Source organism: Macrotis lagotis, chromosome 7 (assembly GCF_037893015.1).
Source record: "Macrotis lagotis isolate mMagLag1 chromosome 7, bilby.v1.9.chrom.fasta, whole genome shotgun sequence".
In the NCBI taxonomy this organism is placed as follows: domain Eukaryota; kingdom Metazoa; phylum Chordata; class Mammalia; order Peramelemorphia; family Peramelidae; genus Macrotis; species Macrotis lagotis.
The window spans coordinates 64,232,096-64,376,274 of record NC_133664.1 but is presented as its reverse complement, the minus strand read 5'-3'; the positions used below and the strand labels follow the sequence as shown (position 1 = coordinate 64,376,274).

At 35.8% G+C, this 144,179-nt stretch overlaps 1 protein-coding gene and 1 pseudogene across 1 annotated transcript; both read left to right on the top strand.

Annotated features, from left to right (window-relative positions):
- The first annotated feature begins 38,425 nt into the window (after positions 1–38,425).
- On the top strand, positions 38,426–143,359 carry PRTFDC1 (phosphoribosyl transferase domain containing 1). Its single transcript, XM_074193022.1, has 9 exons — positions 38,426–38,504; positions 52,556–52,662; positions 56,417–56,600; positions 121,514–121,579; positions 134,287–134,304; positions 136,955–137,037; positions 137,477–137,523; positions 140,357–140,433; positions 141,976–143,359. Exons 1-9 carry the CDS (start codon positions 38,457–38,459, stop codon positions 142,021–142,023), a joined length of 678 nt encoding a protein of 225 aa, XP_074049123.1. The 5' UTR covers positions 38,426–38,456; the 3' UTR covers positions 142,024–143,359.
- On the top strand, positions 105,515–107,110 carry LOC141493692 (ubiquitin-associated protein 1 pseudogene; annotated as a pseudogene).
- Positions 143,360–144,179: the final 820 nt, after the last annotated feature.

Sequence of the window (144,179 nt, the reverse complement as noted above, 5' to 3'; positions counted from 1 at the left end):
ACCTTGACCATAGATGCCCTCACAGCATGTATAGAACTATTCTCCCTAAGAGATTATAGAGATTAGAAAGTAAGTATATGGGTTGGTAGTTATTGGTATCTTCTATAAGTTGCCTCTTTTTTCTTTTCTTTTATAAAATTTTTGTTTATTTAAGACAGTGGTGTTAAGTGACTTAACCCAAGGTCACACAGCTAGGCAATTAAGTGTCTGAGGCAAATTTGAACTCAGATTCTCCTGATTCCAGGTCTGGTGCTCTATCCAATATGCCCCTAGCTACCCTTCTGCCTCTTTTTTTTTCAGTACTGATGAGGTTTGTAGTCTTTTTTCCCAAGTATTTCATATTTCAGATAGATATTTCTATCTGAGATAGATATTTCTCTATTTCAAATGGACCCATCTTTAATGCTGTAAATACTGTTTTGCTTCCAGTATGCAACTATACTGTGATTGCATCAGCTTCTCTTCCTATTTTCTTTTGGACCATTTCCATTTCTTCATACAGTATAACTATACTATCATTGCTGAAGAAGATCATTTTTAAAACTTTGATAAATCTTTCCCATTTTCTATCCTTTTGATGCTCTTCAGGTTTCAACCTTCATTGCTCTCAGGATGAGAGCTTAATTGGATCTTTTGATTAAATTTCTGTAAGTTTGGTTTCCCCTCCTATAATTCTCACTGTTTAAAGCAGTGATTCTCCTCATCCTTAAGATTTTCAAACAAGCTCATATTCTAAAGCAATGTTGCCCTTGGCTGCCACATCTCTCTGTTTGGCAAAGAGAATGCATGTGTTTGGGCTGATGCAGTTTCTAGTCTCTTTTGGTCTCCTCATTGTACTAATTGATTTACATAAATTAAACTTCCTTTGGAAATGATGGCTGCCTCTGCCAATGTCTGCTCTTTGACTCATTTCTTCAGCTTTCATCATCAGTAGCTTGTTTAAATACGTTGGGTTGAATTTATCTCAATTGTGTACTTCTAATTTATATTAATTTATATTATATGTCATTTTATGCTTTCATATTTTTATTACATCATATCATTCTAATTTATATTCTGATTTACTGTTAGTTAATATCTGCCATATAAAGCTAATGGTCTAATTGTACACAGTTGGCTGATTTGGAAATTAATCCCTTATCATTAAATGGTTGTTTCCTCTGTGTTAGGATATAATCAATTTTATTTTTGTGATAATATTTGAGTGCTCATCATATCCAATGACCCTCCATTCTCTTTCTGAAAACAATTTTCATTATACATATATATATATATATATATATATGTAAGGATTCTATATAATCTAAAAAAGTACCCTTTTTATATCTTGCTCTTGAATCATATTTTCCAGCATATTCTTCACCAAACTCCCTTGTGCTTACCTTTTCCATTTAAGTTACTGAATATAACATATATAAAATATAAAAGTATATATAGTATGCTATTCATATGTTTATATATTGTTATACATTTTATTTATTTGTAATATATACTTAAGTTATATAATATGTATATAAATAATTAAAGTCTGGGTAACTGAGAGCTTAAATATAAAATATAAAAGTATATATATTTATGTTTATATGTGACATATATAAAAGTTTATAAATTATAAAATTATATATTTATTTAATTTGAAGGTTGTTATTGAGTTCCTTATGGAATATCTCTTCTTTATCTTCTGTAATAGATGGTGTAGCATGGGCTGAAATTATCTTCCCAGTGATTTTTTTGCAGATGTGTATTATGAGCACTACAAAATTGAATGGCCAAGTGTCCCACAAAATAACACATTTTATTTTTGATAGTACCATAAGCCAATTCCATGAACTCCACAATTTGCTTCTCCTAGGAAAATCTATGAGTCAACCTTCTTTTAGAGGCAACTTTCTTTTGCCTACAGATATCCTTAATAGTGAGGTGAAAATTGATTTGATCAGTTCCTCCAACAGTAATTAAATTTTTGGTCATTGGAAAAGAAACTTAGATTACCACTTCTTTCTTTCTCTCTCTCTCTCTCTCTCTCTCTCTCTCTCTCTCTCTCTCTCTCTCTCTCCCCCTCCCTCCCTCCCTCCCTCCTCTGTTTGTGTGTGTGTCTGTGTGTGTGTATGTGTGTGTGTTCAGACCAGACCTGTAATTTCATTGGTATTTTGAACCTCTACTAAGGAAATATCCACCAATGCAGATTAGCACCTATGCTAATATTTAAAATCTTCAAGAATTGTCTGGGGAGACAGAGAACTTAAATCATTTGTCCAGGATTACACAAAAGTATATGTCAGAAGAAACTTAAACCTATATCATCTTGTTTTTGAAGTGGGCTTTCTGTTGGTCTTGCCACACTGCCTCTCAAAATTTAGAGTTGCATTAAAAAATCTGTAATTCTGAATATCCTCTTATGTTTTCATTTCATGAATTGCCACAACCAAAGAATTTATTACCAATTGACCAACCCACTGGAGATGAATATTTCAGTACTTACCTAGACTAGCCCTCAGAAAGCAGACAGTATGTTGCCTAGAGAGTATTGAAGCCTTTCCACCACAAGGGAACCTGCCAAAGCTCTAATTCTGCTGGCATTCATCCATCCCACAATGAGACATCAGAGTAAGACTTTGTGGAGGGTCAGATTGGTGCTACTCTATAATTGCCAGGCTGCTCCTTTACCCAACTGGGTCTCTTAAAAATCACTAAGGGAGAAAAGAGAATTATCTTACTCCAATCTGTTTCTTTTCCCTACTAAGGCAATAACAGAGTGGTCATTTCGGTCTTGTGTAAGCTCCCCACCCATAAGCAGCTCTGCTATGGAGCAACTCAGAATTTTGAGGTTTTTTCCTTCTTCCATTTTTGGCTTTAGAAAGCAGTTGACTATTTTTCTGGATAAATCTCTTGTTTTATCCAGCCAAAAAGCACAATTTTGGACCTCAAATAACCTAGAAGGTCACATATGATTTCAGCTGTGCAGCTCCTAAAAAAAAAAATCTCCTCTCTCTCTCTCTCTCTCTCTCTCTCTCTCTCTCTCTCTCTCTCTCTCTCTCTCTCTCTCTCTCCCTCTCCCTCTCCCTCTCCCTCTCCCTCTCTCCCTCTCCCTCTCCCTCTCCCCCTCCCTCCCTCCCTCCCCTTTCTTCTTCTTTTATCCTCTCTCTCTCTCTCTCTCTCTCTCTCTCTCTCTCTCTCTCTCTCTCCTTATCCTAGATTTTCCTTAACATTGATACAGCAGAAGGCAGCTGCAACCTAGTGACACACTTCCTGGCACTAACATTAGTGTCATATAGGCATGGTTGGGTACAGATTGCAAAAGAGTAAATCTTGGCTTCATATTGTAACATGATTGTAGAACTTGGGTCACTGCATCATTCAACTACTTCATCAATTATGTAGTTCTGTAACACAGCCAACATTTATGCATTACCCTCACACACCCATTGGGGTATCAAAATACAATAGTGAATCCTGAGAAATTTTATTCATTCTAAGTATATTTTGATAACATCAATAACATCTTTTAGCAATAAATTATTTTTAATTAAGATATGTACTTTTTTGGACATAACATTATTACACATTTAATAGACTATAGTATAGTATAAATATATCTTTTATATGTACTGGGAAATCAAAAAAATGTTAGTGATTTGTTTTATTACAATATTCACTTGCAGTTGTCTGAAAAGTCTCACAATATCTCTGAGTTATGCCTGTATTATCCAATAGAGCTTTCTTGCAGTTTTGATATTATCATTCAAACATGAATGGAAGCAAGAAAAAATATTTATTCTTAGTACTGACTTATATGGCATTTCAATGTGTTTTTGAAGCTTCAGACAGACTATTTCATAAAAATGCAAAGAAATTGCAGTTAATAAACGGGATAGATAAAAGATCTTTCAATTGTCATTTAATATAGGCATGGGGACAAGATCCAGAAATTGATGCCAAATTTGCTTTGGAATTGCATCCCTTCTTCACCTTTGTGCAATTCAGCAGAATTCAGTTTGAAGAGCAATAACAATGAAAATTCCATTCTGAAAGATGAAAGTCAAAAAATAATAAGAAAAAGAAAAAAGGACACAAGTCAAGAGCACAGTCACCTAGAAAAAAGACCAGATAAGCAGAAAGCAGATGGTTGCCAGGAGTGATACAGGTGGAGATTAAGCAGGAACAAAAAAGTCAAGCTAAAGAGAGAGGGAGGGAGAGCCAAATATTAAGAAGAGCAGGCAAGATAATCATGTAGAGCCAGGACTACTAAATCTGCCATGAGTAATGGACTCTCTTGGGTCTAGGAGTCTAAGAAATTGAGAGAAAAGCTAGTGTTCCTTACAAGACACGTGCTGGAAATGGGCAGCAACTAGTGGAGAATTTATGTCTAAAGAAGTTAATATACCTGACTCATTCTATATTTTTTTCTAATTATTCTGTTTCAATGAATGCTTTGAGTATGTAGCCACAGAATTTGACTTAGTAAATGTCAGCTATTAAAGTAGTACTGGGAGCCTAGATTGTAGCATAAAAGGGACTCCAATGAGAAGGGGTCCCATGGGGGCTAACATGAAATTCAAGATTCTTTTAAAAATTAATTCTAAAATTAAAGCACCAAGAACCTGTGATGCACTGGTGTGGTGGAAACTCCCTCCACTGAAAGAGATGACAACCTAACACACTGAATTACTATATATTAAAGAGAACCTTGAGATTCAGAAAGGTGAAATCTGTTACCATATGGTCACAAAGCAGTGTCAGATGAAGAATGGGATTTCTGAATCCAACTTCTGCACTCCATTTTACTCTGCTGGCTCTCTTAAAATCCAGATCACAATTTGAACTGAATAATAACATAATCATTATTCAAACCCACGATAAAGAAATTAATAATGGATGAGCTTTATTTGCCAATTAACATTTTCCATGGCACATTCTGTGTGTTTTAACATAATGAAATTTGAATTTATAGTTGTATATGCCCTACACATAATTTACTTATTCTTCTCTTTGGACAGTATTCTCCCCTTCCTCTGCCCCCTCCCCCCCCTACCCCTCACACACTTTTTCTCCATTTTGGTAATTCTTCATCTTTGTGGTTTTTAAAAGCTGACTCCAAAGCCAGTTTACTGTGGAAGAGTTCCCCTGGCAGATCAGCCTCTGTTAACACTTCAGTTCCATAATCCCTTCAGTTCAGATGTCTTGCTCTAGGGCCATCTCCAGTGTTAGACCAAGGCCCCACCCTCATAGGGCTTGCCTCCATGCTTCCTTGGTCCTGTCTTTTAGGACCTAGGCAGCTGACCACCCACTTCTTGACTTGTGTGAGCTCGTAAGGATTCTCTATTACTGACCTGCCCTAGAATATGACTCCTGCATTTTCCACCTCCTCCCCCCAAAAAGAACCTTCCCTAGAAACCAAGGTACTACCATATCTTAACCAGTTTAACATATATCCCCTTGCTCCTGCTTGTTGTCCACTGTAAGATGGTCTCCTGGGATCTCAGTGGATATAATATATCATCCCTTGATTGGACTTCATGGGGATAGATTGAATAATCTATGCACATAACCAACAGACCTTTCTCCACCCACTGATAATATGAACTCACTCTCCAAAGGTTAACATACTCCTAACCCTTGTTCTCTCTTTGCCCTAGTGATTCTTCTACCCTATTGTTAGTGTACCATTTTGCATCCCTAATTACCCATTCCCTTATTCTCTTCCACCTCTTCTATATCCTACCAATACCTTGCTCCAGATCTCCCCATCCCTTCCACCAAGCCTCTTAAATGTACCTGCTCAATAATCAACTTTTTTTATCCTTAAATCTCTTCTTTTCTCAGTATTTCCATTTTCTGACAATTACTGAGGCTTTCCTTGCTCCCACCTAACAAATATTTCTCTCTTCATCCTTTCTAATACCAGTTAACATTTTTATCATAGCTTGAAGTGCTTCAAAACCTAGATTCCCCCTTACCTCTCTAGGCTTTCATCTACTGTTCATATCTTGAATGTACTAGTTATTTACTTGTTATCTCCATTATTTGAATATGAACTCCTTGAGGACAGAGACTGATTTTGCCTTCCTTTGACCCTTCAGTTAACACATTTGCTGACACTACAACCATTATTAGAATTTTATTTCCATCCAGATCAAAACCAGTTAAATAAATTGAGAAGATGGTATAGCGCATAGTCTGAATACAGATTTCATTATGCCAGAGTCAGGGCATGGTGGTCCGTTCTTTAACCTTGAAGGGGAAAGTGAGTTGGGAAGAAGACAACATGATGACAGGACATGAGACATGATAGCATGGCCTATTGATGGACTCAGAAGCAGGTTTCAAGTATGGGGCTTTCACAAAGAATATGTGCTTCCCCATTTCAGTGCTCCAATGACCCCATGTTAGGCACAATTCTGACAGGAAGTGACTATTGTAAGTCCTCAACTCTGTGTCAAAAGCAACATATCTATATTAGTTGGTAAAGGGAAAAATATGTAAGAAATAAAATGGAAAGTATAATAAATTCCTTTAAGAAATTTGTTAGGGGGCGACTAGGTAGCACAGTGGATAGAACATCGGCCCTGGAGTCAGGAGAACCTGAGTTCAAATTCAGCCTCAGACAATAATTAGCTGTGTGATCTTGGGCAAGCCACTTAACTCCATTTGTCTTGCAAAAACCTAAAAAAAAGAAATTTGTTAGAGAAGCAGCACTAAACATAAAAAATTTAAGAGACTAGTAAATATATGAATATAATGGAAATATTACTGTTCCATAAGAAATCATAAATATGAAGAATTTAAAAACTCACAAATAACACAAACTAATGGAAAATGAAGTGAGTATTATCAGAAAAAAAAATAAAATGTGAACAGAACAACAGCAACAACAAAAAATCAAATACGGGGCCAGCTAGATGGCGCAGTGGATAAAGCACCAGCCCTGGAGTCAGTAGTACCTGGGTTCAAATCCGGTCTCAGACACTTATTACCTAGCCGTGTGGCCTTCGGCAAGCCACTTAACCCCATTGCCTTGAAAAATCTAAAAAAAAATAATGACCATAACAATCTGAAGACAACCACTGTTGCTAGGTCACACAATCAATCTACTTTCATTGTAGAATTGTGGATTGCAAAATGAGGTTTCCAAGATTTAGGAAGCTATTGAAGGCTTACATGACAGATCTGCAATTAGTGAAACAATCTCAATTTAAACAAAGAGCTATAATACTGAGAACAATGTAGCATAATGGACAAAAAACTGGTCATTTCAAAAAGATTAGGGTTCAAGTGCCACCTCTGGTGCATACTGCTTCTGTTGCCAGGGCATATCAGTCAGCCCCCTCAGTGTTCTCTGGGTAACTCCACAATTCTCTAAAATTTTAAGTTGTGGGGAGAAGACTGATCTTCAATGGGGGAGTAAGAATTCGTGGCAGCAGCTACCAACACTGATCAAATCAAAAGCCTATTTTCTTAAACTATTTCACAAATATAAGATATTCAAATAAAAAAGTGCCACTTCATGAGATTATTTTATATAAATTGTTTTTATATTTGAAGGTCAATTCAAGTCAACAGACACTTATCTGTCTGGTCATGGTGGTGTTTTAACTTTGTGGAAATTTATTTCCACTTAATAAAAAGGGATTGTTACTGTGGAAACTACTATAAAACACAATATAGTTACTTTTCTTGTAAAATAAGCTTCCTTAAAGGAATATACACCAGTTTTTTAAATTTTAACAAATGCCCACTTTCCCCCCCCCCACCTGATTTACTAATATCAGAAAACCTTGTTTAAAGACAATTGCTGAGAAAAAACTTCAGAAAATGAGGAATGTTAGTGGGGTTCACAGCTGCCATGGTCTATTACAAGCAAATAAACACTCAAATGACCTCTAGAAACGTGATCACTCCCCCCTGTAAGAAACATTTATCTAGATTCTACACCCCCATTCATCTTCATGTTTATCCTGTTTTATAGCTGCTATGAAAAGACCCAGAAAAGGATTGGCTCCCTTTTTTTAAATAACTCTATTCACCCAATGTATTCTTATAATGGTACAAAAGTTGTGTAGAAGAATTCTAAAATGCTTTAGGAAGACACTAAGATGACTCAAAGTAAAGGATGATACAAGTTTAAAAGCTGACTAAGCCTTCACTAGAGTATGTAGAAGATTCAATCTACATTTTGGAAAAATACTATTTTCCTTATGTGACCATAAGAGTGTAATACTGATTTTTAACTTATCTCACTCCATGTATTGTTCCTCTTCCCTCTTTATTTACTGAAATAAAAAACATTAACAAGTAAAATAACCTATTGATTATAAACTCTAAGGGAGTCATAATCTTTCTAGGGCTCAAATAGGGAAAAAAGATACCTTACAGGATTGTTGGGAGGATCAAATGAGATAATATATATGCATATGTATATATCTATATATATATATATAGTCCTTTAAAAATATTAAAGCATTATATAAATTTAAATTGTAATTTTATTATCTTTCATCTTATTTTAATTAATGGGCTTCTGCTAGAAAAAGTCCCAGAGAAAGTCACTGTCCTGCCATTATATTATTTTATTAAATATTATATAATTATGTTTTTCACAAAATCTATTATATTTACTTCCTAGTTAATAATTTAAGCATTCAGTGCATAAGATTAAATATATATATATATATATATATATATATATTTACTTTATTCTCTTACATGGGTTAATTCCAATTAAGGCTTTTTTGTAGTTGAATAAAAATGTTAGGATAGAAATTCTAATTGATCCCCTGAAAGCTCACTGAAAGCAACTTTGGTGCACACCTTCAGTAGCAGACAAGAAAATAGTAATAATATGTCCTTCATCCTGCTCCCACAAGATTTTGATTTCCTCTGTTCAGTCTCTACAATTTTAAAAGTTTTTCCATCCAAATAACTTGGTGGTTAAAATGGATTAGTTTTATGTCTGAGTAATTGTGAGTCTCTTATAATGGTCTAGTATAGTACATGGTTAAGTTCAACAGGATATTTTGAGGTCTGTGTTTCTGGTATGATAATTTGTCTTCTGCTATGCCAAGTGAGGAAAGATATTATAGTGAGTTTCTGATATATAATTTTAGCCTTCAGGTTACATTTCTCTAGTCTGTATGTGCTAAATTTTTACAGCTTGAAGTCATGTGTTTACCATTTCCTTGTATCATCTGCAGTGTTTATTGTAGTCTCAGTTCCTTGAGGATAATAATAATGTAATTTCTGAAGATAATGACCTACTCCTGAATTGTCATCACAAACCCCTTCATTTTGACAAATAAAACCACATGATTCAGTCATTTCTTCAATACTTTTTTCTTTTTTGGCAAACAGATTGTTGGTCAAGTCCATGTATATATCATCCACGAAAGGCCTTTTAATTCTACTAATTATGCTACTTTGGGGGTTATATTTAGCGAATCCAATGACACATTCTTGTTACTAAAACTTAACTATGAACAGTGAAATGACTGCATGTTCTAAATATATTTCCATTGGGTTTTACCTACTTATAATATGTTCTAAGAATGTCTATCAATCTTCTTCCTTTTTGGTAAGGAAGTATTTGTCTTTTCCTACCTGCCTTAGGAGCAATAGGTCCTGAATTTTAACAATCATGGATTTTTGTTCAGATACTTTCCAAAGTTATTATTGTACATTCTCCAGTACCCAAATTGTATTATTAAGACTGGTATTGAATAGATGTTAATTGCTTTAAGCTCATTCCTCCCATTCAGCTTTGATCTCAGCATGCTAGTAAATCTCTTAATTATTCAGCTACTGACTTTGAATTTTTATGTTGGATATGTCTTGCCTGGGGGAAACTATGGTACTTGTAGTTATCAGTCCCATCCTACTGAACATGTTATCTTAGGAATTAAACTGAAAGTTTTCAACTGCTATATTTCCTTGGCATGTGTTGAAATTTATATTTATCGAGTTCAAATAATGTTTTTATCATTCAAGAGAGTCAAAGGAGTTGTTTAACAATGTTTTTCAGTGGAAGCATATAGTTTAGTGTCATCCATCTACATCAAGTGATTAATAAGATGTTTTGGTTCAACATCCTCTTTAACTTCAAGCCATATGCTTTTCTGTTGAAGAGATATGATCATGAATTTATTTAAATGGAACCACAAACCAGCTCCATTTTCCTGAAAAAATCATACTTTATATCAATTTTTCTTAACATTATTACATTGGTGGTTTGTTTTAAATGGAGAACAGCTCTCCGTGTGGACATGATGATTCTCACATTCTTATTATACTTAGGTCTACTTTACATGGTCTTAGTATATGAGTAAGCCATGATTAGAGAAGTGAGTCAAAAGCTTCACAATAATCAACAAAGACAGTAAAAACTATTGTAATGCCGTCAGGCAATTGGTTCCATAATTCTCAAATCACCAGTAAGTTATTCTTTACACATTTTGGTAGAACCCTTTTGCTTTTCAACTAGTATAGTGTTTTCTTATATATATTTAGATTTCTGGTGACACAAGCCGTGAAAGCCTGGTATAAAAACATTCAATTATGTTATTGGATTATATTTAAAGGGTTTATTGGTATTCTCATCTCATACTATTATTATCATTGTTGCTATTGTTAACAAAGTCAGAAAGTCTATTTTTATAATGGTCAGAATCATAATTTCTTTTTTTTACTTAATCCTTTTTAAATAGAGAAATTTAATTTAATCAATTGATTATTTATTATTTTTTTTATCTAGGTTAGTGATTTTAACAGAACTGTCTGGGATGGAAATTGGTCCCACCCATGTAGATGGCAAATTATCTATAACTTAAAACTCTCAGTTGCACTGAGAGGGATGTATCCATGGAGTCAGAGGCAGAACTCGAACCCAAGTTTTTCTGACTTCAATGTAGGCCCTCTACCACAAGAGATTTCTCAAATAAAATTTTATAAAGGATTTAAATTAAATTTTACAAAGTCTCATAGACTCACTCAGAGAATGGATTTTTTTCATGGGCCCATAGAACAGGAATTACAAAACATATTCTCAATATTTTAAGTCCATAAGGAGGCTTATAGTTAAAGCCTCAACAGAACATAAAGCAATTTGTGACATTTTTCATTAGACATTTTATTTCACCTCAGCACTGCAGTACCCAAACAAATTTTATCTGCTGTAGAAGACTCCCTTGCTACCATTGGATGTCTGAAATTTTCATTGGTAGCCTGCAATCCTGGATATGACCATCTCAGAAGAGACATGCTTTCAACCTAGATCAAGAAAGAACAAATATGAAAGGTATATCAGTCCCAGTTCAGACTTGGCTTATACTTTAGATTCTGTGTACAGAATTGGCAACTTGGGTTGGGAACTGGGCAAGCCAACCAACCCATTTCCCCATTTTCTTCTTAAGATACAGTTCTAAACAGCCAGATATGATTCCAAGTCAGAAAGGAAGACGGGGATGAGGATAAGGTCATTCCATTTAAATATCCATAGTAGATATTTCATATCCATTAGCTTTTCTATCTCCATAGCCAAAAAGGGGCTCCTCCTCATTTCTAAGTTCATTTCCTTCAGTGGTGAGTCACATCTGGCAGGAAGCAGGTCCCAAGATTCTCTTATGGTTTTCTGCAAGGAGGAATGGAAAACTGACCATGTATCATGGGTTGACCATTGTTACATATAGATGAGGAAAATGAGTCACAGAGAAGTTAAGAAACTTATTCAAAGTCATCTATATAATAAGTGACAAAGCTGGGGTTTGAACCTAAGTCCTTTGACTTTTTTCACTGTACCTTGTTGTCTCCAGGGGTGATACCTCATGGGGAACCCATTGGCAAAATAGTCACAGAATCATAAATTTAGAACTGCAAGGGACTTGAGAGGGTATCTAATTTGCATTCCATTTTATGGTAAAGAAACTGAGATCTAGAAATGAGGTGAGTTGCCTGAAGTTCTACTGGTAATAAGCTGCCAAGTTATAATTTGAATTCAAGTCTTGCCACTGTGTCAGCCTAAATCTAAGGATTACTAAATATAAGAATATGTGAAGTAATTGATAGATGTTAAGATGCATTTTATCTTTTTTTAAATTTTACCCCATGACAAACATTCAACCAATTTGTGTGATGTACCAGTTTTTTATTGAGGACAAATACAGTTTTTCATTTTTTGCTCCTGGCATTCCTTAAAGTCATGTCTCTAAAGGTTGGTACCAGCTTCATGTGATGAAAGAGTTTGTAGAGCATTTGTTCAGCAGCACAAAACCAGTTCATTCACATTATAGTTCTAAGTATATTCAGAATGAGAGGGAGGAGGAGAGATGGCAGAAGGAGGAAAGTCAAGTAAAGAGAGAAAAAGAAAACATGACCATGGTGCCCTGTCTAAATACTCTTGAGTAGGGGAGAGAGAGAGAGAGAGAGCGAAAAACACAGAGAAATTCTCGGAAAAGCCAACATATTTGATAAGATGAGAAGACTCCCCCCCCCCCCCATCTAAACTATTGTACTGAAGGTAAAACCTTCTAGTTGCTTATGGATACCAATGTAAAAGGGACCAAAACAAGGCACTCCTGCTTTGAAGCTGCAGTGGAGCACCACTGAATTCACTCTCCACCACCCTCAGTTCCCAACCTATCTCTTATTGAAAGCACAATAGTCATCCTACTCCTTCTTTTCTCCTTCCTTCCTGAAGCTTGCTTATATCCATCCAATATTTTCTAACTTTTCTACTACTTCCAACCAACTCCTTCCACCTCTGTCCAGAAATGCACTGAAGTCACTATCTATACAGCAAAGTGAATTTGTTATTTTGGTAGGATAATTAAAATCATAGATTTTGAGCTAGAGGGAACTTCAAAGGCCATTTAAGTAAAACCATTTTCCAAAGAGTAACTGAGTTGAGAGGGTAAATGACTTGCTCACAGTCATACAAGGAGTAATTAGCAAAGTTGACTTTTGAACCCAGGTTGAAGTCTCCAAATAATTGTCTTTTCCCTTAAAACCAGAGTTATTTCTCAGCAAACCCTCTTTACAAATGGCATTGCCTTTAAAAGGTTATATTATAAATTATCAAAAAAGGATTATGTTTTTAAAGGTTTACAGGATAATACCTTGAGGTACAAAAACCTTGCCCAAACAAATTCCCTGAAAATTAGACCAAATATGGGGCAGCTATATGGTGCAATGGATAGAGCACTGACTCTGGAGTCAGGAGTACCTGAGTTCAAATCCAACCTCAGACACTTAATAAAATTATCTAGCTGTGTGGCCTTGGGCAAGCCATTTGCCTTGCAAAAACCTTAAAAAAAGAAAGAAAATTAGACCAAATAGAAGCCAATGAATCCATGAGAAACCAGAAAAATTTTAAAACAAAGTAAAAACTGAAAAAAAAATGAAGGAGGAACAAGAGTATTCTCAGCATTGTAGAGCTGTTGAAAGTGTTGAAAGTCAGGAGTTGGAGTGTCTAATTAAATGAAAAGTAAGGAAGTAGTGTACCTGTATGAAAGGATATTTGGGAGTAAGATGCAAGAAAACTGGAAAGGTGGGTATAAGGCAAGACAAGTTATGGAGGACTTGTGAGTGCAAAACTGAGGATTTTATAATCCCAGAGGTGACAGGCGAGCCATTGGAGTTTGAGTAAGAGGAGGTATGAAAGGAAGGTCAATTTGCCAACTTGAATCAAGATTAGCCAATAGGCTATTATAATAGCTCAGGTGTGAAGGGATAAGGGCCTACACTAGGGTAACTGTAGTGTTGGAGAAAAGTAACCATTTATGAATGATAATATTTATAATGCAATGGTAAAAAGCAATTTGAAAACATTGAATGTGGGGAAATGAGAGAGTAAGATGTTGAGGATAGAACCTAGGTTCTGAGCCTGGCTGCCTGGGAAGATGGTGGATCCCTCAAAAGCAATAATGAAGTCAGCAATAAGGGAAGGCTTGGGAGGAAAGATAATGGATTCAAATTTGGATATGCTGTGTTTAGGGTATTTATAGGATATCCAGTTCAAGATGTCTAAAAGGCAGCCAAAGATGTGACACTGGAAGACAGGAGAGAAGTTAAAGTTAGATAAATGTGAGACTCATCAGCAGATAATGATAATTGAATACCCAGGAGCTGATAAGATTGCTAAGTTATAAGGTATAAAAGAGAATAGGGGCCCAAGGCAGAGAGACTCATTGTACTGGAGGAGACTCGTTGTAGTCTAAGGAACTCATACTAAAAATAACTGAAAAAATACATTTGCTTTCATTTAGATAAAAAAAATTGAGACTAATCTTGAGAAGATGGGTTGTTTTGTTGTTTTGTTTAAATAGTGAATGACCCACAGTTTCATCTAAAACCATCATCAATACTTCTATATTCTTCAGTCTGCACAGTCTATATCACAAGCGTCCTTACTCCAAATCCAGATCCAAAATACCAACCTGCTTTGGTAGGGTTCTTCATCTGGGAATTCTCTACACCAGTGAAATCATAGATCTCATCCCTACTCCTGTCCATAAGAACAAGTCTAGCATGGCAAAGCAAAATAACTCTTCCCAATGGGTGGAAATGGTGACTCCCTCAGAGAAGAAAGTTGAAAGAAATATATCTGACCCTAAGGGAGGGCAGGGATAGCGGAAATATTTTAAACTTCCCAGAGAATATTGTAATATATATGTATATATATTATATATTATATTATACAATTATATATATTTTTATATAATTGTATTATAGCTCTGTTTGTATCTTATACTTCTAATAGATAGTACTTAAGTTCCAAAAGATCAGGAACCCTGCCTTGGCTAAATTTTTAAATCTTTCCAAACACCAAGCACATCACTGCTACATAGTAAATATTTAATAAATATCTGTTGAATGAGTGAATGAATGAATGAGAAAGTGTTTCCCTCTTGTTCAGAAAGAGACTTGCCCCTCCCAGGGAAGGGACAAAAGGAAAGAATTTGAAGAGCATAACCTGTCTGGACTACCCAGTGAGCTCACCCTTGACTTTATAGAAAACAAAGCCCCCAAATGCCTCCTGAATAATAACTTTTTTACAAAGTCAGTGGGAGGGGACAGCTAGATGGTGCAGCATAAACCTTGGAGTCAGGAGGACCTGAATTCAAATGTGTCTCAGGCACTTAATAATTGCCTAGCTGTGTGATCTTGGACAAGTCACTTAACCCCATTGCCTTAAATAAATAAAATAAAACATAGTCAAAGGTAAATCATCTGCATCCTGCATAGTTAAGGTCTTTCCTTTCTTAAGCTCCTTCTGTGATTAAATCCTCTGGGCACATTTTTGTTTGATATGTATATATTAATGGAGCACAGATGTAAAAAGAGCAGGTTACTTGAGTGCCATTTTCACATTTCTGTTGATAGAGTATAGATACTACAATTGGCTCCAATCCCTCTGCTTCTAGGGGAATATAATTGACAGGCATTCATTGTTCCCAGGGCAGCCTGTATGCTTGGGTACATTCTTAGAAGCTCTGTGAAGTCATCATTTTAATATGAGTACTGGCATAAAGCTAATAGTGATTTCTTATTTTCCTCTATTGTTATCTTTTCCTCTGACACATAGTTCCCTTTTTCTGAATCCAAATGTTGATATCCAGTCTAAAACATTTATCCAAAGACACCAATCCTCAGGTCACCCAAAGGCCATTTTTTATTTTGGCCTGAATACTTCATTCTTTCCACACAAATTTTTTGGGAGGGTAGTTCAGCCAAATATATGTGTTACCTTCCAAGTTGTACCTCCCCTTCTAAATACAAACTGCAGCTTAGCAGAAAGAACATTAGATTTGTAGGCAGAAGACCTAGGGTTGAACATAGGCTTTGACATTTGCTAGCTCTGTGACCTTTATGAGCCAGAAATTTAATTTGTCTGGATCTTTGCTTGGTCCTGTCTACCTTCCAAGGTTATTCTGATTATCAAAGAAGATGACTAATATAGAAAGGAGGCAATTGTGTGGCATAGTAGGAAGAGCCCCATGCCTAAAGTCAGGAAGATTCATTTTCCTGAGTTCCAATCTGACCTCAGACTCTTAAAAGTTATGTGACCCTGGCCAAGTCCCTTAACCCCGTTTGCCTCAGTTTCCTCCTCTGTAAAGTGAACTGGACAAGGAAATGGTGAACCACTCTAGTGTGGTTGCCAAGAGACCCCACAAGGATCATAGAGAGTTGGACATGGCCAAAATGATTGAATAGCAACAACAAATGTAAAAAACTTTGGAAAGTGAGAAAGACTATGTAAACATTAACAATACTAGTAATAAGTACAAGCTTTATGAAAGAATGAAGCTAATTATTTTATGGCATATAGAATTTATCTCATTACTTTGCCATAAATCTCATACTTTCTACCCACAATCATACTGCCATTTTGATGTGCAGATGACATAGTGATTCGTTATCAGTATGGCCTGATACTTCATACTATCTCATCTAATACTTTCTCCCTATTATCTTTATGAAAGAAAACCATAGGATCATAAATTTAGAGCTATAAGAAGTCTTAGAGGTCATCTATACCAAGCCCCTCATTTTAGAGATAAAAAAAACAGCTCCAAAGAGATTAGATGGCTTGCCTGTAAACATACAATTAGTATCTGAGACAGGATTTGAACGCAGATTTCTTGGCTCCAGATGCAGTGCCCCATTTGTTAGACCCGGTCACCTTTCTTCAGGGCAGGAACCATATTATTTTTGGAGTTTTTTTTTTATCACTATTGCTTAGCATGATTCCTAAAATATATTAGACACTTTAAAAAGTCCAGTGATTGATCATCTTGACATAGAATATAAAGTTAATTGACTCTCCTAAGTATGGAACTAAGGAAAGCCACACTTGAAATCTTTAAATTGTCCCATCCTCCCCTCTTGCCCCAAGGCTAATTCCCCAACTTCACCTTGAAATGTCAGACTAAGTCCCCAGAGGATAACTGACCAGTTCTGACTCCCTCCTCAGGCTTAGCCCTAGAGGTTTGAGTTTCTAACACTATTGCTCACAAGCTTCTGTCACTGTACTCCTCATTAATTGTCAACCAGAGTTTGATCAATTCTTTGAGTTTATTTACTAAGCAAGTACCAAGAATGGATGCTGCAGATATAGCTCCCCAAAGCAGAGATATATTCTACCCCTGCATACACACACACACACACACACACACACACACACACACACACACACACACAAACACACACACACAAAGTTGAGTGGACTCAAACTTAGAATGCACAAGTAACCAACTGGTTGACCCACAGTTCTTGGTTCCTGGACGTCCTCTTCTCCCTTCATGAAGGGTACATACAATTCCTCTTTAGTGAAGCTCTCTTCTGGGTTCATGAGCACTTCTGGGCTAGGTAATATAGTAAATTAATTTAGAATTGCACATTCCAGTATCAGATCAATTGAATGGTAGTCCTACTCAGAAGGAAAAGTCTCCTGATAAGAACCTGCCCCTGGGGAATAAGTAGGAGAAAGTTTTGTTTCTTTCTAACCTCTGCACTACCACCCTCTCGACACCATCACCCTCTAGCCTTGAGGAGGTGAAGACATTTTCAATTCCTATTGGTATTTTTAGCAGTGTTAAATATCTAGCATCAATAGAAGCTTAATAAAGGTGTATTAGCTGACTAAAATTTAGAATTTCAATAAACTGGGAGTCCATTTGAAGTAGCGTAAAGGCTTAAGAGTGCATTTCATGGCATATTGAAAAAAGGGACAAAAGGAGGAAAATATGAGAAATAAGTAAGATATGAAAGTATTGTTGATTAATCAGGGACAATTTTAGGGTATCAGCAATGGAGAATACCCATCTCTATCCAAAGAAAGAATTGTAGAGTTTAAACAGACCACTATTACCTTTAATTTTTTTTAAATTTTATCTTATGTAATTTTGTTGTTTCATATTTATTTTCTCCTTAAGGTTATGATTTTTCTCACAACACATTGAATTTTGTTTAATGTGTAGCATGGAACCAATGTAAAGACTATCAGACTTCCCTCTGTGGGGGGAGGGGAAGGGAAGCAAGATTGGGGGAAAAATTGTAAAATTCAAAAACCAATAAAAAAAGGAAGAAAAAAATATTGTTGATTCCTATAAGGACTGTGTGGAGGAAGAAATACAAGGTCAGAAGGTACAGTGATAAAAGATTATGGAGAGTCTTGAATGTTAAAATGAGTTCTGTTTGTACTAAAGAGTTTGAACATAATATAGAAGTCACTATTTCTTGATTACGTTTTTCTATACAACAAACTAAATCTTTTGGTCTACTTTCAGTTATTATATACAATCTTCTCTGGCTCATGATATGATAAACAACTGAAGAATCTGTGACCTTTGGTATCCTTTATCTTTGGCAGAATCTGAAACAAGCCACCAGAGAAACTCAAGGATACCCATGGACAAGAAAGAAAAATTGTTATTAACAATAACCTGAACTTCAGGTTGAAAGGCTTAGCCCTATGATACTTAGAAATTGTAGGGGAGCAGCTAGATGGTAGAGTAGCTAGAGCATCAGTCCTGGAGTCTGACCACCCAAGTTCAAATGCAGCTTTAGATACTTACTAGCTGTGTGACTTGGACAAGTTACTTAACTCCATTACCTCTTTTTAAAAAAAGAATCCTGGTTCTGTCAATTGAAAAAAAATAATAAATTGTAGGAAAAACCCAACAGGAAGACTCAGACATGAACAATGTAATGGCTGGGTTAATTTACAGGCAGAGAAAAGGCGAGAAGGCCTTGCATTTCTAATAGCAGCATTGCTATTTAGTAAATTGAAGGCATCTGAAGCTATCAACCAGTCAAATCAAATATTTCATGCAATGGATTACATTCATGTGTAAAGGGACATTCCTTTCTACTCTCTACTCAGGCTTGAGAAAAGAAATAACATTTTAATGGTTTCCATTTTAATAAGCTTTTACTCCATCCTCCATAAAGTTAAATATTAAATACTAAAGACTAAGAGATAAACATTTTATATTTGTGGTGCAAATGAAAATCCTTTGTCTTATAAACGTACAGCTATAACATATAGTTTTTTTTGTTTTGTTTTGATTTTTTTTTAAGGAGGCTTAGGAATTATTGTTCATTTGTGGCAGTCATGTTCAATTCTTCCTGATCACATTTAGGGTTTTCTAGGCAAAGATATTGGAGGGGTTTGCCATTTCCTTCTCTTGTTCTACAGATGAGGAAACTGAAGCAAATCAGGTTCAGTGACTTGGCCAGGGTCAAACAGCTAGTTAGAGTCTGAGTTCAGCTTTAAACTCAGGTCCTTCTGATTCCAGGGCTGGTGCTCTATCTATCTAGCTCCTTCTCCACCCCCGCCCCCCTCTTAGAGTTTTCTTGGCAAAGATACTAGATGGGTTTGCCATTTCCTTCTCCAGCTCATTCTACAGATGAAGAAACTGAGACAAACCAGGTTGAGTAACTTATCCAGGATCACATAGCCAACAGATCTCTGAGGCCAGATTTGAACTCATGAAAATAAATCTTCCTAGCCCCAGGTCCAGCCCTCTATCCACTGTGCCACCCACCTTCCAACATTACACTCTTTCTGCCTTGCTAATGGAATTTAATAAGAAACAGCAAGGCACTATTAATTCAGACTCTATTAGTAAACTATACTTCTGAAAATCAACAAAGGGTTTGAGTTAAAATTTACCTTTGTTCAGCCTAGGAAGTAAAAGTTTGCTAAGTAAACTAATAGAACAAACAAAATTTGAGGGGAGTGTTTAAGCTAGTTAAATGGATAAAGTGTTTTCTAGAATTTAAGAAGCATGGAAATAATGTGTTATTAGGAATGTTTTAAGAAGCATGGAAATAATTAGTTATAAAAGATCTATTGTCCAAACTTGATTCTAAATGACCTGGGACTTCTGGACAATCCTTTGTTAGTCAAGATATTATTGCATGTACTTGAGAGTAATAAAACAACATTTTTAAAAAAAAAGTCGATGTTTTATCCTTTTTTAACAATTCACAATGAATTTTTTCCCCTTTTTATATAAGACCACCTGCAATAACACAAGTGTGGTTCACTGAGTAGAATGGGAAAACAAGATTATCCTAGACTTCCAGCATCAAAAGGCCAGCAGTAGACCCTGTCAAATTGAGGGACACAAATTGTTCCTGGAGGCTGACACTCAGTAATCTCTGCCTTTGATCTGAAACTCGGACTAAATGCTCCTTACTGTTATTCTGGCCTGCCTGTGTTAAATCTTAGGATTTTTAAACAACAGCAACAAAAAAATTGAAGTCATTTCTTTAGAAGATCAGAGGATGCCATCTAATCCAAAGCCCTGAATGTACAGATGAGGAAACTGAGGCCCAAAGAAATTAAGTGAAGTCTTCTAAGTGACTATAAATCCCTCAGCTTACTGAGGCAGATTTCTAACCCACATCTTTTGATACTAAATCCAGTGTTCTTTCCATCTAATAACCCTGCTTAAGCTCTCTCCTCTGTGGTGTTCCTGCCTTTGAATCAACATTTTTATTTTCTCTTTGGCCGATTATTTAGGATCAATACCAACAGGTCTTAACCTGGGATCCATAAACTTGTTTTCAAGTATTTTGATAAGTGCATTTCAAATATAATTATTTTTCTTTGGAATCCTATGTATTTAATTCATTCAAAAACATTACTCTGAGAAGAGGTAGTAGGCTTCACAGATGGCCAAAGGGGTCCAAGATACCTAAAAAAGATTAAAAACTCCAATTTACTTTCCCCACCCCATTTTAGCTTCCGCCTCATACTAGCTGTAGACATACATTAGAATTTACTGTTATAATCTACAAGTGAAAAAATATTTATAGTAGCTCTTTTTGTGGTGGCTAAATATTGGAAATTGAAGGAATGCCTGTCAACTGGGGAATGACTGAACAAGCTGTAGTATATGAGTGTAATGGAATACTATTGTGCTATAAGAAATGATAAGCAGGTAGATTTTAGAAAAAAAATGGAAAGATTTATATGAATAGATGCAAAGTGAAATGAGCAGAACCAGGAAAACATGGCACACAGTACCAGCAACATTTTGGGAAGGTCAACTATGGAGGACTCAGCTCTTCTTAGAAACACAATGATCCCAGCCAAATACAAAGGACTCAAGAAGGAAAATTCTATCCAAATCCAGAGAAAGAAGTGATGAATTCTGAATGTATATTAAAGTATATATTTTTCAATTACTTTATTCTTTCTCATGGTTATTTTTTCCCTTTGGATATATTTTTTTCTTCTACAACTGAGATTGATATGTAAAATATGTGTTACATGATAAACTATGTCTAAAATATATCAAACTGCCTACCACCTTCAGAAGAGGGAAGAGGAGGAAGTGAGGGGAAAAGAATCTGGAACTCAAATTCTTGTATAAATGAATGTTAAAATTTTCTTGATATGTAATTAAGGAAAAAATAAATATTAAAAGTATAATAAAATAAAAGAACTTTTTGCCCTAGTTGCCACAGAACCTTGTACATGGTTTTAAATATCTGTTGACTGATTCATAGAGAACTGATTCTCTTGGGCCCTTCTATATATTTTACTAACAGTACAACTCTCTTTACATGTAATTGGAAAAAATACTATTAAAAACTGCTTTTCTTCACAACTGTGAGGTAGGCAGTGCATTTTTTTAAAGTTTTTTGCAAGGCAATGGTGTTAAGTGACTTTCCTAAGGTCACACAAATAGATAATTATTGTGACTGAGGCTGGATTTGAACTCAGATCCTCCTGACTCCAAGACTGGTGCTCTACCCTCTGCACCACCTAGTTGCCTCCAGGTAGTGCAATTATTATTAGCTCCATTTTACTAATGAGTAAACTGAGACTCAGATGGGCTAAATGAGCTGTTGGTAGTCATAGGGTAACAGTTTAGAATCAAATTTAAAATGTTTTTCACCTCACAATGTTCCTGTTGTAAAGAAATCAAATCTGGTTCCCTACAACCTGTGTTGATACGAATGAGAAAAGGGGAAACAGCTTATAGTACTGCAAAGTAGAAACTCTCCTGGTCTTGGAATCACGAAGAACTAGGTGTGAATCCTGCCTCTGAGGTTTACTAGTTGTGCTTCCCTGTGCAAGTATTTTTAATTTTATTTTTTAAAGGCCCCTGATTTATTTATTTATTTTTATTGATTTTTTCCAATTATATGATATGAAAGTTTTTCAGTATTCATCCACTTACATAGTTATGTGTTGCACACTTTTTCCCCACCTGTCCTTTCCCTTTAGTGAATGTTGTATGTACCTTTGTATTTAACATAATTTACATATTAATTATTTTGTATATGAGGAATTTGGACTAAAGGAAAGGAAAGAAAACCACAGGATATGAAGGAAAAACATGAGAGAAAATTTTTAAAAATGAACATAGTCTTCATTAAGATTCTGTGCTTTTTTTAAACCTGGATGTGGATAGTATTGCCCACAGCAGTTCTCCTAGAGTGCTCTCTGAACTGCTGAGAGGAGCTGCATCTATCATAGTTGGTCTATTCACAATGATGTTGTTAATGTGTAGAATGTTCTCTTGGTTCTGCTCACTTCGCTTAGCATCAGTAAATGTGATTCTTTCCTTACTTCTCTAGTCTGAACATTCATGGTTTCTTATAGAACAATAGTAAAATAATCCATTTACTATACCTGTTCAACTATTCCTCAATTGATGGGCATTCCCTCAATTTCCAATTCTTTGCCACTACAAAAAGAGCTGCTACAAATATTTTCGAATATGTGGGACTTTTCCCATTATTTATGATTTCTTCCAGATAGAGACCTATTATTGGTTTTGCTGGGTCAAAGGATAAGATCAGTTTTATTGCTCCTTGGGCATAGTTCCATAATCCTCTCCAGATCAAGAAATTCTCTATCTGTTGGACCTATGGAAAGGGGAGAAATTTATGACCAAGCAAGAAATAGAGTACAATATAAACTGCAAGATGGATGATTTTGACTATATTAAATTAAAAAAATTACACTAATAAAACTTAATACTGCCAAGATTAAGATAACAGAAATCTGGGAAACAATTTGCATCATGCAAAACCAAATTATTTCATGACCCATTTATACCTCTCCCACACTCCCTGCAATTGTAGCCAGTATCAAGCAAAGCAAAATCTCTTCATTATGCCTTCATTTCCAGTCCCTCTATACTCTCTCCCTCCTTTTCTGTAGCCCTATAGAACTTCCCCAACCAAAGTATCAAGTACAGAGTGTACCCTCTGTCCCTTTAGCACCTCAACTATGCTACTAAGACCTTTGTTAACTAAAGAATGGATAAATGCAAGAATTCTTCCTAATTTTTTATGACCAGCCCTCCTAGGTATGCTCCCACCCTCTCTCCCTATTGTACTATATATAAACTTCTAAGTATCTGGTAAAATCACTTCCGATTTAATTATGTATACAGTCTCTAAATAAGTACTGGGTCACCTTAAAGGTCTCTCTTAAGAACTTTGCTAGGGGACAACTAGGTGGCACAATGGATAAAGCAGTGGCCCTGGAGTCAGGAGAACCTGAGTTCAAATTTGATCTCAGACACTTAATAATTGCCTAGTTGTGTGACCTTGGGTCACACAAAAACTTAAAAACTAAAAAAAAAAAGGAACTTTGTCAGGCATGGGAAATACTGGCCCAGGACTGCCCAGCATAGGGTGCCCACACCAGAGAAAGACTAAGCTCTATGAGCAAGACAGAATTAAAGTAACTTGAAGGAAATGTGAGATACATAAATTTAGAGTACCATTCCAAGTGTTCACATGGATTATTTGTGCCTGACCTGTAGTAGAGAATTCTGAGCTTGTATTGGGTTGATCAGCCATAGTCCAACCCGCTGTAATTTGTCTCAAACATAGTGATGTCAGTTTAGTCTTCTTTGATAAGGAAGGACAAGAACCAACCATATCCATATCCTCTAAATATAATCCTTTCAACTATCTTCAGTTCTTTAACTATCCTAAGAAAAATACAATTCTCAAGAGTTTGAATTATTATCTTCCCTTGTAGGGAAGTATATAATCTAATGTTCTTAACTAGCATTTGTCCCCCCCCCCCCCTTTTCATGACTGTCTTGGTTTTGTATTTTTGAATTTTCTATTCAGTTCTGATCCTTTTATCAAAAAAGATTTGAAATCCTCTATTTCATTGAAAATTCACCTTTTCCCTGAAAGAATATTTAAACTGGTAAATTCTTGGTTGTAATCCAAGGCCCTTTGCCCTCCAAAGTATTATATTCCAGGTCCTCCAATCCTTTAATGTTGAAATGATATGTAATTCTGATTGTGCTTTCTTTATTTTTAAATTGCTTCTTTTTTTGACTGCTTGCAATATTTTCTCCTTTATTTGAGAATTCTAGAATTTGGCTATGCTATAGTCCTTGAAGTTTTCATTATGGGTTCTCTTTCTGGAGGTGTTCTGTGTATTCTTCTAAAGACTATTTTTTCTTTTGATCTAGTATATTAAGACAGCTTTCCATAATAATTTCCTGAAAGATATTTTCCAGACTCTAACTTTTTTGATCTAGGCTTTCTGATAGACAAATAATTTATAAATGATCTCTTGTCATTTGTGGAAAATAGATACACCTCATTTTGTTTCTCCTAAAAAGTACTTTACATTTTCTTCAATTTTTTCAACCATTTGATTTTGTTTGATAGAATCTTGGTGTCTCATAAATTCATTGGTTTCTATTTGTTTAATTCTAAATTTAGACCTTTATTTTCTTCAGTTCGCTTTTATGTTTCCTTTTCCAGTTGGATAATTTTACTTTTCAGAGAGTAGTTTTCCTTTTCCAATTGGTTAATTTTGCTTTTTGCTGAGTTGCAAAAAGTAACTGAGTTTCCTTTACAGTTGGACAAATTGACTTTTAGATGAGTTGCATTCCTTTTCCAGTTGATCGATTTTACTTTTTGATATCAAGTTATATTCTTTTTCCAGTTGATTATTTCTACTTTTAAAAGAGTTGATTATTTTGGTCAGTTTTTTTCAAAATTTTCCTGCATGGTTCTCATTTCTTTTTTCCATTTTTCTTCTTCTCTTCTTTGGTTTTTAAAAATCTCTTTTAAGGTCTTCTATGAGGTTTTGGATTTGAGTCCAATTCATGAACTCCTTTGAGACTTCCTGTATAGGTAATTTATCACTACCTTCTTCTGAGATGGCATTTTTAGCATCTCTATAAGAATAAGTAGCTTTCTATAATTAGTGTTCTTTTTATTTTTTTGCTCATTTTGATTGCTAAACTCTACTCCTGGGGGATAGGGAGTATAGTCCCAAGCTTTTTATGCTGGGATTGTGGTCTAATCCCTGGCATATTGCTTGCCAAGATGTTGCCTATGCAGCCTGGGTTCTGCCCATGCAATGGTTTATTCCCAACCCAGTCCTGCCCATTGCCTCAGGGTTCAGATTTTTTCATGGGAATAGGAAAATCCCAACAGGCCTGCTATCTAGTTGTCTGGACCTGACCTGAACTGTGGCTAGAAGCCTCCAGTTGGCTTTCCTCTGTCTCACTTAGTTGGGCTTTACCTACTTCCCCTTTTCCCCTGAAGGGACAAGCCTTCACTGAAGATCTTCCACAGTTTCTACAGTTGAAAACTTGTTTTGATCTTTTTTTCTGGTGGGGGGGATCTGTAACTTTAGCGTCTGTGTGGAGGCTTCATTAAAATAGGGAAAAAGCTCTGGGAGCATGTTAGCTTCATGTCGCCATCCTGGCTCTGTCCCAGAAACCTGCACAAGTATTTTTTAACCTCTCTATACTTCATATTTCTCATAGATAAAGTGGAGATAATTGTTGCTTAATCATATCAGATCCTTTGTTATTCTGTATGGGATTTTCTTGGCAAAGATACTAGAGTGGTTTGGCATTTCTTTCTCCAACTGATTTTACAGATGAGAAAACTGAAGCAAATAAAGATTAAGTGACTTGTACAGGGTAGCATGCCTAGTAAGTGTCAGAGGCTAGATCTGAACTCAGGTCCAGTATTCTATCAACTGAGCAATCTATTTATTTCCTACCTGCCTACCTGTATATCATAGTTATTGTAACTTTTTGATTGTGCGGCATGGGAGACACTGGCACAGGATCACCCAGAATAGAGTGTCCTTATCTATGAGCAAGACAGATTTGAAGCAACTCAGGAAATGTGAAATATGTAGGTTTAGAATAACCACCCAGGTATAATTGTGTCCAACCTGTGGTAGAGCATTCTGAGCATGATTTGGTCTGATCAGCCACAATAAGATATACTGTAACTCATCTCAAACATAGTAATGTTACTTTGGGTCTTCTCCAATAATGAAAGACAAGAACCAACCAACCAGCCAGCCAGTCACTGTCAATCGATCTAAGGTGTGGAAAATGCTTTCTAAAGTTTAAACTCACTCTTTAAATTTCAGTTTTTATCAAATGATTTTCAGAAAACACAATATTATCAATTTCCTCAAGTGTAAATCTCATAGCCTTTAATGCATTTGCTGTCTGAACTAGGGAGAATTTAAGTGGATGCTCAGCCAGACAACTTGGCAGGAGTTCATGTACCTAGGACCTTGAAACTTTCTATAGCTGATATTTAGTTCATTCAGGGACTTTCTTTTACTTAATAGGACCCCTATCCTGTGTGTGGTGATCCCTATACAGTGGTAGATACATAAAAAAGAGATTTCTCATAGAGAGTTGAATATCCCAGAAAATACCTCCTCCACCTCTCCACCCTTAAAAGTGTCTTTGATTTGTTTCAATTTGGGAAAATAAAGAAATCTCATTAGGGTGGTTTGCTCTGCTCTGGAGACAAGAGCAATTGTTGAGTTAATAGAGATTGGAAAGGTCTCTAGAAAGGTCTCAGAAACTCAAAACTCATCTAGAGTGAACTGTCTACCTAAAACAGAACCTGGGACTGCCAGACACCTAATTGGAAATGATCTGAACCCAAGTTGAAGGGACCAAAAAGAATCAATGCCCTTTAAAACAATAATGATAATAATAAATAAACAAACAAACAAATAAATAAATAAATAAATAAATAAATAAACTTCCCTTACCTCCTCCCTTACTAGTGGAACTAAGACTAGTAAAACATCTTTCCCTTTTTCTCTTTGTAAATTCTCCCTATGTCAGACCTGTAACCAAGGAACTGAGCCAAAAATGGATCTACTTCCACAGCACTCTGTGGTTTGTCAGCCCCTGGGATGTCACTAGAGAGTAATGTACTTCAAGTCTGATCTGGAGAGAATCCATCTGCCGCTGAGAGAATAGTTCAATCCCCATGGCATTTAATTCTTGCAATCTTGACTACTTCAGTCAATGGTGCTGTCAATTAAGGAGGCCTTTTTGGGAAGGGGACATCTTTCCATTAGGAGTAGAAGCCTGGCTGATGCATCAATTAATTTTGCATAAGCTGCCATATCACCATTAGATGCTAATCTGTTCATTCATAACCCTGAGGTATTGTGCTAGGGTCATGCACATGATTTCTGCATCCCCGCCCTGAGGATTTATTTAGTACTCAGCCCCTAGCTCTTGCAGCTGTGTCCTCTCAATGACTGCTTTATGGTGGCCAAGAGAGTTGAGCTCTGCTGCCAGACGAGGGGAGCTGGAAGAACACATGGACAGATTGCTCTTGTATGCTGAGGCTATCCAATTCCTGTTCCGGTCAGATGGGGAAACAGTGGAAGGATATCTCTTAAACAACCCAGTTCACATCGTTACTGTTATTACTCATATCTAACATTTTTGCAGGATAACTGATAGATATAGGTGTAGGCTGTGGAGTGAGAAGTTCAACACTAAAGGACACATTTTCATCTTAGATTTAATCCTGATACAAATTTATTGATATTGTAACACCAGGAACTTTACTGCATGATACAGCAGAGGCATTAGTTTCTTCTCTTTGTTACTATGCCAAGAAGAAAGAGTTACTATGTCACTTGCATACTAATGAAGGCTTTTACTTAGGATTTTATATTTAGAGCTGGAAGGGAGCTAGCTTCGTGGTCATCTAGCTCAACCTTTAATTAATGCAGAAAATGAGACCCAGAGAGATAGTAAATGGCAGAGAATAGGATTTGAACCCTGGTCCCCTGACTCCAAATTCAACACTCTATCAAATTGTATGTCTATTTTATTTTTTATCTTTATTATGACATCAGTAAATATTAAACTTAAACATTTCCTTATACAAAAAAGGAAAAGGATGCGTCTATTGTAAATTTTTGTTACAATTATATAAAACTCCCAAACATCCGATAACATCACAAACATTTAAATTGGCTATATCTTATGTAACAGAGAAAAACTGGTTACTGATGTAGAAGTCATTTCCAAATAAGCTACCTGTGCAATAAGTTAATTTTTACAATGATTAAAAAGATCAAAATTAGAAAAAAAGAAAAAATGAGGAAAATATATAGTAAACAGAGTTCCAATGTGATCTTAATAGGCTATTAACTTTTTTAAAAAAGGAAATAGATAAAGGAATAGACATAAAGCAACTGATAGCATGCAGTTGTTACAACTAAAAGGCTATGAGCCTCAAAAACACATCGGATCATCAAATAAACACATTCTCCATACCAAGTGAAGAGATATTTCATGTAAAAAAGGCAATATAAGCTCATGAAAAAAAAAGAATAACACTTGATTCTGGCAATATTATTTCACACAACAGAGATGGGGTAGATCCACTTGAAGGAATGAAAAAATATTTAGCCTGGAGAAAAGAAGCCTTGAAGGTTACAAGAAAGCTGTATTCAGTATTTGAAGATTTGTTGAGGGAAATAGACATTAACCTTGTTTTATTTGGGCCTAGAGAGCAGTTCTAGAAGTAGTTAGTGAAAATTTCAAAAAAGCAATTCTAGGCAAAAGCAAATCTTGATATTATGATTTTCCCCCCCTAACAATTAGCACCATACAAAAATGAAATATCTTGAGAGTTACCTTCCCCTCATTGTAAATCTTCAAGTAAATGACACTTGCCTGATAGTTTATAGAGGGAGTTATTTTTCAGATATGAATGAATTAGAAGATGCTAGCATTCCTTCTGAATCTGAAATTCTGATAAAATATGATGCTTTGTGTGTAGGAAAATTACTAGTGAAATAGCTGTTGAGAAAATATCAGCAACTACCTGCCTATATACCTATATTCTCAATGCTAAAACATGTGTACATTTATTGAGTATTTGAATAGAGAATTCAGATTTTTGCAACCAGATTTCACAACTAACCAAATCTTGACCATCACATGACTGACTGAAAAATGCAGAGAATACAGAATTTCACTTGGCTTATTGTTTGTTGACTATTTTTTTTAAAGTATTTGATTACATAGAATAAAAGACTTCTTTAAATATTTCACTCCAATAAAGTATATCCAATATTGAAATCTTAGGACTTTTTTGATAGAGAAATAAATGATCCCCTGGTAGCAAATGAAATAAATCATGTCATAAAACAAGAAAGTCATATGCTTGTCAAAAGTGTCTGCCACTGCAAATGTTCAACATGGAATCTAAAAAAGCAATTCCCTATAGATGATGAGGTTTTCCAAATTCCTGCTTTTTGAATATATCATTGTGTTAATTGCATCAAATTCTGGAACACTGAAATACTTCCTAAATGAAATATGTATTCATTCACAAAAAAGTCACTCTAGGAGATTTCACCTCTAAGAATTACTTTCTATGGAAATAAATTTCTTAGCCTGCCTGGATCCCAAATTTTTCCTCTATAAAATGAGGTTGGCCTCTGAGATCCTTTCAGTTTTCAGTCTATGGTCTTATGAACTATTCACTCGAGAAATACCAAGTAGATGAAGAATTCCATGTGTCCAGACTATGCTATTGTGAATCCTGACTACATTTTCTCACCTGCTAATGTCCACACTCCTTATGTCCCTTTGATCCACTTCTGCTTGAAGTATCAGTCAAGAATAAGATGTCAAGGGGCGGCTTGGTGGTGCAGTGGATAGAGCATTGACCCTGGAGTCAGGAGTACCTGAGTTCAAATCCGGCCTCAGACATTTAATAATTGCCTAGCTGTGTGACCTTGGGCAAGCCACTTAACCCCATTTGCCTTGCAAAAAAAAAAATTAAAAAAAGATGTCGACATGTCCTGATTTCCATCAAGATTCTGAGAACTTGCATAATCTCAATATCTTTGATTAATGGTCAAACAAGTGTGAATTAAGATTGTCCCAGATTCCTAGAAACTTATACTTCATTCCCATTCCTCCCTATCCCCTTCAGACCTACACTACTCCCCCCCCAAACCGTGTTACTATATCCAAGCAGGACAGTCAACCTCACTAATAAAATTAGTAAATCTTGCATTGGTTTAAATGTTCTGTTGCTTATGACATGACCCCTTGCTAGACAGTTACATGGGATCAATCCATCAATATAATTATCTTAGAAAGTCACTGCAGAGGGACAATAAGAGAACCTTGAATTGGACAAGAGGTGAATGGACCAAACTGCATTTGGGATATTATACAGTGATTTAACAGTCCAAAGCTTCCCCCTGAAACAAAACTCTATCTTTGTAAAAATCAATATCCTTCTTGTGATGACAAATCACGACTTATCACAAATTTCTGAAGAATTCGATTTGCAAGTTAGCAAAAGGCAATAGAGAAAAGCATAAGTGTTGTAATAAGGGTAGCATATTAGTTTATATATATATGCGCATATATATATATATATATATATATATATATATATATATTTGGATAAAAAAGACAACACAAACATTATCATCAGAGAGATATGTACCCAGAAAAGGAAATAGCCTGGTTACATGGTGAGATAACAGACTTCATGCTGCATTGCTATACCTTCTTCCCCATCCACCCCCATAATTTCAAAAAGGCCTCCATCATGTTGAATGTGAAAGATTTCCAGGAAGATGTAAATAAGACTCCTTGCTTTGCAGGAGAAGGCACAGATGGATTGAAGAAGTACTAATAGCTCTGAGATCATGATTCCAGTATCAAACTGAAGAAGATGCCACCCAATTTCTTTCATTCTTATATGGGAAAGCAAATCACCATCTTCAAATGGAAAAAGATCTTTAATCTAAATTACATTTTTTTCTTTTTGTTCACCTAACATTTAAAAAGTGTCTTCTGTCCTAAACTACAGGAAAGCAAAATATCATCAACATTTTTATTGGCTTTTGGCCACAATGGATTTTATCCAAATTCTAACCAATGACTCAGTGACTAATCATCTGAGTCACCAAGTTCCATATGTCTGTATGTTTCAGATCAGTTCCCAGGCTGAACATTTTATATTTATTTTCATGTGTCAGTACTCATGAACAATTAAATATCATTCTGAATTTACTGTGTGTGCTGACACCAAGTGACTATCTCAAATCTCAGGAGACAAAAAAAAATTCTGTGTTCTGTACAAGTTATTTATCCAGTAAGAATATTCAACTAAAAAACTATATTTTCAAGTGTAAATTCCATAGGTGAAGGGTCAGCAAATTGCTAAGAGTAATCATATAATTTAGAGAAGGAAGTGACCTTAGGGGTGCACAATACCTACTTCAGGTTCCTCATTTTACAGATGAAAAAACTGAAGTGAAGTCACTTTGCCAATTTCATGCAGGTAATAAGTGGTAGAGTTAAGCTTTGAACTAAAGAATTAAGTTTACTTTCCACTATCCTCTAAAGTAATGATGAGAAGCATTCAAACAGGACAGAATTCAGGAAAGCTCACCATTTACTAGATTTAGAATTGGAGCTGGAAGTTGTTTGGGTATTTTAGTCATGTCCAACTCTTCATGTCCCCGTTTGGGATTTTCTTAGCAGAAAAACTGGAGTAATTTACTGTTTTCTTTTCTGGCTTATTTTAGAGATGAGGAAACTTAGACAAATAGGGTAAGGTGACTTATAAAGGGTCACACAACTAAGTGTCTGAGACTGGGTTTGAACTCCAGTCTTCCTAACTCTAGACTTGGCACTCTATGCACTGTGTCATCTAGCAGTCATTTGGAATCATAGATTCAAATATTGATTCTACCTATTTACTTCACTGTTTGGCTATGGACAAATTACCTTTCTGGGCTTTAGTTTCCTCACCTATAAAATGAATGCAATCTCCAAGGTCCTTAAATCCTAAGATATTTAATATTATCTGTGAATCTTTCAGGTTTTTACTATGGTAGAACTATATGATTGCTGAACTTATTGCAAATAATTATACAGACTATGTTTATTATTGTTTTAATTCATTAAAAATTTGTATGTTCAAAGTGTTAATTCTATTATTGTACTGTATATTTGTTAATTATACAAATAAAAAAATAATTACTCCTGAGAAAGGATGGTTTTCTATTCCATTAAATAAATAATAATGAATTTGGGAGGGGGTTTGAACTAATGATAGTGAAAGAGATCACAGATTATTAATGAGAAATAAATTATTCCATCTATAAAATTAAACATATAAAAAGGAGCCAAATGGTAGGCCCAAATTGGGTGATGTACAAGTGAGTATGGTCAGACCTCAGGTCACAAACCCTGCTGATCACCGAACCTGCTATATGTGGGACTCACGACTCTCTCTCTTCAGCCTTGCTACATGAAGATAAGGGAGACAGATAGGAAAAAAGGGATACTCCCCTTGCCTTGGACTTTCAGAACTGTGAATCTCATTCTCCTCGTGTATGAATAGAACTAAATCCACAATTTATTTATATTCTTAATTCTATAGTTTTCCAATTTTTCCATATCCAGCATAGTCTCTTATACCAGCCCTAACCTGTCTCAGTTCAGTAATTTCAGGCTACCCCCTTTTTTTGTGTGTGCTTGACCATATAAAAAAAAGTTCTTTTTGCTTTGCTAACATTATCTCATTAATTCTCATCACATGATAGACTAATAACACTTTACAATTTTGTAGCATTTTTCCAAGGGCCTTTCACATATATTATCTCATTTAACACACAAATTACCTAACCTTGTAGGATGATAGGTTTTTATTCTTTCTATTTTGTAGTTAGAATGATGGAGGCACTGGGATGATAAGTGACTTGATCATGTGTAATCAATTGTTGCAAATAGTTAATGGCAGAACTAAGATAATAACAAAGAACTCATGATTTTTAGTTCAGAACTCTTCACAGGAAACCTGTAAGGCATGGACAAATCCCAGTGCATGGCTATACAATATGCCAACGGAAAATTCAAGGGTAACGTCTAGACTCCTGAGTTGATGTTAGTCTTTAAAAAATAACCTTTGGACTTCCTGATAAGTATTATATAAGGTATCCTTGTGCCAATTTGCACTTTGGTACTACATTTTAATATATTAAAAGAATATATTAAGGCTATCTTGAGAATAAACACCTGAAGTGAGAGGAAGCAGATAGCAAGATGAATCTAGTTTACTCTTTCTTCCTTATTCCCCTGGTCAGCAAACACTTTTAACTTTGTATGAATAGACAAATGGATATTTCCAAAACTATGGTTCTATGATTTTAAATCCCTACTATGATAATGTACAATTTTTCATTTGTGCAAAAAAATTGTACAATAAAAATTATTTATTAAATTATTACTTTTGAAAAGAGATTATAGATTATTGTGATTTTCAAAATTTGCTAATTCTGTTACTTTGTTGTTTCACATGATCTCCACAACTATATCAAGTTTGTTTGAATTTTTTTTTTGGATTAAATAAAAGAGATCACTCATAGCCTCTTTGTTCCATCTATTAGCTAACCTTAATCATTAAATGGACATTGTCTAAGTCAAATTATGATTGGAAAAGACCTTAGCTTAAAAAGATCAAGATGTCCCACAGTATCCAGGGTCATCTCCAGTCATCCTGATCCATATCTGGCAACTGGTCTCAGATGACTCTAGAGGAGAGAGTAAGTCTGGTGACTTTGACAGCTCCACTCCCCCAATTCACTTAAATCCAATATATTTGCATATCATGGCATCACCTTCTTATGCCAAGGTCTTCTTTGAGAATGAAGGGGAAAAAAACAACTTTTTCAAGGTATTCCCCCCCCACACACTTTTCAATATTTAACTGGTTCTTCTGGGGGAAAATATTGTTTGCCTATGATAGACTTAGATTTGCTCTACAGTTCAGGGATCAAGAACAATTCTAAAAGACTTGTAATGGAAAATGCTATCCACATCCAGAGGGAAACACTATGGAGTCTGAATGAAAACTAAAGCAAACTGTATTCACTTTTAAAAACTTGTTTTACAATATTTTTAATTTTTCTAATGGTTTTTTTCTCTTTGGTTCTGACTATGCTTTCACAATATGACTAATATGGAAATACAATAAACATGATTGTTCATGTATAACCTATAGCATATTACTTACTGTCATGGGAAGGGGAGAGGGAAGAGAGGGAGGGAGATAGAAAAATGTAAAACTCAAAGATTTACAAAAAAGATGAATGTTGAAATCTATCTTTGCATGTAATTGAAAAATAAAATAACATACAAAATATTATTTGTTATGTGGAATGGCTCTTTGGAAGGAGTAGAAGAATCCTATCTATATGCTATATTCTGGTGGTATAAAAACCCAAAGATATTGATATAATTTATTTTGTCATTGTTTATGAATAATAGCCCAAACCACTATAAAGTCACTAAGTAACTAGCTGCTCACATATACTATTGATCTCATGCAATTAATTTCCCACAAAACATTGCTTTAACTGTCTTTGAGTCAAAGTTATTCAACAAACATGAAGTACATAGCATGTGATAGGAACTGTGCCAGACTCTGGTGATATAAAGACAAAAAAGAAAGTACCCTTCCTTGAGGAGTTTATATTCTACAACATAGAAGCAACTAAATAAATAAATATAATGGAATTTGAAGAGTGATAGTACATCAAAAATGGGAGTGGATATATAAATTGATAGGCCAAGAAATACCCTATTAGATTTATGGAAAGGGGATGAATTTATGATCAAATAAGAAATAGAGTACATTATAAACTGCAAAATGAATAATTTTGACTATATTAAATTTAAAAGGTTTTGCGCTAAAATCAATACTGTCAAAATTAGAAGTGAAGCAGAAATCTGGAAAACAATCTTCACAACTAGGGTTTCTGACAAAGGTCTCATTTCTAAAATATATAGAGAACTGCAATAAATTTACAAGATTGCAAGTCATTCCCAACTGATAAATGGTCAAAGGATATGAATAGACAGTTTTCAAATGAAGAAATTAAAGATATATATATATATATATATATATATATATATATATACATATATATATATATGAAAAAATGCCCCAAATCATTATTGATTAGAGAAATGCATATTAAAATAACTCTGAGGTATCACCTCATACCTATCAGATTGGCTAAGATGACAAAAAGGGAAAATGATCAGTGTTGGAGAGGTTGTGGGAGGATTGGGACATTAATACATTGTTGGTGGAGTTGTGAACTGATCCAACCATTCTGGAGAACAATATGGAACTATGCCCAAAGAGCAATCAAACTGTTTATATCCTTTGACCCAGCAATTCCAATTCTCAACCAATATCTGGAAGAAATTATAAAAAAAATGGGATGTCTCACATGTTGCAAAATATTCATAGCAGTTCTTTTTGTAGTGGTAAAGAATTGGAAATTGAGGGGATGCCCATCAATTGGGGAATGGTTAAACAAGTTATGGTACATGAATATTTTGAAATACTATTGTTCTATAAGAAACCATAAATGATTGGACTCTAAAGACACATGAAATTAATTACAGGATCTGATGATGAACGAAGGGAGTAGAACCAAGAGAACAATGTACACATCAACAACATTGTGAGATGATCAACCTTGATAGATTCAACTGCTCTCAGTAGTTCAGAGAGCTAGGACAACCCTATTAGACTGTCTATGGACAATGCTATCCCCATCCAGAGGAAGAAAAACAAAACAAAACTAAACTAAACCAAAAAAATCCTTTGGGATCTGATGAACATGAATGTAGTATTCACTTTTAAAAAAATATCTCATGTATTTCTTTCCCTTGGTCTTAATTCCAAAATGACTAATCTGTAAACATTCTTAACACAAATGTGTATGTACAATATTAACCTGACTGTTAGCCACTGGGGAAGGGGGGAAGGAAGGGTGGAAGGAAATTTTGTAACTTAATATATATATGCTTTTGGATGAATGTTGAAAAGATTTCATAACGTATTCAGAAAAAATAAAATATCAATTTAAAAAATGGGAGGGATCTGGGAAGAAGGGCTTTTTGCTTTTGCTAAATCAATGAATGATGTTAATTGGAGACTGCTCAAGATGAATTTTTATTATTTTAGTGTGATAATGCTGACCTAACCTCCCCTTGTTATCCTGGTGTGTTGACTGATATTTTCCATTTTAGGTGAATTGACCCTTATTCTTGAGTTTAAGGACCAAAATTCACTAAGGTGCATTATCCACATTTAATGGACACTCAGAATCTTTTTAAAAGTGTTCTTTGTGTTCAGGAGACTGTGTTCAAGCAGCTAATGTGTTTCCCCACCCTGTTGATGCTCAATAAAAATTAATTGATGACTATCTCTCCCTTACTCCTCCAACACTTGGCAAAGGTCATGTTCCTTTCCCTGGCTTCTTCCCAAATCTGAAGAATAAAACACTAACCCTTGGAGAGAATTCTGAGTCAGACTCTTAGTGGATTACTGTGTCCAGTTCTGGGCTCCATAACTTGAGGGGGTGTGGAAAACTTGGAGAGAGTTCAGAGATGGAGGTCATGGAATTATTGAAAGGGGAAAAACGTATACATTATAGATTCTCATCTATCTGGGGATAGTTTAAGAATGTTTCAGCAAGCCAGAAAATACACTGAACTTTTTCTCCAAGGTCTAAATTGAGATATTCTAAAATGTACCAGGTTGGTTCAGATTCCATAGTGTCAATTCAAATATCACAAAATCATAAAGTCTCAAAACCAGAAGGACCTGAATGGATGCAATTTCAGAACTTCAGAGTTTCACAGTTGAGAAAAACTCCTCACTTTAGTCATCAGGGAGTTATCTAAGTCACAAGCTTAGGAGAATATTGTGTCCACTTCTGGGCTCCACAATTTGAGGGATGTGGAAAATTTGGAAAGAGTTCAGAGACCATAATCATGAATAAAAAGGGGAAAAACACATATCACAAGCAATCATATGTCTAGGATATGACCTTAGAGGCGTCTGATTTCTTTGAAGAATGGAGTGAGAATTAACCAGGATAAAAGCTCATGGAAATCCCCCTACTCCCCTTTCATTCTCTTAGAAATCTGTTTTGATCAGTGTTTTTTTCCTTGACTAGACATTTTTTTTAAATAAAGAAGAGATTCTATGGAGAGGAAGCTCCTGTACTAAGCAGCAATGGACAAATAATACAAAGGGATAAAGGTACAAAGGCTATGTTGGTGGGGGGGGAGCATTAAAAAAATAAACAGGGGCGGCTAGGTGGGGCAGTGGATAGAGCTTAGCCCTGGAGTCAGGAGTACCTGGGTTCAAATCTGATCTCAGACACTTCATAATTACCTAGCTGTGTGGCCTTGGGCAAGCCACTTAACCCCATTACCTTGCAAAAACATAAAACAAACAAACAAATAAAACAAAAAAATAAATAGATGAATGAATGAAAGAATGGAAAGGTGAATAGATAAGTAGGTGTGCACATGGATCACCTGTGCCCAAAGTGTGGTAGAGCATTCCGTGGCTGATCTGCCACAGTCAGACGCACTGTTATTTGTCTCAAATATAGAGGTGTCATTTTGGTTTTCTTTGACAATGAAGGACAAGAACCAACCAACACAAAGAAATAAAGAATTACAGAACAGAGATACTCGAAGATGAGTGATTTTGTTTCTACCCTGTTTATTGTAATCTATATAATGTTCTATTAAAAACACAAGAAAACTGTGCATACAGAATGGGGTTTTCTATATATATGTATATTTCTAATTATATTGATTTCTAAAAATATAACTGAAATATTTGTGTTGAGGACTAAACTCATTTAAAATGAGAATGGTTAGGGCTGGGGGAAGAACTCTACAGAAGCAATTGACTTTTTCTCCATTTTTCGCGGCCCTTCAGGGCCCCCAGTTGAGCAGCTCCGATTATGGGCGGAGAGGGGTGCAGAGGGGGTGCCCCTCGCCTCCCGAGCCAGAGAGCCTCCCCACACGAGCTGCCGCAGGTCCGGAGGCGCGTCCAGGGAGCATCCCCCCGAAGCCCAGGCAGGGGAGGGGAGCCCCAGCCGCAGGAGGAGTTGGCGGCCAGCCAATGGGAGCCCAGGGCCACCGAGCTCTCCTTTCCCGCCAGCTGGCTGGGGCCGGGGGCGGAGCAGCCCCCCGCGGCCGGTACCCGGCGCCGCATCCCCCCGCCCCTCCTGCCCGTCACCCCCTCCCCGGAGCTCCAGGCTCCCTTTCTTTCCTTCCTTCCTGCGTTCCTCCGGGAGAAACATGGCTGGGAAAAGAGAGGAGGCGCGAGACAACGGGCGTGGGGTCGTGGTAAATGGAAACTTCTGATTTCCGGGCAGTAGTGAGCGCCCACACCCTCTGCCTCTCCTTCATCCCTCCCTCCAGGCCCCTACCCTGGGCGACAGGAATCATGTACCTTTGCCTAAAGCTCTTCAAGCTGGCTCCTCCGCCCTAGCCATGAAGAGAACCCCCGGGCAGCGTCCCCCGGGCTCCCAGGGACACTTGGCTTCCATCTTCCAACAAAGACTCTCCATCCTTCCCCCTAGAAAAACCCAACCCAGCAAAACCTTTTCTTTTTTTTCTCTTTCTCAGTCTCTCCTCCACTCCAACCTTTTTTGCCTTCTTTTCCTTCCTCTTCATCCACCCACAAGAGCCCCTGCTACCCCACCCTGGTCTTTGACCTTGGCTTTTGTCTTCCCTCCAACCTCCCTAACTCATTTTAGAAAAGAGAGTGAGGGGTTAGGGGTGCAGAGGACGCAGGTAAGAGAGAGGTCGCTTGGTTTGCACTTTATAACCTTCCATTTGCATTTTCCTACCCCCCCCCCCCCCCCCATGCACTGGACAACAGTTAAGATTAAAAGGAAGATTCGCCAGGATCAGTAAGAGAGGATGAGATTTAGACAGCCGGCTGTGAGCCAACGTTTCCTCAGGTTAAAGGGAAATAGAGGAGCATTTCCAATGCTAAGCAAAACCCTCCAGTAGCCTTTACAGTGTGCCACGTGGTCTATGGAAGAATCCCAATCAATGTTAATAATAGTGAAACTAGTGACTGGTATTTCTATCCCCAAGCCCCCCCCCCCCGTCCTTTTTTTTTTTAAGGTTTAGGTCAATTCAGATTAGTACATTTTTTTGATATTAAATGAAATCTTTAGGTTAATCTGAGATAATATTAACATGCATAAATAGGGTGAGAAGAAAATGGAAATGGAAAGAGGTGGGCAGGGATTCTTAGAGCTCTTCGGTTTAGAACACAGTGTTCAAATTTTCATTAAATTAAGGGGATTGTGAAGGTGAAAGAATGGTGTTAGTGGAAATTCCTTGATTTGGAGTGGAGTTGAAATCTGGACTCTGCTATTTACTGTCTGTGTATTAAGTTACTTCTCATCTGTAAAAATAAGGGTACTGGATAATATGCTCTCTAAGGATCCCTTTCAACACCAAATTCTCTCAGCCTGCTCTTGACATTCAATGAAAACAGTATCCCCAAAGTCTTTAGTAGCTTAAACCTGCACCTAGACTTTTATTGCACCTGGTCTTTAAGACCTCAATTATAATACTGTTACTTTACTTTTAGTTTAAGGTTTGCAAAATGCTTTGCATTTATTATCTCACTTGAGGAAGTTCAAGGACCTTGGCATTAAAATATGCTGCAATATACATTTTCCACTCACTTGAATGTGTTTTCAGAAAAGAGCAAATAGATTCAAAATTGGGTGGCTATGAGAACTATTACTTGAAGTATTTTGGTTTCTGCTTCCAGCAATTAAATTTTCAATCACATAATTGTAACTTTCTCCTCCAGCAGAAAATCCATTAAGAAATTTCTTTCAAAATAAATTTTCTTGACCAAGAAACAACCTCAAAGATTATGATATAATCTTAACTCCTTTAGGCTGCTTCTTGATATAATCATATATATATATATATATATATATATATATATATATATATATATAAAAATCATAACATATCTTTCTATATTGATTTCTCCATTTCCATTGTCACAAAATTAAACCAGTACAAAGAGGGAAGGTCAGATAGGTACAATTTCTTACAACTTGGAACCAATTGGCTATAGTAGTTCTGGATTCTGAGTCAGGATAATATTTAAAATGGCTGATTTAAATGCCTTCAAAGACCCTATAAGTTTATGATACACAGGATCTAATTTAGGCCTGAAAGAGATTTAGAAATTGTGAGATGTGACCTGCTCTTTTTACAGTTGAGGAAATAGAGGACTTTAGAAGTTAAGGTGATTTTTCTCAATATTATAAAAGTAGTGGTAGAGTCAGGATTAGAACACAAGAATGTTTTTCTCCATTTTACAAATGAGAAAATTGGGGAGCAGAAAAATTAAATCATTCAGCCACCTAAAATAGGGTGCGATTCTAATCCTTATTTATCCTAAATTAAAGCCCAGCACTATTTACACTTAGATATTTACTGGGCTACCCTGTAAGACCCTGGACAAGTCTCCTTGGGTCTTTCTTTATTAATAAAATGTGAGAGTGTGTGGCTGCGCTCATTCCTGAGGTCTCATTGAACTTTGAAATCCTGTGATTTTTATTGCCTTTTGAAGAGGAACCATATAAATTTGTATATTATGGAACTCCTCATGAGGAAATATCCTTATTAGTCCACAAAGGCACATTTCATGAAATTTAAAGTTTTAGAGAGTTTCCTGGGGCTCTTTAAAGTTCAAGTGACTTGTTAGATCACATAGACACCCTCTATTAAGAGCAGGAACTCAGATTTTTCTTTTAATTCCAAGGTTGGCTTACTACCCACTACTACTTGGAGCTAGGTGGCATGATAGTATGTACAGAGCTGAGCCTGGAGTCAGAAAGTTGTTCAGGGTTTTAATTTGACTTTTTCTTGGCAAAGATACTAAAGTGGTTTGCCATTTTCTTCTCCATCTCATTTTACAGATGAATTAACTGAGGCAAACAGGGTGAAGTGGTTTGCTCAGGGACACACAGCTACTAAGTGTCTGAGGCCAGATTTGAACTCAGGAAGATGTGTCTTTCTGACTCCAAGCCTAGCATTCTATCCTTTGCATCAGCAAACTGCTCAAGAGGTCAGGAAGATCTAGAGGTAAATGCAGCCTCAGACATTTACTAGCTGTGTGACTTTAGGCAAGTCATTTTACTTTTGCCTCAGTTTCTTCCATATTTTTTGAGGATAATAATAGACTCCACCTCCCATATCTGGTGTGAAGATCAAATAAGTTAATATTTGTAAAACCCTTAGCTTAGTGCCTCACAAATAGTGCAGGCTTAATTAATGTTAGCTATTATTCTTTACTGCCTATGCTTAATTAATGTTAACTATATTCTATACTGCATCTCTCCTTAAGACCATTTAACTATAAAAATTACTTCCAAAGAAGATAGAAAAGAAAGCGTAACTTGTATTTAAGAGAGGATGGAAAATAAGCGAGTAATAAATAGCCAATGTTGCTAAACTATCATGCCACAGTTGTACATCTTTTCATGTTTAGATACTGTAACTTCTTGAGTTCTTGGCCCTTTGAGTACTTCCCCTAAAACAGGCAAATCAGTTAGAAGCATGTTCCATTGTGTATCACAGCATATTGGGTAGTCTTCATCCTCAGTTCAGTACAGGAAAGGCACTCTGGTAGGCAGTGGGAATAAGGACAAAAGTGAAAACATCTTACATTCTAATAAGGAAATTGGAGGATGCAAAGAGAATACAAGGCAATTTGAAGAAAGGGAAAACAGTAAGAATTGGGGAGAGAATAAATAAGGGGGAAGGATAATGGTGAGAATGAAGGGAGAAGTCAGGGAAGACTTCATGGAAGAGTTGGTACCTGAGTTGAGCTTCAAGGAAAATCAGGATTCTGATAGATCAATCATTACTGTGTGCTGCGGCTGGGGATATCCATGTTGTTGTTTGTTCTCTGTTCTGGAAGAAGACCATGACATCACAAAGGTAATGTCAAGTGAATTGGATTTGAGTGAAGGGGCCCTGTGCAACATCACCAGCCTTACTTTCTCCTCCGGAGCCATCTGGACCCAGTGGCCAGATATGGATCAGAATAACTGGAGATGGCCCTGGATGTCATACAGTCAGGGTTAAGTGATTTGCCCTAGGTCACATAGCTAATAAGTGCCAAGTGTCTGAGTTGGAATTGACCTCACTGCCTAGTGGGATAGCTATTCAAATAGGGGGCAGCTAGGTGGCACAGTGGATAAAGCACTGGCCCTGGAGTCAGGAGTACCTGGGTTCAAATCTGGCCTCATACACTTAATAATTACCTAGCTGTATGGCCTTGGGCAAGCCACTTAACCCCATTGCCTTGCAAAAACCTAAAAGTCCTGGAACAGAATACAAATAGACAGAAAGACAACCCCTATCCTCAAGGTGCTTTCAGTCTAATGAGAGAAGACTACACATAAAAGGAAATCATAAAGGTCAATAGAGAAACTAGTTGTGCTGGACATGGTAGAGGAAATCCTGGAAAGAAATGAGCCCCAGTTGATCTAGATACCCTCCATAAATGGAGGTTCAAGGAAGAGTCATTCAATCAGTGTTGCCATAGAAGTGAATCCAATATTTGAATTTCGGAGATGGCATGAGAATTAAGGTTGGGAGAGGAAATAGAGTGGACAGTCCTAAGACTATATCATTGGATGATTTCAGACAAGTATTTTTAACCCGGGGTCTGTGAACTTTTAAAGAATATTTTAATAGCTTTTCCAATATAATTGGTTTTCTTTGTAATCCTACATATTTTATTTTCTGCATTTAAAACCCAGTTCTAAGAAAGGGTTTCCATGCAGGCTTACCTGACTATCAAAGGATTAATGACACAAATATTAAGAACTTCTGATTTAAGGGAATATGTAGAATGGGGAAGAAGACACTGAGATCAGGGAACAGTTGATTACAATATAGAGTTTAGGAAAGGCAGTATTTTTGAAAAAAATCTAGGAAGACAGGTTGGGGATAGATATTGGAGGCTGAGGAATTTGTATTATATACTAGAGGTAATGGGGAAGTCAATGGAAAAGCCATAGCTTTTGTTTCCTATGTATATAATTAAAAGGAAAATAAAAAAATGAAAACCCTTAATCTGAGCACCTGCTCCTTTACACTTAATAAGTGATTAGAGTTTCCTCATGATTATTCCCAGGCATAGAAAAAGAATAAAAATTCACTGCAAAAAAATCTTCATGCATATGAACCAAAAATCATTTCTATTTGCAAAATAAAGTGTCTGCTTTAAAAGTGGGCCAATTGTAACACTAGGCAGAGGATTTTTTTTTTTATTATTATTGGCTGTCTTTGTAAGTATAGTAACTTGAGAAGAACTAAGGATTATAAATTTGAATGTTTCATTTTTTTACATGAAACCAAAGTCTGGTTGATTATTATTGTAAGAAGTTTCATTTCATTATTCTGAATTAATCATGGAATGAGGTTGAGAGATAGCAAGAATTAGTGGATAGAGAGCCAGGCTTAGTCAGGAAGATTTGTGCTGAAGTCCAACCTATTATATATATATATATATATATATATATATATATATATATATATATATATATATATATATATATTGATTCTGAGACCTTGGAATAAGAGTATTGATAAATTTATTCAGAGAAGGTCAAACCAAGATGGTGAAAGGCCTTGAACCAATATCATAAAAGAATAAACTGGAGAGCTAAGAATGTTTACCATTAAAGAAAAGATGACATGGAGGACAATTTAATGAATTCTATAAGACAATTGTTAGAAGCAGATGTAATGCTATGAACCTGTTTAGATTTATAGAACTTGAGTATCATTGAACAATGAACACAAGGAGGTTTACAGTGACCTAACCTAATGGCATTAACTTCCTTAAATATTGCCCCCTTGACCCTCAAATCAAAATGTAAATGTGTCTGGTCAACAGGGAAGAGTATGGTAACTTGGTGGCCTTCAGAAATCCAAGTCAGGAGTTGATTCCATTAAGTGGGACTTTTTATTCCCTTGGGTGACCAGGAAGTTAGGGCAAAGGAGGAGGTCAATGAAGTCCCAGGGACAATTTTGTTACCTTTTAGGGGGAAATAACCACTATTATGAGGAAGTAGGAACCCTGGTCCTACCACAATAGTCACACAGAAGGAGAGAGATTACATTTATTTTATTTGGCATCAGAGGGCTAAATTAAGAGCAAAGGATGAAAGTTGCGAAGAGACCAATTTAGTTTTTATTTGAGAGAAACCTCCTTATAAATATGGTTGTTGAAAAGTTGAAGATGTTGTGAATCCTCCTCAGGATTCAAGGAGAGACTAGGTGAGCAGAAGATTATATCAGGGATGCCTTTTGGGTAGGGATTGGACTGGAAGAACATTGGCATGCCTTCTAGAGTTCCAAGTTTTGTTATTCTGTGATTCTATGAATTCTTGTCTTGCATTTTGAAGTGCTGTTTTATGTCATGTTTATAAAAGTCCATTCCTTCAACTCTCTGAGAAAGCCTCTCCTCCCTGAAACAAATACTTAATTTGAATGTATTTCATCCATCTGCAAAAATAAATTCTCAGTAAATGCTATTGGTATGTAAGAAATAGGACTAAAAGTCAAAGTGATGCTATAATTTTAGGAAAAGCACCTAATAATTGCCTTTATTTCATCATCATTTATCATTGCATGTTTTGGTATTGGCAATTTTGTTTTTTTAATCAACGTATCTAATAGCTTATCTACTTTATTGGTTATTTCATAAAACTAGGTCTTAATTTTATTTGTTAATTCTATAGATTTCTTATTTTTGATTTTATTAATCCTTTGATTTTCAGAATATTCTATTTTGATATTTAATTGGGGATTTTAAATTTGTTCCTTTTCCCATTTATTTTTTGGTTGCCTGTCTAATTCCTCAAATTGCCCTTTCATCAATATAAGCTTTTAGAGATTTAAATTTCTTGTTAATTTCTACTTTGTCTGCATCCTACAAATTTTGGTATATTGTCTTATTTCTTCTCTTTGATGAAATTATTGTTTCTATGGTTGTTCCTTTGATTCATTCATGCTTAAGAATTAAATTACTTAGTTTCCAATTAATTTTTAATCTTATCTTTTTACTACCTTATATTGAGTATAATTTTATTGCATAATTATCTGAAATGAGTGTGTTTAATATTTCTGCTTTTCAACATTTGTTTGTGAAGTTTTTAGCCTTAATGTGTGACCAGTTTTTGTGAGGTACCATGTATTGCTGGGGGCGGGGGGAAGGTATGCTCATTTCTATTTTCATTCATTTCCCCCGGAGACGATCTAAGTTTTCTAAAATTTTGTTCATCTCCTTAATTTGTTTCTTATTAATGTTATGGTTAGATTTATTGAGTTCTAGGAGAGGCAAATTGAAGTCCCTTGCTTTAGTATAGCTTTACTTTCCCTTTGAGATTTTGGATGCTTATGCTATTTGGTGCATATATGTTTCATAATATATTACTTCATTGTCTATGATACCTTTTAGTAAAATTCATTTTTTTATTTTCACTTTTAATTAGGAATATTTTTGTTTAGCTTTGTCTGAGATTGTGATTGTGATTTTTCACTTCAGTTAATGCAAAATAGATTCCACTCCAGCTCTTATTTTATCTCTATGTGTGTCTTCTGCTTTAAGTATGTTTCTTGTAAACAACATATTGTTGGATTCTAGTTTCTATTCATTCTTCTTTTTACTTCCAGTTTAGATGTAAGTTTATCTCAGACACATTCACAGTTATAATTCTAACTGTATATTTCTATTCACCCTATTTTCTTCTATATATCCTTCTCTCTCTCTTTTACCCTGTCCCTCCTCAAAAGTCCATTTTACTTCTTACTACAGTTCAGATGAAAGTAAGATTCAAGTTTTGCCATCTCTCAACCATTTCCCCTTCCATTATAAAAACTTTCTTGAGTGCCTCCTTTATGTGACATAATTTTCTCTATTCTTCCCTTTCCTTCCTACATCTTCTAGTATATCCCTCTTTCTCCGTCTTCCATTTTCTTTTGAGTTCACTCCAATATAATAGCTTTATACTTAGGACTCCATCTAAGCAATTTCCTTCTAACTGTCCTAATGATGATAAAGTACTTGGGGGATGCATGTATTATCTTCCCATTTGGGAATATAAGCAGTTTAACCTTATTAAGTCCCTCAACAGAATTGAGTCTTCTGTTTGAATGTCAGATTTTCTGTTCAGCTGTGGTCATTCATCAGAAAGTCCTAGAATTCTTCTATTTTACTGTGTCCATTTTCCCCTGTAGGATTATATTAAGTTGTATTGAATAGATAATTTTTGGTTGTAACCATAGTTCCTTTGCCTTCCAAAATATCATATTCCATGCTCTCTACTGTTTTTTATAATTATAATTGTTAAATCTTGAATTTTAGCTCCATGATATTGGGAAAGGTATATCTTTTTCTACACTTTGTGTACCTCATCTCTCTCTCAGGAAGTAGGTAGCATATTTCGTGATTAGTCCTCTGGAATCATGACTGATCATTTCTTTGATCAGAATTCTTATGTCTTCCAAAGTTGTCCTTCCTTAAAATGCTATTTTTTTGTATACTTTGTTTTCCTGGTTCTGCCCACTTCACTCTATCAGTTTGTCTGAATCGTTCCCCTTCAGCATTTCTTATGATACAATGTTATTTCCATACATTCATATGTTATAATTTTTTCAAACATCCCCTTGTTGATGGATATTCTCTTTGTTTCCTGTTCTTTGCTTGCAACAAAGAGTTGCTACTAATATTTCCATACATATGAATATTTTCCTTTTTCTTTGATCTCTTCAATGTATGGAGTGTGTAATGGTATAACTGTCAGTATCCAAACTGGATAATGGGAGAAAAAGTTGACTTCCTACCTTGGTTTGTTTTTAAGAATTTCTGGGCATCTATATTGTACTTATTACTTAGAGAACACATTAATAGAAAGCCCAAAATCACAGTTTACAATTGATATGATAACAGAACAGAGAGTATTGATTGTCAGAGTTGTAAAATAAATAGACAGGTGCTGCCTTCTCCCTTGTGGGAGCCTAGGCAGAGGTCTGTGTAAAGAATCTCAGATGACTGGGGTTGAGTGTATACTCCTATATTTACTACTCGTGTAACCTTAGGTAAATCATTCACTTCTCAAGGCTTAATTTTCCTTATTTGTAAATGGAGGAGTCCCTTCCCATGGTATATTCTAAGGTCTGATTCTCTTGGAAATGTACTTCAAAAATGCATGGGAGCTAATATCAAAGGTAACCTCTTAGTGCCCCAGATGGCTCTCTAAAACTATAAGTTACAGGGTATGTGCCCATATTCACTGGTAAAGGGAGTTCTCTATTCCAATGAGAGCATAGGACCAGAGCTAAGGGTAAAATGTAAGGTCCTATGTGCTAGGAGCTAGAGGAATATAAAGACAAAACTGACCATCTGAATTCCTCCCCCCCCACCAAAGAGTTTACATTCTTCAAGGAAAACTGGTGAATTGTCTCTTAGATTTGTTTCTAAAGTGAACTATTTAAGAGAATTCTGTACTTAAAATAGATTTTCAGTAAATTTCCCAACTAATACATTTCATACCAAGGAAAACAGAAAGATCAGAAATTTTTCTGTGGTAATTCTTCTTAATCACAAAATTTTCAATGAATGAACCAAGAACTTTAAGAATAGAAGTATATACAACAGAATTGATGAATTTGCAAAGTGGCCCTTTCCTTCGGAGTCAATATATAGACTCAATTTGGATTTTTGGGTAGTCTAGGAATCTGAATGAGATTTTTGGATATTTTTATCCTTTGGGGGAAGAATCCATTGCTTTCTAGAAATCTTTTTAGTAAGTGGCATAATGAGGTAATACTAACCTAGCATGATTTTTTTCAAAATGGTGACAAATTCATAAGTCTGAATCAATTGGTAGTTAGGAAGAGAGTAAAGCAGATTGATTAAAATAATCCCTGTTTCCAAACCTTTGCTGTTTATGTGTGATGTGTGTGCTGCTTATAATTCTTTTTTAATTATTTGAAAATAAAACGAAATCTTAGTAGTTATTTCTTCACTTAGATGAAAAGCATTCAGATTAATTTTAGCCCTGTAACTTAGTTTTATAAAATAATTAAACTAATATGCTTTTACTTTTCCAACTAGCCAAGGTTTGCTCCTTTTTTGGACAGTAAATACATTATTTAAGAAGATACAAACTGAAGAAAAATGTATTGAAATATAGTTTGCTTTTCTAGGCTATCATGATTATATGTGATATTGAAGTTCTCTAAGGGACAGGCATAAAACATTTAGAAAAAAATGCAAAGGTAATCAGTGAGAGTCAATCTGAATTATGGAAAGAATGGTAGATTTGAAAATCAGAGACCCTGGGTAAAAGTCCTGCTTTTATAACTTCTTAGCTGTGTTTCTTAGTTCCATCATCAATAAAATTGTACACCAACTACAGGGTCATTGTAAAGATAAAGTGAGATATGTTTGAAAATGCTTTTTCTTCTTCTTCTTCTTCTTCTTCTTCTTCTTATTATCATTATCATTATCATTATTATTATTATTATTATTATTATTATTATTATTATTATTATTATTATTATTATTGTGTGTGTGTGTGTGTGTGTGCTGTGTGCTGTGTGTGTGTGTACATTTAGGTGTGTTTCAGACTGGGTGTCCTTATCCTGCCCAGTGGAAGGATAGTAATCTCTCAGGACCTATTCCTACTGCTGATAAGCATGGAAGGTTTGATCTGCCATGTTTTCAACCTGGTCTTCTGGTTCATTTCTCCTTAGACAGCCTGGTATCATTCAGCATTGAACTTAGAGTGGTCACTAAGTTTTAGCCCTACTACAACTTAGAACTAGGGCAGCTAGGTGGTGCAGTAGATAGAGCACTGGTGCTGGAGTCAAGGGGACCCAAGTTCAAATCTGGCTTCAGACATTTGACACTAGTTTGTTTGACCTTGGGCAAGTCACCCTAATTGCCTCACATCCAGGGCCATCTCCAGTCTTCCTGATTTCACATCTGGTTACTGGATCCAAATGATTCTGGAGGAAAAAGTGAGGCCCACCTAACTCAAATCCAATTCATATGCATATCATGGCATCATGTCCCTGATATCATGGTCTTCTTTGAGAATAAAGGACAAACAACAACATCTCAGAACTCATAAATTCAAGCAACCCAGTAGCCCCAGGCTCTTATAGTAGCAGAGATTATAAAAATACATTACCTCATCTGGTCTGCTGTTTGCTTTTTAGTAGCAAGTAAATATTCTTTATGTGTATAAATGCTTCCCTATAGCTCCTTCATAGTGCCTATTATAGTTTTTCCTAATATTTCATTAGGTATTAGCCCCAGAGTAAAAGTCTACTAATTTACATGAATTGAAACATAAAGATGGTCTACATTAGTGAAAAATCTGAATTATAGTATTTTTATCAAGCATTTATTTACACCTATGGATTAAGCTTGGTGCTAGATTCTGGAAATATAAACACAAACAACAAAATAGCCCCTGTCCTCAGGATGCTTATATTCTAATAGGGAGAAACAACATATTTAGAAATAAATGTGTTCCACATATATCCAGAGTAAAGGAAAAGTGATTTAAGAGTGATGAGCACTAACAAACATTTGGCTTCAAGAAAAAGATGCCCTTACACTGTAATTTGAGGGAAAGCAGGGATTCTCAAGGTCATATGGTGTCACAATGGATAGAGTGCCAAGTCTGAAGTGAGGAAGACTAATCTTCTTAGATTCAAATATGGCCACAGACAGTTACTAAGCAGGTGACACTGAGCAAGTAACTTAACCCTATTTACCTCAGTTTCCTCATCTGTAACAGGGGATAGAGAAGAAAATGGTAAACTACTCCAGTATCTTTGCCAAGAAAACCCCAAATGGGGTTGTGAAGAGTTGGACATGACTGAAAAATAACTGCACACAAGAGATTCTTTTAAGCTGGAGGCAAGAAAGACCATTCTAGGCTTATTTCCAATTTTTGTACTAATAATGATTAGAATAACAAAGTACTTTTAGGCAGAACCTAGAAATTCAGAAATGAATTTTAATTAGAATAGAGATTTTTTTATTTGTTTGTTTGTGGCTTTTTTAGGGTTTTATTGCAAGGCAATGGGGTTAAGTGACTTGCCCAAGGCCACACAGCTAGGTAATTATTAAGTGTCTGAGGCCAGATTTAAACTCAGGTACTCCTGACTCCAGGGCCAGTGCTCTATCCACTGCACCACCTAGCCACCCTGAGATTTTTTTTAGGTTTTTGCAAGGCAAATGGGTTAAGTGCCACCCTGAGTTTTTTTTAGAAGAATGATATATGTCATTAAAGTCTATGTAGTCCATTGACTCCACTCAATGCTTCAAGGTCTATGCAAAGGTACTTAACATGAGGTCCATAAATTTTAAAAACAAGTTTCATTGTATCCTTCTCTAATTGATTTCTTTTGTAATGCTACATATTTTGACTTATGAATTTAAAATTTTTATTTGGTAAGGTATTCATAGACTTCACCAGATTACCAAAGGATCCATGACACTAAAAAGATTAAGAATCCCTGATCTAGAGGAAGCCTAATTTCATTTGAGGAACTCTTGTTGAGCATTTGCAGGACATAGAAAAAAGTCACAGAGAATGATAAGGTCTTTACTCTCTACAGATCACAATCTGTACTACTTGAAAGAGCACTTCATCAATGAGATCATAGATCTATAAAAGGAGTTCTAAATTTTGTTTCTGTTAAAAGGTGCAGCACATCTTTTTTCTAAACACAGACAGGGGAAAAAACCCTACTAAAAAATCTTGCATATTTTTTTTATCCTGATAATCTTGTACTCTTAATTAGCATAATATAAATTAAAATGAATTTTTTATTAAAAACATGCTATTAATTCAAATTGATGAGCTGGATTCAATAGGATGTACAGAGTCATAATGTAATCTACATGTATATAAGTCATAATGGAACTTGGTATTTCCAAGAGGGGACATTTAATATATAGACAATTAATTCAATATATACAATTACTATCCAATATGAAAGATGTATGTTCCTTATGTATATCTCCAGTACCTAACACAGTGTTTGGCATTTGGTGCTTAGTAAACACTTGCTGGATGGCAGACACACAAATATGCCCATGTACATGCACATGCACAGGTTTATTACTGAGCAGTAGCATGGTATAGTGGATAAATGGTCTAACTTGAAATCAGAAAGATCTGGATTTGAATCCTACATTTGACACATTCTAGTTTTGAAACTAGGGGCAAGACTTAATTTCCTGTGGCCTTCCACTTCCTTCTAAGATTATAAATTATAGACAAGTGACCATTTTTGTCAGTGCAGACTGCTGTAATCTTAGATCCAGATCAAAAACAAATATGCAAAAACCCAAATGATTAAATAATAATTAAGTTGGAAAGTAGTATAGTTTGGTAGATGGAAAGACAGCCTTGAACACAAGAAAACCTGAGTTCAAGGGCAATCTCTGAAATACACTGACAGTGAATTTTGCTAAATCATAACCTCTCAGTACCCAAGTTTTCTAAGAATACAAACTGTGAAATAGCTCTACTTGAGGAAAAGGAGTGTGTATGTGTGTTTTTTTATATCTGATGCCTCCTTCTTCCATACCCCCACCAATATAGTGCTGTAGAAATTCCAAATTCCAAGTCAGCCAGACCTAGAGTAATTGGGGAATATCTTCATGGAAGAGGCAAAACTCAAGAGGTCTTAGAGGTGGATTAGCCTTGGTTTGGTGAAGCAGAAAAGAGAAGGAAACAAACCCTCAGAGGGGGTTGACTTATTCATAAGACATAAGACCAACCTAACTCTAGAATAGGGTCATTTGCTCAGTATTAGTTTCTCTATCAATGTTCAATAACTCATTACTCAGCAGGTTGCTGTTCAGTTGTTCAGTCATGTTTGACTCTTTGTGACCCCGTGGACCATAGCATGCCAGGCCTCTGTCCAGGGGGGTTTCTTGGCAAAGATACTGGAGTTCTTTGCCATTTCCTCCTCTAGAGTATTAACTTTTGTCAGAACTCTCCACTATGATCTGTCTGTCTGGGGTTACCCTGCACGGCATAACTCATAGCTTAATTGAGCTATGTAAGTATCTCCGACATGACAAGGCAGTGATCCAGGGAGGGATTACTTAACATACTTCCACAAATTGCAGGAATTTTAGCAAATTCTTAAGGGATACAAAAAAGGGTCTTTATTGTCATATCCTTCGTAGATAGTCAAAGACTTTGCTTTCAGGTGGTTGTTTGCTAGGTCTATAAGTACGTTTTTAACTATACTTATTCAATTAAAGATTATTTCAACTCAAGTAATTTTATTTTCAGATATCTGATGATTGGCCAGGATATCACTTGGATTTATTTACATACCCACAGCATTATTGTGGAGATTTGAACTATGTGCTCATACCTCATGGTGTCATTGTGGACAGGTAAGTTTGTTTTTTCTAATATGCTTAATTCAGTTAAGTCTGCCTTGACTTATGGTCTGAAAGGAAGTAGGGTACCACTAAGAAAAAATATTGAGGCAGAAGACTTTAAGCTTCATCCTGTTACTAGCTTTGTGATTGAATTGATTGATTACCTTTCTAGCTATGCCAGAACAAAATACTATCTGAGCTATCATTTCTTTATCTGTAAAATAAGGGAGTTGAGCATAGAAAGTCCTTCTAGCTTCAAGTTTTTGATGAACATTTCTGTACCTCAGGATTACAATTCCATAATTTATTTCTTGATGTCAACAACAAAGCAGTCAATCCATTCCCTTTTATATGCCATGACAAAATGTTGCTATCTTTCTCTATTTTTAATTTTCATGGAGGCATCATGGAATATTGGACCCATCACCAGTTTCACAGCTAGGATGACCTAGACTCAAGACCTATTGTTTATGTAACCCTAGGCAAACCTTTCTCTTTCAGGGGTCTGCTAGTAAATGTTTAACAACAAAGTTGGGAAGGAGAGTAATGTATTCACCACTCCTTTTAGGTTTAATCTACATTACTAAGTCTATATTAAGTCTAGATAACAACAAAAAGAAATAAATCAAGTGTAACTGTATACCAATTGCTGATTTCTGAGATCCCAAAGCTGGCAGTGAAAACCGAACAATTCAACTCCAGCATACCCCTACTCCTGGTATTCTTGACAAGTCTCTACAAAATTCAATTTTCTCGTCTCCAACCCTATTTGGGGTTTTCTTGGCAAATTCAATTCAATTTCAAATTCAATGTGCATGTACATGGGCATATTTGTGTGTCTGTCATCCAGCAAGTGTTTATTAAGCACCAAATGCCAAACACTGTTCTAGGTACTGGAGATATACATAAATAAACCATTTAAGGAACATACATCTTACATATTGGATAGTAATTGTATATATTGAATCAATTGTATATATTAAACCCCATTTGCCTTGCAAAAACCTAAAAAAAGGGAAAAAAAGAAAAAAAATTCAATTTCAGAGGAATTACCTACTAGCTTTGATGAAGGAAGTTTCTTTACCTGGTCCCTAACTTCTCTCATTTCTCTCAGACCAAATAAATCAACACATGTCAATCACTGACTTGAGTTTACATTTTACAACTGATAAAGAGGGCATTGGCTACTGGGATATTTGCAGCTTAAAGAATGCCAGCATAATGAAATTTTTCATTTAGAGCATGGTTCAGGATAAATGAAATTAAACAATAGTTGGGAAATTTACTTAAAAAAAGAGGAAAAAGATTCCTAAAATCTAACAGAGAAAAGAGATCACAGTGAATTCAAAGTAAATTCACAAAATTATCATTGGTTTCCACACCTGGATTGATGCTAATTAGTTTAAAATGTAAAAGAAATGGATGAAAGTCTTTAAAAATATTTTTAAAGTGGACAAGAAAGGAAATAGATAAGCTAAGTACAGTGTTAGAAAAGGAATCATATCAAAAGTCAAGATAACATTTGTATCTATCAAACTGACAAAATTAAATTTAAAAGGCTGTGACATGCTATTCCCCTATTTCAGACCATGGACATAGGTCTTAAATTCTTTTCTTTGACACGTGCCAATTCTGTGAAGGCACTTAATCTTTCTGAACCTTGTTTACTCTTCTGAGTAATTCCTATGAAGAGATATCCCTTCTCCTTGCCAAGACAAACTCTTTTTCCATGCAGAGTGATTCCATACCATCCTGTCTTCTCCAGCAGTTTGTCCCATCTATCATCCCCACTCTCTCATTAATCTTTAGTTTCTTACTGTATACTGACTCTCTACTGCTTATAAACATGCCAGTGCCTCTTTCATCCTCAAAAATTCCCCATTTGATTGATCCATTCCCACCACCTGTTATCCTGGATCACTCCTCCCTTTAGGAGTTAATCAATTGTAGAAGGTCATTTATAATAAGCACTTCTCTCCCTGTTGTTTTGTTGTCTGGCTTCCAATCTTATTTTTCAACTGAAATGACTTTTTTCCATAGTTACCAATCTCTTAATCACCATTTTAAACCCAATATGTACAAAATTCTACTTATATTTTCCTCAAAACTCTTTCCCTCTTCCTAACTTTCCTGTTACTGTTGAGGTCACCAGGATCCTCCAGTGTTCCAGATTCTTTGATTTCTATTCTCTCTCACCCCACTGTATCCTATGTGTGCCAAGATCTGTCCATTATACCTTTGCAACTGATGCAGGCCTTATGCACCTCACACTGGGACTATTGTAAAAAAAAAAATCTTCTGGTTGGTTTTCCTGCCTCATCTCTCTACTCCAATCCATTCTTCTTTCAGCTTTCAAAGTGACCTTTTTAAAAATGTATTTTCATCCATATCCATGTGCATATTTTTAAGTTACAAAATTCCCTTCCACCCTCCCTTCCCACCCCTCTCCCCTCAGCAGTGAACAGTCAGATTAGCATTGTACATACATATTTTGATAAAAACATTTACAGATTAGTTATTTACAATATGAGGAATTAGGATTAAGGGAAAGAGATACATGAGATAATTTTTTAAATGATCATCAGATTCTGAAGGGTTGGTTTTTTTGTCTGTTTTGTTTTGTTTTGTTTTTCTCCCTCTGGATGGGGATAACAAAGTCCATAGCTGGTATAATGCAGTTGTCCTAATTGCTGAGAGGCAATGTGACCTTTCTTAAGATACTGATCTTGTCATTCCCCCTCCACCACATTCAATATACTCTTGACACTCGGTATAACCCTCACGGTCAAATATAAAATCTTCTATTTAGCTGTTAAAGCCCTTCATAACCTGGTCCCTGCTTACCTTTCTGGCTTTCTTACATTTTATTCTTCTCTATAATTCAATGGACTCTGGTTTCCTTATTGCTCTTAGCACAAGGTGATCCATTTTCCTTTTCTCTATTTTCCCTGGTTCCTCCCCCCCCAGTAAAATGCCTTCCCTCCTTGTCTACACTTCCTATCCTCCTTCAAGTTTCACTCTTTTGCAAGAAGCTTTTCCTGGTCCTTTTCAATGTTAATGCCTTCCCTCTGAACTTATCTCCATTTCACCCTGTATAAATCTTATTTGTATATAGTTTGCAAATTTGTTTCTTCCTTTATACTACAGGTGGGGAAATGTTTTCCTGCCCAGGACCATTTGAATATCTACATCATCATTCATGGACCATACAAAATTTTCAACTTAAAAATTAACCTGCCATATTTGGTCAAACATGTAATTAATTTCAAGTCCCACCTGCGATTGCTTTGCAATGTCAGACAAAATGATTTTCCTGGCCTTATATATAGCCTGGCGGGATCTTCCCAGCTACTACTTTATACTATGAGCAGGACCTAATTCTTGCCTTTGTATCCTCAGTGCTTAGCATAGTACCAGAGCTTGATGGTTTAATTAATCTATAAAATCATATTGTCGATAAATGAAGTGCCTACATTGAAGAGTTTGGGCTCGAATGAGTTAATACATGGAAAGCTGAAGATTCTAAAGCATTATGTATATGTCAGTTGCTGCTACGACCCATTTCCCACTCACCAAAATCAAATGATAGTAACATTTGCTTATTGCCTACCTATTCATTTTAAAAATCACACAATTCTTCTAGCTTGGAGTGACTTTGTCAAATACTTTTCCTTTCAAAGTGCAATCCGATGCAGTTACAGCTAGAACACTGTGACTCCAACAAATTCATGGAAATTTATTTTTTGTGCTTTTATATCCTTTCTAGAACTGAGAAGTTGGCAAAGGATATCATGAATGACCTTGGAAACTGTGACATCATAGTTCTGTGCGTACTTAAAGGAGGCTACAAGTTTTGCACTGACCTTGTAGAGAAGCTAAAGAATATAAGTCGGAATTCAGATAAATTTGTCTCTATGAAGGTTGATTTCATCAGACTAAAGAGTTACCAGGTAAGCAAGTAAATTTTCCATTTTAATTATATATATATATATATATGCAAATAAATTAAATTTCTGAAAATAAAAATTCTGAAAAAAAAGGAGGCTATATTAGGGGTAAAAATTTGTTTTACTTAATTATGTAAAAATTATTATAGAGTAACACATTTGCTTTTATTTCTCCCAAAAATATTTTTGTTGCATCTTGATATCAAAAGATTTAACTCAAAGCTGATTTTATCCTTTTTTAAAATATAAACACAAGATCCACATAATAACCTTTTTTGTTTTTTTGCAAGGCAATGGGGTCAAGTGACTTGCCCAAGATCATACAGCTAAATGGATTAGAACTCAGGTCCAGGGCTAATGCTCTATCTACCACACCACCTAGCTGCCCCTACATGATAAGTTTCTAAAACTAGACCTTGACATATCAGTAGAGAAGGGTTAGGATGGGTTTTGGTCCCCTGATAGTCATCCTTGACTCTAGTAGCATATTCTTTGGAGCCATTTTTGGACAAATTACTCTATCTCTATTACCTGACTTAGTTAATTAACATAGTGAATAAATCTGAAATTGAAATAAGGGGACTGGAATTTGAATCCTGCCTTTGATGCTTTACTAGTTGTGTGATTTTAGACACTGCTTAACTCATCCCTGTTTGTTTCCTCAACTGAAAAATGGATATAATAACACTCTTCTTGCAGAGTTGTTATGAGGTTCGAAAAAGAATATATTATAACACTTAGCTAACCTTAACATACTATGTAAGTGTTAGCTATTATTTTATATAGCTAGGATTGACTGATATCTGTTCAATTAAGCCAACCTACTCCATTTAAATTAAGTGGTAAGATAAATAACCACTTCCACTAATCAAAGGGCTTAGGCTAAGAATTAAAAGTCTTTGAAAGTCATTTGATGAAGTGGAGTGGTATCAGACTAGAAGTCTGGGCTAATTGATTGGCAATTTCATTGTATCCTCTGAGTCCTTTATAAAAACAGTGAATTAACTGAAATTAGAGAATTCCATAAATTGTAAAAAGAATGGCTTTCCATCATGCCCCTGAAATAAAAAAATGAATGGCGACAAGGAAGGGAGAGGCTTTGACTAGGTTTTCCTTTTTCCTTTAGCTAGAGGATGACCTTGTAAGGTTTGAAAGGTCTGAAAGATTTTGGACTTTCCATCTTCTCATTAGCATCCCAGCATTCTCTCCTCCCCTCTCTAGGACTGCATCAGGTGTGCTCAGTCTCTGGATTAGCAGTCAAGGATAGCCTGGATGCAAATTTTCTTTGCTTAAAAAATTTCTTTTCTAAAAGAACTTCCAGCAACATATACTTTCTATCTTTTGCTATTCTTTCCTTTGGACTATTTATGTTATTTGTAGGAGAATGTGTCAGACTTTTGGGGCAATATTTTATTCTAATTATTCTTATTGTACTATCATAGTAAATATTCCTTTCTGCAAGTTATTTTAGGCTAACTAATGATTTTTGTCTAATAATCTTAAGATGATTGTCAGAAGTTAATAATTGTGATGATTGTGATGAAGTCTAATAATCTTAAGATGATTGTGAGAAATCAAGCTCATGATATTGGAGGATCATACCCAACTCTTCGAGGGAAGAGCCTTGCTGTGGGACCCAACTTATCTATGTGTTTGGGAGTTGAGATAACTTCAAAATATATATGAACTGCATTATCATCACCACCATCATCATCATGACCATTATTATTATTAGCTAAACATAACCACTTTTTACTATGTCCCAGTTCAGAACAAACACTTGCATTTCAAAAGCTTAGCAGGGGCATCCTCAAACTTCTGGCTCCTAGTTATTCTCAGGCAAAATGCATATAGAGAAATAAGACAAATGAAGACTTTCTTCTTGCTACCAAAAGTAAGATGCCTTGGAGTCAGGAGGATGGGAGTTAGAATATGGCTTCAGACATTTGCCTTTTACTAGCTGTGTGACCCTGGGCAAATCACTTAACTCTGATTGCCTAGCATCCAGGGCTGTCTCCAGTCATCCTGATTCATATCTCACCACTGGTTCTGGAGGAAGAAGTGAGGCTGGTGACCTAGCACAACCTCCCCTCACTCAAATCCAATTCAGGTGCTTGTCCTGGCATCACTTCCCTGATATTGTGGTCTTCTTCAAGAATGAAGGGCAAGCATGATTTTTTTAATGCAAGAAAAGAAAAGTGACTGGGTGAGATAGATCAGCTCCTGAGACTTTGCTATGTATGAGAAACTCCAAAACAATGCTTATAAAGGCGCAGCTTCTAAAGGCAAGTTTGACCTCTAATTAAATATCCTTAGATGTGGGTGGAAGAAGCCCGTCCAGGCTAGGATGTGATGAGCAAAGACTTGTGAGGAAGTCATGGATACCACCCAAAAGAAAGAAAGTCTCTGTGTCAATTCAGGCTCTCATCTCTCCCTCCCCCACCCCAGCCCACAGGGCACAGGTTAATTAAAAAAAGTATGCTAAATAAACACAGCCATATAAGGGTAACCAAACCAATTCATTTCCCTGAGGGTGTTTGGGGCTTCTGCATGCTTCTCAAACACAGTCATTGGGAGCAGCCTTTTTTGAAATGGCATGCCTAGGGCCATGAACAGTTCTAGAAGTCGGTTACCCAGGAGACTGGAGTGAAGCAAGGACTGCTAGCCAAGTATCACATGATCCTAGTCAAAAAATTCTACCCTAGAAGTTTAAAAATAAATAAATCGGGGCAGTGGATAGAGTACCAGCCCTGGAGTTGGGAGGACTTGAGTTCAAATCCAACCTCAGACACTTTAATACTTACTTAGCTGAGTGATCTTGAACAAGTCACTTAACCCCATTGCCCTACAAAATAAATAAATATATAGTTTTAAAAGCTAATTCTCTCAAGTGCTCTTCCAATTTCTCATTATGGTGTAGCCTTGAGTATTTAAAGGCTACACTGCAGGAGCACAATCTTTTCCAGGTCCTAGAAAATCTTTGAATACAATCCAGGAATAGATCTGGAGGAGAATCAGGATAGCTGAGTTCAAAGGAGCTCATACCAGAAGGTGGTCAGCAGGTAAGGAATCTTTAGAATCACAAACTTTAGAGCTGCTTCCAGATGGGGAAGAAGAAGCTCATAGAGATTAACTGCTTTGATCATGGTCGTATAGTTAATAAGGGTAAAAGTCAGGACTTGATCTCCTGATTCTGAGACTGGCAGATGCTTTTCCTCCCTTCCTCTCTATCTCCCTCAATACTTTGCTTTCCTTTCTTCCTTCTTTTCTTCTTTCTTTTCTCCCTTCTTTGCTTCTTTCCTCCCTCCATACTTTCATTCCTTCATCCTTTCTTCCTTCTTTTCTTTTTACTTCCTTTTTTCTTTTCTCCCTCCTTTGCTTATTTCTTCCTTTATTTCTCCCTTCCTCCCTCCTTCCCTCCCTTGCTCTCTTTTCTTTTCTCTTCCCCACCCCCCTTCTTTCAAAAGACATACTTGTGAAGACCTAGCAAGAACAAAAGACACAAATATTTTCCTCCAACACCTGGGGGCACTCTCTCTCCTACACTACCTCACTCTATGGGGAGTGGATGGATGAATGGATGGTGGATGGATGAGTGAATGAATTAATGAATCTCAGCTATTACTGTCATACCTCAGGGATATGACTGACTATAAAATTGAGCATGGATTCCAGCTCCTAAATTTCTGATGTCTCATTTTGATCTTTTGAAAATCATATCATAAGCATCTTCAGTCTCCTTCACCTAAAAGAGGAAAGAATAAATACAAAGAGGTAAATAATGGAGGTCTGTATCCCTAGCACCACTTGTCAGTCTCAGATTGAGGGGTGGTCCCAAATTATTTCCCTTAACATTGAATGTTAAGTCTCTCTTGTCTCTGGTTCTCAGTCTCTCAGCCTCTCAGTTTCTCTGTCTTTCAGTCTCTCTGTCTCTCTGTCTCTCTCTCTCTCTCTCTCTCTGTCTCTCTCTCTCTCTCTCTCTGTCTCTGTCTCTCTCTCTCTCTCTCTGTTTCTCTGTCTCTGTCTCTCTCTCTCTGTTTCTCTGTCTCTGTCTCTCTCTCTCTCTCTCTGTCTCTGTGTGTGTGTCTCTCTCTCTGTCCCTCTGTCTCTCTCTGTCTCTGTCTGTCTGTCTGTCTGTCTCTCTCTCTCTTTCTCTCCCTCCCTCCCTCCCTCCCTCTTCTTCTCCCTCTCTCCTTTTCTTTCTCTCAGGAATAGTAGTTTGGTAATAAAAAGGCACCATATTCTTTCTACCATACCACACTTTCTCCCCCCCCCCCAATAATTCATAAATGTTGTTTACTTAGGAAAAGAAGGATTGTGTTTTTGTGGATTTTTTTGCCACAACTGTGGGTTCAAAAAGAGGTAAAGGAATGTTGACTTGAAGGTAAAATGACATAATTTAATTAAAATACATTTACCCTTTAAGAAACAAATTATGTCTTTGGACTATATTACTTCAATTATCCCTTCAGCTTTAAATTTATGATCCTATGATTCTATGATTGGTTTAACTGAAGTTTAATTAGTTTAATTGAGTTTAACTCAATTGTATTTTTTCAGCTCTTGTAGAATACCCTGCTTCCTTCCAAGTATGGCTCAGGTGGCACCTCCTACAGGAGTCCTTTCCAGTTATTACTTTCCCAGACTTCCTCTCTTCTAAATTTAATTTTCATTTCCTCTGTATGTTTTTTTGGTATATGTATTTGCTTGTTTTATATAAACAGTAGTTGTATATAAACTTCTTTGGAGCAAGGGCTTTCTCATTTTTTCTTTGTAATTCCTTACTTATCAGAATGTCAGGGTCTTAGGAGGAACTCATAAATGCTTGTTGAATTGAAATGTGATTTTAAAATTCCAGTTTTAGAAAATCAATTATCTGTGAACCATAGGAATCCACTGTTACTCATAATATTCAATTATACTAAATATTCCATTCTCTGACTATAAAATAGAGAGTTTAAGGCATTTTATTTTTAAGAAACCTTGATGAATCTATGATCTTATTGTTGCTTTTACATCATCCAACAATGCAGATCCCACATGACTCATCCATGACTGTTCATCCTTTAGGGCTCTTATCCATGTTGTTTTTAAATTTTGTCACAGGGAACCATGTATTTTGTTATATCTCTTGAGACTTCATGGGTACAAGTGGAATCTATAGCTCATCCACTGATTATTCCTTGCTCTTTCTATATGACCACATTTTTTCCCCTACTCATACATTTCTCTGAAAACATCCTTTACATTACTTCATCGTTGCTTACCACTACTGTTTTTCAGAGTGTTCAATGAAATTTGAGTAGTTCCCAAACCTCAATTCTTTAGAGACTGGGTTATTTTATGACTAGTAACCATTAATATCACCAGAAAAAAAATATCGGTGTTAAAAAGATGGGCCTTTGGTTCAAGGAAAAGTTCAGGACCATTAAAAGAACTGTGCCAATTCTCCCAGAGGAAATTTAGCCCACTGCCTTCCAATTCTTAAGACCAGGTCATTTTTTCATTTTTAGGATCTGTTTAGGATAAATGTATTCATGGCCCAGTTAGTTGAAAGGTTTGTCTTTCCAACTGCAAAACATAGCTTGAAAATTATTCTTTGTTCACTTGATTCTTCTGTGGTTATTAGGCTAAACTCAAGTGATTATAGATATAATACAGGAAACTCTTCAGCATTCTAGAGCTTGATGCCTAGAACTGAATACCATCAGCAAATAGAGCATCTGGAGGACCTCATTGTCTAAAGAGAAGCCCTCTTCCTTTGAACTCCATATTAGACATCCTTCATGATTATTTTATCCCTGACTAAATAACCAAGACATTGAGCAGTTATTTCTGTTATTGCATTTTTCAATGAATCTTGTCTGGATTGACCTGTATAATGGAGACCCCCTGTTGAAATAAAACCTTTAAGATGCCAAATCAAACACCTTTTTTAAAATAATCAACAAATTCTAAGTATTATAAAAATCAGTCAGCAAGTATTCATCATGGACTTATTATGTATCAGATACTATGTTAGGCATCAGGAGTACAAAGAATAAAACAATCTCATTTCTCAAAGACCTCACAAACTCCAATAAAGGAGATTCTATGCACATATATCATGTATAGAAAATATAAACATATATACTTGATATTTAAAGAGAATAATTACTGGGTAGTTTGGAGGAGGAGAGAATTGAAATGGTATGATTATCAGAAAAGACTTCAAGTAGAAGGTGGTACTTAAGCCAAATTTTGAAGGAAAAGAAATATTCCATAAAGCAAAAATGAAGAGGGAATGTATTATGGAGACAGGGAAAATGCATGCTGTTGTGAGAGGTAGTACCATATATAAGGACCACAAAGAAAAAGACTGACTGGATTGTTGTATAAGGTAGGAGAGTGTTGTACAGCAAATCTGGAAAGACAGTTTGGGACCTGGTTATGAAAAGCTTTAAAAGTCAAACAAAGCTAAGCAAGAGTTTGTTTTATTCTGGAAGCAATAGAGTATTTCTGGAGTTGATTTGAGTAGGAAAGTAATAATCTGTGCTTGAGGAAAACTTGAGTCATGGGTTGTAGAATGGACTTGAGGGGGAGAAGTGGGAGAAGAGGTCTTCCTACTTCAGTAGGAAGACAGATTGCAAAAATAAAGGCTCAAGTAAAACAATAGAAAGTGAAGGAAGTTAATATAGATAGCGTTGTCTAAGAATTCAACTGAGAAAGGAAGGAGAGAATGATAGTTTAAGGGGATGGAGTCTAATAAAGGGGCTTTTTTTAAGGACTGAAAGAAATTCTACTAGATTGAATGCAGTAGGGAAGGAACTTGAAGCTTCTGAGACCTTGAAAATTTGGGGAAAAGAGAAGGGATGATTGAAGATACAAATTTCCAGAGAAAACAGGAAGAGATGAGTGTCTCTTTGACAGAGACTGGGGGGAATGGAATAAGGAGGAATAGAGTCAAAGGGTTTTCAGATGAAGAGGAGGGAGGGTTTATATTCAATAGCCTCAATTTTCTCAGTATGTTAAGAATAAATGTTTTTAATTTTTTTTTACAGCAAGAGGTTTCTTTTCTCAAATATATAAAGAATAGAATTCATTTTATAAGAATATGAGTCATTCTCCAATTGATAGATGGTCAAAGGAAATGAAGAGGGAGTTTTCAGGAGTCAAAAATATCTATAGTCTTATGAAAAGATGTTCCAAATCAATATTAATTAGAGAAATGCAAATTAAAACAACTCTGAGGTACCATCAGGTTGATTAACATGAGAGAAAAGGAAAATGACAAATGTAGAAGGGGATGTGGAAAAATTGAGAACTAATGTAAATATTGGTAGAGTTGTGAATTGATCCAACCATTCTAGAGAACAATTTGGAATTATGGCTATAAGACAATATAGCTATGTATAACTTTTTGATCTTTTACTAGGTATGTATCTCAAAGATATCAAAGGAAAATGACCCAAATGTACAAAAATATTTGTAGCAATTCTTTTTCATGATGGCAAAGAATTAGAAAATGAGGATGCCCATAAATTGGGGAATATTTGAACATGCTTTATTTATTTGTTTGTTTGTTTTTGCAAGGCAATGGGGTTAAGTGACTTGCCCAGGGTCACACAGCTAGGTAATTATCAAGTGGCTGAGGCTGGATTTGAACTCAGTTCCTCCTGATTCCAGGGCTAGTGCTCTATCCACTGTGCCACTTTGAATATGATTTAGTATATGATGATGATAGAATATTGTTCAAAAAGAAGTGATAACAGGGATAACTCTTAGTGACTCCATTTGGTTTTGCATTTTTTTGTCAAAGATACTGAAGTGATGATTTGCATTTCCCTCTGTAGCTCATTTTACAGATGAACTGAGGCAAACAGAGTGAACTGATGTTCCCAAGGTCACAGGACTAGTAAGTTTCTTTTCTTTTTTTTTTAGATTTTTATGCAAGGCAAATGGGGTTAAGAGCCTTGCCCAAGGCCACACAGCTAGGGAATTATTAAGTATCTGAGACCGGATTTGAACCCAGGTACTACTGACTCCAGGGCCATCCACTGCACCACCTAGCCACCCCTGACTAGTAAGTTTCTGGGACTAGGTTTGAATTCATGAAGATGAGTCTTCCTCCTTCTTTCTTCCTTCTACTGCTCCACCTAGCTACCCTGAGCAATTAAGAGGTTAAGGAATTTGAAGGAACCATACCATGGATACTGACATTCCACAGCATAAAGACAAAAGGTGAAAGAGGCAAATTAAACCTGATATTCAACCTCTATATTTTTTAGGTAGTTCTGTGACTATATAGATGTATTCTGTTCTAGGTTATTGTTTTCAAAAGCTGGTTTGTTCTTATCTCATTCCTTCATCAATAGTTCCCACAATTTATGAGTAAATTACTCATAAAAGTGTTATAGAACTAAGAGAATAGATAGCTCCATAGTTATTGATATCTAAATTTTGGAGTAATAATAAGGTTTGAGATTTTTCCCCCTTGCTTTTAATTATCTGTTCCTCATTCAGATACCTTAAGAACCTTAAATAACCTAAAATTTTGTCATCTCTAGCAAGGAACTCCTCTCTGTAATTGTCCTAGAATAACTCTTCCCAGCTTTGTTTTGTTTTCTTCGAGGCCTTTTTCACTTCCTCAGGGAGCATGTTTACAACTGCAACATTAGATTTCAAATCAGGGAGCTTGGTTCTTTTTGTGGCTGTACTGCAAAGAGTTTTTAAAAAATAAATACCCTTTCAAATGTTTCCAATTGTTATCCATTATCTTTCCTATTTCATCCCTAAGTGCCCTTGGATTAATTTTGCCTAAATCTCTGACCAAGCTTTATAATTTATGGATGGATTGTGGTAACTATAATGTATAGTTCTTAAGTAGTTATTCTTTGGTAGTGGCTAGAGGATTCAACTCAATGACTTTATCTTGCTTTTAAGTTTATTGAGATATCTGCTTTTGGGATCCATTCTTTTACGTATCCAAACTGTAGATATTTAAGGCACTCATTACTGCTAGCACCTAATCTGCTTAATTATAGCTTTATTGTCTTCTCTACTCTTTTTTACTTTGCATATCATATCTCTTAGGAACTGAAATAATTAAGCCTTTTCCTCCAGTCTAGACAAAGACTGAGATCTAATTCTTCTGAAAAAATGGACAGTATCTTTCTGTGGGTTTGCAAGATTGGGTTGCATTTGATTTTATAGTATGAAAAGATGACAGTGGCTCTTTTCTAATTATATCTTTCTTATGTCAAAATTACAGAAGATTTCTCAAATGTTTTTATAACAGAGATATTCTTATTTGGCCCTCTGATGTTAATATCAATAGAGGCATAAAACACAGAATTTATATACATATATACATATATATATATATATATATACATATATATATATATATGAGCTACAGACATAATAGTCAAAGACCATCTCTCTGGAATCTGATAGTAATTCATTCTTTTCTTCTGGGTGAGCAAGGTAGGAATTAATAAAAGAAAGGGAAGGGAGAACAAGACAAGTCCATCGAGTTCAGTGCAGATCAAATAGCAAGGAGTTTAAATGTTTATATTCCTTTTGGAACCTAGCATGCTACACACACACACACACACATGTATATATATATATATATATATATATATATATATATATATATATACCTTCTATAATACCTTGTGTATTTATTGACCAATCTCTAATGCCATTATCTACATTTCTTTATTAGGATTGGTGCTAGAGAATAATATATAAACAATAAAAGGTTATGGAAACATAAGCAGAGAAAATATAATTGTGGTTTATTAGCATTTTCTACATATTATGTTTTGTAAATTCATGAAAATGACCTTGGATATTTATTTTGAAAGTAGATCAGTGGTTTTGAATGATGAAAATTTTGTTTCAAGCTAGAACTATGACTGATAAATTACTGGACAGGAAAGAATTTTTTTTAAATGAAACCATCCTTTTCCCACAGTTATCTTTGAGGAGTTCATTTATTCAAGTTGTACCAACTGCTACCACTGTTGGAGAAATCTCTTTTAAATAGTTATTGGTAGAAGATTGACAATATTTTTTAAAAAGAACATTAGCTACTTATTTTTATGGTATGATTTATGCAATTTAGATGAATAAAATCTGTAATACCTTCCAAGAAACTGACCAGCAAATATTGACACTTCTTTCTTCTATAAATCAAGTGAAATTGGGATTTCCTTTTTGGCTTTCTGCCCTTACACCATGCAAACCTTCCTTCAGACTTGGACAAATACAGCATCCCTCACTCTACTAGGAATAATGCTGCAATGCTACTGGGAAGCAACCTTTGGCAGGGTTGCAAAAGACTGCTGGGCTCTAATCCCCTTACCAACTGTTTAGAGAATCCAAATTTGGTACAAAAGAGAAACTAACAGGCTTTGCTTTGTGACCCCATAGGCTAGAATATTTTAATAAGTGTTTGAGAAAGTAGAGAGAAGCATTTTAAAGAATCTAAAGGATTGAAAAGTAGATGTTGATGGAGGCTAACTTGGAAATTAATTTCTTGTCTTTTAAAAATCAATTTTATTAATATATATTATATCACCTATATATCCCAGTGTCTTCTATAACATCTCAATCCCAGACAGTCATTAGAACAACAACACAAATAAGGGGTGGGGGAAAGAAATAAAATATCCTTTTTATGTTGTCTAGTTTTGCTTTGTCATTACTGCCAATTGCTGAATGTGAGTTGCAATCTGTAAATTGCAGAGTTGTTTTGATGGGCATTTACCTTATTAATAGAGATTTGGAGCATTCTTTCATACTGTTTTTACTAAGTTAATATTCTTTTTTTGAAAACTGTTTGTTCATATATCAATTAGTTTTCGAGCCCAGTCCCTAGATGGGGATTTTTAATTTGCCAAATTTTTCAACTGAAATGTTGATCCAGTTCTTAGAATTGACTCACTTTTCATGCAAACAAACCTAAGGATAAGATTCAGTTAAAGTTGCATTACTCTGACACGTCTGTTTTCCATGAGATTAGTCCAAGATTATATAAGAGGAAAGTAAAATTAGAGAGGGGACTTAAAAAAAAATCTAACAGACCATATTTGCCCTTAAGCAACTGCCCATACAGTTTGAAAGTAGGCTATGTTTCTGTATTAATTAACTATTCCTGCCTATTGGCAGGGCTGAGAGAGATTGTGAATGCCAAAAACATACCAAAGCACAACCTTGGCAAGAAAGAAATACTTGCCATGCAGGAGATGTGAGCCCAGCGGAGAAGTTGGCATCCTTATTAAAGAGGCTAGTCAGAGCTAAGTATAGGCAATGTACTTACTCTCAAGGGAGATGAGACAAATTATTGGCCCATATGGTGACCTTAAATGACCTTTATGCAATCTCCCTTTTAACCTTCATTGCCTTAATCATAGAAAAAGGAAGATGCTAGCAAAATAGCCAGTTCTTGCATATCCATGGTAGTTTGGAATGGGGATAAACTGAATTCCCCTAATATCCCCAGGCTTTATTTTAACCAATAATTTTAGTTATTCCCCTGTGAACTCTTGTATTGCATTTAATAAGTAGCAGAGTTTAATGAGGGGATTTTCATTACTTTTTCTAGCCCAAAATGTTGTTCTTAGTTTGTTTTTTTTGTTTGTTTGTTTTTGTAAGGCAATGAGATTAAGTGACTTGCCTAAGGTTGCACAGCTAGGCAATTATTATATATCTAAGGTCAGATTTGAACCCAGGTCCTTCTGACTCCAGCACTCTATCCACTGTACCACCTAGCTGCCCCTTCCTCCTTAGTTCTTAACCACTTTCAAGGTGTTGAGAGAAGTCTGTAACTTCTAACAGGTAGACCTAAAGCAGAAAATAAATGGTAAGGAAGAAGAGAGTAAAAGAATAGAAGATGCAAGTAGTTAGAGTACTGAACCTAGAGGTAGGAAAACTTAAATTCAAGTCTGCTCTCATACTCTTACTAGCTATCTGACCCTGGAAGAAAATGAGATATTTGTGAAGCACTTTGCAAATGTTAAAAACACCCAATAAAGTGCTGCCTATCATTATTATTCTATTATTAATATACATAGAGAAGCCCTACATACAGGTAGATAGGTCAATATGATAATGAATAGCAATAACATAACAATTTGTATACGTCAGGTTGGAGATACTTTAAATTCATACTGTATATAATTTAAATGTTTTTAAATTTAATATTAGCATTTAATCTCTGATCTGACAATGTGATTATCTGAATATGCATGAAACAGTTCATTTGGAAATGTCTATCACCTCAGCAGCCATCTGGCTCTTGTTTATAAGATAGGATCAACTTCATTATTTGGATCTCCTTATATCCAATGTCTTGATTATATATCCAATATTCTTGATTTTTAGGTTTAAAGCTTCTGCTATATAGATTACAACACATTAACTCTTGCGATTTCTAGACATGGGGTCAAATTATATGACCTTTTTTTACCCATCCACCCATGACTTCATCTTTGCTTTTAAGTAATTGGTTTTTTAAGTTAATTTAATATGGACAGTCTCGTGGAATTCTTTATAGAATTTCTTTCCTTCCTCATCCTCTAAATATGTACCACATACACTACCATGATTTTTATTGTTCAATTGTTTCAATCATGTCCAACTCTTTGTTACCCCAGTTGAGACTTTCTGTTACTAGAGTGATTTCCTATTTTGTTCTCCAGTTTATTTTACAGATGAGGAAACGGAGACAATCAGGGTTAAGTAACTTTATCTGGGGGTCAAATAGTTAGAAAGTGTCTAAGGCCAGATTTAAACTCTTCAGGAAATTGAGGTTTTCTAACTCCATCTCCTGCCTGCACCCTATCCACTGTGCCGCCTAACTGCCCTATAATTATTGTAGCAGAGTTCTTTTTGTCCAGACTTGTCATAAGCACTGCAGTGAAATCAAGTATCTCATGATGGGATATGTCTTGTTACCTTTGGACACATAATAGAATTAACTCCATTGGCTCCTTTGTTTGCATTTCCAAACAAAATTTGTGAGTCATCCTACCACTTGACTGCAACTTCCTTTCATCTTCTGATTTCATTATTAGGGAAAACATCAATTTTTATGTTATTCATTTCCTCTAGTAGTATTTTAAAATTGTTGGCCATTGGACCAACAAGAATCTTATACTTAGAGTATGAATAGATAAGTTAATATTTATAGGCATTCTATATCCGCTCAATTTTTAATCCTCTTTTTCTCTGTAAAAGTAGAAAGACCTTAAAGAACCAAGGACCCTTTTGTTTTTATGACCAAAGAATTTTCATCACCAAGTGACTAGTCTGTTAAGTGTGATGTTTCTCCAATTAGCTAAGTTAATTCTCAGAAATCATATATAGTCTGTTACCAGGATTCAGGGAAATAACTACAAATTTTTTCATCTGGAGCAAAAATCATTGAATGGGCAGTTTGAGAGAGGAGTAGGGTGAAAAAAGACAATCTGACTATGAATATAGTTACACTTGAAGAGGGAATGATCTGGCCCTTGCCTTTGTGGTACATTAAATTTATTTTTTAATGTTTTGATAACTATCTTATTATGATTGGTTTCTTCATAATCTTCTTTATTTTATTTTATATATTTAACAATATCATTCTAATAAGGAGTCCATGACACCTTTGCTCTAAAAGGTTCGACAGGAATCACAGCATAGGGAAGGATACTTAGTATAGCCATGACTGATGAAGGACAGTGAAGTGAGGCACTAGAGGTAAGGAAAGAACAGGCTCCTGTACATATTGATAGCCAAAACCCTGTTTTCCCCCTGCTAGTTATAGTTTTTCCAACACTAATAGGCTCCTACATTTTGATTACCTAATCATGAATAGAGGGGACCCTGGGATCTTGAAGACTTTGCTATATAGCACATCTTGGCTTAGCATACAATCTTTTTTTAAATTTATTTTTATTAAAGATATTATTTGAGTTTTACAATCCCCCCCAATCTTACTTCCCACCTCCCCCACAGAAAGCAGTCTGTCAATCTTTACTTTGTTTCCATATTGTACCTTGATCCAAATTGGGTGTGATGAGAGAGAAATCATATCCTTAAAGAAGAGACAAGAAGTCTAAGAGGTAACAAGGTCAGACAATAAGATATGTTTTTTCCCCTAAATTAAAGAGAATAGTCCTTGAACTTTGTTCAAACTCCACAGCTCCTTATCTGGTACAGATGGCACTCTCCTTTGCAGACAGCCCCAAACTGTTCCCAATTGTTGTACAGATGGAATGAGCGAGTCTTTCAAGGTTGATCATCACCCCATGTTGCTGTTAGGGTATACAGTGTTTTTCTGGTTCTGCTCATCTCACTCAGCATCAGTTCATGCAAATCCTTCCAGGCTTCCCTGAATTCCTGTCCCTCCTGGTTTCTAATAGAACAATAGTGTTCCATTTCATATATTTTTTCTCCCACTTTCTCTGTCTCTGTCTCTCACTGTCTCTGTCTGTCTCTGTCTTTGTCTGTCTTTGTCTCTGTCTCTCTGTCTCTCTGTCTCTCTGTCTCTCCCTCCCTCTCTCTCTTTCTCTGTCTGTCTCTCCTCTCCCTAGACAAAATTCAGGCCAAGAAAAATGAATTTAATCCGGGGTCATATAGATAACAAGTGGCCTACTTTGGCTTCAAACAGAGGTGGGTTGATTCCAGATTCAGTTCTCTTTCTGAAGTCAGGGAATATCCTTATTGATGCAGGGCTGGACTTGGAATCAGGATGATCTGAGTTCAGTTCTGGATTCAGACACTTATTAACCATGTAACCCTGGGCAAGTCACTTAACTCTATTTGCCTCAGTTTCCTCATCTGTCAAATGAGCTGCTAAAAACAAAAAACAAGACTCAAGAATTTTTTCCATTATATTCACAGTCACATTTCTTGGACAGACATGATTGACATGATAATTTTATATGCTTATATGTATGGCATTTTTCTGATACTAGAAATATTTTTTTCTTCAGCTGTTGTATCAAAATCATTCTCAACATTCTTAAACTGTTAATGCAGACTCAAAAGGGAATTATTTGCAAAAGACCAAATCGTGTGTAGGATTAGGCACCTCAAGCTCATTCACAAAATCCTTTGGAATAAATCAAATTTATTTATGACAACCAAAATGTAATCCATTTTTAAAAATGCAGCATCTGGATATAAAGATGGGAACATCCATGCAGAATTCCTGTCTTCATTCAAACAAAAGGTGTTGACATTCTGTGGTTTTCCTTTAACCTTTGGTTTTGAAATATATTTATGATCAGTGCTGTGGATGGATTAGGACACTTGGCACTTAGTATATATTTAGAATAAGGAAAAGGGAAATGGCCTAGATTTGTCCTAAGCTTGTTTATTTTGAAATTTATAGTTGCATTGAAATCCAGGGAATAAGTTGTCCAAAGCAACTGTGAAATCAAAGGCCTAGTTTTCTAATTCTTGTCTCATTTAATCTCTGTATCACCATTTTTATATTACTTAAAAGTTTTGTTGTTATTTCATAATATCAGCTATAATAAGATTCAGAGTAGAAATTATATTGAAATTTTTTTCAGTTATATGTCCTAAGATCTTTCAATTATGTGTACACTACCAACACACTTTATTCAGATTTATTTTTTTGTCTTTCAAGTTTATAGACTTCCACATCTTTTGTAAATATTTTTGTTGATGAGTACACATAATTTGCTTTGTGGAAAACAAATATTGAGAAGAAATGAAAGCTTGTAAAAACTCAGACCTTGTGATGTGAAAGTGATTCCTAAATTATAGACAGTCACATTGAAAAGCATTGCTGGGCTATATCTAACAGCAGTGTAGCAGATGCCTTAGGGCATCAATTATCTTTTATACTCATGAGGTTCCCTTGGAACTTCAGAGTCCTCTATGTACCCAGTCAATATTTTATTAATTATGCCTAAATAGCTTCCAATTTTCTGTGTTATCTTAGTTAAAGAATTTTAGGCAACAGAGCTTCCCCTCATTTTCTGATGGTTTGAATTAATTTTTATTTTTCTTGACATCACGATGTTCATGGATCTAGATCTGTAAAGGACTTCAGAGACCATCTTATCCAACCCCTTCATTTTACAGATAAGGAAACTAAGACCCAGAAATGTTTATTATGTCCAAAGTCATGCAAGGGTTTTACTGCTAATAACAGCTAGCATTTATGTGATGCATTTTACAAATATTATCTCAGTGTATCACTGGTTAGGAGGTAGATTACCCCCATTTTTAAATTTAAAAATATAATTAATTCATTTTTAATTTATGGGAAAGGCAACAGTTAAATGACTTAACCAAGGTCACATAGTAAGACTCTGAAACCACATTTGACCTAACCCAAGTCCAGGGCTCTCTCTATGGCTCCAATAAATATCATAGGTATAATCCAAACACAGGTCCTCTTGCTTTCTACTATTTAGCATCTTGAGGACAGGACTATTATTCATTTGTGTCTTTGTAGATATCAGTGTCTTGCATATTGTAGGCACTTGGTAATTGTTTATGGAATTTTGTTGTTGTTATTGTTGTTGTTGATGATGATGATGATGATGCATGGTAAAATATGATATTTACCTCCAGATATATGATAGTATTTTTTATTTTAATTTTTAAAAATTTTTAAATTTTGTTTATTTTTGAATTTTACAATTTCCCCCCAATCTTGCTTCCCAGAAGGCAGTCTTGTAGTCTTTACATTGTTTCCAGGCTATATATTGATCTAAATTGAATGTGTTGAGGGAGAAATCATTTCCTTAAGGAAAAAAATAAAATATAAGAGATAGCAAAATTACATAACAAGATAACTTTTTTGCTTTGTTTTTTAAATTAGAAGCAATAGTCTTTGGTCTTTATTCACACTCCACAATTCTTTCTCTAGATACAGATGGTATTCTCCATTGAAGATATCCCAAAGTGTCCTTGATTGTTGCACTGATAGAATGAGCAAGTCCATTAAGATTGATCATCAACCCCATGTTGCTATTATGGTACACAATGTTCTTCTGGTTCTGCTCATCTTTTTCAGCATCAGTTCATGTAAATCCTTCCAGTCTTCTCTGAATTCCCATAGGATAGGAATCTTTAACAAAAAAATCCTCATTATTATGATAAGTCCAAATTTGGTAACTAATTTTTCCCTTAGAATTTCTCTATAAGAGTGCTAAAACATACAAAGTATTTATTTAGGCAACTATTTAAACATGGAACAAGAATGTGAAAAATAGCTGACATTTACATAGTGCCATCAGTTTATAGGATGTTTTATATTTATTATTTCATTTGATCCTGTCCTTCAATAAACATTACTAAGTGCCTACTGTGTGTGTGAGATCATTATGTACTAAGCACAAGATATAATCAAGGTCAAAAACAGTCACTGAGTTCAAGGAACTCATATAACAAATAGCCTATGAAATTCCAGGCATTCTCTTTTTCTCAGACTAAGACACAGAGAGGTTGAGAAATGTTTCATGATCTCACCCAGCTATTAATGCTAAGGCTAGATACAAATCCAGATCTCTGCCAACTCCAAGTCTTGGCACTTACTCTGCCATACTGGACTTCTTTCTAAACTAACAGTAGCCTGAAGAATGCAAAAGGGTTTTAAAATATCAGTTGTCTTTACATGGTTCTTATCATCAAAAGTATTTTTAAAATGCCATCCAAATATGACATTGTACAAAATAAACTAAACTCTTACTATCTACCCTCAAGGAACCAAAATGAAATTTAAAAATAAAATAAATCAAATTGGCAAATGTCCAAGAGACACAGACACAGTCAACAATCTAAACATGAAACATGACATAGGAAGAAACATTGCACATTTCCTCCTGATAGGAAGTCACTGTTGGTCCATGGTGAGGCTTAAATAGAAAGATAAAGAAGACGACCTTGTCAGACAAAATTGAGTATCAGTTAAGGGGTAGAGGGACAGCTGGTTGGTGCAATGAATAGAGCATTGGGGTTGGAATTAGCAATACACTTCTTTCTGAATTCAAATCCTGTCTCAACCACTTACTAACTGTGTGACCTTACTATTTTCCTCAGTTTCCTCATCTGTAAAATAAGATGGAGAAGGAAATTTAGTATCTTTGCTAAGAAAAATCCCAAATGGGGGTTATGAATAAGCAGACAAAACTGAAACAACTGAACATAAACAACAAAGGGTGGTGGAAGACTAGCATACTAGGGCAGGGGAAATCTAGTGAAAAAGAGATGCCAATAGCCTAAATAAGAAGTGACAAATAGCTAAATTAATCAATGACTACAGAGACAGAGAGGGATGGTCAGATTAAATTGATTAAGGGAGAGAAAATTTATCAGGTCTCTATAGTTTTATGAAATAGGTGATGAAAAGGGAAAACTATTCTATTTTTCTTAATAAGAAATATATGGGGGCAGCTAGGTGGTACAATGGATAGAGTACCGGCCCTGGAGTCAGGAGTACCTGAGTTCAAATCCAGCCTCAGACATTGAATACTGATACCTAGCTGGGTGGCCTTGGGCAAGCCACTTAACCCCATTTGCCTTGCAAAATCCTAAAAAAAAATAAGAAATATATGATACACTTAACTTTGTTGGGTTAAGGTTCCTGCCACTCCCACCATGTTCTGCAGATGGCCTTTTTTAATAAGTATTTTATTTTTTTCCAGTTACATGTAGAGACAATTTTTAATTCATTTTTTATAAAATTATGAGTTCCAAATTTCCTCCCTCCCTCCCCTCTCCTCATCGTAAGCAATAAATAATTTGATACAGGTAATATATGTGTAGTTATGTAAAACATTTTTCCATATTAGCTATATTATGAAAGAAGAAACAGTTTTCAAAAACATTTATAGCTTGCAAAAGGGGGAAAAAAACTACAATGCTTTGACCTGCATTCAGACTCCATCAGTTCTCTCTGGAGGTGGATAGGATTTTCCATCCTGAATCTTTTGGGATTTTCTTGGATCATTATATTCCTAAGAAGAGTTAAGTCTATCATAGTTGATCATTGTATAATGATACTGTTACTGTGTACAATGTTCCCAGAGATCTTTTTGTTCTCCTCAAACTTTAGTTTTTTCCTCTTAGGTAGCTTTCTATCTAGTCTTTGTAATTTTGTATCTACCTATTTTGGTATTCTATAAGAATACAAGCTTCTTGAGAGCCTCTTTGCCTGTTTTTTTTTTTAGTATCTGGGAAGTTAGCCTCAGTCAAACTGGGAAGTGTTAAAGACTTTAGCGTCAAAAGGCTAGGGTTGTAACAGTGCATCCGGGACCGATTTCTATCTGGTCTCTAGACCAGGTGACTCTGGAGAAGAAAGTGAGGCTGGAGCCTTTGTACAGCTCTCCTTCACTTAAATTCATGGCATCACCTCCCTGGTAGCATGATCCTCTATAAGAATAAAGGCTGAACAACAACCTCTAGGCAATTAGCATAGTTCTTGACTCATAGCAGGCACTTGATAAATGATTATTCTGAGATTGTGGGTATTACTGGGGTGATTCATGATATAAACTATAACTTCAGAAATTCATCTTTACTTTTCATGAATTTCTTTTTCTTTTCCTTTCTTTTCCTTTTGTTTTTTTGCAAGGCAATGGGCTTGCCCACAGTCACACAGCTAAGTAATTATTAAGTGTCTGAGGTCAGATTTGAACTCAGGTCCTCCTGACTCTAGGACTGGTGCTCTATCTACCATACCACCTAACTACCCCTATTTTTAATTAATTATTAACTAAAAATTTACCTTTTCCCAGTTTTTTTAAGGATTCTGTAAGCTTCCTTCATCTGCCAGAAAGGTCCATGAAACATAATTGTTTGAACCCCTGCTAAAGCAACTGTAAGGGCAGGGAAGAGAGAGGGAGAAGTGAGGCAGGAAGGGATCAAGAGAGACCTCCTGCAGAATGGGAGGTCAAAGAAATGATATAAGAATCCCCATCAGTTATAGAGTTCTTGAATACCATTAGTCTCATTATCTCTCATGGCAACAATAGTGGACAGAGCAGTTTGCTTATTAGTTGAGATTAGTTTGATGCTTAGTTTAAAGGATCCATGCTTTCATCACTGTGAGTAGTCAGTCACAGTCCTTTTAAATATGGGGAAAGATTGTGAAGGGAAATAAAGAGTTCTGCCATCTCCATTTATATTGTGAGGATTGTGGTATTCTTTCTGGCACTGTTTGTTCACAAATGTCTTTTAAAGAGAGATAGGTTGACTATTTCCATGACTCAAAAGTACATAATTTTAGTCAGAGCTAAAGCAGAAAGCAGTTTAATTGTTACAAAGAGAGATGAGGCATAGCTATCTGCTGGCATCAGCCTCTCTGCAGTTGGGGAGATCTTTGAGAAGATACTCCTTTAGAGGATCTTACTGTAACTAAGTCCCAAAAGGCCAAAGTTAACCTGGCAAAGGCCTAGGGTCCTGATTTCCTGTGAGTATTCTATGGTAAGTTCTGCTTTTGTTAGTCCTTGCCATTTAAATCATAACCTTCACTCAGGCCACAGCCCGGGATTGCTGAAAGTAGAACAGAACACCTCTGAACTTCTCCTAAGTACTAAATGGCCTTAAGATTTCCTTGGTCTTGGTGTTTTACTTTCACCTTAATGTATTTTTTTTAGGTTTTTTAAGTTTTTGGTTTTTGGTTTTTTGTTTTTGTTTTTTTGTGCAAGGCAAATGGGGTTAAGTAGCTCGCCCAAGGCCACACAACTAGGTAATTATTAAGTGTCTGAGACCAGATTTGAACCCAGGTACTCCTGACTCCAGGGCCGGTGCTTTATCCACTGTGCCACCTAGCCGCCCCCACCTTAATGTATTTTTAATTTATAACACTGAGTACATCATGGGTGTTGGTTTCACTCACTGGCTTCCAAAGTACAGTTGGGAATAGCAGCTGTATGAAGAATGATTTTGTAGAGGTCCATTGTGACGTTCTATCTATTTTCACAGCAGTCAAAGTCAGATTGGAATATTTCTGTTGGAAATGTTTGCATTCCTCTCCTTTGAATAAGATACTTAGAAATCTAGTAAATAGGTGCTGTATCATAATAAGATGTTCATTTGCAATTATAATTTAAAACACTTTGTTATTAAAAATATATATCTTGTGGCTCCAGGGACAGAGTTTATTTTTTTTCCTAGCAAACTTGGCTTTTCATACCTCTTGAAATTTGAGGTATGAAAATGCTTATCCCAAGAGATACATAGTACAGTGTTAGTTTTGGATTTTACTTCCAGAATTATAGTTCATAGCTATTAGAGTTATCAAAATAAAAAATGTCTAGCAAAACAGATTTTCCCATAAGTCAGTTGATTACCCAGAGGCCAAAATAGAATCAATCCCATCAACCCACCAATTTCAAATGTCTCTTGTTTATAAAACCCTATTCAGTAGTAACTATTGATATCTTACTTTTACAATTGAATCTGAAGATTTGTTCAAGTAATCAGGATTGACAAGTGTTTTGTTGGCTTTCTAACCTCCACTTATATGCTATATAATCCTTACTTGAAGGGTGAGGAACAGAAGAGCATAGGAAATAGGTAGATAGCCCTAGAGTCAGGAAAACTAAGATTAATTCCTGCCTTCATACCATGCCACGTGCTAGCTTGTGATTGACCATGGACAAAGTCTCTCATATCTTAATGATCCATGATGATATGGTAGAAAGAAGTATAGATTTAGAATTTGAGAAACTGATACAACCCTGACTCTGCCATTTATTACCTGTGTGACATTAGAAAAACCACTTGAACCCCTCGGGGTCTCAGTTTTCTAAACTATAAAAAAGAGATCGGATTAAATGATGTACAGTACTGTAAGTTATAAAAGAGTTGCCTGATCTTCATTGATGTGGGGATGCTCTATTAAAAACTATTTTCATAACAATATGAAAACATTTTAATTTCTAATATTGTAATTATCAATAGTTATAGCCCAGTAAAGACTAACAGACTGCTTTCTGTGGGGGGTGGGGGAAGCAAGATTGGGGGAAAATTGTAGAATTATAAATAAAATAACTTTTTAAAAAAATAGCCCATATAACAAAGGCTCTTTGGCATCCTCATAATTTCTAAGAGTGTAAAGGAGTCTTAAAACTGAAAAGTTGCTGATCTAGACAGTCTAGAGAGATTAAATTACTTCCCCAAAGTAGCAAGTAGGCAGAATTGGAGTTTTAAATTGGGTCCCATAACTGCAAGTTGAAGAACTCATTATCAAGAAGGCATTTTGGCATTATTACTGTTTTTGTGGAATTGCATCATTATTATTATCAAATAGTTCCTTGAAGCAGGAGGTTAGAGTTGCGATTCTGGTGTCCCCTAGCCCCATCTCTAGCTATCATTATTTTTTCTAGATTTCACAGGAGGTCTCCTAGGTCTTGACCTTGCTTTTTGATTAGAGGAGGAGATTCACATTAGCTAGGCTTGGCCCAGCTTTATGTGCAGTAGAAAGTATGAGAATTTTTCATGGGAGAGGGGAATACCTGGAATAGTAAATCTGAAAATTCAAATTCAGGGCCAAGTCAAGATTTAAAATGTTCATATTAATAATAAAAGGGAACCTTCCTTTTACTGCATTATAAAGATAAAAAGATAAGGCATTTCCAGAACTTATTTGAAGTAAAAAGGGATGTCTTCCTGGCATGTTGTAGCATTTTATTTCTTTGTTTTTTAATGACCCAAATTCATGCCACCACTTTTCTGCAGAGCCAAAACACACAAGACTAGTTTCATTGAACTCCCCAGATGGAATTTTCACAGTAGCGCTACTGAACCTCCTCCTTTTCTCCCATCTCTAGACCAGGTTTGCTTCTCTTCCCAGCTAAGTGGCTAAACCTTTCTGCTTTAGCTATGACTAAAGTGGCTAAAGCCAGGGTGCTAATTGAAGAAGTGCTAATCCAAATGATCATATCCACTTACCCATTACCAAATGACAAAATGGTAGCAAAGAAGCAATCAGGAAAGAAAATGAGTTCATGCCATCCTATCCTTGGTAAAGTCTTGTGAACTCTGGTTGATATCTTTAAAATAAGGAGGGTAATCTAGATGAAAGATTCCTAACATTTTGGGGGTCACAGATGCTTCTAGAAGCCAGTGAAATTCATTGATACCTTCTCAGAATAATGTTTTTAAATGCATAAAGTAAAATTACAAAGAAAAACCAGTGATTAAATAATCATACAGATACACACACACACACACACACACACACACACACATATACAAACACACAAAAACTTGGGAACCCAGGTTAAGAACTATCCTCTGGATTAGATGATCTTTGAGGTATATTTGTGTGTGTGTGTGTGTATATATATATATATATATATATATATATATATATATATATATATATATATGTATATTTGTATGTATACATACACACACATATATGCATATATAAATTCAGATAGTCTAGACCTGATTTCATTTGCTTAGAGAGGTCTTGAGCAAGGAAGTTCTTTCTGTTGTTGCAAATTGACAACTTTTCTGCAATCTGCAATGTTAGAAGGAATTTCCTTGCCCAAGGTCTCTCTAATCAGATAAAATCACAGGTCTAGACTATCTATATCTGGGAGCACTAAAAAATTAAGTGATTACTCATGGTCACACAGCAAGTCAGTGTCAGATGCTGGATTTGAACCTTGGTTGTTCTGATTCAGAGGCATACTCTCTCCATTATCCAATACTGTCTGTCCATATGCTTTGATGTTTGCCTCCACCTTTCTAGTCATCTTGAATCATGTCTGGTCACTAGACCCATTTGACTCTGGAGGAGAAAGTGAGGCTGGTGACTTCTTAGCCCAGCACTCCCTCAATCAAATTTAATTCCCTTGCTTGTCATGGCATCACCTCCCTGATATCATGTCCTTCTTCAAGGACAAAGAACAAGGGGTGGCTAGGTGGTACAGTGGATAGAATACCAGCCTTGAAGTCAGGAGTACCTGGGTTCAAATCCAACCTCAGATAATAATTACCTAGTTGTGTGGCCTTGGGCAAGCCACTTAACCCCATTGCCTTGAAAAATCTAAAAAAACCAACAAAACAACAAAAAAAAAGAACAAACAAAAATCTACTTTAATCACTAAGTAATTAAGTAGCATTTAAAATATGCCAAAATACCTATTCCTTTATATGAGCTGGCAAAAAAGTATAACTAAGTAAAGTCTAAGTATCAACCAGGTTACATGAAATAGAATGTGTCAATTTTGAGAGTTCTTCGTCCTGTTTGAAATAGAGGATATAGTGTGGGTGTAGTGCTACTGAGTAGACCTTCATCATAACAAGCCCCATTCACCATTCATTTTTAAAGAATTGGATCAAGTCCCAGAAATCATTGTTGCCCTAGTGTAAAATTTTCCCATATCTGATGTCGGAAACACTTGGTCCCTTGGAAAACACTATAAAGAAATTGCACTGAAAATCATAAACTCTCAGAGCAAAGGTCATGGAATTTTGTCACAATTGCTCTAGAATGGAATTTTCTTTTATAAGATTGTTTTCTGTTTATAGTAGTTAGAATACTTCTAGTCGAAATGTTTTTATTTGCATTTTCTAGTCCAAAATAGCAAACAATAAGGGCCATTATATTCTCTGAGTTCTAGAAGCCATGGTTGTAGCAATGTGAAACCAGGCACAGTTTCATCAGTCATTTCAGAAACCAGTTAAGGACAAAGAAAATTTTCTACTAAGCTTAATAGAATATGAAACTCATAAGTGATAGACATATGCTTTCATGTTGATGAAAATATCAGATCTTCCTGTTGCTCAGGAATTCTGTGGTGCAAGGAAAAAAGCATTAAACTGGGAGTCATCTGGAATCCTTTTCTTGGATCTGCAACTGAATATAAATTTGTTAATGACTCAGTTTCCATATTTATAAAATAAGAATAATGTTCACTGTGTCAGTGTTGCAATGGGATGTAGAGATCAGATGAGATCATCTAAATGAAAATAATTTTAAATCCATAAAGCTCCATTTACATGCAAGACATGAATTTTATTATTTTAATTAATAAATTAAAAATTATTAAAATGAAAGTAACATAATTTTATGATAATTTTGTAGTTCAAAATCCAGGTCTATTCTGGCATCCTAGCTAATAGATAGCCCAAGTCATCCTCCTCTTCATCCATGTCTTCATATTTTTTTTATTTTTTTGCAAAGCAATGGGGTTAAGGGACTTGCCCAAGGTCACATAGCTAAGGGAGTATTAAGTGTCTGAGAGGGGGTGTGAACTCAGGTCCTCCTGACTCCAGGCTGGAACTGTCCACTGCACCACCTAGCAGCCATATGTCATTATAATTTAAAAGTTTATCTTCATTCACTGCTTGCACTGAAACATGATTCATGTTACCAACTATATATTAATGCTCTCTGCATATATATATATATATATATAAAACATGTGCATGTATATACACATAGAATTTAGTATATAGTTGGTATAAATACATGTTAGCATATATGTAATATATATATATACATAACATTAGGATACACATATAATATATATATAACATATAGATAATATAATATTTATTGTTATACAATTAGTATGTGTGTGTGTATCTCCAATTTCATCCATGTAGTCAGCTCCTAGTAAAGAACCCCTCCCCATTCCAATACAGCTTGGGATGTACTCTGCAAGTAATAAAGATTTTTCTAGAGTGATAAGACAGTTAAACAGCAGCAACCCACAGCAACTGAACTTTAACCCAGGTCTTCCTTGCTTTGTGGTCAAATCTCCACCCATTTTGCCATAGCTACTTCTCTATATGTGATATTGTGATGCAGCTTCAGGCGGAATTATTCAATGATGCAGCTTCAGGTGGAATTATCCATTGAAATAAACAACTATATCATAGAGCAGAATGTATTACTGGGAGAACTAGATTCTAATCTACTCCCTTATTTTACAGATGAGAAAACTGAGTCTCAGAGGAAGTGACCTATCTATAATCCCAGAGATAGCAAGGGGGAAAAACAAGAATTGAAGATGGGTTCTTACTCCATAGCCAACATTCATTTCATGATGTCATCCTACCCCTAAAAATGCAATATGATCTATATTACAATCAATAAATTATCTAAATAAATACATATAGTAATTTAGGAAAAATACTATCTAAAGCTATAATTTAATGTGAATGAGAAAATATTGGGAAAAATTAGTAAGTAGCTATGAAGTGAATACCTAAAAACAAATATTTATACCTGTGTGTGATGGAAAGGTCTTAGCACTGACAGCAATCATCTGTTTGAAAATGAGGTCAGTGGAAATCTTGGTTTTATTTTTATTTTCTATGGAACCAATTTCACAGGCTAACATTCTAACAGATATCAAGAAATTTCTGAAAATTAACCTCCATGTGGCCTTGTGGGTAATAGCTATTTGGCAAAGTCAATAGGTACTTTACTGTTATTTTTCTTTTTCTGTTTTATCACTTGTTTGAGAGTAGAAGAAAGAAAAAAGATGGAAACAGAGTGGTTCAAGTGTTTGCCACATATAAGCATTCCATCTGGGCACTCCATATGGGCTCTGCAATGAGGGCCAGCTAGTTTAATAAATAGGAAGTTGGACACCCAGGGAAGAAATCTGAGTTCTGAACCTGGTTCAATTAATGAATGATGTTTCATCTCTACTTATATCAGTTCATGACTGGAAAATGGAAGAAATGTTTACTATTGGTCCAGATTAATTGTGGAAATGACTGTGATGAAAGATTTAGTGGTCTTATTAAGATTACAGGTACCACTTAAACCTAAAGTTTTTTGGATAAAACTGGAATGAGATATATTGAGCCAGGAAACTTCATAAATTATATCACACCTCAATACAAAATTAATCAAAGGAAGCTTCTAGGGTAACAGTTTTAGTCTTTACAGGTTCAGGTCCAGCATTAGATAGATCCTTGTGTAAGGGATTCTGTAAGATTGATTTAAGTTTGAATAAGTCTCAGGTTGAATTGTTGCTGTTATAAATGGCTCATAAATACTTAGCCCAGAGTGATTAAAATGGCTTTTATTAAGAAGTTTTAATAAAAGGGCCAACTCTCTCAAGGGGAGGGGACCCAAATTCTGGAAATTCACTTTGAAAGGCTTATTCCTTCCCCTTCATTCCAATTATTGACTGGAGTACCAATCTAATTGATACATTTGGCCCGTTTTCCCTGCCCTGCTCATTAAACTAATGAGCAAGAATAGCTACCTCCTTGAGCAGGTGTAAAGGACAATAACACAGGCTCTCATTCAATCCCTGCAAAGTTATTTCTTTAATCACCTTTTCCTTTGTCTAACTCTTTCCTTCCTGTAAACAGGTTGGCATCTTTTGGGTTTCCACAAACACCAGACATCCTGACTTTGGTAATGAATTATCCTTAGAGATATCTGTGAGATTCTGGCAATCCCCTTTCCTACCCTTGTGAAAGCAAAAACAAACAAACAAACAAACTTGATTCTTTCTCACAGTTGGTGTGAGTTCTGGTATCAAAGGGAGATCTGAAAGATAATCCCTGAAAATGGGGTATTGCAACAAGAATCATCTCAGTAAGTAAATTTTAGATGTGGACACTGAGATTATGAATTGATTAGTTGGGATAGGATTGAACCAAAAGCAATAGGATGTACATGTCTTGCTAAAATACGGTAATAGAGTTTGAAGAGACCTCAGAAGTCATCCAGTGAAATCTCTCACCCAGTTTAGGAGTACTCCCATTAGTACCTCTACTAGATGACTGAATAGGGTTAATGATTGTCTCACAAAACAGTCCATCTCCCATTTGAATCTTGATTCTTTATGTTGGTCTGAAATATGTCTCCATGTAAAATTCCCACTTACTGATTACAATCTACCTTTCTGGAGCTATACATAAATCAATTAACTTTCCCATGTGATAGACGTTCAAATATTTGAAGGCAACAATTACATTCAACTCCTCAGTTTTTTCTTCCATATGTTGACACCCCTCCCTCAGACCTCTTAGTCATTCTTTCTATGAATTCAAGATTCTCCAGGATTTTTGCCAATTTAGTAAAATTCTGGATATAGACCAGCAGAAGAAGAGATGAGGACTTATCCCCATGATCAGGCTGCATCTCTATAGAAACTTGGTGGAGTTACAGATCTGAGCTATGTTTCCCTGAGGTGATGGGGGAAGTGTTTGTATGTTTATTCATCCTACATCTTTGAAATAAATACCCCTTGGAGAAAGTTTTTTTTTTAAAAAATCAAAACCAAGGACAGTCATTGATAGCTATGTGGAAGATCAATTAGAGAGTGGATAGACTTAAGACAGGAAGTCCAACTTGAAAGCTGTTGAAATAGTCCAGGTTGGATGGTAGTTTGCTCCAGGTTAGTAGCTATTTGCATGCAGAGAAGGGACATAAACCATGGCTGTTGTGAAGGAAGAAACAACAAGACTTGGTGACAGGTTTGATGTGTGAGGTAAAAATCTAGAACCAAACACAGCACTTCTGAAGACATGACAGTAAAAAACTCTGGAATCACAATTCTTGAATCTAGTTTAATTCTTTTCTTGAATAGCAATCAATTGTTTCATCTCTTGAGGTCTGATTTTCCTCATTTGTAGTATATGAGGGTTAGATTATATGACTTTCTCCTTTATAGTTATAATGTCATTGTTTTCTAGAAGTTAACTAAAAAAGAGTAATTGTCATAGATTTAAGACATGATTATATATATTTAAAGCAGGAAAGGAATAAATACATAATAAATAAATATTCCTCCTATAGTTCCACAAACACTTTACATCTCATTTGATCTCCACAATAACCCAGAGAGGTAGCTGCTATTATTTAATTTCCATTTTATAGTTGAAGAAACTTTAGTAGACAGAGGTTAAGTAACTAGCCAAGGGTCACATAGCTAGTAAGTGTTTGAGGTCAAATTTGAATTCAGATCTTCCTGTCTCCAGGCCAGACTCTATTCACAATGGTGCCACACAGTTGTCCCGAGGGACATTGAGCTTTGAGAAAGTTGTGATTTTTCCAAATTCACGCAACCAATGATAGAATTAAAATTTCTTTCCAAGTCCACACAGAAATTCAGAGTTGGAAGGCACTAACCTTAGTAACTATTGAGTCACTCTCAGAAGTGAATCTTTACTTCCATCTACCCAACAAGAGGTATTTGCTTGAAAACCTTCATGACCTTCTGAGTCAGCCTGGCCCTCTATTGGACAACTGTAATTGTTAGCCTTTTGTTATTTTCTAACCTAAATCTGCCTCTTTGCAAGGTGAATAGTGTTCCTGATTCTGCCTTATTTCCAAATCTAAGATGTAGCCTATTATCATGGAAGAGATCAAGGTTAATTGGGCCATAAAAGAAAGGAATTTGTGATCTTAAAATACTGACACTGTACTCTAACCTACTCAGCTAGTTACAGGCTGATGCTATACAGGAAAGCTATAGCATTCAGAAAAAGAAGTCATACAAAGATTTGGGGACTCTGAGCAAAACTGATAGTCTTTCATCAGGCCAAGATAACCAGCATGGTGACTGACTAGGGATGAATAATGAATGCCTCTATTAGCGTCTGATGGCTAATCCTTATCCATCCCTTATGCTCCTGTGCTTCTTCATTCTTCTGTGTTCCTCCTTTTCCTGAAGAAGAGTTGAAGATCTTCTACCAGGATAGGAAACATAAGTGAACAAAGGTGGTTCACTATACACCCTTCATCCTTCTCCCACTGTGAAGAGCTCTCTTCAATAGTCAATTTCTTCTTCAGAGCCACCCATCCTACAGCTCAATGGTAGCAAGAATAGGAAAGACATGAGAGGAGTGTGATTCCAACTCCCTGAGGGAGTATGTACCCATGGCAAGCCACCACACCCTTGTCATGTCTCAGCTTTGGAGCTAAGCATTGATTTATGTTCAGGAAGAGCATATGAATGTAAATGCAAAATGAGTGGGTGTAGCAATGAGACATACTATGAATGACGTGAGTATTATAATGTCAAAGATTAGAAATAAAACTACTCTCACCTTACTGCCAGGAAACTTATTTGTCAGCTGGACTACACCCTCCTCAATTCTCTTAAAAAATAATATATAAGGGGTGGCTAGGTGGCACAGTGAATAGAGCACTGGCCTTGGAGTCAGGAGTACTTGGGTTCAAATCCAACCTCAGAACTTAATAATTACCTAGCCGTGTGGCCTTGGGCAAGCCACTTAACCCCATTGCCTTGAAAAATCTAAAAAAAAAATAATAATATTTATCCATATCTTCTTTTTTATATTTAAATGTAAAGACACATTTCTTGATTACAACTTTTCAGACTTGCATTTGCCTCCACTCATTTCATCTATAACTATATTTATTGATCTGGTGCCAAGAGACTCCTTATTTTTGTCTTATTTACTTTTTATTTGTTTCATAGAGTTGAAGAATCAGAGCTGGAAGAAAACTTAGAAGTTATCCTTAGATAGCAGGTATATCCTTAGATAGCAGAAGATATCCTTAGAAACAACCCTTTCATCTTAAAAGTATATTACAAAGTATTAGAATCATAAAAGTTATATGATTTGTCCAATTTTAGTATGAGATCAGTGGCACAGTGTGTAGAGCTTAGAATCAGAAAGCCACATCTTCCTGAGTTCAAATCTGACTTCAAACACTTAACCAGCTCAGACACATAACCCTGTTTGCTCAGTTTCTCATCTCAAAAATGAACTAGTGAAGGAAATGGCAAACCATTTTGTAAAGAAAACCCCAAAATGGGAGGTCATATTTCATGACTGCACAACAACAGAAACAAAAGTATATAGTCAGTGATGGGATTTAAGCCCTGATTCTCTAAGAATATCCACTCTGCCTCTATAATGGGGGGTAGTATCATATAATGACTTAGAGTCAGAAATCAGTTGCCTCTCTGAGCTTCAGACATCTCATCTCTAAAATCACAGATTTTTATAAAGAAACATGAGTTATAATTGTTTCCTTATTCCTCCCTGAGAAATCTCTAACTTTATTCTATCAATAAGAGTATCTATAAGTCACTTAACAACAAAGGGGTTTTTGTCATGGTCTTGTACATATAGAAAATTCATAGGGTTCAGGATAGAAACTAGATATGTGACTTCACTGGTATACATCCTCCTGGGGAGCATCTTCCTCTTCTAATGCAGGTAGGGACCTTTTTTGCAACTGGTAGTTTAATGTTGCTTGGAACAATGAGAGACAAATAAGCAAAAGTCATATAATTAGTCTGTATCAGAGTTGGGAATTTTGTTCAAATTCACAAAGGAGTTGAAATTCTGTTTTGTACAGAGCCTTGTAGGGATTCCTAGGTTATGTGGCTTAGAAAGATTCCCAGAGACTGGACACATTTTCAGTATTCAATGGTGATTTCTAAGTCAAATGTGGTATGTAGATTTCATCATTCAAGGGTCATTTTGAGACCTACTTTTCAAAATTCAAAGTCCATATACTTTCAAGCTACTATTCGTGACATATTACTCAAGAAATGATATCACTTCTTAGAGACAAGCACAGGAAAAAGTCTCTTCCTGTTTAAATATAGTCTTTAAGTGAACCCCCCCACCACATATAAAATATTCATCCCCAGTCTTTTATAAACAGCCTCTGCTCTACCTGTTTGTTTTTCTTTTAGTTTCTAAAATAAGCATCCAGAAAAATCAGCCACCAAGTATAAATTAACTGGCTTGGCAGAACTGTCTTAGGAATTTCTTTTCTTCATTGATTTTCATTTACTAGATTAATATCCAGAATTGTCAGAGGATAAGAAAGCACTTTAAAGACTAAAGTGCTATTCAAATGTCAGATATTATCTTAGTCAATCACCAGGTTACACTTTCAGACTCTTAAATAGCCTTTGTAATTAGGATGCATTTTATCTCCCCTCTTTCTTAACTGGAGATTCTAAGAAATGCCTCTGGTATTAACTTTCTGTGGGATTGCCAGAGCAAGAGGGCCATCAGACCTGAGGAACAGTAGCAAAAGTTGATGGGGGAAATCCAGTCACAAAGAAGCCGAGCTACTTGTCTGAGGTTACATAAGGGCTCAGCTATGGTGCCAAGATTTATATCCGGAGTTCCTGGCATTGAAGTCTCCTGCTTAGTCTGCTAGCCTTACCATGTAAAATAAGTATGGAGCCATACACCAAAATCCAAAAGAAAATTGGGCAGTGAGGCCAATTTTGATGCAAGATTGTCCAACTCCTCATTTCTTATTTTGATTTCCATGAAATAAATATTTATTGGGAACCCCCTAAGAAGCAAATTCCCTTAATCTACCATTAAAGCAAAATTTTGCTATTTGTTTGTTTGTCCTTAATAGTGAGGGCTCAAAGAGGTGCTGATATTGATTAATGGAATTGGGTGCATTGAAGATTAAAGAATGTATAAAAGTGTATTTTTTTAGTTAATTTACAAGTTCACACTAGTCAATTCTCATCTGTAAATGGGGATAATACTAACTGTTGCACTGATTTATTGAGATAAGATATGTAAAGCATTTTTGAAAACTTAAACATACTGCATAAATTTTTATCATAGTATCTGATCTTAGTATTTTGAACTCTGCTGTTACATAAAGATGATCTTAAGGTTTACATCATTATTTTTCATTTATGTTTCGTGTCATCTTTTCCCCAAAGAGTCTAAAATGCTGGTGTAGAGGAAACAGTTGACTTTATAATTAAAGGACTTGAATTTGGATGCTTGATTTGCCATCTTCATGATCTTGGACAAATCACATCATCTTTTGGTAATTCATTTCCTTATCTATTTGGTTTCAATTACTTCCAAGAGTCCTTCCAGCTCTGAATCCATGATCTCTGAATACTCCCTTGAGCTTGTAAATATTATTTGAATAAACAATGATTTTCTCTACTATAATGTACCAAATACAGTATACTGCTTCATCTTTTTTCTCCATTTCCATAATAGCTATCAGAAATTAGTATCACATCATCAATTGTCATAATATATACTTTGAATGCCTGATGAAGACACTCAAAACAGGAATATTGCTCCTATAATTAAGTTTATGAAATATTTTTGCAACAGATCCATCACAAAGAAAGCTAGTCTTTGTCAGGAGATCCAGGTTCAAGGATGCCAGTCCCATGAACTTTGTCTTAACTTAAGTACTGTGTTTTGGCCTAGTTTCCATAGATTAAGAACTCTAATAAGCTAGTGAGTGTGTAGTGGAAAGCAACTAGGATGGGAAAGGGCCTTGAGAATGAGTTGAAGGAATCGGTCATGTTTAATCTGGAGATGTGGTGCAGTGAATAACATCCAGGGTTGAAATCAAGAAGACACATCTTCCTGAGTTCAGACCTGGTCTCATATACTTCCTAGTTGTGTAACCATGGATAAGTCACTTTGTCCTATTTGCCTCAGTTTCCTCATCTATAAAAATGAACTGGAAAAAGAAATGGGAAACCACTCCAGTATCTTTGCTAAGAAAAAGTCAGACGTGAACGACTGATTCAACTGAACAAGTCTAGAGATGAGATGTAGTAGAGGACATAACTTCTTCAAATATTTGAAGACATGCCTTGTGGAAGATGTATTAGGATTGTTCTAACAGGTCTCAGAAGGCAAACCCAAGAACAATCGAGGGAAGTTTCCAAAAAGTTAGTGTTGGCTTAATATCAGTAAAAACTTCCTTACAATTTGAGCTCTCCCAAAAAGGAGTAGGCTCCCTTAAGAGGTTATGTCTTCACCCTCTGTGGAAGTCTGCCAAGTATGTTATAGTGAACATTTCTCTCAGATATGGGTTGGGCTAGGTCACATCCAATTCTTAAATTCTATGATTCTCTTGCATTCCCCTTTGCCTCATCATTTTAGCTATAGCTATATCTAATGACTCTTTTTCCTCAAATATGTCCAACTTCCCTTCCTTCAAGCCTTTTCCCTTTCCCACACAAACCATATCCTTCCTTTCTTCCTCAATCTGTCAAGAATTCTCTTCATCCAGCTAAAATATTACCTAGTCTATCAAACCTTCTATGATTTCTATGATTCAGAAGTGATATCTCTCTTTCCTGATCTCCCACAGAATTTGATTTAGCCCCTTTTATCACATTATACCAAATAACATAGTTATTTTTATACATAGCTGCCTTGCTTGGGAATGTGGACCACATCTTGTTATCTTAACAATGACCTTGATGCAGTTGGCATTCTATACATGTTTGCAGCATGAATAAGAAGTCAACTAATACAGATTCCTAAGCATCCTAGCCCCCAGTTTCTTTCTTTTCAACTCTGGGAAAATCCCATTCAAAATTCCCTTTTTATAAACCTTTCCACATTGGAATCTGTGGCCTTTCCTATGTGAGCAAAGCTGCTATCAGCAGTCAGATCCTCCATATTTATTTGCCACTCCTCTTTGATGCCTCAAGGAAGATGATGTTCTATTGATGACCAGATAACAAAATAATAAGTAATTGGCTAAATCTCAAAATCTATAGCTCTAATTCTGTATATAACTAGTTAAAGGGATGATCTCATTAAAAAAAAACAGTCAAACTAAGTTTTAGTGGTTTAGGTACTTTCCTTGTGAACTGTTTTTAAAGTCATGTAAAATTTCTTTCCCAAATATAGAATTACTCTGAAAATTGGGCAAGCTGTGCCAGTCTTTAATTCTCATTGAATATGGCTTTGCAAAGGTGGATTCCATATAATCAATGGTTTGGTAGCTGTTACTTCCCAGTGGCAGCTAAATCCCAGGTTTTAGAAAAATTGAGTAGATTACCTCCTCTAGTTACAAAATGCAAATATTTTCAGATAACAGTTGTGCCAATAAATGTATATAGCTTCATTCTTTACTGTTGTAATATTAGCCCAAACTGGCCCAAGTGAATGGACTCTATAAATAACATTTCCATATAATCCAAAATTTCAGTGTTATACTAAGGAATTCTTCTTTCATCTGTACACACTCCAGGAAGATATATGTGCATTTCTCATCTGAGTTCCAGTGAATTTATCAGAATTAAGGATCTATATTAAATCTTCCAAAGTCATGTTCCATGGACTTAGTAGACCTATGTATGCTAAACCATCACTACAGCAACAAATTGGCTATAGGAAACAGATATTTACAAGCATTTATCCTAAAGATAAATGGAGTATAATATTTCTTTTGATGATTTTGTGGGAAAAATAACAAAACATGACCAATTGGGGCAAAAGAGAAGCAAAGTTAAACATGCAGGAGAACCATGTAGTGATAAAAGAAGAAAAGGAGACAAGAGGATTCTGGTGAATGGAGTTGGAAATGAATATCATATCTAACAGATGTTTTGAGCTTACTATAAAAATAAGTTGTTCTCTGTTTACCACAATGCAAATGAAAAGGAAAAATAATTAAGACTGAATGCTGCATAATTACCGTGATGAAACTTAGCCCCAAAGAAGAGAGGAGAAAATGCACCTCCCTCCTTTCCTTTCAGAGATGAGGACTTTGGTGTGGAACATTGCACACTCAGTCAGACTTTGAGCATGTATTGATTAGTTTCATTGAGCTGCTTTTTCTTTCTCTCTTTTTGTTTAATTCTTTCATACAAAGAATGACTTGAGGGAAGGTAGGAAGAGGGATTTATTTGGAATTGAGAGTGATATAAAAGCAAAAAAATCAATATTTTTAAGCTATTGTGAAAACAAATCTTGATTTCAATGATGATAGTATTAGAGAATATGGTGTACTGAGGCTCCTAATTCTCCTATTCTCCTAATAGAGAGTGAGTCATATTAAGGATACAAATTGCCTTCTCAATAGGATGTGCTTGGGAAAGAATCATAGGACTTAAAGTTTGAAACAGAGATCATCCAATCATAGTATTATAAATATAGAACTGGAAAATACTTCAGAACTAAAGTCGTTCATTTTACAGATTAGGGAACTGAATCCCAATCAGATTAAATAATTTTCAAAAGCCATATAGTTCGTGTAAATTAGATGCGATATGTGAACCCCATTCCTCTGACTGCTGAGTCAGCGTTCCTTCCATTCTTCCATGCTTCCTTTAATTTACAGAAGGGAAGACTGAGTGCCCAAGAGAGAGTGAGTGCTTTCAAGGTCATGCAATAGCTCTGGAAGCACATTTAACCTAATCCTCATTTTATAGGTGGGTTACCTATAAAAAGAGAAATGGCATTACTTGATCAAGGAATCAAACTCAGGTTTTCTGACTCCAAATCCAGTAGTCTTCCTGGCAGACCATATTGCTTCCTTGTAACAGGCTTGAGATTTGAACATGTCTATTTTAACAGTGCTTAATGTTGAAGTGCATTTAAAAAAATAGATTAAGAATTTATTGAATAATATTATATGTTCAGAAAAAATTTGAATACCACAGTATACTCAGAATTTAATAAAATTATCCCATTTATCCAAGAATATAGTTAGAAATCCCCATTAGTCATTAGCATTTTCCAATCCCCTGAGCCAGCTACATGACTCAGCATATCCTTTTTGATATGAATTTCCTCTCTCCTCAGCTTATAAGCATCTTTAGAGCTGATTCTATGTCTCATACATATATGTTTATCTAATAGTTAAAACAGCTGCTAGGTAGCCACTAAGGGCATTCATTCCTTGATTGATCTGTTTAGGGCTCCAACAGTTTGGGGTTCAAGTGTGGACAAGACTTGGCTCCCTACACTGTAACCAACCTGGGGAAATTTGCTTAAATCTTGGACTTGGTTCATGACTAGGAACATCCCAAAATAAGAGAATAAAAAAAGGTTTTCAGTGTATAAAGTGAATCAGGAATGGGATAGCTATTTATTTCCTCTATACAAAAAAATATTTAATAGATTCAAACCCATAAATAGGCCTTGACAGAAAGACTTAATAGGATACTAAATTTTCTAAGTACTCTTACTCTTTCCCTAGAGGTTAAGACTTTAAGCAAAGTATAAAACAGTGCATAGGACTGTTACACCAGCAGTTCTGATTTCATCTCTGCTCTTCACTTTCAAAATAACTCCATCCAGGTTCATGTCTTCTGGAAAACCAGACCAGAAGTTGGTCTCATCTTCCAACTAATGTCCATCCTCTTCCTGGCTGTCAGGGGATACTTCCCAAAATGGGGCAGCATGGTGGTGAAGTCGAATCTAGGTCAGGAGTCGGGAAGACCTGAAACGTATAACTGATTGTGTGTTGCTTCATTTCTATTTGCCTCAGTTTTCTCATTTATACGATGAAATTAATAATAGCACTGACCTCACAAGGTTGCTGTATCAAATGAGATAATATCTGTTGTGTTTAACCCAGTGCAAGTACAGAGCAAGTATTATGTAACTGTTAGCTATCATCATCATCATCATTATTAAATGTATTGTTCAATCATTTTTAAGCTGTATCTGACTCTTCAAAACCTCATTTGAAGTTTTCTTGACACAGATAATTGAGTACCTATACTTCAGAAATAAAGAAAAAGTCAGTGTCTAGAGCCTATGTTTAATGGCTAGAGCACTGACCCTGGAGACAGGAGGGCCTGAGTTCAAGTATGACCTCAGACACTTAATAATTGCCTAGCTGTGGGATTTTGGGTAAGTCACTTACTCCCATTGCCTTAAATAAATAAATATTTTTTAAAAGTCTATGGTTTTAAAAGTCTATGCCTAAATCTTCACCTTGCCTATGCTCACAGCTTGTAATTTCTCCCAGGGTAGGAGTAAGAGCACACCTCCAAGGATAATAATGTTTGTCCTTCATTTTCAAGAAGACCACATCAGAGAGGTGATGCCATGACAAGACCTTCAAGGATAAGCTACAATATTTTTGGCATGTCCCCAAAAAGAAGAGAGGAGAGAGACTGAAGACAGGTCTCTTCCTTTTAAAGATCCAATAAGGTAGTGGCTCTTCCTGTTGAAATTGGCCATTATGAGATTTCTTCATTGTTCCAAAGTGTCTTTTAGCAATGAACTATTATCTCAGAACTAGCCAGTAAAAGAGGCCCAACCCTGTTTTTGAAAGATAGTGATTAGAATAATTTCCATCTTGAGATTTATTGACTATTTCTGATCTCAGAATATCCCAGCAGTCTTTGAAACTATTTTAATTCCATTTTATTTTTTAAAAATTAAGTTTGTGGCAGAAAATATTTTCAAGGGGGATAGGGAGTCATAAACACATCTCCACATATATCCAAGTTTTAAGTTCTTGCCAATATAAATGAGCTCAATAAGAATACAGATTCACTACATCAAAAATATGATCGAGTCATAAAATTCTTGAAGCTGAGAGATTATTGCACAGAAGCAAATGTGGGGAAACTAAGGACAGCTAGGTGGTTCAATGGATAGTGTGGGAGTTGAAGTCAAAACAATGTATCCTCCTGAGTTCAAATCTGGCTTCAGACACTTACCAACTGTGTGACCCTGGTCAAGTCACTTAACCTTGTCTGTCTCAGTTTCCTCATATGTAAAATGAGCTAGAGAATGAAATGGCAAATCACTCCAATATCTTTGCCAAGAAAATCCCAAATGGAGTCACAAAGACTTGAACACAATTGAAAATGACTTTATAGGGGTGGCTAGGTGGTGCAGTGGATAAAGCACCGGCCCTGGAGTCAGAAGGACCTGAGTTCAAATCTGGCCTCAGACACTTAATAAATTACCTAGCTGTGTGGCCTTGGGCAAGCTACTTAACCCCATTGCCTTGGGAAAAAATGAAGTGAAGGGAAGTCCACCAGATATGATGATGATGTTTGTCTTTCATACTCGAAGAAAACCATGACATCAATCTAGTAATGCCATGATATGCATGTGAATTGGATTTCAGTGAGGGGTGCTGTGCTAAGTCACCAGCCTCACTTTCTCCTTGAGAGCCATATGGGCCAGTGACTAGATGTAAAATAGGACAATTGGAGATAGTGCCAGGCAATCAGGGTTAAGTCTCTTACCCAAGGTCACAAAGCTAGTTCCTACTGACTTCAGGGATAGTACTCATCTCATTGTGTCATGAAGCACTCTTAATCAGATTTAGTAAAAGACTAATCAGCTACATACCTAAAGTTTCCAAATTTTGCTTTCTATGAAGCTGCTTTAGTCTGGATAATATAGATGTCCTTTAAATCCAAAGCCCCCAAACAGTGTGGTTTGTGAATTAATTTTGGAAATTTCAATATAGATTCATTCCACAGAATGCCTAGAGGCAATCCATTTAGTTGAAAACACAAAGACAGTGATGAGAAGCAACATTCTAGAGCTCTTCAGGGGGACATGGACTTTCATGTAGCTGTAAAAACCAATAAATTTCAGGAGGTTCCTAATTAAACATGAACTCCTTGAGAGACAGGGACTGCCCTCCTTTTCTGCTTAGCAGACTATAGGAAAATTATAAGCACTTATTCATTCATGTATTACCCCTAGGGTCAAATCAAATTCCTTTGTTTAGCTTTTACACACACAACCTGGATCCAACCTACCTATCTTATAAACAACTTATTATAAACAACTATCCTAGGGGCAGGGAGGTGGTGCAGTGGATAGAGCACTGGCCCTGGAGTCAGAAGTACTTGAGTTCAAATCCGGCATCAGATACTTAATAATTACCCAGCTGTGTGGCCTTGGGCAGGTCACTTAACCCCATTGCCTTTGCAAAAAAATAAAATAAAAAAAACCAAACAACTGTTCTTCACAGTGGCCTTCTCCCTGTTTCTTACATACTACATAACATTTCCAATCTCCATGCCTTTTAGAATGTCCCTAATGCTTGGTATACACACTTGTTTCAACCATGCTTTCCTTTGAAATTCAGTTCAAACTGATGTTCTAAATGAAATCTTTTTTTTGATCCTTCAAGTTGCCTCCTCTTAACCTTGTATTTTATGCATTTGTTAGATAAATAGAAAGATATATGATAGGTAGATAGATAGATAAATAGATAGGTGATAGAGAGATAGATAGTAGATAGATGATGGATGGATGGTTGAATAGATAGGTTAAATAAATAGAAGATAGAGTAATAGATATAGATAGATGATAGATAATTAGACAAAATGGTTAAAAAGAATAGAGTGATAGAGTGATGGAGAGGTAGATTGAATAGACATGTGTTGGAAAGATACAGATAGAATAATAGATGATAAACAGAATGATGCAGTGGGAGTGATAGAGTGATAGTCTCTACTTATAAACGTGCATTATTGTCTCTCTGATTAAAAAAGCAAGCTTCATGATTTCATGGATCATTTCTTTTTTTTTTAATTTTTACATTCCCAATTTTTAGCACATAGTAGGAACTTAAATGTTTGAGGAAAAGATTGATTACTCATATCCTTGCTTGCTGAGTCAGTAAGCAATCTAAGTATAAAAAGTTCTTAACTAGCATCTCATTTAGAATGCTAGGCTATTTCTGGTTGCTTAGCTTCACATCCATAGTCCCTGGCCCGTAGGAAGCACTTAATAAATGTTTATTGACTTGACTTTTAAAGAAGGAATCACGAATTGCTAAATCAGATCTAACACATGTTTACTTTCAGTGGTTGATTATTACTCATTGATTGAGTGAGTATAGTGGAAAGAGAGTTCTGGCTTTAGAGCCAGAGGGCCCAACTCCTGAATGACTATGGGCAAGTCTCTGCCTACCTGTGCCTCAGTTTGCTTCTCTCTAAAGTGAGAAACTTGGGCTAGCTGAACTCTAAGATCCCTTTTAGCTTTAAAGCTATGGTGTGGTTATCTCTCTCTGCTCTAGCCCTTCAGTGTCCATCTAAGGCTGCAGTATCTCATTTCCTCTAGAGTCCCTGAGCTTCCTTTATGCCACAATTAAAGAATCATTTATTAAAGAATAATAGGCACACTAATGGAGACCAGATTCTGTTTGTATAATATGAACAGACAGATGTGCATTGTTTTGTGCTACTTTTAGATGAGCATTACTATTTACAAGAAATTTTCCTGAGACCACCCAACTCATTTCACAAGGAGTCTCCAGCTACTTCGAAGCCCAGGCCTCCAAAGAGAAAATTTAATAGCTCATTGCCCCACCCAGTTCTGAAGACATGACTTAATCTTGAAAGAATTAGCAATCCTCTCCTGCCAATCAACATTCTCAAATGAAGTATCCTTTTTTATTTGGAAAAATAAAGGTGACTTGGGAACCAATACAGAATACAGTCAGCAATGATAGTGAACTCTCCCAACATTCCCCTCCAAACAATTTCAAAATAACTCCTCAAATCATATTTTAGAGCAGCAACCAACAAGAGGTCAAAGTGAGATATTATTCCTACTTAAGACAACTTAAAGTTCAACAGGAGAGGTCTGTGACATGGCAGGGGGGGCAGGCCCAAAATAGAAAGAGAACCAGTGGGGAAACCTTAAAAGCCATTACAGTAGCAGCAGCAGCAGCTTTGGGGGCTTTCAGCCCTTAGACATGCTAGGTTGCAGTTCTAGAGCAGAGAAGAGCATTTCTCATCATTCACAAGGGTTCAGGAGACCTGACTGCCATTCAAAGGCAAAAGGAGGACTAGTTCTTGTAGGTGCAGGGAAGAAGGGATCTTTCTGAGTAAAGAACGGAGAGCAATGACCATACTTCTCCCTAAATCATAGAAACCTTGAAAGGCAGCTAGGTGGCACAGTGCATTGAGCCTTGGAGTCAGGAGGACAGGAGTTCAAATGTGACCTCAGACATTTGACTCTTACTAGCTGTATGATCTTGGGCAAATCACTTAATCCTAATCACCTCGAATCTGGAGCCATCTCCAATTGTCTTGATTCATATCTGGTCACTGAACCCAGAGGGCTCTGGAGGAGAAAGTGAGCCTGGTAACTTAGCACAGCATCCCTGTCACTCAAATCCCATTCATGTGCTTGTCATGGCATCACTTCCCTGATATTGTGGACTTCTTTGAAAATGAAGGACAAATATTATTACAAACCTTGAAAGTACCAACAACTTATACACACAGAAGAGCTTTTATAATAAAGGGGAAAATAGGAGAGGGTGTTGGGCAATGTTTGAACCTCAGTCTCATAGGCATTGATTTAAAGAGGAAGGAATATGTAGATATACTCAGTTGGATAAAGATATCTATTTTATCCAAAAGGAAAAAGGGAAAAAGGGAATAGGAGTTATGGGAGGGGAGAATAATAAAAGTATTGAGATTAAGAGAGACGGTGGCCAGAAGCAAAACAGATTAAACAGAAAAAAATAGCATGGAGGGAAATGCTCTGTAAACATAACTGAGAATGTGAATGCGTTGAACTCATCCATAAAACAGAAGCACATAGCAAGAATGGATTACAAAATCTAACAACGTTGTTAACATGGGATACAATTGAAACAGAAACACACAGAAAATTAAAATAAAAGGCTCAAACAGAATCTATATTTCTTCAGATGAAGTAAAAAAGGCAAAGATAGCAATCATGATCTCAGACAAAGCTTAAACAAAAATAAACCTTATTAAAAGAGAGAATCAGGGAAACTACTGTTTACTAAAAGGTACCATAGACAATGAAGTAACATCAAAAAAATTTTACAGCAAATTTCTCTGATAAAGGCCTTATTTCTATATATTTCCATATATATATATACATATATATATATATGGAACTATGTTAAATTTCTAAAAATAAGAGCCATTTCCCCCAATTGATGAATTACCAAAGAATATGATCCAGCAATTTTCAGAAAAAAAAATAAAAACTAGATGTAGTCATATGAAAAAAATCACTATTGATTGGAGAGAGGAAAATTAAAGCAATTCTGAGATACCACTTCATACTTAAAAGAAAAAACATGCTGGAAAGGATAAGGGAAAATAGGTACACTAATAAAGTATTGGTGGAGTTGTGAACTGGGCCAAACATTCTGGAAAATAATTTGGAACTCTGCTCAAAGGTTAGATACTGTGCAAACCTTTTGATCCAGCAATACCACTACTAGGTCTGCACCCCAAAAGAGACTAAAGAAAAAGGAAAAGAATCTATATGCACAAAAAAATTTATAGTAACTCTTTTATGGTGGCAAAGGATTGGAAATTGAGGGAAGGCTTATCAATTGGATGTGACTGATCAAGCTATGGTATATGATTGTGATAAAGTACTATTGTACTATAAAAAAATGACAAAGGGACAGTTTTCTGAAAAACATAACAAGACTTATATGAGCTGATTCAAAGTAAAATAAGCAGAACCAATTCATGGCTAATATAGAAATATGTTTTGCATGTTTTCAAATGTATAACATATTATTTGCTTGCTTTCTCAAAGGGTGAGGAAGGGGGAGAGAAAGAGAATTTGGAACTCAAAATTTTAAAATAAAATAATTTTTAAAATAATGAAAATTTTTATAATTTTATTTATTTTGAATTTTATAATTTTCCCTTTATCTTGCTTCCCTCCCCTACCCCCTGTTAGTCTTTACATTGTTTCCATGGTATACATTGCTCCAAATTGAATGTGATGAAAGATAAATCATATCCTTAAGGAAGAAACATAAAGTATAAGAGATAGCAAGATCAGACAATAAGATATCAGTTTTTTTCCCCTAAATTAAAGGTATGGTCCTTGGTCTTCATTCAAACACCACAGTTCTTTATCTGGATACAGATGGTATTCTCCATTGCAGATAGCCCAAAATTGTCCCAGATTGTTGCACTGATGGAATGAGCGAGTCCATCAAGGTTGATCATCACCCCCATGCTGCTGTTAGGGTATACAGTGTTTTTCTGGTTCTGCTCATCTCACTCAGCATCAGTTCATGCAAATACCTCCAGGCTTCCCTGAATTCCCACCCCATCTGGTTTCTAATAGAACAATAGTATTCCATGACATACATGTACCACAGTTTGTTAAGCCATTCCCCAATTGATGGACATTTACTTGATTTCCAATTCTTTGCCACTACAAACAGGGCTGCTATGAATATTTTTGTACAAGTAATGTTTTTACCCTTTTTCATCATCTCTTCAGGGTATAGACCCAGCATTAGTATTGCTGGATCAAAGGATATATACATTTTTGTTGCCTTTTGGGCAAAATCATGAATTTTTTAATGAAACAAATAATCTGGTAGTTCTATTAGGAGCTTTGGGGTTAAAAATATGGATGCAGCAAATGAAATAATTGGTAAACAATCTTTACTTCTCCCTAGTTTTTTTCTCTTTTCTAATTGGTTTTTCACATAAAAGATCCCTTTTCTGCTCAACTATGTATTGTGCCTAAGAATCCTGATTAATAATCTAGAAAATCAAGATCATTGAACTAGAGGTAGAAGAGACTTCAAAGAAAATCTAGTCCAACCTTTCCCATTGTATTTTACAGATGAGGAAATTGAGGTAAAATTATTTTACTTGTTTACTTTTTTATGGCTCCTGTCACTTTGATCACTAATTCATTCAACACTTTATTATTATTGTTTTTAATTGTGTTATATCTTTTATCTTTATTTCCAAAGATATCCTTCCCCCTTTAGCAAAAAAGAGTACCTCAAAAAAGAGAGTTGAGGTGAGGAAGTAGTCAAGCAAAACTAATTAACACTATGATGGAGCTGAACATTATATACAGTACTTCACACTTAAGTTACTCTCCTCTGCAAAGAAGAGAAGGAGGTTCATTACATCATCTCTTCCTCTGGGCCAAGAATATGCATTATAATTAGACTATAAAATTTCATGTTTTTGCTCTTATCATTTATAGTTATAATTGCCATGTATGTTCTTTTCCTGATTCTACTTACTGTAAGTTACATCAGTTCTGACAATTTTCTTCATGCTTATCCGAATTCTTCATAGTCTTCATTTTTGACAGCTCAACAATATTCCTTATATCCACTTGCCAGAATTTGTTAAATCTATACATGCATACATATATATATTTGCATGTGTTTGTATTATGTATATGTATATATATTATGTATACATATATATGTATGTGTGTATGAATGTCATTGTATGTATAGATCAGAGATGCCTAATAGGTGACTGGGAACAGCATTGCTATCCTGAATGCCACCCAATTAGATTAAAATGTAATTGGGAAATAGTAACAAAATAAAAATTTAATAAAACATAGAGGATGATAATTTATGGTATTATACAGTGATTCTTATATATGGATTAGCACCCAGTTTCTATTTGAGTTAGAAACCACTGATAAAATTGACAATTACTTTGTTACCAGTTCTTTGCTACTAAAAAAGTACTGCAGTTAATAATTTGGTGTATTTAGAACTCATAGTTTTTGTCATTTGCCTCCTTGGAATCTATGTACCAAAAGAAGATCTTTCAGGCAAAGCATATAGATTTTCTTGTCATAATCCTAAAGTGATTTCCAGAATGATCATACAGTACCAGGAGGCAGTAGGTAGAGAGCTTTGACATCTAGAGGACCTGGAATCAAAAGCTGGCTTTGTCACTTGTTACCTGTGTGATCCAAGATGAATTAATAAACCTTTCTAGGTCATTCCTCCAACTCTAGATTTTATGATTCTGATTTCATTAGTATGCTTTTTGATACAATAAAAAAAGGTAAGTTATTACAATAGACTCAGTCAAAGAATGCTCATAATAACTAGGAATTCAGCAGTCCTCTAATCCATCCCTTCGTGTTTCAGATGAGAAAACCGAGAGAGTTCATTCAGACTCACATAACTGGGAGGTCACTGAGGTCACAGAGGATATGATTTGACCCAGTCACACATATGCACAAAACAATCCATCTAAAGGCTAGAGTCTAAAGAATGAATGGATCAAACAACAACTTATAGAAAGAATTATGTTATCCTAGAGAATGACAACAATGAAGCAACATACTAAAACCTATGGGATTATAACTTTGAATGTGAATGGGATAAACTCTCCCTTAAAATGTAAGCAAATAGTAGAGTGGATGAAGAACCAGAATCCTACAATATACTGCCTACAAGAAACGGTAAAAAGTTGGAGCAAAATATATTTTGCTTCAGCTGAAGTGAAAAAAGCAAGGGTAGCAGTCCTTATCTCAGACAAAGCAGCTGCCAAAATAGATAGTGTTAAAAGAGATAGGGAAGGAAACTATATCCTCCTAAAAGGTACCATAGACAATAAAGTTATTTCAATACTGAATATATATATATATATATATATATATATATATATATATATATATATATATATACTCACACCCAATGGGATAGCATCCAAATTCTTAGAGGAGATGCTAAAAGAACTACAGGAAGACATAGATAGCAAAACTCTACTAGTGGGAGACCTCAACCTCCCACTCTCAGATCTAGATAAATTAAATACTAAAATAAACAAGAAAGAAGTTAAGGAGGTAAATAGATTGTTAGGAAAAACTAGATATGACAGACTTATGGAGGAAATTGAATGGGGATAGAAAAGAATATACCTTTTTCTCTGCTGTACATGGCACTTATACAAAAATTGACCATGTACTAGGGCATAAAAACCTAATGATAAACTGCAGAAAAGCAAAATAGTGAATACATTTTTCTCAGATCACAATGCAATAAAAGTCATATGCAATATTGGGCCAGGGAGATATAGACCTAGAACTAATTTGGAACTGAATAACCTCATTTTAAAGAATAAGTGGATATAAGCTAGAGTCACCAGAATGCTTCATTAATACATTGTGGTTTGATTTGATTAAAGAAAATTATGGATTTTATTCCAGTAACAAAATATTTGGCTGAGATGTTACTGTCTATACCCCATCTATTTCATAGGGTCTTGGCAAATACTAGTTTTTAAGACAATAATAGCTCCCTTGTCCATATCATCTCAAGATCTGCAAAACACTTTTCTCACAATACTATGAGTTAAGTAGTATAAATATTTCCCAAATATTTTTACAGATGAGGAAACTAAGGCTCAGTGAGGTTAAATAACTTGCCCAAGGTCACACAACTATAAGAATTCAGTTTTGAAATTAGGTCCTTAGGGGTTCTAGGTGGCACAGAAGATAGAGTCTTCTCTGGAGTCATGAGGACCTGAGCTCAAATCTGATCTCAGACAATTAATACTTACTTAATTGTGTGATCTTGGACAAGTCACTTTAACCCATTGCCTTGCAACGCCCCCCCCCCAAAATAAAAGAAACTAGGTCATTGACTTCAAGTTTTTCCACAAAGCCTAGATTATTCTCTTATACATGCAGATGGGTGTCATATCTTAGGTGAGTTCTTGATTATTCATGGAAGTCTTACTTTTAAGTCTTTATTACATAATTAGTTAAAGAAAGACCTGAAGTTGTACATGGACTAAAGTTCATTATGCTTTATTTTTACTCCAAATTTCCCAAGAGGCAGTCTTTTAAATTTAAAAGTTAATTATTTCTACCCTTATCCTGACCCCACAACTTCTCAGGAAAAAATGGAGCAGTATTTTGCATTGCTCTGAGAGATGATGCTTTTCACTTTTAACATAGAATGAGAAATAAGCAAGCATTTTGGGCAAACAGGAAGCTGGATAATTTTTCCAGTTCCTACTTAGCCAGGTTTGTAATGGTTTAATTGGTATATGTTTTCAAGACATGTTTTCAAGACAAAGATGGACATGATGAAGTTAAAAGGGATTGGTTAAGCAGATCACAAAAAGAGTCGTTATTTGAATTACTTGGAATAAACCATTGATATATTTCATTTTGTGACAGTATTGCTCAGGAATATATACTTCAGGGAGCCTAGGTGGCGCAGTGGATAGAGCACCGGCCCTGGAGTCAGGAGTACCTGAGTTCAAATCCAGCCTCAGACACTTAATAATTACCTAGCTGTGTGGCCTTGGGCAAGCCATTTAACCCCATTGCCTTGCAAAAAAAAAACAAAACTAAAAAAAGAATATATACTTCATGAGTAAAAGTATATATGACACTAGACTAGTTCAGAAAAAGTATTTGTTGACTGCCTGAATGAAGCCAGATTAAGTGGTTTCAATACCATTACTTCTCTCTCAGTTGAGTGCTTGATTTGTTGCTACATACACATTTTTATTACTTTCTTTGTTGTTAAGAATGGTTTTTATTTCATGCAACTGTGTAAAATAACTTTTAAAAAGAATACTATTAGAGCTATTCCAGAGGTGTGGGGAATTCAAATATTTCATGAATATTTAAATCCATAATAAAACAATCAAATTCCCCCCCCAAATAAAAGCAAAATAAAAGAAAGTGTGATTGAAAGTATAAAACTGACAAACTATTGCTGTGAAAGACTGTCAAAGTGGCCTGGCAACCTGGAGAACTTGTTCCTGATACTTCTAGTGTGGCATAGGCATCATGAATTTGGAAGAAGGAAAGAGAGAAAGAGAAAGAAAGAGAGTAGCAAAAACCTAAAAACGAAACAAAACAAACCAAAATGGGGCGGCTAGGTGGTGCAGTGGATAGAGAACCGACTCTGGAGTCAGGAGTACCTGAGTTCAAATGTGGCATCAGATACTTAATAATGTGGCCTTGGGCAAGCCACTTAACCCCATTGCCTAGCAAAAACCTAAAAACCAAAACAAGAGAGAGAGAGAGAGGGAGAGAGAGAGAGAGAGAGAGAGAGAGAGAGAGAGAGAACAATGAAACAGAAAAAAAAGAAAAAGGAAGGAATATTCCTGTCACAGAGAACTCAAGAGAAAGACAAATACTAAAGACTGGCGTGGGGTGGAGATGGAGGGCAGAATTGGAGTATTCTTGATTGATGAAATTTATTTTTTTCATTCAAGATCATAGCAAAACTATTATCAGAAGTAATCTATAAGATGAAGGGAGGCAGAGGAAGGAAGGAAGGAAATACACAATATGGTGATGGTGGTGGCAATAACAGTGGTACTTGTGCCCAGAGAGGGCAGAGCTGGAGGTGGAGCTGCTCATGCTTCCTAAGGACTGCTGTAAGGGCAGTGGGGACAGAGTCAGACCATTTGGTTCATGGTGAGTGGTGATGCCTTTCAACATTTCAAGTCTCAGCAGCAGCCACACTCAAATTCTCAATGACTTCTAAGAAATTCAGTTCAGATTTTCATGAGACTTTCAGTTACCTTGATGATGTCCATCCAAAACACCAGCTAAAGTTGGCCTGCCTATTGAATTCTCCTTTGCTTGGTTGTTTACAAGCTGTCATAGAAATACAATATGATTTTTTCTTGGGGGAAAGAAATCAAATGGGCAGAAGATCTTAAGAAAATAAATGGGAAACTGAGTAAAAAAACTGAAGAAACAGAAGCCAAAGTGGATTCCAAGAGTGGTCTATAAAGTGACAGAAAAGTGGGTTTCTCAAAGACATACTGCCTGACCACAATGATACCTCCTATTAACCTGATCCTGGATAGCTTACAGCACAAATATATTCTCACCACAGCTGTGTTAGCAACAGTGCCATAAAACAAGGTTTTCAGCTCACCCCATATGAAGGCAAACTTCGACTTCACTGACTCTGAATATGAAGAGAACCTATTTGATAACATGGAATTAAAAAATATTGATGATTAAAAAGAACTGAGAAATAGTCTTATTGGTACAACTAGGCCCATTGTGGCCCAGATCTTAGATAATAACTTACCTCAAAGAGGGTCTGAGTTTGTGTTGCAGGACCAGGAAGTCTTGGCATACCTGGAAAGAACTGCACTGGATTTCAAACCCTTTCACAAACCCAATGGCTTTATCACTTTATCATAGTTATTGTGAAATTACCATGGTCATTATGCAAAGTTGTCACTGTCTTCCAAAGTGTTCTTCCCTCCTATCATTGCTGTGAGCAATATCAAGTCTCTTTCCCCAAACTCAACTCAGATAACAGGGAACAGAAAACAGCAAAACTTGCAAGTTCTTCTCACAGTTCCATTTGCCTCTGCAATGGTCCTTTCTTGAATTCCTAAAAGTCTTGCTCCCAGAACAATGATCATTGGAGACCTTGGGGTGGGTCTTTCAGTTTTAAGTTTAGACAGTGGCAAGGAAACACCAACACCATCCCCTTCATCCCAAATACCTCCCTTGTCTGTTGTGTCAATATGTACAGAAGAGCCATCACTTACAAAAACAATGCTGATGGTCAGTCCTCACAATGTTGGGACATCACAAGTACCAACACCACCTACTGTCCCCAGGGTTCAAGTACACCAAACTATCTGGACTACAAGCAATGTCAGCCAGTGAATGGTAATATGTGGAGACAGTGGTAAACATGATCTACTCATATGATTGCATCTTGAAAGCCATGAAAGAAGAAAGGAGTAAATATAGAGAGTTCTTGACTATGTGCACATGGACAACTCTTTGTAAAGGGCTTTGATCCCAATCTGATAGAAGAAACTTTGGAAATGTACCAGTGATCAGAGGAAATGACAGCATTTCTTCAGTTAATGAACAAATTTAAGGAAATGGGCTTTAAACTGAAAAACATTAAGGAAATTTTATTATTTCACAACAACAACAACCAAGATAATGCATCAGAAGACCTCATGTCTAGGGCAGGAGATAGCTGAGAATAGGCCCCCGGCCCACCTCCACCATACCACAGAGTATCGCACCCTTCCAGAAGGCCCCAAGTATTCCCATCAATCCCTGGAGGCCCCCTCCCCCTTCATTAGCTTCACATTCTCTTTAGCAAGAAGAGAGAAGGAAGAAGAGTTGTTTGGGGTTTCTTGTTGGGGGTGGGAGGACAAGAGACAGGAGGAGTACACATTGATCTGTGTGAGTCTGATCCCTATGGGAGTAGGGAGGAGGAAGAGAAAACATAAGAAATATAGAGTCCTCTAAATCCTGCCCTGGGCAGGGTTTTATTTGTATTTTGAGAAGTGCCCTTCCCAGCATAGCCCGAATTTTTTTCTGGGGAACTGTACATATATTCAAGACCAAATATGTGACTGTGTTCTTTCACCCTTGCCATAAGCAGGAGATATAGAGGTGTTCTGGAGTTCCCTATGAGAATCTTTTGAGGTGGTCATTGCTGTTTGATCAAAACATCCCTCTCTTTTATACTGGCTGAGCTGAAATCCCTATCTAGTGCAAAGAAAGGGTTTTTAGGTTGTTTATTGATCTTAAGGTTTTTTCCTTGTTAGATTTTTAGTGTACCACTGTTTCCTAACTTTTTAAAGGCATGAAGAATGCCATTGTGTTTACCCACACTCAGCATCTATAGTCCCTAGCAACCTTCCCAGGCTTTAAGTTCCCAGTTTAGGAAACTGTTCAACTGACACTTTAACTTGTGTGTGATATAGGAATTTCTTTGCAAAAGGGGTTGGAGGTAATGAGCCCACAATCCATTAGTCCAACTCCTAATTCACAGCTTTATTTCAGTTTTACTTTCCACATCATTCTTGGGGGATAGACTCACTTTTAGAATGATATGTTTGGTAACATCTAGTAACAGAAATCCATCTCTCTGATTTGTTTCGTATTATGTTGTATATTGTTAAAGCTCTAAATTTTTTTTAAAAAATGTCCTGATGAATCTAAAGTAATTTGCTAATTCTTGATTCTTAAGAAAAAAATTAAAAAAATAAAAGTTTCAAATTTTTTTTGGGAGGGGCAGGGGCAAGGCAGTGGGTTAAGTGACTTGCCCAAAGTCACAGTTAGGTCATTATTATGTGTCTGAGACTGCATTTGACCTCAGGTCCTCCTGACTCCAGGGCCGATACTTTATACACTGCACCATCTAGCTGCCCCTCAAAGGTTTAAAAAATATGAAATAGTCTATCAGATGTGTCCAACCCATACATGCAATGCTCAGAGTCCATTCATGCAGCTTGGTACACATTGGAACCCATTACCCATTGGTAATAACTACCCATTGTAGTTACAAATAAACATTGAACTCTATTTGTGACCCTTGATAGGAGTTTGTTGGGCAATATGACCCATGAAGATGAACTTAAGAATCTTATTTGTCTACAAAAAACTTCTCCAAAAAAATGTCTGGTTCTTTTAAAATTTCAAATGGCCCTGGGAGTCTTGCCCATGTTGGGGGAATGATGACATCTGATAAATATATTGCTATATTAAAAAGCAGACTCGTTTCAGAATTGTAAACATTCCCAAATGAAAGTGGAGTGTTGCAACATGACCTTATATCTTACCACAAATCATGATAGATAAGAAATATATCCAAGGGATGAGGATAAACATATTTATGAGTGGGCTGGAAACTTACCTGATTTAAACCCTATTGAAAAACTTATGAGCTGTAACTAAGGTTAGATGTGGAAAAAAGGACTATTTCCCAAAAAAATGCTTAATAACCAATGGGATGAATAGTTTCATGAAAAATGAAGGAAACTGTATTGATCTTGTGAATTCAACTTCTAAGTAAAACAAGAGATTATAGTCAAAGGACATATTATATATAAAAAGGTTTATATTTTTTAAACTGTCAAGTTTATTGTTATCAATATATTTAATTATTTTATTTTGTCCCAGTTAATTAGCACACAACTGAAAGGAGTATCAAATCTAGGGTATGAACCTAGGTGACTCCTAAATCACTATCTTAGGGCCAACTCTCCATGCTTTCTTGCTTTCCTCCATAACTACAGATAATGAAAAGTTGACTATCTGAGATTTTGATACCATCTATCCTATGCTCCTAACTCTATAGAGGTGAAGAGACCTTAAAAGTCATCTAGTCCAAACCCTTATTTGAAATTCTAATTTCCACTGATGCCCAGATGGGTCAAATGATTGTCCCCAAACCACATAGGCTGTAAAAAATGAGCATTCAAACTCAGATTCTATGATTCTAAATTCAGTGCTCTTTTCATTGTAGCTTGATGCTAATCTTAGTTACAACTATAGTCCTTAATTAGAAGAAAGCATTTATTTTGAGTTATTTAAGTTAAAAAATGAGATAGAGAGGAACACAGGAAGTAAAATGGGTAATTTGATTATATGAAACTAAAAATTTTTTACACAAATGAAATCAATGCAATCAAAATTAGAAAGCAGGAAACTTGAAGGAGGAAGGGGGAATTTTACAATGAGTTTCTCTGATAAAGGCCTAATTTCTCAAATATTTAAGGAATTGAGTCAAAATTTTTAAAAATGAAAGCATTCCCCAAACGAGCAATAGTCAAAGAATATGAATGGGCAGTTTTCAGAAGAAGAAGAAATCAAAACTATCTATAACCATGTGAAAAAATGCTTTAAATCACTCTTGATTAGTGAAATAAAAATTAAATCAACTCTGAGTACCACCCCACCCTATTCAATTATCTAACATGAGAGAAAAGGAAAATAATAAATGTTGGATGGAATTTGGAAAAATAAGGACACTAATGTACTGTTGGTGGTGTTGTTAACTGATCCAATCATTTTAGAGAACTACGTCTCATGAGTTATAAAACCATGCATACTCTTTGACCCAGTATCTTAAAAAGATCAATAAAAAAGGGAAAGGATACACACATGTATGTATTTATGTGTGTATGCACACATCCATATATTCATATCACCTCTTCTTGTGGTGGCAAAGGATTGGAAATGGATGAAGGGCCCTTCCACTGGGGAATGACTGGATAAGTTGTAGTATATGATTGTTGATGGAATACCATTGTGCTATAAGAAATGATGAAGGGAATAATTTCAGAAAAAACAGGAAAGACATATAAACTGATACAAAATTAAGTGAGCAGAGCCAGCAGAACATTGTAAACAATAACAGCAGTATTGTAATGATGATCAACTGTGAAAGACTTAGCTAATCATTACAATGATCCAAGATAATATGACAGGACTCACAAAGAAAAATGTTCTCTATGTCCAGAGAGAGAACTGATGAACTCTGAGTACAGACTGAAACATACTTTTTTTACTTTATTTTCTTGCTTTTTTTCACACCATGGCGAATGTGGAAATATGTTTTTCATGACTTCATATTTATAATTGATATCATATTGCTTGCCTTCTTAATGGGTAGAGGAAGGGAGAAAACTTGAAACTCAAAATTTTTCAAAATTATTGTTAAAAATAAAGTACAATTATTTTTAAATTAACAACAAGACAAAAAATATGTTCCAAGAAATTTTATGGGGCCTCACTTGTACCAAGACATAGAAGACTTAGTTTTCAGTGGACCTTTTCAGGTCCATCACATATACACAATGAAAAGGTCCAACTTTTTGCACTTTTCACACACAACCTAAACCAAAATAACAACCCCGTCCCAAGGTCTGAACAGAAGGATATCCTGCTACAAGATTCTAAACAAAGTTCAAGTAAAAAAGCAAAGTTTCTTTGTTTTTAGCTGAGTTTCCTTTTTCATTGTGTCTTTAATTACACCAACGGATCATATGGGCCTGATGTATCTTGTCATTCCTTGAAGTCCCTTCATTTTTTCTATTGGCATACAGTTGTACCCAGCTCCTGGCATCACTGATCTCTTTGCCTGACATTTTTTCCCCTGCCTTTCTCATGGAGTAAAGAGTCTTTTTTTATTGGGTAGGGTTCACTCTTGTTCACCCAGGACCTGAGCTTAGTAGGATAGGACCTTGATCACAGTGGCTTAATATATCCCTGTCAGGCCATTTTGTCTTATAGAAAAACTACATCAAAAGTTCAACAAGGAAGACAGCTAGGTGGCACAGTGGATAGAGCACAGTCCCTGGAGTCAGGAGTACCTGGGTTCAAATCCAGTCTCAGACACTTAATAATTACCTAGCTGTGTGGCCTTAGGCAAGCCACTTAACCCCTTTTGTCTTGCAAAAAAAAGAAGTTCAAAATACCTTATGTATGTGACCTACAGACAAACTCACACTTCCTATATACTATTTTAACATTTATTTTCCAGTTAAAATATTAGTTTGGCTTTCTATTTGTATTTTTTAATTTAAATTATAGGTAGCAGATATAAATTTTTACTTGTAGATTTTAAAGATCAAGAGAGTGATTTCTTTTTTAACTTAAAGAAATTTTAAATTAAAAAACCATGACAAATAATCTTCCCCTTTTCAACCTTATATGAAAATGTGCTTTGTACCTCTGTATTGTGTATACATATATACTTTATATATGTACATATAAAATATCACTGCATTTTACATGCATGTATACATTACAGAGGTACAAAGTGATTGCACTATGTATGCACACACATATTTATACACGTTACAGAGAGAGAAAACAAAATTTCAAATATGTGAAGTATATATATACTATGTGTGTATGCATGTATGTGTGTACACATGGATGATTATAGATTATAATTTTCAGTGTTTGTATCTTTTTATGGGAACTCCTTCAATAGAGACTTCCTTCACTGATCCTGATAAGCAACTCATCTCTAACTCAGAATTATCTGGGACATTATGTGGTTAAGAGATCTGCCCACATTCACACAGCTTAATGTGTCATAGTCAGGATCTAAAGCCCAATAGAATAATTAGTTTTTATATGACACTTTAAGGTTTGTAAAGTACTTTACATATGTTATCTCATTTGATCCTCTAAACAACCCTGGGATACAGGTGATACTATTCTCCCTATTTCTTTTTTTTTTTTTGGTTTTTGCAAGGCAGTGGACTTAAGTGACTTGCTTAAGTTTTGGGCTTAAGTAGCACAGTTAATAAGTAACAAGTGTCACATTTGAACTCAGATCCTTCTGACTCCAGATCCAGTGCTCTAACCACTGCACCATCACCACCTGCTAACCTGATTCTCCCTATTTTACAAAAGAGGACATTGATTCTGAGAGAGGATGAATACTTTGCCTGGGGTAGCATGGCTAGCAAGTGTCCCAAAGATTTGAACTTAGGTCTTCCTGACTACAAGTCCAGAACAGTTGCCTCTCAATTGTGACTTTTTGACGCCATGTGGTGATTGTAGACTCTAAGGAATCAGGGGCTTTGTTGCATTCAAACTCCATGTGAGGAAAAACATACTAACGACTAGAACTATCCAAAAGTTGAATGAGCTTATTCAGGAGGTAGTGGGTTCTCTCCTCTTTGTCCCCCCCAACATCCCCTCGTTTGTCTGGTATATTATAAAGAAGACACTTGTTTGGGTATGGCTTGATTGAGGGTAATGAAGATGTCTGAGAACCCTTTTGACTTTTAGATTGTGTGATCCATGATATCACATCGTTGAAGATTCCTTAATTGAACAGAAAGGAAGTTCTCTGTTCTACATCAGATTTGGTTGATTCACTGCTTTGTCCTTAACTTTTCCCATGAAAGGCATTCAAGATCATTTACATTTTGGAATCATTCTACCTTTCTAGTCTTAATTCATATTGCTTTTACCCATGCAATCTATTCTTTAGCCAGACAGAACAAATTCCTTCTTTGCTCATTGATGTTTCCTTTGCCCATAATGGTTGTCTTTTCTATCTTTTGAGTCTTTTGACTTTCTTTGTGTCTCAACACTGAGCCCATGGAGCTTGACAAATAGTAGATTCTTAATACATGTTTATTTGCTGACTGCCTCCTAAAATCCTACCTGTCCTTCAAAGTTGCATTCAAGTGTCAATCCTCCATCAAATCTTCCCCGATCTCCTAGTCAGTAAAGGCTTTTCTTCTTCACTTCAGACCCTTTATGTATTTATCTTGAATCAGGATCTTTTCTCTACTGGTCATATTGTCCCACTACAATACAGATTCCATAAGATCAAATACATTGACATATCTAAATTCTATGTCCACCTCCTAAGCACAATACCCTGTATCCATCCATTTGTTATTCAGTCATTTCAGTCATGTCTGATTCTTAATGACTTCATTCAGAGTTTTTCTAGCAAAGATTCTGGAGAAGTTTGCCATTTCCTTCTCTAGCTAATTTTACAGATGAGGAAACTGAGGCAAACAGGATTGCCCAGGGTCATACAACTAGTGTCTAGAAGATAATTTATAAATGTTTATTTAACTGAATTGAATTCTTCATGTCTGCCTAATTATCCTCAGCTATTTATCTCTATGTATGTTAAATTAATTCTGTCACCTTTGTCCTTTGCGTTTCTTTTTATGATCTCCTTGTCCTGCATTTCTTCTTTAGAATGTCAGTTCTTTGAGAACTGCAGGCTGCAGAAGAGATGGTTTAGGCTTCAGGTAAATAGGAGTTGCTTGGGTGGGGTACTCAGTACTTAAAGTAAATAGCAGAAGGAGTATTAAAGAGGAAATCAATACATATATTCTAATAACAACTTGAGTACAAGCTAGAACAGATTTATCAGAAGCCCTAAAAATGGCCTGAGGTCAGAAAAAAACATGCAAGCAATTACATTTTTAAAAATAGAGGATTAAAGCTGTTAAGTTAGTGACAGGATATTTAATTATACTTAGGAGTGTTTTTCTTTTTGATCTTTGCTGAAATCAGGATATTTCATAGGTTGTAAGTATTATAGAACCATAAAACCTTAGAGGCATCTTGGAGACCATTTGGTCTAACAGCTACCTAACGAAGCAAATTACTTCTACAGTGCCTTTCACATTTGATCATCAAATGCCTTCCTACCTGAAAAACTTCAAAGATAAATAATTTAGTACTTTCCAAAGCGGTTTATTTCATTAAATGACAACTCTTAAATATTAGGAAACTATACCTGGTGTCCCAAAAGTCTTAGTGCAGTTTAAACCCTAATTTAAACAGTAATCTGACATCATTAAATTTCTGCCCTCTGGATCTAGCTATAAAACCAGCCTCATCCTTGTACCAAATGCAAATCCTTCGGGAAAAAAATCTAAGGATATTAACCAATCCCTATTTTCTCAAAAAAAAAAAAAAAAACGCAACAAATTTTCTTACTTCTGGCCTAAAAATTCTCATTCCCTTTATCTGATCTTCAGATGGAATGATATGGCATCCTTTGCCATCTCTGGACACATCTCAACTTACAAAGTAGTACTTATAGTTAAATACAATATTTCACATGCTCTGTAAGCAAATAGTGGAATGAGAGATTGGGGAAGAGGGGATGTTCACTTTCATCATTCATTTTATTAGTCTTTTATTAATGTTGCATATTCTGGCATTAGTTTTTTTTGTCAGTCACATTACACTGTTGATTCATATTGAGTTAAAAAATCCAGTGACTTTCAAGTTTCCCTCATATCCACACACAAACTACTTTTTCCACAATTTTAACTAAGATGTAAGATTTAATCCCTAATTCAATATTATATTGATAGAGTTTTCTATTGTTCCAATAAGACTAGATCTTTGTGAATTCTGATTGTGTCTTTTAAGAAATTAACTTTAGGGGCAACTAGGTGGTACAGTGGATAGAGCACTGGCGCTGGAATCAAGAGAACCTGAGTTCAAATCTGGTTTCAGACACTTAATAATTACCTAGCTGTATGGCCTTGGGCAAGCCACTTAACCCCATTGCCTTGCAAAAAAAAGGAATTAACTTTATCTCCCAGCTTCATGTCATTGAACATCCACTAAGTAGGCTATCTCTGTCTTCATGAAGTTGACTTTTAAGAAGTTAAACTGTACAAAGGCAAGGAAGAAGTCTTGTGACATTCCCTAGAACAACTCCCTCTAAGTCACTACCTACCTGTCTTTGGAATCTGGTCATTCTACCAAATTTTGATTTTTACCTGGTTGTCCCATCTTTCAGTCCTTAAGGATAGAGGGAGAGGCTAGTTCAAATGCTTTCCTAGATATACTTTAAGACATTTCTCTCCTCCATTGGTCTAGTATTTTTTTTGGGGGGGGGGTTTGGATGACAGTAGGATTAAGTGACTTGCCCATAGTCACACAGCTAGGTAAATTTTTTTTTAAGTGTCTGAGTTCAGATTTGAACTCAGGTCCTCCTGACTTCAGGGCCTGTGCTCTATCCACTATGCCACCTAGCTGCCCCTGTCTGGTATTTTTTTTAAATGAGTTTAATCTAATATGACTTTTTAAAAACTATGTTTTATTATTGTCTTTTGTCTTGCACTACAATCATTTCAACACTCTTTCATTCTTAGTGTGTGATAAAGAAAAACAATTAGGGGGCAGCTAAGTGATGCAGTGGATAGAGCATGGGCCCTGGAGTCAGGAGGACCTGAGTTCAAATCTTGCCTCAGACACTTAAGAATTACCTAACTGTGTGGCCTTGGGCAAGCCACTTAACCCCATTGCCTTGCAAAAACCTAAAAAAAACCCCAAACAATTAGGCAAAAACATCTGATTCAGGGATAAAGTGACTAAATCTGTGATAAAGTGATAAAAATTAAATATTAATTTATTTAAATTAAATACTCAATATTCTGTTCTATTAGGCCTCCAATCTTTGTGTCATCCATTTTCTGGTCTCTGGTATCTTTATTGAATTTGTTATTGTTCATTTGTCCAACTCTTCATGATACCACTTGGGTTTTCTTGGAAAAGAGTGGTTCATCATTTCCTTCTTCAACTCATTTTTCAGATGAGGTGAATGGGGTTAAGTGACTTGCCCAGGGTCACATAGCTAGTATGAGGTCAGATTTGAACTCAGGAAAATTAGTCTTCCTGAATCCAGGTCTGCATGCTATCTATCGTGCCATCTAGCTACCTATAAATATATATTTGTATATAAAACATGTATATTAAATATATACATAAATATGTAAATATGTATATTATGTAAAAATATATATACAAGTTCATTAAATATATATGCATGTTGTAGGATGTGCATATATATGAATATATATATGTGTGTGTGTGCTATGCACACATATCTCATGTGTTCCTCACAATAACTCTATGAGGTGAGTACTATTATTATACTCATTTTACATATGAGGAAACTTCAGGTGAGAGGTTAAGTAACTTACTCAGACTCACAGAACTTAAAAGTGTCATAGGGGAGGCTATGTTGCACAGTGGATAGAGCACTGGCTCTGGAGTCAGGAGTACTTGAGTTCAAATCCGGCCTCAGACACTTAATAATTACCTAGCTGTGTGGCCTTGGGCAAGCCACTTAACCCCATTGCCTTGCAAAAACTAAAAAAAAAAAAAAGTCTTAGGCAGGATTTGAATTCAAATCTCCTTGACTCCGAGTCAAGTGAACCACTCTACTCAGTTATTAGGTGTGATATAGAGAGACTGCCTCATTCTTCTGAGTCTGGGTCAGGTATATTGTTCAAGCAGCCTGGAGATCTGGGACGGGCCCAGGTCTAGCTGTTCACCTGTTCACATATAGGCCAAAGTTGATAAGACCAAGAGCAAATAGGAAAGAGATTATGCCAAAGTTCCATAGTGAACTTTAAACTCTTTGAACTGGAACCCACATTCCAGACTGGATTGAATGACTGCCCTAATGATTTCTCTTCATGTCTCCCTGTTGGTATTTGATTTTTACATTTCTTGGAATTTTCTTAATATCCTTGTTTCTTTTTATCTCTATCTTCTCTATTAGTGAATTAAGCTCATAAATATCTGTAGGTCTTGTCAGTAACTATTATGTCTTCCCTTTCTTAAATACTCTAAATTGGCTCCTTTAATAGCCCATCCTAGTGTATTACTCCTCCCAGGAATCAATGTAAAACTCATCAGTCTGTAGTTAGACAACCTACCTTTTCCCCACTTTGAAAACAGTATTTCTGCTTTTCCAGTTTTACATCAGTTGTGTTCTCAACAATTTCTCAGATTACTGACCATGATCCAGCAATCATTTCCATAAGTTCTTTTAGTTCTCTGGGATGGAATTTTGGACCCATTGACTTGATTTAATTGAGACATTCCTTTGCCATTTCACCTTATTTATACTGGGTTAAAGTTCTCTCTTAGTCATTTTTTTTTTTGCTTTATCCTCTCAAGTCTAAAGATCAGTCTCCCTGGTGATGAAAACAGAAGAAAAATAAGCACTGAATCATTGTGTTTTTATCATTCATTATCACCTAAATGTTCTCCCCCCCCCCCCAAACAGCAATTCTATCCTCTTTTTCTTCCCCTTTTGCCCCAAATTGTATTGTTTTTCTAAGGTCCTTTGGATTTCCATAGCATAATAATAAAATTTTTAACTTAGATGTTACCCTTCCAAAAATAGTGTTAATTTAGTTGTCCCTAATTCAATTTCTTTACCTACCCTTTTAAAATCTAAGCTTATCACTATAACCTTGGGGCTGCTATTTAGTAGCAAAAGGTAAAGGAAAGGAAAAGAAAAGCAGTAATGACACTTACCTCTTTCCTTCCACTTAAATCATTTCTCCTTGGGATCCTCCTATTTGCTTAAGCTGATTTTTCCTTTATGAGACCCAGACTGTGGGATCCTGTAAATCTTTTATCTGAATGTTTAAAAAATTAATTCTCCTTAAATAAGCTAAATGTCAAACTGTCTAAAGTTCCCTCTCTCTACCCCTATATCTATTATGAATTCTAAGTTACCAAGGTCATTTTCTCACAATTTCTAATCATTCCTATTTCAACTAGTTCTTTTTCATAGAATACTTTTCTTCTGTCTCTTGAAATGATCAGTAAAGGTAATACAAGATAATCTAGCTTTGACAGAGAAAGATCTCCAAGAGATAGCTGAATTAATTACAACCCTCCAATCACAGCAATAGTCTGCCTACTTTGAGTCCTGAATTAGAAACTGAAAATTCATTTCCTCCATCTCACTAGGTGGTCTCTGGCATACTACCACCAATCTATCACTTCTGTTTTTCTATTATTTCATCTTTATACAAATGTTGTCCACTATGGTTTTTCCTCTCTTGATATGTATAATGTAACTCTGCTGGCCCTTTTATATCTGAACCATTCCTTTTAAACAAGTTAAACCTTTCCATTTTCATCTGAGTTGCATTATAAAAAGTTTCACTGATACCTAAGAAGGCACTCTGGTGGCCTCAAACAAATTTTAAATTTGTCATTCAGAAAATGAACTAGAACTCTTCCACTCATGGCCAAGATCAAGTTATTTCATCCCTTTGGGCCTCAGGTTGCTCATTTGGAAAATGAGGGAACTGGACTATATGACCTCTCAGATCCATTCTGACCTTAAAGTTGTGGTCCTGCTTCTTAAGGTTTTGATTCTAAGATAAAATTTCTGAAATATTTTTCTTTTTCTCTTGAAGTTGACTTAACTTTCTTCGAGTTTCTTAATTCCTTTTTTTCTTGGTGGGGGGGAGAAGGAAGAGGGAAAGGACTCTATGAGACCTAGCTACCAAGCAGTGGTAGATAATGCTTACATGAATTAAAATAAAACCAGTGCTGATAGCACCATTTCACTTATCCTAAAAGAGTATTAATGCTAAAAATAAAGGGAGCAAGGGGGTGGGCTCAGTTAGCTGGTACCATTTTGATAAGGAGTAGATGAGTTTGTCCATTAAAATACCACATAACAAAGTGATTCACTCCTCTTTTTTAAAAAAAAAAACATATTTGAATTTGTAAAAGTAAAAGAATTACTGTGAAGGAAGTCTAGAATTGAGTGGGGAAAAAAGAACAAGTTAATCTGTTTTTGGAAACTGAGACCTTGAGAATCTGCTTAGACTTGGAAAAAGTCCCCCCTCACTTTGGAAGTGCATTATGATTTTCAGAGTAATGCTTTTGTTTGTTTTCCTTTGTATTTTCCTTTCTAGATCTTTAAAGGGACAGGATATTTACTTTGTCCTAGTCCTGTTTTTCTAAAACCTTTATCTAAGTGTATAGTTCAATATGCAAAAAATGACCACTCCTATATGATTTGTATAGGTTTTGTTCAGTATCTAGAGATATTACCTCTCTAGATCAGTGATTTCCAAACTATCTTTTAAGAATGGTTTTGGACACAGGACTCAATTTCTGTGACTTCTTTGAATATTTCACTAAATCTACATAAATCTACTTTGTTTTTCATGCCTAGATATTCCTTTCCCTAAGACTCTTTCACTATGCCCTCTCCCCCACTCCCCCGACTAGAGCATAGAGCTAGACCTAGAAGGAGCTTTTGAGGTTATCTAGTTCAACTATTTCATTTTAAACATGAAGTGAGGTCTATACAAGTTAGTTGACTTGTCCAAGCTCACACAGGCAATAATCAAAAAAGCTAGGATTTCAATCATATGACTCGAAATCTAGGGATCTTTCCTCCGAACAATAATCATCAACCCTAGTTCAAGTCCCAGCTCCTGTCACCCGTTAGAGTATACAGTAACAACTCTTAAGGATAAGTTTTGCTGCTGTTATTGTCATTCAGTCATTTACTCATGTCCCCTTGTACCTTAGGTTCATGGAATTTTCTTGGCAAAGATACTGGAGTGGTTTTCCATTTCCTTCTGAAGTGTGTCCCTGTTTTATAGATGAGGAACTGAGACAAATGGGGCTAAGTGACTTGCCCAGGGTTACACAGCTAATAAGTGTCTAGATTTGAACTCAAGTCTTCCTGACTCTAAGCTTGACACTCTATCCATTGAAGCATTTAACTGCCTGACTCTTCCAATATTCCCCTTTGACCAAGGAAAAAACCAATCACTCACTCTCTGAAGTTATCTTCCCTTATACATTTGCCTATTTATTTAAATATTATCTCCAACATTAAGAATGGAAACTTGGGGGCAGCCAGGTAGCACAGTGGATGGAGCACTGGCTGTGGAGTCAGGAGGACCTGAGTTCAAATTCAGCCTCAGACATTTAATAATGATCTAGCTGTGTGACCTTGGGCAAGTCACTTCACCCTATTGCCCTGCAAAAACAAACAAACAAACAAAGAATGGAAGCTCCTTGAAGCTAAGGAATCTTCTTATATGTTTGAAGACAATGTCTGTCCTTTGTTCTTAAAGAAGACCATGACATCAGGGAGGTGATGCCATATGACAAGCAAGTGAATTGGATTTGATTGAGGGGATGCTAAGTCACCAACTTTATTTTCTACTCTGGAGCCATCTGTGACCAGATATGAATCAGGACAACTGGAGCTGGTTCTGGAATCAGGTTTAAGTGACTTGCCCAAGGTCACACAAATAGTTCAAATTTGACCTCAGACATTTGACACTTACTAGCTGTTTATTTTACATCCTCACACAATGGTACATATGATAATTGCCTAACAAATGCTTCATGATTGATTGTATGTGAACAAGAGGGCTCCAAAGTAGACTTCGAATATAACTCCACAGCCCTTTCTCTCCAAACTTAGTTTCTGTCCATTCCTGTCTTCACTTTCCCTTACCCCCACACATTGCCTCATTTCACAAGCTCAAAAGCAGGGATTCTTTACCTTTATTGTGTCATGAACCCATTTGGCAGTCTGGTGAAGCTTCTAGACCCCTTCTCAAAATCATGTTTTTAATTATATAAAGCAAAATACATAGAATTACAAAATTATATTAAATCGATTATATTGAAATATACTTACCAATTTTGAAAAATTCAGATGCCCCAAAATATATTCCTAGAACCATTAGGGAATTTGGGGATTCCAGGTTAAAGATCTGTGCTCTCTGGGATTTTGTTCACATTTGCTTCATGAAAAGGAAGAGATTTGTCTTATTCCTAAAAAAGATGCTATTTTTCAGTTCAACAAATAGTATTTAAAAACCTACAAGTTCCAGACAATGTGCTAAAACCCTAGTGATACCAATAAGAAAAAGACAGTCCCCACCCTCAAGGTGCTTACAGTCTTACGGTGGGGGGGGGGGGGGGGAGAGGGTCACCAAAGAGTACCTGACCAGAGGCACGATGATGTTCATGGAGCCAAAATCGAGCAGAGCCACTGGGAGAAAAATTAAGAGTTACCTAGAAAGTTCCCAGCTCTCTATAGTGGAAAACTTTGGGAGAAGTTTATTATTATTCTTTCCTTCAAACTTCCAATCAGAGGGGAGAGACAACTAAGGGAATTTGAAGAAGTTGAGTGTCAAAAGCTGAGCCAAGTTATGTGGTGATGAGTTTTCTGGGGTTGAGCTTTTCCTGAAGGAAGTATGATGTTCATGGAATCAAGCAGAGTCCAATGATGAAAAATGAAAATGTTTACCTTTTTAGAAGTATGGCATATTGTGGTTAAACTATCCCTACTCTTTGACAACTCATCATTAAGTGACAAACCATCTCAAAAAATGGTGTTCTATAATTTTCTCATTTAAATATTTCTTTTCTTTTCTTAAAAAAAAAAGAATGACCAATCCATGGGTGACATGCAGATAATTGGAAGGGATGATTTTTCTCAACTCGCTGGCAAGGTATGTCCATTTAACTTGTCTCCCTGAATACTGATGTTATAGGAAAATCAATAATGTTTATTACATTAAACTTCACATACTTTTCCCAGTTTTTACAAAAATCCATTTTATGTCAATGGAGATGTGAAGGTTTTAAGGGTAAATCTTTTCCTTCTCCAGGCCTTAAGAAGATCTCAAAGGCTCCTGAAGCTCTAAATCTATAATCCCATAAACAAAGAACATTCCTACTATCAAGCTATTTCAATAAAGATTAAAAAAAAAAAGCTCAGACAAAGGTCTGCATCTTGTCCTCAAAGTATTCTAAGTGCATTATAAAAGTGATACCCTTACAAACTTTCACATCTCTATTGACAAGTGAAAGGGAGATGCTTCCCTTTATTCTCATCTATTATCTGTGTGTCAGTACTTCGCTATTTTGATGATGGTTACCACAGGAATATTTTCAGTTTGTTATTGTGATTGAGTTGTTTAGTCATGATCCCTTTTGGAGTTTTCTTGGTAAGGACATTATAATGATTTGCCATTCCCTCCTCCAGTACATTTTACAGATGAGGAAATGAGAGGAACAGAGTTAAATGACTTACCTAGGATCATACAACTAGTAAGTGTCTGAGGTTAGATCTGAACTCAGGAAGATGAGACTTCCTGATTCCAAGCCCATGCTCTATCCAGTGCAAGACCTAGCTTCCTCATATTTCATATACAAGGAGAGAAAAGCATTTGAAAGATTTAATATATTTGTTCCTTAGAACAAAATTCAATTCTACATAGACTTGTGATGAAATAAGAAAATTTCCTAGCTCTCTGCCCTTGCCTTGTCAACTGGGGGAGATGGAATATCAGCTAACCACTTCTCTTTCTCCCCTTCCCTTTAAGAAACAAAACTAAACAGATGTGTGTGAGGTGGGGCAGACTATGCCAACCATGAGGTCATGGGAGAACCACCCCCAGTCTGGAAATGGAGTCCCAATTCTGGTAGCTTTGATTTCATATGCTTAGCAAGAAGTGAAAAGGCTGTTTTGATTCCAGCATAAATATACAAACAGGAAGGAAGAATTGTTCCATAAAGCAGATGGTCTCTGAGGAATGTGAACTGTAATGCTAGCTTGCTGTGAATGAAAGCAATGCAGTCTTTGTTTATTTTAGACTGGGTTGACTTATACCTTGTAGTCATTATCCCTGAACAACTTCGTCTTTCTAAGCAAAATGGATCAGGCTCATACCTAACAATCTTCTATTTTTGTGGGTTTTCTTGTTATATAACCAGTATTTTGTTGAGCATCAAGGGTTTTGATTGAAAATAGCTTTGTCTTTCCTCCTTGACCCATCAAATGAATGAACTAAGAAGCATGGTATGTTGGACAGAGTACAGTAGCCGGAGTTAGAAAACATGGGTTCAAGGTGAAGCTACTTACTAGCTCCATGATCTTGAGCAAATCACTTGTAGTGAGCCTCATTTTCTTCAGTTGAATAGTGTGAATTTTGGAAGAGATTTTCTCTGAAGTCCTTCCTATCTCTGGAGTTAGGATCCAAAATAGAATGAGGATCAAATGCCAAAAGTATTTTCCTATCAATTAGGCTATATTAGAAATTGCATTAGTCAGTCAATCAATGAGCATTTATTTAGCCTCCATCATAGGCTGGTCAGCATACCAGGAACTGGGAATCAAACCAAATGTATGAAAAAAATGAAAAAGAGTGACTTAGGAAAGAATCTGAAATCATTCAGTCAACAACCTTCATATTGCAGATGATGGAACTGAGATGGATAAGTTTTGCAGTTGTTCAGTCATTCAGTCATGTCCAGTTCTTCATGATCCCATGCCCACCAGGCTCATCTATCCTCCACTATCTCTCAAAGTCTGTCCAAGCTCATGTTCATTGCTTCTATGACACTATCCATTTCATCCACCACCATCTCCTTTTTCTTTTGCTTTCAATCTTTCCCAAAATCAGAGACCTTTTCAATGAGTTCCATTTTCTCATTATGAGATCAAAGCATTTTCGTTTCAGATTCAGTATTTGAACTATCAGTGAATAGCCTGAATTAATTTGCAGTAGTAGATTGAAACTTTTCCTTTTGCCTTGGCCACTGAAGGAATTTGTTTTGTTGATACATGTTTGTAGCAGATTTTGTTTTTCTCACTTTCTTTAAGGTGAGTGGTGGGGGATAGAAAAGAGAGAATGTGAACCTGAAAATAAAATAAGACTGAACTTTTTAAAATTGATGCATCAGTGCACTGGTACCATATTGATAATAGCTAACATCTATATAGTGCTTTAAAGTTTGCAAAGTGCTTTTATAAATATTATCTTATGTTACTCTCATAACAACCCTGTGATATTGGTGTTATTATTATCTTCATTTTAGAGATGAGGAAACTGAGGCAGAGGGAGATCAGGTGACTTGAACATAGTCACACAACAGGAAGTATCTGAGCTTACATTTGAATTCAGGTCTTCCAATGTTCTATCTGTTGTGCCATCTAGCTGTCTCATTATTAGGCTAAAAGCTAGCTATGTGATCCTGGGCAAGTCTTTCACCTCTTTCAACCTCAGGTTCTTTATCTGTAAAGTGGGAATTATAATTGATGTAATGAGGTACTGTCAACCTAAAATGGATAATATAAATGCTAATGAGTATATTTTATTGATCTTTGTGGATGCCATATTATATTTTATTGATCTTTGTAGATGTCATATCTCCCAATAGACCATAAGTTTATTGAGGGCAGGGGCTATTTCATCTGACTTTGCATCTCTACCCCTCCCCCTAGCACAATATCTTACACAATGTGAGCAATTAAGAAAATATTTGTTGAATTGACCTTGATGGGGAAGTCATTTCTGTCCTCAGTTTCATTTTCTCATCTGAAAAATGAGAGGATAGAATAAATGATTCCAAAGACCCTTTATAGGTTTAAAATCTTATGGTTCAAAGAAAATACTAAAAGATTTGTGATGGAGAATACCATCCATATCCAGAGAAAGGAACTGTGAAGTTAAAATATAGACCAAAGTATACAATCTTCATTTTTAAAAAATTGTCTTATGAATTATGTCAGTTTTTTCTCTATAATTTTTTTCTTCCATTAGATGTGATTCTTCTTTCAAAACATGATTAATATGGATCTGTGTTAGGAGAGGCTAGGTGGTGCAGTGGATAGAGCACTGGCTCTGGAGTCAGGAGTACCTGAGTTCAAATCCAGCCTCAGATACTTAATAATTACCTAACTGTGTGGCTTTGGGCAAGCCACTTAACCCCATTTGCCTTGCAAAAAAAAAAACCCTGAAAAATTATCTAAAAAAAATATGGATCTGTGCTTAGCATAATGATAGACATAGAGTCCATATCACATTGCTTTTCTGAGTGAGGGAAGGAGAAAACTGTATAAAAAAATGAAAACTACCATTACATGTCACTGGAAAAATAAATAAGAAATGGAAAAAAATCTTATGACTCCATAAAGCTATTGTTTCCCTCTCATTTCAACTAAGATGATGTCATATTTTCCTAAAATAGTTTTCCTCATCAAAACAAACAAAAACAAATCCCTTTTAATAACTACAAGAGGACCTGGTCACTGCTGTAGTCAATTAACTTAACTAAAGCCTTCTGTCCCTCTTACTTATCTCCTGCCACTGCCTCTAAGTCACAACTTCCCCAGTCACTGGCATATCTAGACCAATCTGGAACTAGAGTGGAAAGGACCAGAAGGAAAAAGTTTATACTGCTACCTAGAAGCACAGATATACTTGTCAACCAAAGATAAATCAATATAGAGATCATCTCACTATTAATAGTTCAAATGAAGTTTTTGATTGGTCTGAGGCAAGAGCATGCTATACTAGTCATACAATCAATCACCCTTAGTCAAATCAAGTTAATAAGCATTTAAGTATTTCTCTAATCTAGATTCCCCCCCCAAAAAAAAAGCAAAAAAAAAATGGTCCCTGCTTTCAGGGAGCTCAAATTACAACAGAGGAGATAATATTTAAACAACTATATACAAACAAGATATATCCAGTGTAAATTAGACTTGATCTTAGGGAAAAGATATTGAGGAAATCTGAGAAAAGTGTCTTCCAGAAGGTGGGATATCAACTGAAATTTGAAGGACTCCAAGATTAAGACTAGAAAGGAGAATCAGGCCTGGGGGATGACCAGTGAAAAACCACAGATAGACAGGTCTAGATGTCATCAGAGAATTCACTGACTTGGAGATGCTTCATAGAAAGCCAATGACACCAACCTTGTGGCTTCTCCATGAACAGGACACTTCATCTCTTGTTGCCAGGCACTCTTTCTTGCTGTCCCCTAGGTCTGGAACACTCATCCTTCTCCACTCTGACTGCTGACCTCCATGGATTTTTCTAATGGCCAACTAAAATCTCATCTGCAAAAAAGACTTCACCAATACCTCTCAATTTCAGGGCTAATTATTTTCTATTTATCCTATATACACTGTTCAATAGATAGGCAATAGATGGATGGATGGATGGATAAATGCATGAATGAATAAATGAATGTGAACCGAATGACTGAACTACATAAATCTTAACTTCAATCTTATACCTTTTCCAAAGATCCATTTACTTAATGCAATTTTTTACATCAACTCCATATGTGCAAGTTATGTTTTGTAATATAGCAAACCATATATATATATATATATATATATATATAATCACCATAGGTCTTTCTGATACTCTTAGGGTCACCTGCTTTTTTTGATTTTTATAAGATCTTGTTCCATGCTTCACAACTATATAGCATTACCAGGAAAAGTTTGTAGTTAAAAAGATAGGCTTTGGTGAGGTAACAGCTAGAGATCATTGAAGGAGCTGTGCAGTTTTACAATTGTAACATAACTAATATAATATTTAATAATGATGAAGAAGGGAATTTTGAAAGTTTTTCCAAAGGAAAAATCAATAAAATTTGATTGTTCACTGGATTTGAGGTTAGGCAAAATATAATTAAATATTTTTTATTCAATTGAGATTAAAAAATACCCAAGAAAATAGCTCACAAGAATCTTTTTTTTCTATCCTGTTGAATGAGGATACCATCTGATGAGAGACCCATGATGGAGGTCAGGTTCATGGTGGCTTAGATCACATGGAGAAACCAACTGCACAAATAATGATAGGTTGGCCTGCATAAATGGCTAAGGAAAACCACTTCAAATCAGCAGAGAGAACCATCCAAAAGTAGGAAAAGACATTTTCCCTTCCCCCACCCCCCAAAAGATGAAGGGAATAACTTCAAGTTCTCTTCAAGAAGAAAAAAATGTAGGAAACTGAAATAAAAGAGAATCTTCCTTTTCCAGTTAGGGAAAGCAATTCTGTCTTCTAGTCCTTGGACCCTTAGAATTTCCCCCTCCCAACTCTCATGATCATAAATCTCATATTTGCTATATGAAGGCACAAATACAACTCCTTCCTGAGGTTTCTATTAAAGTGGGTATTTCAGAAGAAGAAAATTCTTTACAGGGAAAGATTTTTTTTCTTACAGTATGGAAAAGATGTTCACGTGGAAGTCTGTCTGAGTCATGGGTTTAAATAGGTCAGTGCTGTTGAAGAAATTAACGATCCAGAGAAATGGCCTCTTTAGCTCAACCATGATAAAAGCCTTTTTTTGTATATGTTCACACTGTCTGCATAATGCTCTCCTGTGAATCCTTTTAATGTTTCTAGAGGTTAGTTTAATTCTGGCACATTGCAAAACCAGAGCATTCATTACACCAAGAAAATCATGTTCTTGTTCAAGAAAAAAAAATCTCTGAAAATCAAGGACAAAACTCAATGTATGAAAAACAATGCCTAGATCTGGCTGCCCAACAGCACAGATGTGTTGGTTAAGAGCAAAATGTCATTTTTTTTAATTAATCCAAGCAAGTTTATAATCCAGTGCCAGAATGAAGTCTCTGAACCTGCCAAAAAAATTTTGGCCCTAGTTATGTTAATAACTATTTCAATCATTCCTTCTTATTGTTTCCCTGACTAGGCTGAGAACTTGCCCAATAATAAGAACACCTCACATACACTCAGACCTCACCCTCCATTAGACTTCTGAGCTCTTCAAGAACCAGAATTTATTTTGGTCTCTCTCTGTATCCCCCATACTTGGCATATTGCCTAGGACATAATAGGTACCTAATAAATATTTATTGACACGATTCTTTTTTTATTGAAATTTTGTTTTATTTTTCTAGTTACATGTATAGGTAGTTTTCAACATTCATCCATTTGCAAATTTATGAGTTTCACATTTTTCTACCACCCTTGCCTCCCTGCTCCCTCCCCATAATGATGAACAGTATGATAAAAGTTGCACATGTACATTTGGGTTTAGCATTTTTACATTTTAGTCATGTTGTGAAAGAGGAGTTAGAACTAAAGGGAAAGAAAAAACTATGAGAAAGAAAGGACAAATATAAAAGAAGTTTTACAAAAGAAGTGAATGTAATATGCTTTGCTCTGTAGTCAGACTCCATAGTTTTTCCTCCCCCTCTGGGTGTAGATGGCATTATCCATAGCTGCTCTCTTAGGATTGTCCTTGATCACTAAACTCCTGAGAGGAGCTGCATCCATCATAATTGATCATCTCACAATATTGCCTTTAGTGTGTACAATGTTCTCTTGGTTCTGCTCACTTAACTCAGCATCAGTTCTGCAAGTATTGACATGATTCTTACAGCCCTGAGAATTATCAGAGAAATAATGTGATCTTCATTGTCCATAATTCATATAAAATAATATATGTGTATATGTATATTCATATGTATATACCCATATGTGTATGTGAGTATATGTGCTTGTATGTGGATACATCTATAGCTATATCTATATCCATATGTCTATGTATAGATCCAGGGTCATCTCCAATCATCCTGATCTATGCCTGTTCACTGGATCCAGATGGCTCTGGAGGAGAAAGTGAGGCTAGTGACTTAGCACAGCCCTCCCTCCCAGTCAAATCCAATTCACTTGCTTATTGTTGCCATCACCTCCCTGATATAACATAATATATTTGACATACATACACACATATTTAAAGTCATCCTTCATACTTGTAGGGAATATGACTGAGGGTAATTGCTTTCTGTTTATATGTGACTAATACCTACAGATCTATTCAAAATAGATTATTGCGGACAGCTACGCTGGAGCAAGCTCAGAATAGCTCTGGAGAGCCGATGTTTAAATTTTCAATCTGAGCATTTACCATTTGGAAACTGGTAAATACTACAAACCATGGTTTTATTTGTTGTTTTCCTATTGCTTAGTAATTCTTTAGAAAGTGATGGAAGAAAAGTTAATATTGAAGATTAACTTTAAAAGTATGTTTGTGCCCAGCCTCAGACACTAGTTGTGTGACCCTGGGCAAATCACTTACTTAACCCTGATTACCTCAACAAAAAATAATGTTGGGGGAAGTAGGTTTGGATGTGGAACAGGTTATAAAGGGTTTGGTTTTGTTTTTGTTTTTTTTTTTTTTGGTTTGCTTTTGCAAGGCAATAGGATTAAGTGACTAGGCCAAGGTCACATAGCTAGGTAATCATTAAGTGCCTAAAGTCGGATTTGAGCTCAGGTCCATTCCACCATGTAGCTGCCCCTATAAGGGGTTTTAAAAGGACTGGGGGGTTATACCTAGGTGGTGCAGTGAATAGAACACTGACCCTAAAGTCAGAAAGATATGAGTTCAAGTAGCTTTATGACCCTGGGCAAGTCATTTAACTTCAATTGCCTTCCCCTCCCCCCTCAAAGAAAAAAGTGGGCTTGTATTTTGTTTTGCTTTTTTTCTCCTGGTTGTAAACATTTTGGTTCTGGACAGACAAGTGAGGTGTCACAGTGGTACATTAAATAAAGAAAACCAAATCTAAGAAATTCTTCAGCATCTTCATTTTTGAATAACCTACATTTAGGAAATAGTTGTGATTTGCATATTCTTACTTTTGTAGTAAAAGTTTGAGCCTGGATCCTGAAATAGCAAGAAAAGGAAAAGATTCAAAGACAGAGTATTTTTGTTTCCCCAGAAAACTTTGCCTTCAAGCCAGTGGGCTGGAGATTTTACTAGGTTTTCTGTGAGGAAGTGAGCTAGGTGTGATGAGATGATTCAGACAGCTACTGGCAAACCTCTGAGATACAATACAGTAAGCACAAGATTAAAAGACTGGGAGTTCTGGAGAAGAGAACAGAATTTCAAAAGGTAGCCCACTCAAAAATGAAAACACTTAGGAGCCTTGGAAGTGAACTTCAAAAAATAACTGAAAATATATTGTAGTTCAGTTTGGGGAAGAGAAAAAAAATTGCTAAAGACTAGCAAAAATATGAAGGGGATTACTAGCATTATTCACTGGGGAAATGAATGAAAATCACTTGCTAAATTATTATTCAATCTCACTGTGAGACCCCTTGGTATGTGAGGACTAATAAAAACATGAATTTCTATATCATTTAATAATTTGCATGTATTTTGTCATCTGATTTTCACAACTTTGTAGGATAGGTAGGGCAAGTGTTACTATGCTCATTTTGTAGATGAGACTCAGAAAGGTGAAGTCACCATCCAAATTCACATTCCAAGTGGTATATCCAAAACAAGACCCCATTTCTCCTGGTTTTTGACCCAATGTTCTTACATCTTAATTCATAGCTGACTTTCCTTTTGATTTAGCCAGAAAACTGGAGGTGGACAGGGGTAGGGAGGTTGGAAACCACCATATCTGGAGCTGTTATATCCTGGCAATTAACTTCAGTGGTATATTATAATTCAATTTTAATTTGATGCAGTGAACATATTTAACATTCAGTAACTACTAAGAAATTAAAGACTTGGAGAAAAGATAAAGATAATAGCTTTTTTTTTTTCACCTCCTACCAGCAAAACTAATCAGTTATCTCCTAATCATCTGCAATTTTCCAATTAAATCCCTTAGTCCCTTAAAATATCAGCATTAACTTTCTTCTCTAAGATATTAGATCAAATGTGCTGACATGGAATTCTCTACTATCTCAGTCTCTCTTGAGAGTTGGAGATTTCATAGCTAAGTCCCTGATGAAGCCAGAGGCACTATCTATATTATATAGATTTATCTTGGCTTCTTAGCTAGATTGAAAAAGGCTCAGTAGTCTTTTATACTTTAAATGAACTTATGGTGAGGGTATCTGTCTTTGGTGAGTGATTTGTGAAAACTCAGAGAAAATGGAAAATATACAGGTACTTAATAGAAATAGGCAAAAACCAAAAAACATTCCCAATCAAAAGATATTGAACAAAGGACCTTTCTCAAAAAAAAAGAATTGAAAACTCTTAGCTATATGAAATAATGCTCTGAAACAGTAATATTAGAAATACAAATCAAAACCTCAGGATCATCAAATTGGAAAAGGTGACAAAAAATGAAAATAGTCAATGTTGTAGAGATTGTGGGAAAATAGGCATATTAATATACTGTTGATGGATACTGTTGAATTTGCCCTGATACCTGCTGATTGGGGAATGGCTAAACAAATTATGATACATGAAGACATTAGAACATTACCATGAAACAATGTGAAGACTAACAGATTGTCTCCTGTGGGGACTGAGGGGGAGGGAAGACAGATTAGGGGAAAAATTGTAAAATTCAAAGTAAATAAATAAATATTTTTTTTAAAAAAAAGGACATTCCCATGCTATAAGAAACAATTAATATGACAAATAGAGAGAACTTTTGGAAGATACATATAAACTAATGCAAATTGAAATAAGACCAGAAAAACAATATGAGGTGTCCAAAAAGTCAGTGCAGTTTTGAGCTTTAATTTCAGAAGTATAAATGCCACAAGTTAACAAAAAAAAAATACGTCAGTTATTTTAACTTTAAAATATTGATATATTTTTATTAAAATTCAACATACAAATAATCTTTATTGCTATAGTTTATTTTCAGAATTTGTGAAAACGTTCATTAGATTTTGCTCAGATTTTGAGAGGATTCCATTTGTAATGCTAGCCTTTAGATCATTCAAAGAATGAGGTTTTGAGGCATACATTTCCATTTTAATATGATGTCACAAGAAAAAAAGTCTATTGGAGATATATCTGGTGACCAAGATTGCCAAGCAAGGAGAACTTCTCTACTGATCCATTAGTCTGAGAAAGTGTTATCCAGAAAGTGACACAAACCATTCATAACAAGAGGGTGCCCCATCTTGCTGGAAAAAAAATGATTTTATTTAATTGATGCTAACTTATTATCTACTAATTGAGAAGGAAAAAATTTTCAAGTATTACTAAGTAAGATTCACCATTGATTGCATATTCTTCAAAAAAGAAGGGATCAATAATGTAAGATATCCTAATGGCTTATCAAACATTAGCTTTTGGGAAGTCTCATGTTGCTAACCCTGCTAAGGTTTTCCTGTACCCCTAATGTGCCAGTTGTGATGGTTAACTTTGCCACATAGGTGGAAAGTTGATTCATCAGTCAACTTATCAAAAGCATCATTGGAATTATCCATTTTTTTTACTTCATCAGCTGACTGAAGTCTAATTTTACTTAATAATCCTCTCTTTGTAGCATCTGAACAATTGAAACCTATTAATATACTTTAGGAGTTTCACTATTAGAATTTTGTGCACTGTGATTTTTAGATTGTTCAATTTATTCGACACAGATCACACTGATTTGGGGAAGATTCTGCTCAAATGTCTTCTGAGTTTCCACACAGGCTCCTTATTCTGAGTATCTCCCAAATCTAGTTTATAAATTAATTTACATAATTATTAATTTTCTGTAGGAATCTTCCTTCTTGCATTGAGAGACAGATTTTCTTCTTAATGCTGTTGTGGATTTGAGTTCAACTAACCAGAGAATGCAGTTGACTTTTTTCTTCATTGTTTTCCATCTTTAATTTTGGTATTCCAAATTCACAAGACAAGAAAAAAAAATCTAAACTTTCAATTGATATTTTTATAAGTTCATGTGATTTATGCTCATAGAGCTATTAAAAATTTTGCCCTATAACTTTTGGTTTTTCATACATCTATACATACACACACACACACACATACATTATATTCACACATACACAAAAGGAAAGAACAACAATAAAACAATTGAACCTAAATGTTGTAAAATTATATTGAACAAGTTTGACCCCTTTGAGGAGTTAGAGAAAGTCATTTCCCCTGCTTCTTTGAAGAGGTGGAGGACTATAGCTATGGAACACATCATATAGCTATGGAATATAATATAGCTATGGAACACACACATCATACATTTTTCAAGGTATTATTAATTTTTTTATACTTTTAACACTTTATAAGAAGTAACTGTCTCATGTAAAATATAAAATAAATCATACTGAAACTGGAGAAAGTCAAATATTATCAAACACATTTGATAAAAAAGGGAAAGTATGGAATCTTCACACTATGGTCTGTGAACTTTGATTCCTGGCAAAAAACTCTAGCACAAGGTTTCTGGGATCTATAAACCTGTTTTTTTTTAAAAATATGTGAATAATTGTATTTCAATGTAATCAGTTTCCTTTGTAATCCTGTATTTTATTTTATTCATTTAACAGCATGATTCTGAGAAGGGGCTCAGAGGTTTCATTATTCAAAGGGGTTCATGACCAACACACACAAAAGGTCAAGAACCCCTGCTTTCAAGCACATTAATAAAGGAATGGTTTGTTGGGCTTCAAAAAGGGAAATGGTGACCAATGAGAGCTAACATGGCTTCATCAAATAAATGCTTAACTAAATATATGTTCGTTATGCCTGCCTAACTTCATTTCCTTTTTTTTTTGACAGAGGTTATTAGGTGGGTAGATAAGAGGGGTGCCATAGGCAAAGTATAACTGAATTTAGCAAGATTTTTGACAGACTTCTTTTTGAAATTATTAGCAAACTGGAAAGATGCAGGTTAAATGATGTTATTACTAGTAGTTAGCATTTATATAATTCTTTTAATGTGCCAGGAACACTTGAACCTTATAAGCCTAGAGGTAGGTGCTTTAATTATTGCCATTTTACAATTGAAGAAACTAAGGCAGGCAGGTTAAGTGATTTTCCCAAGGCCACACAGTACATATCTGAGGCTACACTTGAATTCAGAGCTTCCTGATTCCAGGTCCAGTGTTTTATCCACTAGCTTTAGGGATTTGTAATTCTTTGACCAAACCCAAAGAGTAATCAATGGGCTAATGCCATCTTGGAGGGAAGACTATAGGGGAGCATTCCTAGATATATATCTGTTTTGGGCCCTCTGCTAGTTTCATCAACAACTTGGGTAAAGATACAACTCAAATGCTTATAAAACTGGGCAAAGTGGTTAACTTGGCTACAATCAAGATCCTAAAAAGCTCTTTCTATCCTAGAATGAAATGTTGAATCTAACAGGAAGGAATAGATAGAAAGTTTTTTGCTTAGGATATTTAAAAATTTTAAATATCGAAATGAATATCGGATGCAACAGATAAGAATTATTTTTTAATTTATGAAAAGATATCTAAGAATTTTGGTGATTGTAAACTCAATATGAGCCTTGCTATGACTGGAGTAACTGGGTGATAGACCCATACACTTAACAGGGTTTTCTCCTGTCAAAACAGAACTGGATCAAATTATGGGGTTTAAAATGGAACCAAAATACTAGATAACTCTACAAATTGTATTCTGAGTAATTATTTCACTTTGTCTCTTTCAGAATGTACTTATTGTGGAGGTAAGCTGCCTTTTCCCCATCTAATTTTTAATAGTTGGCAGATCGTTATGGTAAGTTTTTCAATTAGCGCTCACTGTTCCCCATCTCCAAGCAGCTATGGGATTCCCATTGTGTCCTAGCTGTTGCTTGGACTCTACTGAACAGGATGGTACAAATCTAATTGCTGTCTTTAAATAGCTTAGAATCTCTCATGTTTGCTTGGGAACAAGAAGACTTGGATTCTAGTCAAATGATTTATTAATCAACAGTCCTAGTTGCACAAATTCCCAAGAAGCTTTTATAAAAGCACTTAACCCTACTCATTCTCCGTTTTCTCATCAGTTAGTGAGGTAATAAAATCCACCTTGCCCACCTAACAACAAATGAAATAATGAATGTGAAAATGCATTGCAAATGATCAAATGTCATCCAAATCCAAGTTGGCATGATATGAAAATTATCATGTGCTGCTACTGCTCTTTTGTTTGAGAGATTGACTCATACAGATTGAGACTTTTTGGACATCTTCAATTAGAAATTTGTTTTGTTTGACTTTACATGTTTGGAACAGGGTGTAGATTTTCTTGTTTTCTGAGCTGAGGAAAAGAATGAGAGGGAGAAAATGTAAATCTGAAAATAAAGCAAAATTTAATTTCAAAGACAAATTACTATTTTCAAGACAATTTTCATTTCCCCAAAAAAGGAATGTTTTGCTTTTGGATCATAGAATTTAGAGTTGGAGAGTACTTTAGAGATCATCTCTTCCAAGACCCTCATTTTATAGATGAGAACACTGAGAACTAAAGGAGTCAAGTGACATGCTTAAGGTCACATAAGTAGCAAATGGGTTACTTTATCCTTTTTCCTAAGAGTTTTGACTTCTAATGACTCATTTGATCACTATAACAACTATGTAAGTTGTTCAGTTGTTTTCAGACTTTCTGATTCCATTTGCAATTTTCTTAGCTTGTCATTTCCTTCTCCAGCTCATCTTACAGATGGGGGAAACTGAGGCAAACAGGGTTAAATGACTTGTCCAAGGTTAGTTAAATGACTTGTCCACAGTTACTATCTATCTGAGACCAAATTTCAAAGATGAGTCTTCCTGACATTAGATCTTGTGCTCTATCTACTGTCACCTAGCTGTACCAATATGATAGGTGAGATCATCTCTATTTTATAACTGAAGAAATGCCAGCTATTTGGTGACAGGGAGTGAACTATCTCCAGTCATCGTGATGATCCATATCTGGTTACTGGATTCAGATGGCTCTGGAGGAGAAAGAGTGAGGCTGGTGACTTTGTGCAGTCCCTCCTCACTTAAATTCAATTCACTTGCAAGACAAGACATTACCTTCCTAATGTCATTGGTCCTCTTTGAGAATGGAGGACATAAGGATATGATTTCTCACTCATCACATTCAATTTGGATCAATGTATACCAGGGAAACAATATAAAGACTGGCAAATTGCCTTCTGTGGGGGGTGGGGGAGGGAAGTAAGATCAGGAGAAAAATTGTAAAACTCAAAATAAATAAAATCTTTAAAAAAAAGAGAGAATGAAGGACAAACAATAGCAAGAACAATCTAGAGTCAGGACACATCCTCTTCCCTCTAAGACTCAGCCTCCAGAGTGCCAAAAAGATCATTCATCCACAGATAGCTGAGATGTAAATTGTAGCACACCTGTCCAAAAAAAGAGGAAAACACTTCAGTCTAGAGCAAGGGTTATTAACCTGGAATTTACAAGCTTTTTTGGTCTGTTTTTGGTTTTGTAAAAAGATTTTATCCTATGAATTTTATTCCATGCATTTTAAAACATTATTTAAACATTTAAAACATTATTCTAGGAAAACCCTATGGGTTTTACCAGATTGACAGTCAAGATCCAAGCATAGGCAGATATTTTCCATAAACCACATATAGTTTTCAAATGAACTTTGTTGAGAAAGTATTCTAAGGTATTGTCCTATGATTGCCTGTAGGGGTCACATGAATATAAGCCCATTATTTTTCAACAAAACTCTTTAAGTGTCCTCCATTCAATGGAGTTGCTCAACCCAGGCTGCTAGAATATAAATCTTTTGTTTCACCAATCAGCAACTGACAGCTTATTTCTGTTTTGTTTTTTTTTAAAGTTTCTGTGGCCTCTTTTGCTTTATCCTTTAATTGTGCCTCAGGTCATCATCTGTGATGATCTTCAGCCTAGTGCAGTTGTGCCCACCCACCCCCACCTCTTGATTCACTCCCTGTCACCAGCTGCTTTCCAGACCTTTCATTTCTTTAGTCACAGAATCCCTCCCTAAATGGGCCTGGGGAGGTGGGGGAGGTGTTTATATTTTAAGGGTATTCAGATGTAAAGAGTATGTCCATGAAAATTCATGTGCTTTGTATTGTGTCCTGTAACCTCCAGGCCAAATTTAGCCCTGGAAAGTTCACCCACAGCTCCAATTCTAATCAGAGGGGAAACCACACATGCATATCTAGAGACTGAATTTAGCCCTTCTAGGCCACAGCAGCTTCTACACTCAGATCCCTGGAAGAAGTGAAAGCCTTAAAATACACCAGCCAGCCAGCTCCCCACCCTTGCACTGTCCTGATAATATTCTTAATCATGGCTCATTGTTATTGGGGAAGATTGATGTAGAATGTATCTGTCCTTTTCACAAAGGATGTTGTTGGAACTGGGAAGACCATGAAAGCTCTGCTTGGCAAAATAGAAAAATATAAACCCAACATGATTAAGGTGGCAAGGTAAGTCTGAAATTCAGTCAAAATCTATTATTTCTCATTTTAAAAAGTAAGCCTTATCCATAATCCTTTGTCCCAGGGCGATCTATGATTAGCCATAATATGTTTAAAAAAACAATAAACAAATCTGTCCCCTTGGCTCCTAGGCTAATAATGAGGCAAGGGAAGAAAAAAGCATTATTCTGTACCTTCTGAAACCTTCCTCTACTCACCACTCACTCTTTGGCCCTTTCTAAAAGGAGCTTAGATGAGCCCTTCTTCCTTCCTTCCTTCAATGGAGAGATTGCTATCATGGTGCCAGAAGTAGCACTAATAATGGAAACAGGATCCTTAATTCTGTAGGTTCACAGGTGTGGGATGTCAGGAAATGCATCTTAAAGACTTCAAATAGTACTGGCCATCCATTAGCTACTCATAACGTGTTACTTCTTTTTAATGGTAGTTTGTTGGTGAAGAGAACATCCAGAAGTGATGACTTCCAACCTGACTGTAAGTAGTCTTCTTGAGAATCTTTTTACTCTGACTTGGTGATAGCCTATGTTCATGTTCCAGCAGAAGAGGTGTAGGACTGGCAGAACCACTACATCACTCTGATGGTTCCAACTGCCTCCCAGGGAGGATGAACCCATAATTTGATGATGGGGGATCCTTTCTGCAGCAGATTTCCAATTTGCACATGTCTGTCTTTGTGGGAACTGTCGAATTTGGCTATTTATCACTGTTGTTGACTTTATGTCATGACTCTGTTCCCAGAAGAGTCATGTGATAATAACTCAAATGATTAGTATGGCATGCTTCTTCTAAAGATCTTCATTGGGGTGGGATGCTGCCTTTCTGAACAGGAAAACTGTTCAGAAAGGCAGCTATTCAGTGATTGTCTACACTGATCATTCATGGGGGAAAAAGTATGAATGGGAGAAGGTTTACTCAACTGGCTATTCAGAAACTATTGCAACAAAATTAATGTTGCTAAAACATTATTTATTTGCATTTTGATAAAAATCTGAAAGAATTTCTCCCAGATTGACTATTTTGGACACTTTTTTTTTACATTGCATAAAATCAGGAAAAAGGGAAAAAACTCTAGAAAGCAGCCTCATAGGCCAGACTCTCAGAATATATTATCCAGGATATGAACTTTCTCTTCATAGAATGCAACTCTAATTCTTTCACAAATTACAGTCAGGTCAGAAGCCTGAAAAAATAAACCTACAATGCAATGATTTATTATATTATCTGTAGAAGTGACCCTTCCCCTCCCCCCCTCAGTTGTATGGTATCTGGAATGTCACATAATGCAAAATGGCCATGACTTGATTTTCACAAGTTATGTTTGCTATGAAGTCCCTGAAATAATTTGGCTGAGGTTTTGGTCAGCAAGCTGAATAAACATTAGGGCAAGGGAAGTACGGTATGGATGGGGAACATGCCAATGACATCAAGTGACTCCCTTTAGGCCAAAAACAATTTTGTCCCCAAGACTAAAACATTTTCTTATTTACATACTAGTAGAAATAACTAGAGTTTCTGAAAAGTATGATTACATAAGCGCAGCTAGATGGTGCAGTGTATAGAGCACTGGCCCTTGAGTCAGGAGGACCTGAGTTCAAATTTGACCTTAATAATTACCTAGCTGTGTGGCCTTGGGCAGGCCACTTAACCCCATTGCCTTGCAAAAACAAAACAAAACAAAAAAAGTATGATTACATAACAGTAAAATTCAGTAAGCATTGTTTATGAGCATGTTACATTAATTGCTGAACCTGATGCCAGGTATCCAAACAGCTGATGAGTAATAAATGATTGTTGGTTGATTGATACAGAGATCAATAAGACCTGTACTTCCCCATCAAGATTTTTAGAGAATAATATGCAATATAAAACATGTAAACTCATGACTTTAATAAATAAAGGTACATTAAAAAGTACAAATATGAGAGATATGAATATGAGAGAAAGTTTCCTGGAAGAGATGACATTTGAGCTGAACCTTGAAGGATGGGTGGGATTTTAAGAGATTGAAATGGGAGACAAGGATCCATGTGACTGGAATAGTGTGATCAAGGGCATGAAAGGATCAAAATACTTGTAGAATGATGGAAGAGCCTTGTTTGGCTGAAGTATGGGATGCAAGATGAAAAGTGGCACAATGAAAAGCTGTGATTGGTAGATTGATACCTGGATAACTTAAGGTTGATGGCCTTCAGTATTGGGCTAGGGATCTGGTGTCTTTCTTTTTGGTAGCATTTATATTGCATTTTATTATGACCATTTTATACATGAAGAATTTGAGACTAAGAAATAAAAGTTACTTTCCAGGGTGACACAGGTGAGCCAGGATTTAAAATCAGTGGACTCCAAGTCCAGTCCACTCTACAACCTAACCATCTTAAACAGTCAATTTAGAACTACTGGAGGGTTTCAAGCAGTGATCTGACCTGCTCAGATCTGTGCATTAATGTTTATCCTTATGTACTCCTCCTCCTAGGTTACAATGCAGAGCTGCATGTTTACTTAGGGTAGGTAGGAATGAAAGAAACCTTGGGAATACATTCCCCTTTCAGGCAAAGACCATGGACATGTGACCTTCACAGGAGATTCTGCAACCCAGACTGGAGTAACCTAAACTGGTTTCTAATAACCTTCCCTGTCAGGAAATTCTTCCTATTCATATCCTAAATCTCTCTTGCTGCAGTTGAAGCTAGTTTCCTCTCCTTCTGCCCTTTGGAAAGATAATGCACTAATTACTATTCTGCTCCTTAACCTCTTGCCTACTTGCAGACCCTTATGAATCCCGTGCTCAGAATTCTCTTCTTCAGGCTGAATCCTCCCATTTCCTTTGACCTTGCTCCATCAGAGTTGTTTTCCAACTCTTTCCCCCACCTGGATGACTCTCCCCTAAATCTGACCAAGTACAATGGTAGGATTACCTCACAGTTCCTGCATTCCAACCTCTTCTTGATGTGTGTAGTATTCCAAGAATAATGGCTGCCATTTGTAGGGTCCACCAGAGCTTTAAGGATGTTTTCACTGACATTATTTAATTTGATCATGCTTGCTTTTTTCACAGCATTACATGAGAAAATTCATGTTTGGCTTATTATTCACTGAGGCACTTGGCTCTTTCTCGACTTTATTTGTTTAGAGAAATTCTTCAATATGATTTTGCTCACAAAGAATACCTTGTCACCCAAATCCCTATTGAACTGCATCCAGGTCTTTGTATTCCTTATCATTTCACTAGCTTGCTTCTGGCCAGAATGAATTCACAAAATCCTATTAGCTCATAGTTTTGTACTTGTCTTTTTTTTTCCCTATTAAGATACTGGATTTGAGATTCCAGACTTATTTGTGGTGGGCTATGCCTTAGACTACAATGAATACTTCAGAGATCTCAATGTAAGTCTATTTTTGCTCATTATTTCCTAAACTACTGAAAAAGTTTAGATTCAATTCTATTTAGTATGTTTTGAAAAGTATCACAAAAAAGGGAGGTGCCATGGCATGATGGGTACAGAGGCCAGTCCTAGAGTCAGGGAGATTTGGGTTCAAGTGCCATTTTTGTCACATATTAACTTTGTAACTACAAATATGTCATTTGGATGTAACCCAAGGAAACAACAATAGTTCAGCAAGTATTTATTAAGCATCTGCTATGTATTTGTCACTAGAGAAACAAAAAACAAAAATGAAACTATAACAATATTAACAGTAATAAAGATGATGTGATGATACCTGGTTATATAATGTCTTGCAGTTATATACATAATTTCATTACAATAGCAAAAATTTTGTAGCTGAAAAATACTGAAAAGTTCTTACTTGCCCGTGAACACCACAGTATTAGAAGCAGATTTTGAACCCAAATTTTTTTCAGCTCTTAATTCATCACATTGTCCATGTCACCAAATTGTCTCCAGGACTATAACTTTCAGAGGAATTGCTAAAATGTAGCAGTAAACATAATTTCCACAATGGAAATTCCCCATAGTATTGAAACATAGGTCCAGATTTTCTAAAAATGATTTCAAATGTAATGAATATATTTTTGTCATAGTATCCCCCTTGCCTTACATTATGCTGTATATGACTGTTAATAAAATATTAATAAATAGTAAATTAATAAAATAGTAAATATTTGTTAAGTCCTTTTTTTCCCAAGAAGCTTTTAAAACTTGCCAGATATTTTGTTTGGTTAATGAAAAGACAATATGGTATTGTGATCTGAGGCAGGAAGACCTACACATTGACTATGCAACTCTGAGCAAGTCACAGCAAGTGTCCCAGATATCTCTAATCCTATATGTTTCAAAGAGGATGTTGATCTATATTGGTCGAGGGATTTTCCTCACTTGCATTCATATCATATCACATTATATTAATAAAAATCATAGGTCTAGAAAAAACAACAGAAATGCAAGTATACAGAAATCTTTATTATCTTCATTTGACAACTGAGCAGATAGGCACTTGAGGTAAACTAGGAATTGGTGTATTATCTCTTAATCCTTCTAGTCATATTCTCTGGTTTATCCTAAGAACCAAATTTCTTGAGCTCATGTCAATGATGGGAATAACATAACAGCTATCTGAGAAGGGCTGGATGAGAGTCCATACCATCCTCAATATCATTATTTCCCATCAAGTGGGTTTGCAGGAAAAGGAGATGTCATAAATTTCAGGGAATGAAAGATTCCATTTCTACCAGGATCCTTCAGGCTTCTCTTGTCAGAGTCCAAGACAGACTAGAAATCAAAATTATAAGAGGGGAGGACATAAATCATTTGGAAATTGAGTGATTCACATAAGCAAATTTTGCATCTATTTTTTTAAATTATATGTTGATTATAAATTTACTGCCTCTGTTATTTATGGAAGTTTAGTTGTGCTTTTTTATTGACTGTGTTTTTTTTAATTTATCTTAAAATCCTGTTATTTCAGCATATATGTGTGATCAGTGAACAAGGCAAAGTGAAATATCGAGTCTAAAGGAGGACATTCTCACCACCTGAAAATTTGTGAATATCTTCAACTTCCTAATTATCCTATGCTACAATCAAGAAGCCAGTATATATGTGTGTATGTGGGTTTGGGGGGGCCGGTATATGAAAGTCAGTTCTGCAGACATCTTCATGTATTAGGATATTAAAAAGTGATTTCATCTGAAAGCATTCTTTCCAGGGATCATAGCAAGTCGAGTAGCACATCTTCATCATGAAATACCCAATATACCTTTTACTTGGTTTGTTCCAAGTCAAACACTCCACCTAATGACTCACGACTTTTGTCTACCTTCCTGCCTCCACAGTACACCTTTTTTTGGTCCATGTAGTCCTTGGAACTCACCGCTCTTCTCTGAAATACCCCACCCCCACCTTCTAGTTGCTCAATTTATTTTGTTTTATTTTTGCTTAACAAATTCTTAGCTTTTTTTCTTTTATTCTTCTGGTCACAAACTGAGAGATGAATCATTTTCTTTGAGATCTGAGCCCACCCATGCTCTTATGCCCAAAAAGAAGGCGGGGGAGAGGCAGTTTAATATATATTTATGTGTTTGCACATTTCTGACAGGCCATTTTCATCCTCTTTGTCAAAACCTTTCAGAACCTCAGGGTGAGCTGAATCTTAATGACACTATGAAATGAGCCTTTACTCTTGATTTGAACTTCCAGGACGTGACAGTGGCTTGTTGAGTATGCGCAGACGTGCTCAACTGTGTTTAATACATTGAATTTTAATTAGAAAAAACACAATGCCAGTGAGGCTTTCATTTCTAAGCTGTATCCCTTGATTTGAGTGGCCTATGAGCAAATGGCTGGATCTGGAGGAGAGAGGACAGCTCCTTTCACATGTATATTTCCACTCTTAGAGCTAATCTAGTAGAAGTCTGTGCTTATGTTGAAATTATTCCAATGCAATTTTCAATTTTCCTCTCTTTTATGTCTGAGGGTGAGCTTCTCCAACCACACACACACACACACACACACACACACACACACACACACAGTCATAAATGTGAATGCAAGGGCTGAGTTGAATAAAAGAAAATCTCTAGTGAGAATAGTAACAACAAGCAAGGAATCACAAAAGGCGAACTGACTTCACAACTTCTCCTGCCATTTTTTACAAGATCTTTTCCTAATTTACAAGGGAGTTTAATGGAAAATAAGCTTTGGCGTGCCAATAGGTCTTACCCTGTTCTCCTTCACTTCCTGAAAGAAGCTGTCTCAGCATAAATAACTGGGTAGCCTTTGCTTTGTTCAGAACCCTATGGGGCATATTATTGTTAAACTCTGACTTCTTTTAAACTAATAAAGAATAAGAAAACTTGGTACATTTCCTAACTGTTTATGATTTTTTCTTATTTCTGTGTTGTTGCTTTCAAATATAACATATATATTATATGACACACAAATATATATTTTATATAACTATTCAATATTTTATATTTATATCATGTTTTATTTTATATACATATATTACATAAAACATAACATATTTTATGCTAATTTATATAGCATAAATATATACAATACATAACATATTATATATATATATGTATGTAAGTATACATACACATTTCCATCCTTTAAGAAAAATTTGTGTTAGGGCCAGTGGCCTAAATATATTTTAACATATATCCACTCTATGGTTTATTTTTTTTTCTTTTTTTTTCAACCTGGATAACTTCCAATGTATGCAATAACCTAAGCAAAGGATTATCACAAAATACATTCTCCTCCTTCCTGGCCTTCCCTGCTGCTTCAGTTTATTTATAAGAACATGGAATTTAGGTTGTAAAAGAGGATTTTTTTCCTGTGTGTCCCTGTTCCTGTCACAGAAGAAAACAAACCACACCCAACCATCCCAGGGGGAGAACCTAGCAGTGGGAATTCCTCCCAGTCCTATGCTCTGGAAGTATTTGTGTCTCAGTTATAGATTGATAGTGACCGAGCTCATTTGGCCAATTTCATGGAATATCAGTAGTAGATGTAAAATGGGACAGCTGTGTCAAAATAAATAGAATAAGTGTAATTATCTATAATGATGCCTCTTCATCAGCTGCCACAAGAAGACATGGAAAGAAGCACATTTCCTTTTTACTATTACATTTATTCATTGACACATCATAAAGGATGTATTAC

What these genes read in the sequence shown, in the direction of transcription:
- PRTFDC1 (XM_074193022.1), top strand. Translation starts at nt 38,457, where the DNA reads ATGGCTGGGAAAAGAGAGGAGGCGCGAGACAACGGGCGTGGGGTCGTG. An exon ending in CATGGTGTCATTGTGGACAG is followed by an intron (nt 52,663 to 56,416) that starts GTAAGTTTGTTT and finishes TATCCTTTCTAG; the next exon opens with AACTGAGAAGTTGGCAAAGG. An exon ending in TGATGACTTCCAACCTGACT is followed by an intron (nt 137,524 to 140,356) that starts GTAAGTAGTCTT and finishes TTCCCTATTAAG; the next exon opens with ATACTGGATTTGAGATTCCA.